This window comes from Daphnia magna, linkage group LG7, assembly GCF_020631705.1.
Source record: "Daphnia magna isolate NIES linkage group LG7, ASM2063170v1.1, whole genome shotgun sequence".
NCBI classification, from domain to species: domain Eukaryota; kingdom Metazoa; phylum Arthropoda; class Branchiopoda; order Diplostraca; family Daphniidae; genus Daphnia; species Daphnia magna.
The window spans coordinates 8,156,158-8,277,882 of record NC_059188.1 but is presented as its reverse complement, the minus strand read 5'-3'; the positions used below and the strand labels follow the sequence as shown (position 1 = coordinate 8,277,882).

The 121,725-nt window shown below is 40.8% G+C and overlaps 9 protein-coding genes, 1 long non-coding RNA gene, 4 other non-coding genes and 3 pseudogenes across 14 annotated transcripts; 5 read left to right on the top strand and 12 right to left on the bottom strand.

The window, feature by feature from the left end:
• Positions 1-3,523: 3,523 nt before the first annotated feature.
• Positions 3,524-5,023, top strand: LOC123474370 (annotated as a pseudogene).
• Positions 5,024-9,067: 4,044 nt separating this feature from the next.
• On the bottom strand, positions 9,068-10,141 carry LOC123474116 (annotated as a pseudogene).
• A 7,578-nt stretch (positions 10,142-17,719) lies between these two features.
• On the top strand, positions 17,720-20,618 carry LOC116932478. Its single transcript, XM_045176752.1, has 2 exons — positions 17,720-18,029; positions 18,989-20,618. Exons 1-2 carry the CDS (start codon positions 17,725-17,727, stop codon positions 20,616-20,618), a joined length of 1,935 nt encoding a protein of 644 aa, XP_045032687.1. The 5' UTR covers positions 17,720-17,724.
• A 4,374-nt stretch (positions 20,619-24,992) lies between these two features.
• Trnac-gca lies at positions 24,993-25,064 on the bottom strand. Its single transcript has one exon. It is a non-coding gene; the product is annotated as a tRNA-Cys (tRNA).
• Positions 25,065-25,292: 228 nt separating this feature from the next.
• On the bottom strand, positions 25,293-25,364 carry Trnac-gca. Its single transcript has one exon. It is a non-coding gene; the product is annotated as a tRNA-Cys (tRNA).
• Positions 25,365-25,832: 468 nt separating this feature from the next.
• On the bottom strand, positions 25,833-25,904 carry Trnay-gua. The gene has a single exon. It is a non-coding gene; the product is annotated as a tRNA-Cys (tRNA).
• A 227-nt stretch (positions 25,905-26,131) lies between these two features.
• Trnac-gca lies at positions 26,132-26,203 on the bottom strand. Its single transcript has one exon. It is a non-coding gene; the product is annotated as a tRNA-Cys (tRNA).
• A 3,442-nt stretch (positions 26,204-29,645) lies between these two features.
• On the bottom strand, positions 29,646-30,511 carry LOC116926870. The gene is made up of 2 exons (XM_032933796.2): positions 30,083-30,511; positions 29,646-30,007 (listed from the first exon to the last, which is right to left on the bottom strand). Exons 1-2 carry the CDS (start codon positions 30,477-30,479, stop codon positions 29,646-29,648), a joined length of 759 nt encoding a protein of 252 aa, XP_032789687.2. The 5' UTR covers positions 30,480-30,511.
• A 26,236-nt stretch (positions 30,512-56,747) lies between these two features.
• Positions 56,748-57,338, bottom strand: LOC116927557 (secreted RxLR effector protein 161-like). Its single transcript, XM_032934591.2, has one exon. It carries the CDS (start codon positions 57,336-57,338, stop codon positions 56,748-56,750), a length of 591 nt encoding a protein of 196 aa, XP_032790482.2.
• Positions 57,339-61,366: 4,028 nt separating this feature from the next.
• On the bottom strand, positions 61,367-63,375 carry LOC123474235. The gene is made up of 2 exons (XR_006648844.1): positions 63,075-63,375; positions 61,367-62,651 (listed from the first exon to the last, which is right to left on the bottom strand). It is a non-coding gene; the product is annotated as an uncharacterized LOC123474235 (long non-coding RNA).
• A 15,762-nt stretch (positions 63,376-79,137) lies between these two features.
• LOC123474256 lies at positions 79,138-79,956 on the bottom strand. The gene is made up of 3 exons (XM_045176185.1): positions 79,686-79,956; positions 79,416-79,629; positions 79,138-79,358 (listed from the first exon to the last, which is right to left on the bottom strand). Exons 1-3 carry the CDS (start codon positions 79,947-79,949, stop codon positions 79,207-79,209), a joined length of 630 nt encoding a protein of 209 aa, XP_045032120.1. The 5' UTR covers positions 79,950-79,956; the 3' UTR covers positions 79,138-79,206.
• A 1,357-nt stretch (positions 79,957-81,313) lies between these two features.
• Positions 81,314-85,821, bottom strand: LOC123474539. The gene is made up of 5 exons (XM_045176750.1): positions 85,763-85,821; positions 83,617-85,297; positions 82,139-83,584; positions 81,479-81,765; positions 81,314-81,425 (listed from the first exon to the last, which is right to left on the bottom strand). Exons 1-5 carry the CDS (start codon positions 85,819-85,821, stop codon positions 81,314-81,316), a joined length of 3,585 nt encoding a protein of 1,194 aa, XP_045032685.1.
• Positions 85,822-98,351: 12,530 nt separating this feature from the next.
• Positions 98,352-101,971, bottom strand: LOC123474537 (sporulation-specific protein 15-like). The gene is made up of 4 exons (XM_045176749.1): positions 101,873-101,971; positions 101,687-101,794; positions 98,872-100,506; positions 98,352-98,825 (listed from the first exon to the last, which is right to left on the bottom strand). The coding sequence occupies exons 1-4, from the start codon at positions 101,969-101,971 to the stop codon at positions 98,352-98,354; spliced, it is 2,316 nt and encodes a 771-aa protein (XP_045032684.1).
• Positions 101,972-107,577: 5,606 nt separating this feature from the next.
• LOC116926224 lies at positions 107,578-108,205 on the top strand. Its single transcript, XM_045176272.1, has 3 exons — positions 107,578-107,607; positions 107,664-107,892; positions 107,978-108,205. The coding sequence occupies exons 1-3, from the start codon at positions 107,578-107,580 to the stop codon at positions 108,202-108,204; spliced, it is 486 nt and encodes a 161-aa protein (XP_045032207.1). The 3' UTR covers position 108,205.
• A 2,013-nt stretch (positions 108,206-110,218) lies between these two features.
• LOC116926961 lies at positions 110,219-110,898 on the top strand (annotated as a pseudogene).
• Positions 110,899-114,595: 3,697 nt separating this feature from the next.
• On the bottom strand, positions 114,596-117,124 carry LOC116918275. The gene is made up of 9 exons (XM_045176271.1): positions 117,033-117,124; positions 116,831-116,964; positions 116,673-116,758; positions 116,423-116,613; positions 116,014-116,352; positions 115,780-115,950; positions 115,355-115,668; positions 115,107-115,287; positions 114,596-115,032 (listed from the first exon to the last, which is right to left on the bottom strand). Exons 2-9 carry the CDS (start codon positions 116,912-116,914, stop codon positions 114,785-114,787), a joined length of 1,614 nt encoding a protein of 537 aa, XP_045032206.1. The 5' UTR covers positions 116,915-116,964; positions 117,033-117,124; the 3' UTR covers positions 114,596-114,784.
• Positions 117,125-117,726: 602 nt separating this feature from the next.
• LOC116926691 lies at positions 117,727-121,266 on the top strand. The gene is made up of 6 exons (XM_045176456.1): positions 117,727-117,816; positions 117,880-118,229; positions 118,300-118,402; positions 118,482-118,794; positions 118,874-119,081; positions 119,241-121,266. Exons 2-6 carry the CDS (start codon positions 117,906-117,908, stop codon positions 121,032-121,034), a joined length of 2,742 nt encoding a protein of 913 aa, XP_045032391.1. The 5' UTR covers positions 117,727-117,816; positions 117,880-117,905; the 3' UTR covers positions 121,035-121,266.
• Positions 121,267-121,725: the final 459 nt, after the last annotated feature.

The following is a 121,725-nucleotide window of genomic DNA, read 5'->3' as shown; positions in this document are numbered from 1 at the left end:
TAAGTTACTTGTGGTATTCTCAATATTTAATCAACAGACATATTCAATATGTTACCTGTGATACTCAAATCACAGTCAATATGTCGCATAAGTTACCTGTTGCACTGAACAGTCAATGTCATTCATGACACAGCCAACAATAAGTTACCTAACCAAATCAAAAAATATCATAAGTTACGCATGAACAGTCAATGTCATTCATGACACAGCCAACAATAAGTTACCTGTTGTCCAACCAACAGTCAATTTCACATTTGTCGTACTCTATTGATCAGTTGATTACGTCTGAAGTTCTTTTTGACTCAATCACTTGTGTCTCACTCGTTGAAATATTTGACTAATGCTTTGTTACAAATATTAATCATTGTTCGATGACACATTCAGGCTATACAGAATTTCTACGAGTGTGACACATGTGTGTGAGACAACTTAGTCAATACAGGAACAATCTAAAGTTTCAAGTTGTCTCTTTATTGGAATGAATTTTGTTACCTCAACTGGTCTTGTTTCAGTCCCAAGCACTATTCCGTCAAGCTTTTTCTTCTTCAGCTTAAGCATGACAGCAAATTTCCATTGGGGAAAGTTGATTCCATTGAATTTGACATAGTCACGTCGTCTATCGGGACTTTCGGCCATGATGAATGAATATACTTAAGTAACACGTGAATATCCTGGGCCCATAACCTGTTAAGATTAAATAAACAAGTACACAGAAAGAGTTAGTCTCATTAATCCAATACTGTATTGTAACCTGAGAGGTTTTCACTGCTGGGACATATAGCAAGCAATACAGTGCAATAATTTACACAAGATAATTTCTTACAATTATTTTACAAGCAATAGACTTTACCTCTTTACCAGATGACAGTTAAACACAGAGAACCCGAACAGCAGACGAATGAAAGTCAACGAAGACTGTCATGAGATACTCAACAGCATCTCCGTCGGCGCGCATGTTTATTTGACATGAGATGCTAAACAGCATCTCCGTCGGCGCGAATGTTTATTTGGTTTGATTTATAGAAAATGAAACTCAACATAATGCGCCACGCACACACGTTGTATAGCAGTTCTGTTGGTCTTCAGCTAACTCTACCATTTTTTGTATAACCTGTATAGCAGTTCTGTTGGTCTTCAGCTAACTCTGCCATTTTTTGTATAACTTGTATAGCAGTTCTGTTGGTCTTCAGCCAACTCTGCCATTTTTTGTATAACTTATATAGCAGTTTTGTTGGTCTTCAGCCAACTCTGCCATTTTTTTTTCTCCATCCATTTTTTTCTCTCTCTGCAAAGCATCGCCGCCATTTTTTTTTCGGGATGCGCTTTACGACCAACGAAAACCCCTCGACAACGAATGGCCAATGCAAAGCCAGTAATTCTAAGGCGAAATCAGACAAGCCGGGAATAATTTTTTTTTCAACTCACCGAGAAGGTCTATTTTAATTGTTCTCCCAAAACAGCTGGCTCTGCCAATTGTTAGGTTGAATTTGATTTCCTCCTTACGTTAACTGTTTTTTTCCCATCCATTTTTTTTCTCTCTCTGCAAAGCATCGCCGCCATTTTCTTTTTTTTTAGTGATGTGCTTTACGACCACCGAAAACCCCTCGTCAACGAATGACCAATGCAAAGCCAGTAATTCTAAGGCGAAATCAGACAAGCCCAGAATTCTTTTTTTTTTCCAACTCACCGAGAAGGACTATTTTAATTTGTTCTCCCAAAACAGCTGGCTCTGCCAATTGTTAGGTCGAATTTGACTTCCTCCTTACGTTAACTGTTTTTTTTCCCATCCATTTTTTTCTCTCTCTGCAAAGCATCGCTGCCATTTTCTTTTTTTTCGGTGATGCGCTTTACGACCACCGAAAACCCCTCGTCAACGAATGACCAATGCAAAGCCAGTAATTCTAAGGCGAAATCAGACAAACCGGAAATTCTTTTTTTTCCAACTCACCGAGAAGGTCAATTTTAATTGTTCTCCCAACACAGATGGTTCTGCCAATTGTTTGGTCGAGTTTGATTCCGCCTTACGTTAACTGATTTTTTCCTCCATCGATATTTTTTTTTCTTCTTCTCTGCAAGCATCATCACCACCGTTCTATTTTTACAGGATGCGATTTACGACCTCAGAAAACCCCTCGGCAACAAATGCCAATGCAGCGTCAGTAACTTTAAACCGAAGTCAGACAAGCCGGTTTCTTTTTTGAAACCCACTTTGAAAGCTTAATTGAATTTTCTCTCCAAATCAGCTGGCCCAGCCAATTGTTAGTGCACAGTTTCATTACCTTCTTATCTTATCGTCACCCCCACAGTTTTACAGCCTTGTTCAGTATCACGGTAATTTTTTTTCCCCCTTTACGATATTTTTTGGGGTGATGCAATTTGCACCATCTGGATCGAATGCGTGCACCGTCCCGACCGCAGAAAACCACTCGCCAACGAATGGCCCACGCAACGCCAGTAGCCCCTAAAGCAAAATTAGGCATCCTAGCTTTTTCAACACACTCGGGAAGTCTATCTTGACCACTTTCTCTCCGAAATCAGCGGAACGACGCCAGCCCGCCGTTGACGACGACTGTTACTCAGTCGACGACTATAACGAAGACGAGAACGACTACCTTGTCGAGACTAAACCTCTGCCCGGAAATTCCTCGTTCGAAGAAGACCGTGCAGCATTTTTAAGTAAAGGAAAAGGTTTACATGGCTCGTCCAATCCAATTCGAAACTTGATCGAGGAAACGTCCAGCCAGCGTCAAGATGACTGAGCCCACGTCGTCAGCAAACTCCTACCTAGGACACCTGTCACCCATACTCGCCTTTATCCCGAATTAAACGCTGACGTGGAAGACGTCGAACTTCACACCGAAGAGGCACCTGAGCAGTCGGGTCCGGGTCTAATGGTGCGGAAAAATCGCAACATCCGAGTAAAGGGCCAGACGCCGACCCGAGTCAGTGAACGTAATCGAAACAAAGCTTTCCAGCCCCTTGTGCCAGAAACGATTAAACCTGTCGAGTCCACTCTGATTAACGACATCTATCTCAAACTCGAAAGCGATCCCGAGTCAGCAGATGAGAACGACGATTTCAGCAGCGTGAAGTCTCACAACGATTTAGAAGTCGAGCAAGACCTTGAACGCACCAGAGAACGTGTCGAGGAAGATTTAAGAGGGAAAGAGAAAGTAGAAACGCCGGCCGACGACCAGTCCCTTCCACCCCTCAAATATTCTTCGACGCCTATTAGCAGATATTAGAATTTTTATACAGACCAATCACAACAAACGACAGAGAAACTAGCTCCTACTAATCAAGTAGGAACACAGACGATCTCCCCTTCAACCCGATTGGTGGAAACGCAGACGCCTCACCCGTTCACTCGACAAGTAAAAACTCAAACGACCCTTCCCCCTTCGAAAAACCCCAACCGTCCTCGTCAAAACAAATAGAAACAAAGTTCACACCGTACAAAAGCGTAAATTTCAAATCAACCCCTTCTCAGCAAACGATCGACACGAACCCACCTAGACCAACGATGGCGCATCCAAACCCTTATGAGACTTTGTACAAATGTCTGCGGGAGACAGGGGCGTCAAGAGAAGATGCCGCAGCAGGAGCGAAAGCCGCCTTGGCATTAACAAAAACAGCTTGTGGCGCAAGCGAGTTCCGCGTGGTAGATATAGTCGAAAAAGAGGTCAACTGCTCCACTGCTACGAACCAGAGCTATTACAATAGTCAAAAGTTATTGCAGAACCAGCAACAACAAACGATAGCGTTATTAGCTCAGGTACCCGCTTTCAATGGAATGGGGTCAACCAAATTTGAGGACTGGATACAACATTTTGAAAGGGTAGTCGACACCGCTGATTTTGAAGAAGGGAGAAAAATAAAACTTTTAGGCTCAAAGCTTTTTGGGTCTGCAGGGGACTGTATTACAACCTTCCAGCTAAATTATCCAAGGGAAGCAAAATCATTCGTTGAGGTTAAACAGAATCTCCATGAACGCTTCCACGGAGGGGATAACAGAAAAATGTACTTCACAGAGTTTAAAAATTGCACCCGTAATTCTGGGGAATCTATCAGGGACTATGCTTGCCGGTTACAGAAGCTTTACTCGTTTGCCTACCCAACAGAAGTAGGAAAGACAATTGATGCAGATGTCCTCAAATTAAGAGAGACTATGTTATTGGATGGCTTTCTGGGAGGGTTAAAATCCAACCTACGCGAAAGAATGAGTTTTAAAGACAATAGGAACTTAAATAACCTGGTAAAAGCAACAGAGAAATGTGCAGCTATCTTAAATGAAGCCAAACTAGAGAAACGGAGCGTCGAATTTGTCAACGCCGTTTCGGCAAATGCTAATGCCCAGGAATTGAGGGAAACAAAAAACGAGATCTTAGAACTAAAATCAGTCATTGAGCAGCTTTCGCAGAAAATGAGAGCCACCCAACTTACAGATAAGAGTCACGAGTCAATCAATGCCGTCGCCACGGGCCATAACGCACAATTAGCGGAAAGCAAACAGGAAATAGAGGAATTGAAAAACCTTTTGAAAGCTAGAAATAAGAGTTATAGCGATATGATGAAACAGTCCAGAGACTCAGATAAAATGACGAGAAATCTGCAGCTCTAGGTCGCCGGTATGAGCCAAGCGATCCCCCAGGCTCAACCAATGAGACAGTATCAACAAAATCACAGTGGCCTGGTTACAGACAAAAGTACTCGAGTTCCGCATCAACCGCCAGTACATCGTAATCCACCACCATTTTACAAGGATAATCACAATAATCCGGTTAATGGACCCCCTCACAGAGGAGAGCGGTATTGTGCTTATTGCGCAAATAACGGCAGGAACCCAACAACTCACAACACTGACAAGTGTTGGTGGGGACCAAACGGGCCAACCTGCTTCAAATGCCATCAAGGTGGGCACATTGCGCGTGATTGCCCATCCGCACCACTTCGTTCCGACGCGCGATATGCGTCGCCAGCTCAGAATCCTGGTCAGCTCAACCCCTGGAATCAGGAAAACTAGAAGCCACCAATTGTAACGTGGGGCAAAACGGTAGGCCTTGTCCTAAACCCCGGCAGATTATTAATAAAGTAATAGAAACCAGAAAAAATAAAATACCGCGGCTTCCCATCCAAGTTGAAAATGAGAAATTCAAGGGCCTTTTAGATAGTGGGGCGGGTAGAAGTTTAATTAAGACAGAAGTTTTAACAGATTGAAGGAAGGTGTAATGAAGTTTACTGCTGACGTTCCGGTTGATTTATACGGTGTAGAGAACACCAGACTAGTTATAAGAGGGCTAGTGACCCTACAAGTTCAAGTTTTAGGCGATAATCTTCTGCAGGATTTTATCGTCGTTGATAGCATCAGCGAGGAGTGTATCTTAGGTTTAGATGCATTGTACGAGCACAAGTTCATCATTGATGGTAGCGAAAGGAGAATTTACCGAGTCAAGCAAACCTTGAAACCGGACTCCTCGCCCACCATCGTAGCAAGAGAGAAGATCACGATCAAGCCCTTTAGTGCCACTGTCGTTGAATCGAAAGGGAATGGGGCTAAGCTACCTCCCAATCTTGCTTTTTTTTTCCACAGAGGACCGGGACTGAACAGCGAATTACGAGTTGATCCTTTCATCAATAAGAGTAGTGAGGAGGTCGTTTTTACAATAGCGTTAGTTAATGAAACGAATAAACCAATCTCCCTGCCAAGGTATGAAATAATCGGAACGTTAGGATTTTGCCGGATAGAAAAAGATAATATCAATTCTTGTGCTGAGCGCGAGCTGTCGTCCAGTGCTGTAGATTTTGCCAACAATTTGCCACCTGATATGTCAGGAGTAGATAGCACCAGCATTACAAATTTTTTAATCGATAGAAAATCAATATTTGCATCCACTACAGGAGAATTAGGGAAAACGGGGATAGTAAAGCATCACATTAATACGGAAGGACAAGGACCCATTAGATTACGCCCCTATCGGATACACCAAAACGTAAAACCAGAGCTTGACAGTATTTTGCAGGAATTATTAGTTAACAAGATAATAAGGCCGTCCGTATCTCCATGGGCGGCCCCCGTAGTATTAGTAAAAAAGAAAAACGGAGAAATCCGACTCTGTATGGATTATAGAAAACTCAATGGTATAACAAAAAAAGATTCCTTTCCCTTGCCTAGAATAGACGATGTTCTAGACTTACTCCACGGGCAAAAGTATTTCACTACCGTAGATTTAGCTTCAGGCTATTGGCAGATAGAAATGGACGACAGCTCCAAAGAAAAGACAGCGTTCATAGTGGACAACAATCTGTACGAATGGAAAAGGTTGTCGTTCGGGTTGACTAATGCGCCTGGCACATTTCAACGGTTAATGAATTATGTTTTACGTTCAGTCATCGGGAAAATATGTTTAGTTTATCTCGATGACATTATAGTCTTCTCAAAATCGAAAGAAGAACATTTAGTAAATTTAGGACGCATCTTCAACCTTTTAGAAGAAGCCGATTTAAAACTCGGTCTCTCAAAATGCAAATTCATGTGTGAATCAATGCAACATCTAGGGCATGTGATTTCAGCCAGTGGAATCGCCCCGGACCCAGAGAAAATTACACTGTTGAAAAATTATAAAAGGCCGACAACCATTGTAGAAATTCAATCGTTCTTGGGGCTCGCATCCTACTATCGAAGTTTTATCAAAAATTTCGCGGATATCACGCATCCGTTAATAGAATTGACCAAAAAGAAAAAGGACAGGGATAATCACAACAAGAAAGTTAAGAAAATTGTAAGAGAACAAGAAGCTGGGGACGCCACCTTCACATGGGGAGAGGCCGAACAAAAGGCTTTCGAAACGTTGCGCGAATGTCTCATTACGCCACCTGTCGTCGCCTTCCCTGATTTCGATAAAGAGTTCCTTATTTTCACCTACGCTAGTAACTATGGAATCGGCGCGGTGCTCAGTCAAATTCAGAATGGGAAGGAAGTCGTGATTGCGTATTCGAGTAGACACTTGAATGCGGCGGAACGGAACTACTCAGCTATAGAGCGCGAAGCCTTAGCCATCGTTTATGGAATAAAAAGATACCGTCACTATTTACAGGACGACAAATTTGAAATCATTAGCGATCATAGACCACTCCAGTGGTTGGAAACCCACAAGGATAAGAAAAGCAGACTAGGTAGATGGGCGATTGAATTGTCGGCAGTCAAGTATAAAATTACTCACAAACCAGTAAAGGAGCACGCAAATGCAGACTTCCTCTCTCGTATTCGTGTTGTAACTGCCGAGGAACGAACGGATTTCACTGACAATATTATCGAGGTGCAACGAAAAGATGAAACTTGTTCAAAAATCATTCGTTATCTCAAAGAAGGTACATTGTCCGAACAAGACGAATTAGAAAACCCAGACTGGATAAAGGAGATTGAACTGTTCCACATTGAACAAGGGGTTTTGAGGAGGGATTTTCTCCCACCATCGAAAAAAGGAGGCAATTCATTCAAGAGCAAACGGTTGTGCCGTATTCATTGAGGAAAAGTATTATTAAAGAATATCACGCTTCGCTATTAGCAGGGCACCTCGCCTTTTTACGAACGTATCTCCGGATACGGGATAAATACTATTGGCCCCACATGTTGCGTGATATTAAGGATTATTGTAAGTCATGCGAAGCTTGTGCGTTGCAAAGACGGGTAGTAACGAGAGCGTTCTTACACCCGTTAGAGATCGCGACGGCTCCATTCGAATTTATTGGCATGGATTTTCTTGGGCCTATTAAACCCGAATCCTCTAAAGGAAATAAATATGTACTCGTCATGACTGATGCTTTCTCTAAATGGACCGAGGTCGTAGCCTTGTCCGATCAAACGGCAGAAACGACCTGCCGGGCGCTGATGGACAAAATCGTTTTATATCATGGGCCCCCAAAAATTATCATAACAGATAGGGGGACGAATTTCACATCTCAATTATTCAACAGTTGATGTCAAGAGCTCAGGACTAAACATAAGACAACGACGGCGTATCATCCTCAATCGAATGGGATGACAGAACGCTTTAATAAAACAGTGGTGGATATGGTGCGAAAATATATTGCTAACGGCTTCGAGCAATGGGAAGAAGTTCTCGGCCTAATGGCCTCGGCATATAGAAACTCAGTACACTCTTCCACGATGGAGAGTCCGTATTTTTTAATTACAGCTAGGGACCCAAACATGGTTGTCGACAGGTTTTTAAGACCGGAACCGGAGTTAATCACCCCTCGTGATTAGAAAAGCCAAACGATGCAACGTTTGCATCGTTTGCACGTTTGCATCGTTTGCACGTTGCGATGCAAGGTTTTGCGCTAGCCAGAGAAAACCTATTGGAAGCTAGAAGGCAGCAGAAGACCCAGTATGATAAGAGAGCCAAGGAAGAGAACTTTGAAGTAGGTGATCGCGTCCTCCTGGACGTAAGGGATACTCAATTAGGAACGAGCAAAAAATTAAACCCTCGATATCAAGGCCCCTTTCGAGTTTCAAAAGTCTTCCCTAACCATACGGTGGAAATCGGTGCGTACAATGGAAATGGTACCCAGCTTACGCACGTCAACCGCCTGAAGGCGTTGACAGAGTGCATGATTTGGAGAGATGAGGAATGCGTCGAATTCGACGATTTACGAGAGTCTAAGCTAAGAGCCACCAGGCTAAGAGAAGAGGACTCCGACAACGAAGAGGATCTTGCCGACGTAGAAGCAGGAGATGAAGTCAATACCCCGGATCACGAAGGTGACAGGGAACTGATCGATTTGGACGCTGTCGCGCCGAATGACGTCAGAGACGCCCACTTAATTGATTTCGACCCTCTCATCCACTTGAATCAGACGGCTACAAAAAAACCCAACGGACACCAGATCGAACCAAATCTGGGTCATGAGCCAAGTCGAGTTGACTGGTCAAACCTTCCCCCTCCGCTAACCCCCCTCAGAGTGTAAACTTTGTAATACTTTTTGCGGTGTGTCGTACCGTACTTACAGTTTAAGTTGAGAATTAAATTGACACTAAGAACTGTGTCTGGTCCTACCGTCTATTCGATTTACACTGATAGATTTACAGTCACTTAGTGGGGGTGTAACAATTAAAGGAGGGGAAACAATGGGGGTTTGGGGCCACCTATCGGGGGCCCCTGAGACAATAGTCGCGCAAATGCGCGGGTGCAGTCGTCCGGCGGCCGGATCGGGTTGTCGTCGTCTGTTGGGCGATTACATTCCCAACATACTCCCCACTAGAGCCCGTACCATCTGGCTCGACTTCTCCGACGACGTTGTCCGTCTCTCCGGCGGCCGGTACCACATTTCTGACCGCTGGCTCAATTTCCGGTGTTAGGACGAGTGGAGCTGGATCCTCATCCGGCTCCCGGGTCGGCTCCGGATTTTCAATCTCGATGTCCTCATCTCGATCTTCTCTTATTTCTGTGGGGTGAAGGGACTGAATTGCTCGATTAATGATGTTCCCGTTGGGAATTTTAAGCATCACGGAACGAATAAGTCCGTCACGGCTAGGTATTAATTCCTTAACTACTCCTATCGGCCACATTAAACGTTTGGAGTTTTCGTCGTGGATTACGACGATTTCTCCTAGGCGGATTTTTCTTCCGGACTTCCCCTTGGAGTGAAAGTTGTCCAGTTGACGTAAATAGTCGTCCACAAATCTGGAGCAGATATCGGCAACGTAATTTCTTCTGAGCTTATCCATTTCTAACAACTTGGTGCTAGTTGAGGTAGGAGCTATTAAATTAGTAGCTGGCTCCGGGTCCGCGCGAGTAGAACGTCGATTGTTGAGGAATTGGTTAGGAGTGATTGGAAGCGGATCATCGGCTCCTTCTCCGATATAGCTGAGCGGGCGTGCGTTAATCACGCTTTCTATCTCAATTAAGCTTGCTTCCAATTCCATGTAGTCCAGACAAGCTCGACCGTTGGAGCGTCGAAGCAGATCCTTGACGCTCCTCACCATTCGTTCCCAGAACCCGCCCCACCAGGGGGCTAGGCTGGCGGAATATATCCAGAGAGTCTTCCTGGCGGCAAGATAATCCTGGACAGTCGGATCGGAGTTGAGTAGTTTTAAATGTCGGTCGACACATCGGAAAGTTTGTGCGTTGTCGGAATACATCACCGATATGGGTCCTCGTCTAGCTGCAAATTTGTGGAGGGCAAATAGAAAGGAGCGTGCGGTCATGTCCGGCATCAGTTCCAGATGAATCGCACGAGTGACAGCATATGTGAAAAGACAAGCATAACTTTTGAGCTGATTAGTCTTCTTAGCTTTAGTCGTTGTCGGTGGAATATCTTGGATTTCGATATCCTCTTCTGTTGGCGTTTCTTCGCCTGCGAGCGGAGCTTCATTTGGAGCGTCTTCTTCCGCGAGAAGCTCCTCAGCTGGCTCTTTATTTGGATCGTCTGTTGAAGTCGGATCCTGGACTGATGTCAGGGCTTTCGCTTTCCTTCTGGATGGGGCTGGTTTGTAAAACAAATGTCCAGCGAAATCCACTCCTGTAATATGGAATGCTTGCGCCTGGCGGAGTCGATTTAACGGAAGTGGGGCTGCTAGTTCTTGGAACGGTGGTGACGTTAGTTTTTGGCATTCAATACAAGCGAACCAAGCGGTTTTAACTTGCTGCCGTCCCTTCACTATCCAGAACTTCTCCTTTAGTTCCGATAGTGTTCCTTTTACTCCTGCATGTAATAAAGACTCGTGTTTGTCTGTAATTAGAAAGGAGATTACTAAATGTTTTGCAGGAAGCAGAATTGGGGGTTCGATATTTCGATCCCTTAAAGCAAGTGACACTCTTCCTTGTACACGGATGAGTCTGTCTCTTTGGTCCCAGATTGGGAGAAGAGATGCGATTTTCTCCTTGGGTTGGATTGTGTTGTCCTGCTGCAGAGATTCAAATGCCTTGGGGTATCGCTCCCGTTGGAGCTGCCGATAAATAGTCAGCTCCGCTTCATCCAATTCTTCTCTAGATAATCGGTTAATTTGGATCACCTTTTCGAATACCTTTATTGATTCCATGAATTCTTGTCCAGGGGGTCTTAACATCCCTTGACTCCTTCTTAGGAATCGTGCGATCCATGCCGTTCTTCTTACTAGTCGATTCCAAGTAGATATTCTGTCCAAATTCCATTCAATGGTGGTTGTTGGAGCTGTGATGGCTGCTGTCGTGCTGACCGTCGTACTCCTTGCTTCTGATTCAATTTCAAATTGAATTGTTTGTGGAATTTGGGTGTTGGGGGAATCTGGCCATTCCGATTCATCTTCTTTGAGCCAGATCGGGCCGTTCCACCATAGAGTTGAAGTTACCAGCGTTGGCGCTGGCGCTCCCCGCGAGGCAAGATCGGCCGGATTTTGGAGACCTGGACAGTGTCTCCACCACTCGGGCTGAGAGAATTTTCTTATCGTTTCTACTTGGTTTCGAACGAATGGCTTCCATTTGTTTGGTTCGCCTCTGATCCATCCTAGTGAGACTAAAGAGTCCGACCAGTAAATTGTCCTCCAATGCTGGATTTGCATTGCTGTTTTGACGACTTCACCTAGGCGTACGGCTAAAAGCGAGCTTAGTAATTCTAACCGAGGTAAAGTTACTTTTTTCTTGAGTAGTGGTTCAACTCTGGTCTTGCTCGTTAGTAGGACGACGTACGGTTCTTCGTGTCTCCTTTGAAGTCGTGCGTATGCTACGGCTCCGTACGCTGCTTCTGATGCGTCTCCGAAAACGTGGAGTTCATGGGAGATGATCATTTCTGACAATCCGATCCAGCGTGGAATTTTCAATTGGGTGAAATCGATTAGGCTCGTCATCACCAGCTTCCATGATTTCTGGATTTCGGCTGGAGCAGTTTGGTCCCAACCTATCTCCTTTTCCCAAAGTTTCTGGTAAATAATTTTTAATAGAAGGACAGTAGGTGCTAAAAATCCGATTGGATCGAAAATCCTTGCCGAGATGCTAAGAATTTTCCTTTTTGTGATCTCGGTTCCTACTTCCTCTACTGCTTGAATTATAGCTGTTGGGTCGAATTGAAAGGAGTCGGATCCGGTGTCCCACCGGATTCCTAGCACCTTTTGTTGTCCGTCCAACGCTGGGGAGAGTAGGCCGACGACTTGGTTCGACAGCCCTTTCTCCTTCAAGTGTTGTCTTAGCTCGTCACTGTTCGTTGCCCAGCTTCTCATGTTGAGTTGGGCGTCGCTGAAAATCTCGTCGGTTTCATCGACTCTTTGTTTGGCGATTGTCACGTCGTTCGCTCCGCCAAGGTAGTCGTCTACGTATAGATTCTTTTCCAGCTGCTCTATTGTTTCTGGAAAACGAGATTTTAGTGATTTAAGATGTTTGTTTATGGTTACACGTAGCAGGAAGGGGCTAGGACTAAGGCCGAAGGGCACCCTTTTCCACTTATAAGCTTTGAGCGGGGATCCAGCTACTGCTGGATCCTTGGGCCATAAAAACCTGATTGTCTCCGCGTCTTCAGGCTGTAGGGCGATGTTGAGAAAGGCTTTTTCAATGTCCGCAATCCAGGCGATCTTACACTTTCGAAATCGCATTAATACCGATAGGAGATCGGGATTAAGGTCCGGTCCGGTCTCCAGCACGTCGTTTAGACTAGGACCAAATTTCGTCTTTGCCGCTCCATCGAAAACGGGTCTTATTTTCGTTGTTGTTTTGTCGACTCTGAAGACCGGATGATGTGGAAGATAAGTATGGGGCTGGTCGTAGTCCATATTTGCTTCTTCCACGAATTTGCTATCGATCAGTTTTTGGATCTCTTGGTGATAATTCACCAAGTCTCCTGGATTTTTTCTCAATCTGCTTATTGTGCTTTCTACTCTTCCAGTGGCCAACGGTAGGTTTTTCTGGAGTCTCCATTTGTCTGTTGACCAAGGTATTGGTGTACAGTATCTTCCGTCTGGCCATCTTGTTATTTTCTCGTCGAAGGAGTCGAAACGATCCTCTGACTCCACTGCTTCAGCGCCTTCTAGGTTCGCAAAATTTTCTATTTTCCAAAAGTGGGAAAGGTCGAAATTGGTTGCCGTTATTTCGTTGTGTTCAACCCGTTTGGTGTCTGTTTCTCCGCAGGATCCGGTTGGTGCATCTGAAAATGATGTTCCTGGTTGTGGATTTTTGAGGCTGGTTTTTCCAGTCTCCTTTCCCGTTGGAGTGCTGATTGACTGGGTTGGACTTTCTTTCCTTTCGATTCGGCTGCTTGTTGCGAACGATGACGTTATCTGCGGCACTGGATAATTAGATGTTAAAATTAGGTGCTGGATTATTTGATTGCCTGTCTTAGAATTAGTTTCTTGTGAGGGACCGGCTATCATTCTTCCCAGCTTCGTTTTGAATGCGCGTAGTCCGCACGGACTCTGAATTGCTGCTTCATTTGACATGATTTGGAACATTTGGTCCATTCCAACCAGAATCCCAATTGGGTCTTCTTCCCCATGTGCCATTTCAAATCTGTCGTCAGCCATTTTTTCGTTTTGGATCCAGAGGCTCCTTGCAAATTCGGATCCTATGTAAGGGCCAGTATCTGCAATGTGGTCTGATTCTAAAGCGATTAATGTAATTTTTGGGGCGCCTTTCCAGGTGCCCCTTACTTGCATTTCAACGGTTTTTGTCATTTCGGGTTGGCTAGCTTCCTTTTTCTTGAACACTCTCGTGCTGATATTTTCTACCGCTACTGTTTTCAATTTGAGTTGTGATGAGAGCGATTTTAGCACCCATGATCGATGACTTCCGTCGTCAGCAAATAAAATTGCTCTAGTTTCTTGGCCGTCTGGTCCACTGACAATCACTGTTGCCGTTTTTAACATTAACTGCCCGAACGTACTTGCGCAGGCTGTAGTGGCCGAGATGGAGTTGCTGGCCACGATGCTTGCCGATTTTGATGGTTTGGAGACTCTGATGTCTCCTTTGTCGCAGAGGGCGGAATGGTGTCTCCCTCCACATTTGTTGCAGTTCCGGGGGGATGTGCAATCCTTGACTTCGTGCTTTCCTCCGAAACAATTCACGCATCTTTTTAAATTGTTAATGATTGATTTTCTCTCCGCTAAGTCTTTTGGACATCTTGTCGGCCAATGAATTTGCCCGCAAAAATACAAGGCCTTTCACATTCTATCCAATTAGGTCTAAATTTAACACTTTTAGATGTTAAAGTGGGTTTGAACTGTAGAGCTGGATTTGATTTAGCGCCAACGGCCAGTTGGGACGCTGTTGCTAGAGGTGGGCTGAAAGGCTTTGGTTGTTTAGAAGCTGGAGATGGTTTTTCCTTTTCTACTCCTCTAATCCTGTTGAATCTTTCGGCTGCATCGATTTGGTCGCCGATGAACTTTATTACTCCTTCAATGTCCGTTGATTTGTTGGACTCTGATTTTGCCCATTCTAGCTGTAAACTTGAAGGAATTAATTTGATTAGTTGAGTACCGAGGAGTCCCCCGAAAGAAGACGTTGGGACTCCTAATGTCTCCAAGGCACTGATGTGCGATTGGAGATTCAGCTGAAAACTCCTGAGGGCTGGCACATCATTTCCGTCTTTCACTGGCTGCAAGGTATGCAGTTTGTTGAAGTGAGCGTCGATCATAACCTGTTTTTTGCCATATCTTCTTGTTAACTCGTCGATGGCTACCTGGTAGTTAGCATCTGTTAATTCAAGATTATTAACAATTAAGTTAGCTTCGCCTTTCAGATACTCTTTGAGATAGTCAAACTTTTGAACGTTGGTAAGGGTTGAGGAATGAATCGCCGCATTAAACGATTCCCAGAATTGGGTCCATTCTAAAATATCCCCTTTGAAATGTTTAATTTGCCTTTGTGGCAGCCTCATCGAATGTGTCGATTGTGGCGGAGCTGCTGCGGTTACGTTAACCACTGGCGCTTGAGGCGTAGGTATGGCTGCAATCACTTGTGTGATTATGTCGCGGGTTATGGTTGCCTGATTCATCACTTGTTGTTGGATGAGGGCTAGAATTCGTTTGTCTCTTTCTTCTTCTTTTTCTTCTTGTTTTCTTTTTTCTTCCTCTTTTTCTTTTTTCTTTAACATATTTAGCCATTCCTGACGTTTTAACTTGATGACTGCGTTGGCATTTGATACCTCATCTTGTGTTTGGTACGTGATGTCAGTTTCGGCGTCGTATTCCGCCTGGGCTGCATCCGCTTCATTGAGTTCGTCTTGGATTGCTGTTGAGTACCCTTTGTAGGTTTCGTAGCATCCTTTAAGCTTAGTTTCCAGGACTTCTAGGTTGCTGAACTCTTCTTGTGTCATCACAGTTTTCAACCCATTGATTAGGTTGATTGTTTTTGTTATGTGGCCCTTAACGGCCGTTCTCGAGCCTTTTGTTGTCGGAGCCATTTTCCTAAGAGAGGTGGCTCCTAAGGAGCTTTTGAGATTGAGAGTTTAGAAGGAAGGAGAGAATTTAAATAGTTTTAACCAAGAAACCTTATCTTTTTTTTTTGCTAGTAGCGCCACATGCGGTGGTCACTACACAAGAGAGAGAGAAGACCTCTTTTTTTTTTTTACTAGTAGCGCCACATGCGGTGGTCACTACAACAAGAGAGAGAGAGAAGACTTTTTTTTTTTACTAGTAGCGCCACATGCGGTGGTCACTACACAAGAGAGAGAGAGAAGACTTTTTTTTTTTACTAGTAGCGCCACATGCGGGTGGTCACTACACAAGAGAGAGAGAGAAGACTTTTTTTTTTTACTAGTAGCGCCACATGCGGTGGTCACTACACAAGAGAGAGAGAGAAGACTTTATTTTTTTTTTTATTTGAAGTCACCGATTACCCGGGCTCCTTACACTAGAAAAAATTCTTTTTTTTTTTTTTTTTTAAAGAAGAATGGACGGCGTTTGCAATTTTTTATTTTACCAGATGTATTTAGCAGTCTTCATTTGCTGCCCTCTCCAATGAATACAATGCTGGTATTACCGTTGTTCCCTTCCTCTGGTGTTTCTTCTAGTCCAGCCCGGACCCTGTCGACCGGTGAAGTTGCCACGCAATTGTCTTGTCTGGTCTGCTCTGAGATAAGCTGTTCTTCCCACTGACTGGTTGTATCCGCTCTGGTTCTCTTCCGTGGAGGTATCGTCTTCTTCCGACGAGTCACACGAACTTATCCAGCAAAGTTGTAGTTCGTCTTCCTCCTCAACTGGCCTACAAACTAGCGGCATGGTTGGACCAGCAGCTATAGCTGCTGGATCCTGGGGCGCGGGTCCTGGTTCTGATGCTGGTGCGGGTACTGGCACGGGCACGAGTTGCGGTGCAGGTACTGGCACTGGCACGGGTTGCGGTGCAGGTACTGGCACTGGCACGGGTTGCGGTGCAGGTACTGGTACTGGCACGGGTTGCGGTGCAGGTACTGGTACTGGCGCGGGTTGCGGTGCAGGTACTGGCACGGGCACGAGTGCAGGGTAACCCACCGGAATTCCTGGAGGCGCGTAGCGGATATCGCCGTAGTATCGTGGGCGGGTCGCTTCTACTAGTTCTTCGACGGTGATGTGTCTACGGGCAATTTCCAAAAATGGTTGTAGACTAGGAGCGAGGGCTCCTGCTGGCAACTGCTCGTCCGGAATACGCTCTCGTGCCGGGGGAGGACGGGGCGGTTCCACCCATGCGGGCAAAAGCCCGTCTCGGCGCAACTGCGCCCTTTTGATTCGCTGACTCTTCTTGCCTATTTTGATTTTTGTTTGGAGACCTTACGGTACTCCTCTATAATTCAGGTGAGAAACAGATAGAGCTTGTTACTACAATCCCAAATAACAATAGGGCGAGATAGCCAATAATCAGAAGGGGAAAGTTAGAGAGACGTAATAGTGTTTTTTTTTTTTTTTTTTTTTTTTTTGTGTGAGAGGCGATTACTATCCAAGAAAATAAAGAAAGAGAGAAAGAACGGTAGCTATTAACTGTGTGCGGTAGTGGAAGCCTTAGGCTTACACGTGACTTAAGCGTGGTTAATGGCCGCCCCTCTTTACCTAATTGTTCAAAGAGTTTTTTTTTTTTTTCAAGGATTGTTACTTTCCTCGTTTGAGGGGTCTTTCTAGCAATGGCCCCAAACAGCTTAACAATTTAAATTTCTGAATGTGATGGATGGGAAGGACACAGTACTTCACTGGCTTAAATTAACTTTTTAGGATTCGAAGGACCATGTAAACTTTGTAATACTTTTTGCGGTGTGTCGTACCGTACTTACAGTTTAAGTTGAGAATTAAATTGACACTAAGAACTGTGTCTGGTCCTACCGTCTATTCGATTTACACTGATAGATTTACAGTCACTTAGTGGGGGTGTAACAATTAAAGGAGGGGAAACAATGGGGGTTTGGGGCCACCTATCGGGGGCCCCTGAGACAATAGTCGCGCAAATGCGCGGGTGCAGTCGTCCGGCGGCCGGATCGGGTTGTCGTCGTCTGTTGGGCGATTACATTCCCAACACAGAGTACCTCCAGCACCCATGGAAGGAAGTAAAACAGTTGTACGCCCAAAAAGAGCTACTCGTCCTCCGGACAGGTTCCGAGACTTCCTATTAGATTAGCGATAAGCACCCAGCCCCACTCCCATCTTCCTCTACCATTGTATAATCGTCTTGTTCCGTAAATTTTTTTTGTTGTTGTTTGCCCATTCAACATGTTAGTTCGGTATATCAGACTCAATTTGTCTTCTTCTCTAGTTATTTCGTGTTAGTTCTCCTCGCCAGCCGACACACGACAGGGGCCATCATGACCACTGTATGTGACTGTAGTAACGAGCGAAAGGATGGGTTCATCGCCTTCGACGATGAAGACTGCCTCCTTGGATCGGAAGATCCTGCCCCCCCAAAAAATGTTACGTACACCCTGTACTCCCATTTACCAGAAGTTAAACGATTCCCAGGACACGTTTGTCGCATGTGGGCGGTCACTCGATCTATCTTTACCGACTTCTTCGGTTGGCATTACACTACTGAAAGTAAATGGGCCGTTCCAGTATCCACTTCCGACTGTGAAGAAATGCGGGATCTAAGGAAATGCAAAAACGAGACAATGTACAGTATCCTGCACAAAAATCCGAACACCGATTTAATTTTTTTAAGCCACCTATTGGCGGGGTAAAGGGTTTTTGTTTGTTTTTCTTTAAGAGGGAGGGTAGACGGGGTAATGGACACATAGGGCAGGGTTGGGTAAGTCTAGAATTCTTTTTTATGCCTTAAGGCGCTTTAAGGCAAGTAACAGGTCGGGACATTTTTGCAACCCCGAGGGTGATGTAATTTTTTAAAACGACAGTTGGAAATGTTGGATTTAGGTTGTGTAATATTCCTTACCGAAAATAAATTACACAGCTGCCTGTGCACAATTTTGTCGATATCGATGGGATATCTGTAGAGCCTCTGATTGCGACGCCGGAGATCAGTGTTCGATTCCCGATAAGGAATTGCAATATATTTGGTATCTTTATAATATTCTTCATTCGCATATGCTGGGAATATTATTTGTTTTAGAACGAAGTAAATTATTATTTTTTAAGTTATTTAATAAACAAAAAACAGCACATTTTGCTCGATGAAAATTTGTTTTATATATGAACGAGAATTACTCGTAAGGTAACCACAATAATTCATCACCGCATCTGGAATCGAACACCGATCTCCAGCATCACATTCGTAAAGGCTACATCTACGCCATTGACAACGACGTAAACATTTACAGGTAGCTGGAACATAAGCTAAATTGTTTCGGTAAGCAACATTACCAAGCCCAAGCCCTAAATTTCCAACTGTCGTTTAAAAAAACACACCACCTGGGGGTTGCAAAAATGTCCTGACCTGTAACTTGCCTTAAAGCGTAATATCTTAAGGCATTTTTTTTTAATGTCTAAACTTACCCAACCCTGCCCTGTCGTGTCCATCACCCCGTCTACCCTCCCCCTTAAAAAAAACAAAAAAACCCGCTACTCCGCCAATAGGTGGCTTTAAAAAATGAAATCGGTGTTCGGATTTTTGTGCAGGATACTGTACGCGAAAGGCAGTCACAAGTACACCTATGACGTGATGCCCTCGTTACAGCCGGTTTGGATAACAAAACGTTGGGCCGTCACATTCCATTGTAAAATCACGGAGGTCGTGCTGGAAAGTAAGGGCGACAATTGCACTATCAACTCCCCCGTCGGTACAATCGAATTCCCCTATAACGGTTCCGTAACCAGAAACCTTCAAACGCTTATTTGGGAAGACGCGTACAAAGAAATAAAACCCTGTAATCTGAAACTAGCAGGCGAATCGGTAAACGACGGCCTGTTGTACAAGACTCACGATCCAAAAATGCAGCGCTTACAGGACCGGATCAGCCAAACAGACTACCTCGTTAATGTTACGAAGGAATTAGAACGGTGTGGCAAATCCGCCTTCTTCAGCATTAATGGAATGGAAAAAATCCTGATTGTCATTAACATACCAACGCCGGAACTGTATACCTCATATGCCTCGGGTTTTACGAACGCTACAGAACCACTAGCCACTCCGTTGTTAGTCGAAGTACACACAAACGGGTCTTACGACAGCATCGATTCCCAGAATACCACAGAGCGTAAGATTCCTGCGTCATTAGCAGCAGAGATCAAGCAGGCGGCTCATCATCAATACACCAGGGATCTGGCACTAGACCAAGTAAATCGGCTGGCGAATGAAATTAGACGCCTCCAATGCGAGAACCGAAATGCAATACGCAATAGTATCCTCTTGAGTGCTAAGAACGACGGGTGGTACGCGGCTACCCAACTTCAACTGCCTAGTTGTTCAAGATTAACGGTGTATGGAGCGCAGGTTGAGGTAGCACGTTGCGCACCTTTTAATGTATCCTTTGGGGCCGAGCGGACGAAATGTGGAAATCAGCCCCGTTTTATGAACTTCACAATAGCCCATAACGGATGGCAACTTGTTCCATACCACCCATGTTATTGGCCTGAACCTAACTACGTCAACTTTAATGGGAAAACCCACATCTACGCGGATGGTGGGTGGGTTCCGGTAATCACAACAGTTCCAACAAACGGCAGATGCCTGGTCGGATTGGCGACGTATGAAGCTGATAATTCTCTACAAAATTTTTTGCAAATGAATCCCGCGATGCAAAACGGGCCGTTGAGTCACGCGTTGGTGATGGCCGACATCTTGGCTTCTATTCATGAGCATTACGCAGAAGATAACTCACGTCAATTATTGAAATCAAACGTACTCATTCATCACGGCGACGCACCGAACATTGATTTCGTCGCTAAGATCAGTGGATGGGTAAAGAATTTCGGAGCAGTCTCAGGATTTGGTGCGTTGTCAGTATTGGCCGTGAGATTTTGCGGAATCGGTTCACTACTACTCAAGGCTTTCCCCCTCCTTTCCAAAATCCTCCAAATGACTTGTTTCAAAAAGCCTCCATTGGCCATCACCGCTGCAGATCTACCCATGTCCATCGACGTACAACCAACAGCAGTGACCAACCCATCCCAATCCACCGCATCCGCATCGGCAGCAGTTCCGCAGCGACGTACGCGACCGCGCCAACCACGACCACCACACACGACTCAGGAAGGCGAGGCCTGTTTACCACGTAGACCACGATCACAGCCACGAAGAGTCGAATAAATTTGCCATAGTGCCGTTTTTCATCACTAGTACATTTCCTTTTCCCTTATAATTTTGCCACAGTGTTCCCTTTTTCTCAGTTCTTAACGTCGTCCCCTTATACTATCATTTCCTTTAGTAGTCGCCATAGTGTCGTTACATTTTTTTTTCCCATTGCTGATTCATTTCTCTCCACTTATTCTACGTGTAATTTGGTCACAGTGTGCCTCTCTTCCAGCAGTAATCATCGCTCTGTTGTTTTCCGTTTTTCCTTTTATCGTGTTGCCATTGTTTGCGCTATTCATTTTGCACATTATTTTGCCACAGTGTCTCTTCTATGTTCGCGTTCGCTCTCTCTACTTCCGTATCCATAAAATTGCCATAGTGTCGTTTTCATCGCTAGCACATTTCCTTTTACGTTATAATTTTGCCACAGTATTCCCCCTTTTTTTTTTTGCAGTTCTTAACGTCGTCCTCTTATACTATCATTTCCTTTAGTAGTCGCCATAGTGTCGTTTCCTTTTTTTTCCCCATTGCTGTTTCATTTCCCTCCACTTATTCTACGTATAATTTTGTCACAGTGTGCCTTATTAATTCTTATCGTAATGCTTTTCCCTCTCATCCTTCCAGCAGTAATCATCGCTCTGTTCTTTTCCGTTTTTTCTTTCCTTTTTTATCGCGTTACCATTGGTTGCGCTATTCATTTTTTCACATAATTCTTTTCTATGTGCGCGTTCGCTCTCTTTACTTCCGTATCCATTAAATCGCCGCAGTTACTTCGCTGTTACTTTCCATTTTTCATTCTTATAGTGCCTCCTCCTGTTCTATCTTGCTCTTCCGTCGCATTCCCTTGCTATTGGCATTCAGAAGCTGAGAGTGATTGTTGCGGGGCGCAACAATTTAGGAGGGGGGATGATGTAAAGAATCGAGATCTCTGACAACAGAGAAACGATGTCTTTAAACTTTCTAAAAACCCCTCTGGCGCCCTAAGCAATACGGGGAGTTGGCCGTTGCGGAAAAAGCCCCCTTGTTCTCGAACAAAGAAGAAGGTCAAGTTGACCGTTGGAAAGGACGCTACCACGACCCCCACGCCAACCAAGGAAAAAATGCTTCCTCAAGACCTAATAAATAGAACTAGATTTAGCTTGCCCCTTCAGTCTTCTGTTAACTTCCTCGCTAGTTGTTCCGATCTGTCCCGACCTGTTCCAGCCTTACAAATACAATGCGGTAAAGTCAAAGATTCTTTATTACTTTAAATTCTTGTGATAGTTTGCACGCTCCACGCGCGTGTAAACCATTACAACAGCAACAACACGCAATAACAATGGTTTCCAGTATGAACCATCTGATCTTCTCACTTTCTCTATATGCTGATAAATTTTTCCAAAAAGACGCCTCCTTAAGTCCAAAGCAGTTGCGTTTGTTTGATGACTTTTGCTATCTTCGTGCTGTCGAAGTGAAGAATCACCATGCTTCTAGTCTTTAAATCCCACACAAGGATCTCCAAATGTTGTTGACGATGGCAATGAAAAAAGGATGCAAGGAAAACAAAATACTTTTCCCGTTGCCGGGGAGTAAAGAATCCAATCCCGCAAAACTTTAAACTGATTGATGTTTTTCTGATCTGTTTGAAGTACTCGGAAAAGAAGGCCTTTGGAAAATTTACACGGATGCTTCAAGATATGGAATAGGAGCAGTCTTGGCTCAAATACAACCTCCACCTCAATCAGCGGATTTAGTGGAGTCCGACGAAAGATCATATCATTACGGAAGATGCAATAATGGAAATTATTGATGACACTGAACAAACAGATCAGCAAGAAATACCCGAGGCAGCAACTTTAACACTAGAACAGATACCGGAGATACCAATAAAAGGAGAAACAGAAAGCGGTCTAACCGAAAATATAGATGAATTCAATGACAAGATCAAATTAGAAATTAAAAAAATGCATGAGCAATATAAAATAAGTATAGAAACGACGAAAACAAACGTGCAAAAGAAATCCGCGATGTATATTGTCAACTTTCGACGATAAAGAGAACTCAAGCCGTGATTCTGACTCAAAGAAACTGCATTCTTTCTGCTTCAGCGCTTTGGTTACCCATTTGTACGAGACTGCCAGGCTTCGGACAAGTAAGACACTTCAACAATGTGAAACAAAACGAATTTTTATTTCCGCAAAAGAATCCAAATGTGGATTTCAACCATTTTTTACCTACGAAGATAAAAACTGCACAATTTGAGTAGATGGATTGTCTATAAATCCATATTCTGAATGTTTTTGGAAAACTCATTTGGTAAATTTAAATGGATTTCATCACACCTGGGAACATAATTCAACAGACGGAGAATGGGTAAAACAAAAAGCAAACATCCACATGCCGAATTTTGACCTTATCACGGAGTTCGAAGGGTTACACTTGAATGACTTCGATTACAGTTTAAAGAGCCATCCAGCGCTCAAAACAATGGAAATGGAGCAATTGAATATCCTAAACGATTTAGTAGGCCTAATGCAAGAATCGGATTATAAATCAGTTTCTGACATAGTGATGTCAGAAAAACAGGATAATCAGATAGGTACCATGTTTTTATGGTTCGACACATTGAAAATTCTTATTATATCTATTATCGGATTCATTGTATTCATCGAATGCCTACGCATATTCATCATTTGCGACCCCTTCACAAGAATCATAGAAAATATTCGCCAAACTAGAAGATTAAGAAGATACGGAATGAACATGGAAGAAGCACACGAATTAACTTCAATGATCGCAAATTCAAACATTCAACTACCAGAAGAAATAATAGAACAACCATTGACTAGGATGACGGCTCCCACACATCTTACCATGAAAAGACCCTCACAATCCCGCCCAGCTCAACCAAGCGCACCGAAACAACGCAGTATTTACCCTATTATAGAAGAAAACTGGGAATGAGATCAAGCTCGCAAATGCACAGTAAAACACACGATTTGCACTTATGTCGTAAGTTATGGGATGGTCTGGGAAGACCTTTGCAAGTGCTCGACAGATGCAGAAACTAAATTCAATTGACAAAAGAAAAATTTCATTGAAAAACTGACTCAAGGGAACACCAAGAAAAAACTAAAGGAAGGAAATAGAGGAAAAGCAGACAAAAAATTGAAATCTGTCGTAGCATTCCTATGAAAAAGAAACGTAGACAATTATTTATTAACTAAGACTCTTATTAGCCTAAAGGCAATGAATAACGGTAAAAGGAACATATCTTGTATTTCGTGTCTCCAGCTATATACAGCCCAACAAACAAAGAAAAAGTTTTCGTTTAACTATTGTCATGCCACATGCCGGAAAGAAGTAAGGAGAAGAAGAAAATTGGAGAACAGAGAGGAAAAATTGGAGGACCAATTTCTTCTTGTCGAAGGGGGGAAGGAATGTAATACACCACAGCAACCCCTCCCAGCAACAGCAAACCCACCCAGCAAGAAGGTCGTCACGAATGCAACCTTCCCTGAGGCTAACTGTTTATGATAAAAGTAAAAGTTATTGTAAACCCCTCCCTTCTTAACCTACAATATTCGGTATATAAGTGAATGGTTGTAATATCTTATTGAGAGTTTTCTATTGGCAAATACACAGCCTAGAAACCTTTACAAGGGGTTGCAATGGTGCTTTACATTCACCTACCACTTTTCTTTTATTGAATTTCAAACAGCTTCTTCAATATTTTATGACGGAGGTACGGATGTACGACTATGTGTATTGCCTCTGAATTCTAGCTAGCCTTTTTCCTATCCTTATATGTCTTGCTAATATATTATCATGATTTTCTTTCCCTAATTTTATTAAGCATACAGTTAATAAATCAATTAAACAGACTTTAAACAACAGCTAATTTGGTTTCTTGGTAGAAAGAAAATTAGATCTAAATAAGAAAATATTGTGTGATTCAATAACCGTACGTACAATTTCAGAAATAACTCAATTTTTTAAATATTTCTTGGGTACATATAGTCTAGGAAATCCCATAATCCGTAACCTTATTCACTCAGTATCTTTTATTATATCAATTATAATCACAAGGGGCACCCAGGTTTAAACTGGGGACATATCGATCTGCAGTCGAATGCTCTACCACTGAGCCATACCTCCTTGATCAGTTAAAAAGAGGACAAAATGACAAATTTTGTGCTGAATCGATCAAATATTTCTTAATTTGATTAGAATTGGACATGAAGCCCTGCGTTGATAAGCTAAGCTGATCTGTTTTGGGATCTTATATTTCAATTTTTCAATCTCAAAATTCAATTTTTTTAGTATTTCTTAAGTCCATATGGTCTAGGAAATTACATAATCCGTAAGCTTATTCACTCAGTATCTTTTATTATATCAATTATAATCACAAGGGGGCACCCAGGTTTGAACTGGGGACATCTCGATCTGCAGTCGAATGCTCTACCACTGAGCTATACCCTCTTAATCAGTTAATAAGAGGAAAATATGACAAATTTTGTGCTGAATCGATCAAATATATTGAAAAGAAATTAGATCTAAATGAGAAACATGATGTGCTTCAATAACCGTACGTACAATTTCAGAAATAACTCAATATTTTTAGTATTTCTTGAGTACATATAGTTTAGGAAATCCCATAATCCGTAAGCTTATTCACTCAGTTTTTTTATTATATCAATTATAATCACAAGGGGGCACCCAGGTTTGCACTGGGGACATTTCGATCTGCAGTCGAATGCTCTACCACTGAGCTATACCCCATTAATCGGTAAAAAAGAGGACAAAATAAAAAATTTTGTGCTGAGTCTATCAAATATTTCCTAATTTGACTAGAATTGGACATGGTGCCCTGCGTTGATAAGCTAAGCTGATCTGTTTTGGGATCTTGTATTTCAAAATTGCTTTCACTATTCGCTCATCTTTCCCTAATTTTATTAAGCATACAGAATAATAGCAGAAAGTTTGTGTTCAAAAACGGCAAGGAATCCGATTTCGATGCTTGATCACGTTAAATAAAATAAACAGATTTTAAACAACAGCTAATTTGGTTTCTTGGTAGAAAGAAAATTAGATCTAAATAAGAAAACATGGAGTGCTTCAATAACCGTACGAACAATTTCAGAAATAACTCAATGCTTTAAGTATTCCTTGAGTACATATAGTCAAGGAAATTTCATAATCCGTAAGCTTATTCACTCAGTATCTTTTATTATATTAATTATAATCACAAGGGGGCACCCAGGTTTGAACTGGGGACATTTCGATCTGCAGTCGAATGCTCTACCACTGAGCTATACCCCCTTAATCAGTTATAAAGAGGACAATATGACAAATTTTGTGCTGAATCGATCAAATATATTGAAAAGAAATTAGATCTAAATGACAAACATGGTGTGCTTCAATAACCGTACGTGCAGTTTCAGAAATAACTCAATGTTTTAATACTTCTTGAGTACATATAGTTTAGGAAATTCCATAATCCGTAAGCTTATTCATTCAGTTTTTTTATTATATCAATTATAATCGCAAGGGGGCACCCAGGTTTGAACTGGGGACATTTCGATCTGCAGTCGAATGCTCTACCACTGAGCTATACCCCCTTAATTGATTAAAAAGGGGACAAAAGAAAAATTTTTGTGCTGAATCTATCAAATATTTCCTAATTTGACTAGAATTGGACATGAAGCCCTGCGTTGATAAGCTAAGCTGATCTGTTTTGGTATCTTGTATTTCAAAATTGCTTTCACTATTCGCTCATATTTCCCTAATTTTATTAAGCATACAGAATAATAGCAGAAAGTTTGTGTTAAAAAACGGCAAGGAATCCGATTTCGATGCTTGATCACGTTAAATAAAATAAACAGATTTTAAACAACAGCTAACTTGGTTTCTTGGTAGAAAGAAAATTATATCTAAATAAGAAAACATGGAGTGCTTCAATAACCGTACGAACAATTTCAGAAATAACTCAATGCATTAAGTATTTCTTGAGTACAGTATCCTGCACAAAAATCCGAACACCGATTTAATTTTTTAAAGCCACCTATTGGCGGGGTAGTGGGTTTTTTGTTTGTTTTTCTTTAAGGGGGAGGGTAGACGGGGTGATGGACACGACAGGGTAGGGTTGGGTAAGTCTAGACATTTTAAAAAGGTTCCTTAAGGTATTACGCTTTAAGGCAAGTTACAGATCGGGACATTTTTGCAACCCCCAGGGTGGTGTGTTTTTTTAAACGAAAGTTGGAAATTTAGGGCTTGGGCTTGGTAATGTTGCTTACCGAAACAATTTAGCTTATGTTTCAGCTGCCTGTGAACGTTTATGTCGTTGTCAATGGCGTAGGTGTAGCCTTTCTGAATAAGATGCTGGAGTTCGGTGTTCGATTCTAGATGAAGTGATGAATTATTGTGGTAACCTTACGAGTAATTCTCGTTCATGTATAAAAATAGTTTTTACCGAGCAATATTTGCTTTCTTTGTTTATTAAATAACTTAAAAAATAATAGTTCACTTCATTCTAAAAAAATTAATATTCCCAGCATATTCGAATGAAGAATATTATAAAGATACGAAATATTTCGCAATTCCTTGTAGGGAATCGAACACTGATCTATGGCGTCGCAATCAGAGGCTCTACACATATGCAATTGGTATTGTTGGCAAGAAGGTCGTCACGTATGCAATCTTTCCTTAGGCTATCTGTTAATCACAGAAGTAAAAGTTATTGTAAACCCCTCCCTTCTTAACCTTCAATCTTTCATATAGAAGTGCATGATTGTAACATAATAATCGGAGTTTTCTAGGAGTCGTCTCAGAGTTCTGAGAAGACTCAACCTGGTATTTATACATGGTCTGTGAAAATTTACATTTAGAGGTCCCAACGAGACTAACATTCGTTATTGGAAGAAAAGTTTCTGACCCGTGCTTTATTTGCTAGCCGCAAGTGCTCTACGCCTCCACGAACGATTCTTCAAGCAACTAACATAGGAATACAATCGAGGTAAGCGAATGCCGTTTGATTCTCTCGTACAAAAGACTGCTCTCAAAGAGAACACTCTACTACCTTTATACCCCGCAAAACAAGGTTCTGATTTAACCGATTAAGACCCAAACCTAAGTAATCACCGAATACAATTTTTATACCATTGAAAGACCTTAATAGACTTAGAATTTCATACCAATTCAATCTCAACAACTGAAAATATCCAACAGTTACAAACACAGAAACAAGAAGCAAGTTAAGCGACGCAAAATTCGCTGAATTTTTACACTTACTACCTTCTAGAACAAACTTTAAAAGTAACAGATGGTGTAACAGCAGAAACCATTGCAAATGCTACTAAAACACTCAAAGACGACATAATCGCACAAAGCGGAAACACCAAAACACTCGATAGTTTACTCCCACAACTACACGCATTGCATGGAAAAGAAAAAGATTTTTTTTTCGGTACCATCAGTGTATTGCAGAAAGAACCGCATGGAAAAGCACATATCTACCCTAAAATGTGAACTTTCAAACGTGCAAAAACAATTGGAGAGTAACAAAAAGTAGGCAAAAAGTTCCAAATACACTTTAAGCAGTTCATTAGAGCAACTTAAAGAACACAACGAGGCTCTGAAAAACTCCCTCGAGAAAGCAAATTCCCGAATTACCGAACAAGAACCAAGACTTGATATTACCTTAGCAACTGAGCAACAATTACAGAACCTTCTCAAAAGGAAAGAGGAAAACAACGCAGCTGTCGAGACCGAAGGGCAAAAAATAATTAACAAACTTGAAGGTGAAGTGTGGTCTACCAAAACTGATCCAGAAACTCAAAACTGCAGAAAACCAGATAAAACAAGTCTCAGAAATGGCAGAACAGCTCCGGAAAGAGATAGAAGTTTTGGCAGACATACTCGACAAAACTACAACAGAAAAAATTAAATTTAAAGAAAAGCTTGCTAGATTTTACTTAAAAGAACTAGAACCTTGGAGAAAAAATTCAAGAACTCCAAACTCGGGTACGAGCACAAGAAAATCAAATAACATTACTAGAAATCCGAGTGAAAGAATACAAACAAATTCGAGTTAAATTCATCGAGACTAAAGATTCCAACGAGTCAAGGTTAGACGAGGACGAACTAGGAAAAATAACCAAACTAGTGGGTGATATAAACGAGCTGACCTTGCCGACAGACAGTGGAGACTAGTCACTCTACTAAGAGCTGGAAATAGTGTCACAGAGCCAAGGGCAGCGAAGGAAGAGATCGTCGTTACCCAGACTGGGTTGGATATCGGAGCGCCATCAACGGAAGGCGTGCATCGGATACAGTATGCTGACGAGGCGATATTGATGGCGATGCAGAGGAAGCGGAACTGATATATAGCGAAGCCTGATTGTACAACTGGCCTGTCTGTCTTTTAGTTTATTGTGGAGAACACGCAGTTCAATGCAAGTCTTCTATTATTTTCCGCCTTGTTCCATGGTGGAGATGCTATGATTCGGGTAAGTCCTAGCAACCAATTCCTTCAATCCTGTCATAGTTAAGGATAACTTGTGTGGGTTAAGAATATGTGGAATCGGGGCGTGACCGTTTGGAGATGTTAAAATGATCTTTGTTTGTTGTCACATTTCCAAGTTTGATGGTAGCAATTTTAGCTTCTGGAAGTTTCAACCTTAACTGGTTCTTGAGAATAATTGCCTAGTGGAACTTGTTGAGGGTACTGATCTCCTACTAGTGGTGGCAACTTAGTTTTTTTTGTTGCTAGGTATTACTAGGTATTACTAGGTTATTTATCTAGTTTTCGCAAAAACTAGGTACAGTAATTGAAAAAAAACTAGGTACTAAGTACTAGTAAAAGTACTTAAAAAAACTAGGTAAAATTTTTAACTAGGTAATTACCTAGTTATTTAGGTACCTAGTTTCAAAATTCAAACTAGGTACAACTTTAAACTAGGTTCTTCAAAAATGATTAGTTTCCCAAAAAATCAAATGTAAGCTGCAGTACCCATACCAAATAAAAAATTACTGATTTTGAATTACTGAAAAAAAGAACACAGATTAAGGGTTCATGTCAAATTTATTATTGAATCTGCAAAGCGTTTGAGATTCTAGTAAAACTGATGACACGTTTGTTTTTTTGCCTTTGCAAGAAAGCCCACTGAAAGAAAAAAGTCGCTCTGCGGATGCAGACGTTGCTGGCATGGCCAGATATTGCAATCCTATTCCAGACAGATTGGAAAACCTCCCTGACTTTTCTTTCCAGAAAAAAAATGGGTCAATTTCCGGATCGAACCCTCCCTTGTCCAATATATCCAAGTAATCCTTAATCTCCCTTTTTAACTCTACGAAACTTGTATTGCAACGCATGGCTGGGCATGGAGTGTCAACAAGTCTCCTTCGTTTGAAGAGCTGCGTATGCTCTGAATCAGAAATAGAAAAAAAAACACCAGGCAATTGAAGAATGTGTAAATCAACGGCAAAAATTAAAATATTACCTTTGGCTGATTGAGGTTGATTATTAGGATTAGGAGCTTGAGCTTCTTCCTCCTCTGAATTGGAAATAGTCAACAAACAAAGTCCTTCGATTACTTCTTGTTTTAGAAAATCGTACATTCTTCGTTTTCCTTCCTCAAATAATTCGCCATTTACTTCTAAAGTTTTACTCGGGTGTAGTATACAGCACATCAAGTACGTCTGATCAAATTGAGGATGAGTTACATCCATAAAATGTTCAAATTTCTTTTTCATTTCAAAAAGACCAAGATCACATAAGCTTTTCAACATCAGTTCCTTTTCTTTAGTTGTTGTGAAGTGTTCTTGTAGTGACAAAATTGAGGGGATGACACAGGCGGCTGATGGATATTTGTCGCCCTCGAGGTAGGTGGTGGCCATGGCTAATGGCTTCAAGAACAGCACAATTTTTTTTACTTCCGCACAATCAAAATCTATTCCCCAAACACGATCTCTGCAAACTTTAATAATTGCTGATTTCAGGAGAAGGACACGTTGCAGGACAAAAAAAAGCTGTTCCACCGTGTTTCGGCAATTTTTAGAAGCTTTTTTCCAGTTAGCCTCTTTAGCTCCTGATTTGCGACTCCAGAAGAACTGATTTTCTTAAGCAGTTTCAAAACTTTTTTTCTTAGTTTGCTTAAAAAAGATTTTCGGTCGTCCAGAACTTTATGAAATATCAAGTTCAATGCATGGGCGATGCATGGTTATCGTTTGGCGAAAGCTTGTCGAAAATTTTCTTGGTCATCTAAGAAGGAATCTTCCTCAGTAACATCATCTGCTTGAAGGTCTCCAGATTCTGGCGTGTGTTCATCGTCTGATTCATTTTCAGATTCCAATTGGTCATCATCACTATCTTCGTCCTCTATTTCGATGTCCAATTCTATTTCAATGTATTCATCGTTATGCTCATCGGAATAGGGACTAATGATCGGTCGAGTGACGGTTTTTTTTTCACGCACTGAACCACTCTGTATGGTTGTAACGCACTTACGATATTAGCTCCTTTATCGGTTACCAATCGTATCACTTTCTTCATATCCAAATCCTATTCCCGACAAATTTCTTCAAACAGATTCCGAATCCGAATTCCTGTATGAGGATGGGGGAAATCGCGACATGTCAATGCAGCTACTTCGATGGCGGACGACTTTGGATTAAAGTAAACAGCAACAACCCCAAGATAAAACTTATCCAGACCTGGTTGGCTCCATATGTCCATAGTCACAAAGTAGTTCTTTACTAGTTTTAAAGTTGACACGACATTTCTCTTTACTTTCATGGAATATTCAACGACCCACTTCTTCAGTGTGTTCCGGCTGGGAAGGCTGTCAGCTATTCGGCTGTTCAAGTTGAATAGCATAGTCTGGAACTGAATACTTTCCATCATGTTTAATGGGAATGACGTGCAGCCAGCTAGTCGTGTAAGATCACTTTTGAAGGTCTTATAAATTAGAGACTTTTCAGGGTATGGATTCCTTATGTGGTGCTGTTGAGACTTGACAATAGTTGTCTGATTAGGTTTGAAAAAGTCAGCAATTGCAGATCCTGATCCGGAATTTGGATTTTGTTTCTTCTTATTCTCAGCTATATTCTTTTCCTCAGACAGGAACTCCTTCATTTCTTCTTTATGATATTTTCCATGATATAGTTTCATATTGGTCGTATTCCTCCCTTTTTTAGAGTACGGGCAATCTTTTCCATCTGACTTTTTAAGAAGACAAATTACTATGAGATTTTTTCCCTGGCCTTTCCAGCTAAAATAATTCCAAATCGGACTCCGTTTCTTAGGCCCTCTGCTTTTTGATTGGGATGATGATCTTCCGGACACTTCTGACTCATCGTTAGAATTTTCGGCTTCGTCAATTCCTTCAACTTCATCATCAAGTAAACTTGAGGATCTTGATCTGTTACTTGTACTACTGCCAGAAATAGGAGTAGAGATTCGAACACCTGCAACATATTCAACTTCCTCATTCCCAGGAGAAAGGGGCGGCAAAAATTCTCCCATTGTTAGACAGCTAGCCATTACATAGACAGTAAATTCTCGGGCTCAAACTTATGGAAAGCTGAGTCAAAGGCCAACCAAACAGCAAGATCTGTGAACTGCGACTGGCCAAATAAACAAAAGAAAATAAGTCCAAAATTTGTTCAAAGAAACATAAATGACATAGTACTCACAGATGATACAGAGAGAGACAGCAGATGCAGATGCAGGATATCACCTGCACACTAGAATACACCAGACAGCAAGATCTCGCAAAGTAATAGTTAGTTAGTCTAAAATTTGTAGTGAAAAAACGTGGTGAGGGACTGTAGGCGCGAAAAAACGTTGAGTAGCGAGTAGCCTGCACAAGGAAATATCAAGTGTGTCACATAAAAATGAATAAAAAACATCGTTGCCATTATTTTGACAACGCTGCATAAAAATCAAAATTACCTAGGTAATTATCTAGGTAATCATTTAAAAAAAACTAGGTATTACTATTACTAGGTAATTTCTAGGTAGAAAAATGGACCAAAAACTAGGTAAAAGTAGAGGGAAAAAACTAGGTAATACTAGGTAACTAGGTAAAACTAGGTAATACTACCTAGTATTGCCACCACTATCTCCTACTACCTTCAACAATTGCATTGCTTGCTGATAATTCTAACAATGCAGCGGTGACGACGAGAGATACCAGCATCAAGAACTGGAAACAACTTGATATCACTGCTCGCAATTTTATTGTATTAGATGAAAAATGTCAGAGAAATGTTAGAGAACTTTGATGACTTGCACTACAGCTCACGGTATGTGGATTCGATTCAAAACTCAATATGAGCTCAAATCTCAAGAAAACAAACATTTGTTGATGGCCAAATTCATGAGCTATGAATATGAACAAGGAAACAATATCATTAGCCACATCACGGCTATTCAAGAACTTGCTACCCAGCTCAGTGATTTCGGCACACCAGTCTCAGACGGGCAAATAATCACAAAGATCACGATGACTCTGCCGCCAAGTTATAGATCTTTTCTTTCGGCTTGGAATTATATTGAACAAAGTAAGAAGACCATTGCCCTACTGACCACACGCCTGCAGTGTGAAGAAAACATGTCGAAGATGGCTGGAATGGCAATCGGCAATCAGTCCGACTCAGCGTTTTTTGCCAAAAAACAGAAATCAACAAAATGGCACCCATCGTAAACAAATTTCAATGATTTTCGAAACAGAATGAAGAACGTGAATGCAAAACGACCCCAATGCGTTTTTTGTAGAAAAAGAGGATTCAAATCAGCTCATTGAGAAGACGTATGCTGGAGGAAAGAATCATATCTAGAGGGCAAGCAAGATGCCGCAGCAGAATTAGCCTTAACCGTTAAATCTTCGAGTAAGCAACAGCAAAAGCATGACAACTGTGAAGATGATTATGCTTTTCTTTCAAGCGTCTCAATACCTTCATCAAAAATTGGCATGCAGACTCAGGTTGTACAAAACACATGGCCGATGATAGGTCTATGTTCACAACGTTTTCAAGCATTACCCCAGGCACTAGAACCGTAAAAAACATCGGCAAAAACAACTCGCTTCTATCTGTTTAAGTATTGGAAATGTTTAAATCCAGTCTCAAGTAAATGGCGACTGGTACGACGGCATGATCCAAGGCGTTCTTTTGGTACCAGACATTGGAATGACACTTTTCTCCATTGGGGAGGCTACTGATCGTGGAATGAAGGCAACTTTTGACAACGCTGGTGTCATCATCACCAAGGGAGAGAAGATCGTCGCCACAGAAATTAGGATCAACAAAAATCTCTACCGTATGAATATTCTATCTCTTCAAGATGAAGAACTTCACGCAAGTGGATTTTCTGAAAAACGCTTCTCGTTACAACTGTGGCATGAGCGCCTAGGACACGTAAGCAATTCCACCATCCAGAAAATGTGTAACTTAAACGTAGTTGATGTCCTCAAGGTCACTCCAAGTTCTACCGTGCAGTTTTGTGAAGGTTGCGTGCTTGGTACACACCATCGCCTCCATTTTCCTACCGGCGGACGAAATCGTGCAACAAAAATCGGCGAGTTGTTACACACAGATGTATGTGGCCCAATGAGAAATCCTTCCCTGAACGGTGCACTATATTTCGTCGCGCTTCGAGATGATTACACCGGATACGGCGTTGTCAACTTTAGGAAACGGAAGTCCGAGGGGTTAGAGCACCTTAAAAATTACTCTGCCAGATTAGAAAATGAAATCGGTCATCCCATCATCACACTTCGAAGTGACAATGGTGGTGAATATACGAGCCACGAACTCGAAGTTTGGCTAAAAGAAAAAGGAATACTCCGCGAAACAAGTGTTGATAAGAACCCCGAGCAGAATGGAGTATTAGAGCGGACAAATCGCACCATTCTTGAATCTGCCAGGAGCATGCTACATTCATCTTCACTCGGAGTCGAGCTATGGGCTGAAGCGATTGCATGCGCCGTTTATTTATTGAACCGAGTCCTGACCACAGCAACGACAGAGTCAACTCCATATTATGGATGGTATGGTCGAAAATCAAACGTTTCGCATCTCCGAATCTTTGGTTGTACCGCTTACGCACACATTCCAGTGGACAAGTGGTCCAAACTTGATCCAAAAGGACAAAAGTGCATCTTCGTAGGCTACGCCGAAACTCCGAAACTCTGAAATTCTGAAACTCCGAAAGAATTTCGTCCATATGATCCCGTATCAAGAAAAGTAAAAATTTCAAGAGATGTTATTTTTCATGAACGTGAGCAAGACCTTAGCAGTAGTACGGCCCGGTCTACCAATTTCAGTGATTTTGATTGCACTGACGACGATTCAGTACCTTCACTTGGTGATGCAGTGATTGGGAATGAGTCACCTTACCTTTAAAGTCCTACTGGCTCTATATCACCCAATGCATGCTCTGATAAATCGCCAATTACACTACTTTTGCTCGTCCAAATTCCCAAACTCATGTGAATCCTGATCACCAGCCATTCGCCAACAATCCACCTCCTGGCGAGACTATGGAAGATAGTCATCATCACGACAAAATTGATCCTGACAGTGACCCTTTCTACGGCTTCTCTCCAGTCCGCCACTCTCAACGAATTTCAAAGAAAAGACTACGTCTTATTGAGAATTCCAACTTCGTTAGTTACGACGACTCTGGTCCGGTCCTGGAAATCGAAGAACCGCAGTCATATGCTGAAGCTCTGGAGAGTCTCTAATCAAATGAATGGAAATAGGCCATGGACGAGGAAATCGAGTCACTCACAAAACACGGGATATGGGTGCTATAAAGTCTACCTTCAGGAAGGCGGACAGAGAAAAGCAAGTGGGTATTCAAATTGAAACACGACGCTAACGGACAGCCTTGCCGCTTCAAAGCTCGTCTAGTGGCGAAAGGTTATTCACAAAAGGAAGGAATTGATTATAACGAAACCTACGCACCGGTAGTCCGCTATGAATGAATCAGGGCGGTATTAGAAACGGAAGCGGCGCACAATATGGAAATCATGCAGTTCGACGTAAAAACGGCATTTTTACATGGAGATTTAAGTGAAGAAATTTTCATGGAGCAGCCGGAGAGATTTGCCGACATTCACCATCCAAACAGTGTGTGCCGACTGCTGAAAAGTTTGTACGGGCTTAAACAAGCATCAGGAGCTTGGAACGTGAAATTTGACAATTTTCTCCTGCAATCTGGTTTCATCCGCAGCAACACCGATCCCTGTGTTTTTTTTCAAACCAATCAAAAGGAAGGTATGCTAATCCGGGCTGTATGGGTCGACAACGACCTTTTGTGTGGAACAAACCAAGAAACATTGGCATCGGTTATCAGTTCCCTTCGTGAACATTTTGACATGACTGTGGAAACTATTACCCATTTTATTGGCATCAAAATATCACGGAACAGAATCAATCGCACCATCAAGCTTTCGCAAGAATCTTTCGTTCATCGTATCCTCAAGTGCTTTGGTATGGCAAATTGCAACCCTTAAGTTGTGCCTGCAGAACCGTACACAAACCTCTCAGAAGTCTCACTTGGAAAGGACGGCGACGACTTTGATCAATCCGTGTATCGTGAAGCGTTGGGAAGACTCATGTAGATGATGGTTTGTACACGCCCAGATATCGCTTTCGCTGTAAGTCAGGTAGCGCAATTCAGTCACCAACCGCCTGCCCACTGGACAGCAGTGTGACGAATTTTTTCTTATTTGAAAGGAACCGCTGATTTTGGAATCACCGAGTTAGGATACATAACGCCGAGTTGGATGCACCTCATATTCTTCTTGCATATTCTGATTCTGATTATGCGCGTGACACTAGTTCTAGGCGCTCGACTTCTGGCTACCTTCTTCTATTGAATGGGGGACCTATCAGCTGGGCCAGTCGACGACAGCAATGCGTGTCGTTATCGACAACTGAAGCAGAGTACGTGGCCATGTGCGAAACATCGAAAGAAGTTACTTGGATGCGGCGACTCCTAGAAAGTATTGGATCACAACAAGTTCAACCAACAACCCTCCTTTGTGACAATCAAGGTGATATGAAACTTGTTGTAAATCAGGAGTTTCATCGGCGTACCAAGCACATTGATGTAAGGTACAGTATCCTGCACAAAAAGGTGAACACCGATTTATTTTGAAAAAGCCATCTGTGGGTAGAAAATATGAATAGTTTACCTTTTTAAGGAAAGGTAGGGCGGTTTTGGCGCAAAATCATCATAAAGGGGGTTGGGTAATGTCAGTCCAGACATTTATTTTTTTGCCCTAGGTATAAAATGTCTGGAAAAAAGTGTAGACTGTATCATCGGTAGACTCCCCTACCCCCCGGCTAAGAAGAACTATTTTTCAATTCAAAATAGAGTCTTTCCATTACTCGTTATTGTCGTTATCGGGTCGGGTAATCGGGTAGCATATGGAAATACAAAATTATATGTATAAGTATGCTAGCTATTTGTTACTAAATTGTTAGTGGCTTATTGGATACGTTTCCGTCGGCGACGCGGGAGTTCCGCGTTCAAAGCTTGTTTGCGTTAATAGTACTCAGAACAAATCTAACTAATGAATATAATTAAATAAAATTTTGATGAGATATATAATATATAAAATTTTGAAAAAAATATTTATAAACGATTAATGATTATTTCATTCGTAAACAATTACACTTTTTTCATGAACGCAATAAATTTGTCAACAGATTTCTCATCCAAGTCTAGAACGCGGATCTCCCGCGTCGCCGACGGAAACGTATCCACCCACTAACAATTTGATAACTAACAGCTAGCATACTGATAAAATAATTTTGTGTTTCCATATGCTACCCGATTACCCGACCCGATAATGACAATAACGAGTAATGGAAAGACTCTATTTTGTATTTCAAAAATAGTTCTACTTAGCCGGGGGAGGGGGGGGTTAGGGGAGTCTACCGATGATACAGTCTACACTTTTCCAGACATTTAATACCTAGGGCAAAAAAAAAGGTGTCTGGACTGAGCCCCCCTTATAATGATTTTGCGCCAAAACCGCCCTACCTCTCCTTAAAAAGGTAAACTATTCATATTTTCTACCCACAGATGGCTTTTTCAAAATAAATCGGTGTTCACCTTTTTGTGCAGGATACTGTACCTTACATCAATGTGCTTGGTACGCCGATGAAACTCCTGATTTACAACAAGTTTCATATCACCTTGATTGTCACAAAGGAGGGTTGTTGGTTGAACTTGTTGTGATCCAATACTTTCTAGGAGTCGCCGCATCCAAGTAACTTCTTTCGATGTTTCGCACATGGCCACGTACTCTGCTTCAGTTGTCGATAACGACACGCATTGCTGTCGTCGACTGGCCCAGCTGATAGGTCCCCCATTCAATAGAAGAAGGTAGCCAGAAGTCGAGCGCCTAGAACTAGTGTCACGCGCATAATCAGAATCAGAATATGCAAGAAGAATATGAGGTGCATCCAACTCGGCGTTATGTATCCTAACTCGGTGATTCCAAAATCAGCGGTTCCTTTCAAATAAGAAAAAATTCGTCACACTGCTGTCCAGTGGGCAGGCGGTTGGTGACTGAATTGCGCTACCTGACTTACAGCGAAAGCGATATCTGGGCGTGTACAAACCATCATCTACATGAGTCTTCCCAACGCTTCACGATACACGGATTGATCAAAGTCGTCGCCGTCCTTTCCAAGTGAGACTTCTGAGAGGTTTGTGTACGGTTCTGCAGGCACAACTTAAGGGTTGCAATTTGCCATACCAAAGCACTTGAGGATACGATGAACGAAAGATTCTTGCGAAAGCTTGATGGTGCGATTGATTCTGTTCCGTGATATTTTGATGCCGATACTTGCGGGAGCCATACTACTGTAGCGACCAGAGGGAGCGGAACGTTCGTTGGCTTACGCCAGTAGGCTGATGACGACAGCCGAGAGAGACTACTCGATCACGGAGAAAGAGTGCCTAGCATTGGTATGGGTGGTCAAGAATTTCAGAAGTTTCGTATGGGGTTACCCGATTAGGATCGTGATGAATCATCATGCCTTATGCTGGCTTACGTCGAAAAAGGAGTTGGCCGGGGGAGAATTATACAGTGAAGGACGGGTCACTGTTCCGAGTAAGTTACTGTTTTAGATTGTGCGTGCCGAAGTCTTTTAGGAAAAAAATTCTTCTAGCATGTCACGACGACATGATGGCCAGACATTTAGGTGAAGCGAGAACGTAGGAAACGGTAAAACAAAGATACTATTGGTTAGGTCTCTACAACGACGTATCGCGTTATGTTAAGTCATGTCTGGCATGTCAGGCAAGGAAAAAGGGAGTGTATAGGTGTGCTCCGAGGTTTATGTGAAATTTCTCAGGTAGAGAGCCCATTCGACAGGGTAGGACTGGATATTTTGGGGCCTTTTCCAAGAACAACCTTAGGAAATCACTACATAATCGTGGCGGTGGATTATGTCACTAAACGGGCAGATGTAGGAGCCTTGGGTACTGCTGGGGAGAAAGAAATGGCTCAGACAATAAAAAAATACGTTTCTTCTCTGGTCGGCTGAAAGGCGTAGCCTTTGAATGGCATGAATACTACGCTGAGGAGGAAAGCGAATGGACTTCCGTTTCAGGACGTGCAATGAATGATTCTAAAGGAAGTAATAAAACCGGATATAGGATGTCCCGGTGACCTTCATTGGACATCGGATGGGATTTCCCGCTTGTTCCAAAAGGACATAGCTGGGATATCCCTATGACGGCAGAATGCTAGGGTGTTTCCAACGAAAGGGATGGTGAAAATTTTCCTTTACAAAGTGCTGCAAGTTTTTCGTCAAAAACAGTGGAAAATGCTTTAGTAGAAAGGGCAGATGCAGAAGAGCCCAAAACAAAAAAGTGCACGTGTTTTCAATATTTGTCTTACGTTTCTAATGTATACTAAATATTATTGATTGTGTTTTAGCCTGAGATAACTGACTCTGAAATCCAATCTTATTGCCAATCGTTTCAAGTTAAAACAATCGCACAAGTCTCAAGAGGCAATCATTAAGGCATGCTTAATGGGGCTTGATTGTTTCAATGTCATCACAACGGGGGGGAGGCAAATCACTGTGTTATCAACTAATAGCTTTACTTTCACCGGATGTTACCGTCGTGATATCCCCATTGAAGTCTCTAATTATTGATCAAGTGAGTCGACTTAAGGACTTAGAGGTTTTAGAATTTTTTCAATATTTTTTTTTGTTATTGTATAGTTTTATATTTTTCTAATTTAAAACCCATATTTCAGCTGCGTACATTTTTACTTCTCAAAACCAAAGAGAACAATTAAACATCTTACAAAAAATGAGAGAAAGTGGGTCATTCCGCTGAAATCGAATTAATTTCGGCGCTCGACATCACCGAATTTTCAAATTTTTTTTACAGTGTATTTAATGTGCTTGTATAAAATGCTCTGTAACGGGAAAAGTTTTTCCCGTTTACCGCATTAGAAATAAAAAATTTTAAGATTCGGTTTTCTAAATTTTTAAAATGTTTTTTTTTTTAATTTCAATTATTTCCGTTTCCTTTTGTGCTGCAAGGTTAAAAAATAGTGAAAAGATAGAGAATTTTTTTCTCTTTTTAGTGATTTATTTGGATTTGAAATTTAAAAAAATAAAGTTAGATAATTGGGATTTAAACATTTTTTATTTAAATGAACCTAGTGAAAATAAGTTAGCTTCGATTAAAATCTTTTTTCACTCATCGATAGATCTTGAGTGTGTGTATTTCGTGTACAAATTTTAAGTTTTACCCGTTTCCCGTTTACTATTTATAAATTTTCAAAGTTTTTATTATTCGCCCTATCTCTTACACGGAAAACCTGTTCATGTTCATAGGGTCGTCTCTGAGCCCTGAGCGGTTGCCGATTGAAAGTCTCTAGAGACGAGGGGAAGTATTCGATATTAAGTATTGGCCAAAAAAGCAAAGCCATTAATTTAACAGAAACTAGACGGAAATAATCTTGCGTTGGTTTGAAAATGTTTGTGTTATTATTTATGGTCATTCACATAAAGAGTGTGAGGACATTGCACTTGCCTTAAAGAGCCAACAAATGAATGTGGCTTTGTAGTGTTTTGGGCTGCCACGAGGTGGCAGTCGAGGACCGATGTGGTAGACCATAGATGTGGGTAAGTCCCGGCAGTGTTGTACCATGCCTGGGTGACTGGTGTTGTGTCGTTCCACTCACAGCTGAAGAATACAGAGTGGTTCATCCAGTAACATCGTAGTGTGTTCGCTTAATCTATCACTGAGACTATTACAGTGGCAACGAGGAAGAGTCTAAGGAACCTTTCGTGTAAACAAGAAAATGCAAGCTGCTGCATTTCCCTCTTACGAACCATTATCTATAAGCCTGGATAAAACCACGCTAAGCGCACGCTGGGCTGAGTGAATTTAAGGTTTCACTGACCTACTGAATATCCTGAGTTACACTGACGATGGAAAGACAGTATCAGTTCTCAATTACTATGGTGGAGGTGAACTAAAAAAACTTATCAAGACTCTCAAGCTAAACCGTCAACACGCGGTTGCTGCTGACCCTAGTCAGAACCAAACTGCAGTTCCTGCAGAGTCATTGTTTGATGCAACTGTTCGGACGATCTCGGTTCATTTCTGTCCGAATGATTATCAGATCTACAACACGTATGTGTTTCGTCAAGTGAAACAGGCAACTGACGAGTCATTAGACGGATTCCACATGCGATTGATCATGCTCGCAGTTGGCTGCGGCTTCACAGACGTCGACCGGGAGATCCTGATTCAAATCATAACGGTCTGCTCAGACCGTAAGATACGAAAAATTTGACTTTCTAAATCAGGTCTGTCTCTATCTGACCACCTTCATCTTGGCCGTACGTTAGAGCTAACCAAGGTTCAAGCCACTAACATAGAGGACCGCCAACAGAATTGGTCATCAAAGGGTCCAGTGAATCAAAAGTCTGCATAGGCAGTCAACGTGGCACTGGGTCATCGAAGCGTGGTGAGCAATTCGGGCCGAAAGACGTGAATCTACGAAGCGCCTGTCAGAACTGTGCCAAAGCTGACCATTGGAAACTGTCTGATTGTCCTGCTAGAGGCGAAAAATGCTCGTATTGTGTGAAATTCAATCATTTTGCTGCCGCATGCTACACCAAACAAAAGGAGAAGAACGAGCAACCTCGCAGAAACAGAAGTACTGGCCTTAAAATGGCTCTGAAAAGAAGAAACGTTCGTCAAGTGATTTTCAGTGCCCCATTAACGGACTCTGGTTCGGACAGCCCCGTCAATCAGTTAGTTTTCAAAACAGCTTACGACAGTGATTTATATCCGTCCATCCCTCTAGTAGTCTATGGGCGCAAGGTAAATTTCGTCGTCTACAAGGCTGCAGGACTCACTCTCGTCACCTACCGAGTGTACAGTATCCTGCACAAAAATCCGAACACCGATTTAATTTTTTAAAGCCACCTTTTGGCGGGGTAAAGGGTTTTTGTTTGTTTTTCTTTAAAAAGGAGGGTAGACGGGGTGATGGACACATAGGGCAGGGTTGGTTAAGTCTAGACTTTTTTTTATGCCTTAAGGTATTACGCTTTAAGGCAAGTAACAGGTCGGGACATTTTTGCAACCCCCAGGGTGGTGTGTTTTTTTAAAACGATAGTTGGAAATGTTGGACTTAGGCTGTGTAATATTCCATTCCCAAATAAATTATATAGCTGCCTGTGCACAAAAATGTCAATACCGATGGCATATGTGTAGAGGCTCTGATTGCGACGCCGTAGATCAATGTTCGATTCCCGATACAGAATTGCGAAATTATTTGGTATCGTTGTAATATTCTTCATTCGAATTAGCTGGGAATATTAATTACTTAAAACAAAGAGGATTATTAATTTTTAAATTATTAAATTAAAAAAAAAGCACATATTTCTCGATAAAAATTTGTTTTATATGTAATCGAGAATTTCTCGTAAGGTAACCACAATAATTCATCACCTCACCTGGAATCGAACACTGATCTACGGCATCACATTCAGAAACGCTACACCTATGCCACTGACAACGACGTAAGTGTTCACAAGCAGCTGAAACATAAGCTAAATTGTCTCGGTAAGAAACATTACCAAGCCCAAGCCCTCAATTTCCAACTGTCGTTTTAAAAAACACACCACCCTGGGGGTTGCAAAAATGTCCCGACCTGTAACTTGCCTTAAAGCGTAATACCTTAAGGCACTTTTTTTTATGTCTAGACTTACCCAACCCTGCCCTGACGTGTCCATCACCCCGTCTACCCTCCCCCTTAAAGAAAAACAAACGAAAAACCCACTACCCCGCCAAAAGGTGGCTTTAAAAAATTAAATCGGTGTTCGGATTTTTGTGCAGGATACTGTACCAACAACTTGGGTGCCCTGCCCTTACCACTGTTAAAAGTCGTGTGTTTGGGTATGACTCTGTTTGTCCCATCACGTTGCTAGGGAAACTTAAGTGTAAAGTTCGTGTTGCCAAAATCTCCCGGTCGTGCTCAATCGTGATACATGTTGTCCACTCGACAACGAAATAATGCATCCTGGGGTATGAAGCTGCAACGAAGCTTGGCTGCTTCAAAATTACTGCCTTTGCGAAGAACTCAACCCTTTTCAAAGTAGGAAGCCCAAAGCTACGCATTGGGAAGTACAAAGACGTTCTGGTGAAGCTTCACATTGACCCTTTAGTAAGACCCATATCACAGCCCCAAAGAAGAGTACCTTATCACCTACATCGTGCAGTGGAGGCGGAAGTCACACGCTTATTAGAAAATGATTTCATTGAGAAAGCGGTGGACCCAACTCCGTGGATTTCACCCATCCATATGACTCCGAAGAAAGACGAATGGAGGATGGTGGTCGATATACGTTTAACCAACAAATCTATTCAGAGAGAATGTCATGTCATGCCGACTATGGGTGACATAATCTCTGATGTCGCTAGCACCCGCTTCTTCTCGAACATCGACTTGGTGTCGGCATACCACCAAGTTGAGCTAGCTCTCGTGTCTCGGTACATCACCTCATTTTCAACACACGTTGGGCTGTTTAGATACAAACGGCCTTTGTTTAGTGTCTCAGCCGTAGCGGAAGTTTTCCACAACCTTATTCGAGATACACTCAAAGACATTCCAGGTGTTGTCAACCTCAGCGACGACGTTCTAATTGTTGGCCGAACAAGGGAAGAACAAGACCACAAATACGCTATGGTACGCAGTGAATTACAAGATAAAGGTCTCATGACCAATGAAAAAAAGGGCAAGATCCGCCAAACACAAGTCAAGTTTGCCGGCATCATCATCGGTGCTCATGGAGTGGAAATCAATCCGCCTCAAGCAGTGCTGGATGCAGGCCGTCCCAAGTCCATGTCTGATGTAAGGAGTTTACTCGGTCTAACCAAGTACTGCTCCAGGTTTTTCTTGCGGCGTGCAGATCTTTCTGCATCTCTTCGCCAACTCATGTCTAGCAAGGAGTTTGTCTGGTCTGAAGAATGCGAGAGAGCTTTTCAGAACCTGAAATCTGCAACTTCAAATCCAAGAAAACTGTCAGACTTCAGACCCAACTGAAGTCATTGTGGGTACCAGCCCACAATTACCGGTCTAGGTGCCATTCAATCTCAACTTGACTCTAAGGGTAGCCGACATGTGATTGCGTTTGCCAGCAAAGCCCTAACCCCAACCGAGTCACGGTACTCTCAACTCGAACGGCAAGCCCTAGGCATCGTATGGGGCTGCGAGCAGTTTAGAATGTACCTCCAAGAAGCGCATTTCACAGTCCTTACCGATCACCAACCGCTGGTATCACTGTTCACAAACCCATCCGCCAGGCTGTCTGCGAGGCTCGAACGGTAGATGATGCAATGGCAGCAGTTCAACATGCAAGTGACTCATATTGCTGGGAAAGACAATGCAGCTGACTACCTCTCGAGACACCTACCCCAGTCACCACCTAGAAACTCAAGAGCCATCAGAGCGGCAGAAACGTATTTCCGAAGGATCAGCAGCACAAGCTCACTAACAATGATCCCAGAAGCTGTATTTGCTGAGGAAACTCGTCGGGACAAAGAGCTTCAGCTTGTCGTGGGCGCTTTAATCAAGGGCTCGTGGCACACTCTGCCAAAACATGTCCTGGCTTCCTACAACCTTGTTAAGCAGGAACTCACAACCACGTCCGACGGCATACTTATTCGAGGTCTGCGGATCGTGGTGTCATTAGTCATTACAAGAGCGCGTCGTCCAACCTGCACACCAGGGGCATCAAGACATCGACCGCAGCAAAAGGCTACGTAGGTCAAAAGCGTGGTTCCCCGGTATGGATGCTGCAGTAGAAAACTTAGTAAACGTGTGCTTCCCATGCCAAGCTGTGACGGCGAAAGCATCAAGAGAACCGCTGCGAATGTCAACACTACCAGATAACCCTTTACAAGCAACATCTGTAGACTTCTATACCACATCCAGTGCCCCCCACTGGAGGGAGATCCTGTTCTCATCGATGATTTCTCCAGGTTCCCAATAGCCAGCCATATACGAAGTACAGGTGCGACTCAAGTACTCCCCACGCTTCAAGCAACGTTCGTCATGTTTGGAAATACTTAGACGATCCTCTCAGACAATGGCCCTCCTTTCAGCAGTCAGAAATTCGCTGAGTTCTGCAAAGATCGGGGGATTCACCGTCGGAAAACCAACCCTCTTTGACCGGAAGCCAATGGCATAGTTGAGCGGTTTATAAAAATGCTCAGCAAGATAATTCGGACTGCAGCAATAGAAAAGAAAGACTTGAAAGAAGAAGTTGAGACTTTCTTAACAAACTGTCGCTTGACTCCACACACAGCAACCGGCGTCTCACCCGCTGACTTCATGTTTCGTCACTCTTCTCTGCACCTGCTTCCGGAACTAAAGCGTAGGGACATGCTCTTTATGTTCAAACTGAAGGCATATGCCGACAAACGAAGAGGTGTATGCGTCTCTGGCCTGTAAAAGGAAGATTCAGTCTGAAAAGGCACACCAAGCTACTCAACAAAGCAGAGAGTCGCCATGAGCCAAGGATGGAACCATACCGAGTAGTCCGCGTCAAGGGGTCGTGCATCATGGCAGCCAACTCAAATTCCACAGTATGCTGAAGCACAAGTTACTTCAAGAGGACGCCATCTAACGTCCCGTACCGTTGTGGCAGCCAGCCGCTCACTGCCAAATAGTTGCGGCAGCAGATCGAACAACCTAGGTCATGGTGTTGCCCACTTACCACCCCAAGGATAAACTTGCTCGCTCACAGACCAGTAACAACTGACCCATCTCTAACACCGAGTCATGCGGGACCCGTCTCCACCCAACAGTCACCTAGGCCCCCGAGACGCACCCAAGCCATACACCAACAGCCAGGGACGGCAGTTGAAATGGCTATATCTGATGACCCGAACAGAGTGGAGGGCTTGCGTGTACTTGAAGAGCCACGCAGCGCACCCGAGGTCGCTCACCAACCAGGAACTGTAGCTGAAACTGCTGCTCCTGAAAGCACAAGCAGTGAAGACGTGTTTCACGGATTCGAGAGACCAGAGCACTCACAAGCGGGGAAGAATGCTGTTGTGACGAGGTCAGGCCGTACGAGTAGGCGACCAGGTCATCTAAAGAAAAACTTTGTGTTAGAGGAGTATGAAGAAAGAGGAAAAAATTCTCAAATTTAGCAAGTAATGGTTATAAATGTAATTTCCCTGCTAACATGTCGGATGTCTCTCTCTTTTTCTCGCCATATGTATGTCTCGATCTCTATCGCTATCTCCCTGCTGCTGTTATACTCAGATTGTCATACACAGTATCCATAATCTGTCGTGTGCTAGTTGAGGAGGGATGTAATGTTCTGGGCTGCCACCAAGTCGCAGTCGAGAATCGATGTCGTAGACCTTTGATATGGGTAAGGCCCGGCAGTGTTGTACCATGCCTGTGTGACTGGCGTTGTGTCGTTCCCTCACGGCTGAAGAATACAGAGTGGTTCATCCAGTAACATCGTGGTGTGTTCGCTCAATCCCTTACTGAGACTATTCATACTATGACTTTTCATCATGGTTGCATGTCGGAAGCTGCAAGGAATCACACTCAAAGCGTTGTGATATCTCCAGTCTTTTCCATCAAGGTAAAAGAGCTGTAAATTTTGTCATTTTTCCAACAAAACAATATGATTTTTTAATTTTCACAGGTTGTATATGCCACCAGTGTTCTGTCGAAAAAAACTTTCGAATAAAATTTCGAATAGAATAACGCAAAAAGTTGAATATTTATTCGTTATAGAGTAGTAAAACATGCTGCGTTGCGCGTTCTCCACAAATGTTATTTTCTTTTTTGTGTCCAAGTTGTCTGCTGCCGCTGCAGCTTCTTATGGATAAAAAAACCTTCTTCGGGTAGCCGGTGAAATAGGACCGAAACGAAATATGACTGGAGAATTAGAACTGAATTATTTTTTAAATGTACTGTATTCAGTAAAAAATGATAGTTAATATTTTTCAATAAAAAATTAAATAGGATAAGGAATTTTTGACATGCAAGTGAAATAAGCGTTCACATTTTATCAACGGTCATTTTCAAGGGCGTAGGCATATAAAGCCAACCCTCATGTACTGAAAATTATTTTATTATTATTATTAATTAGTTATTATTTTCACTTATTTTCATAAATGAAAGCCCCTTCCCCATCTTGCCTACCGGTTTGTTGGCTCATTGCTCATTATCCTTATAAATGTAAGATGAAGGCAAGCGAAATAGCCTTAATTCCAAGCAGAAAAAGGACTGTTCAAAGGAGAATTAGAACTGTTCTAAATGTGTTTTATAAGCAGTCCTATTTCTACCAGTCCTATTCCTACAGAACAATTATTGTTTGTCATTTTTATTGTGCGTCCATTCTCGGGGTGTTCCTTAACGGCGGAAGCGGAATGGCGGATTGGCGGAACCTAAACGGCGGAATCAAGGTGGAATGGACATTTTTTTTGCCCGTTTCACAAACTAGCCTGCTCCTTGTATACCTATGCTAGGTCTAAACGGCGGAACGGATTGGCGGAATAAGTTCGCAGAACACTACAGTGGCGAATGCTTATGTATTTTAAATACGTATGTAAATAATGTATAACTAAATAAATAATGGTAAAATTCATAAAATAAATAGAGTAAAATTGTTTATTATTATAACTTCAGCTTCAAAGAAATGGAATGCCATGTACTGAGCTAGCACTTCAGCACAGCTAAACTAATTTAGTCTCCAAGGTCAGTTGCTGAACCCCAAACCCCATTAAACCGTTGAAAATTTGTCATCGGCCATATTTAACCCTCGCAGTGTGCTTTCCTATATGGCTTAGTTTAAAAATGGCTAACCCATTTTCGAATGTGATGGATTTATTTGAAGACAAATCAGTTCCAGTGCTAAGTGAAGTGCCATTGCGTTCAATACCCGGTTTCTGTTATATTTATCAGTGGCAAGAAAGTTCAAAAAAAGAAAAATGGAGACGTGATGACAATCGTTGGAAGCAAGACGGTACGTGTAATTTTGTGCATGATGGTGTAGAGGGAGGGAAAAAGTTATATTTCAAGTTACAAATTAGATTTAAAGAATGGTCTAAACAGTTTAAGAAATCTGCCTACACGCATCCGACCTACGAGAAATAGGTTCTCGTACTTTATGAGGGTGACGTTTCCGTGGTGAACGATTTTTGTCACGGAAATGCGACGAGTAGGGAGAAAACCGAAAAAGCTTTCCATTCCACCAGGCCGTCGCTATTAAAGAAGCTGAAGATAACAGAAGGACTTGGTCATCCCGTGAAAGTTTATTCTGATTTTGTAGACGAAGCGCCAAGTTTGTTAGATCGACAGATAATTGATGTGCCTAGGGATCTAAAACAAGTGAGAAACGCCCAACAGGTTGTTCGAGATAACAAAAGAATTTCCCGTGATCCCATTTGTGACTTAACAGAACTCTACTACGAAACCGACTTCATCAGTGACCTGCTCCTTTTTCCTACATTGATTTGCCTTTGTTATCACAAACGTAAGCTTAAATTTTTAACTCGCTTTACTTTGAAGGAACTAAAATGTATTTTTAGCGGTTATGGAGATTTTTCAAAATCTGATTGACCGCAGCGATCTCCCTGCCATGTGGTTAAGTTATGACACTACATTCAAGATGAGAGATTTTTATCTTTCTATATTGGCCTACCGTGATACACAATTTGAACAGAGGCTGGTTACGCCGCTTATGTATATGCTGCACGAACGGAAATGGGAGTCTAGTCATGACTTTTTTTTTAAACGATTCACCGAAATTGTTTCTCAAATGACTGCAGTAAAAAAAATGGCAATCGAAACTGACGAGGAAACTGCTATCGTTAATTCAGTAAAGCGGTACTTACCCACCGTGCATTGGGTACGCTGTTGGATTCATTGTTGGAGAAATATAATTATATATATTTAGGTCCCCAACGGCTCCAATAGGTACTATGATCCTAGTGGAAGCACCAAGCAGCGTGCAATAAACATTATAGAAGAAGAACGTATATCACTTGACCCAAAAATGCAAAGCTGGACGGTGAAAGGGTCAACGTGCAAAAAATATTGTGTAGAACCATTCAACAACGGTGCGCAATGTCCGACTTGTAGCTGTGCTGCTACCAGTACGTGCTGCCACATAATGGCGGCAATGACTTTCATAAACTACGTTTGGCAGTTGAAAAAGCAGCCCAACACCACAACTATGATAAAAAATCAACTAAAGGCAGCTGATAAGAGGTCTGGTAGAAAGAAACCTCGCGTTGATGATACAAATAACAATCTAACAAGAAAACGCCGATTATCTGATGTAACTATTTTAAACGCTTCTATTATTAATAGAATTTTGAAAAAAAAATTTTAGGTTAATGACGATCTCGGAATTATGGAAGAGCTGCTTACAGGAGGAACCATTTAACGATACATTTGTCCTTCCACAAAAAGCAAGTAAGTATTGCCAAGGGGCCGTTCACATACTACGTAGTGGGATTTTGGCGGATTTTTACCCCCCTCCCTCCCCCTTGTAGTAGATTGAAGTGTTCGGGCTGACTCCCCCCCTTGAAATTACGTAGTAGTTCACTCGACCCCCCCTAAAAAATATAGGCCTATATATATTTCGAAACTCAATTATTTCTGTATTAACCGGATATAATTGTAACCGGATTTTGTTTAGACATTCTTAAGTTTCAATCCACTCACAAACGAATTTCAAAATACCATAACAGTCGACTGCTCATGAGGAGCTTTCGCCAAAAATAAACAACGACAGCGTTGCCAGCTTAGGAAAAACAAATTTTTTTTTTTTATTGGAAAATTTTTGAAAATTTGTTTCTACTACGTATCAAATCCCCGGGCTCCCTCTCTCCCCCCGTAGTATTTTGAAGTAATTTGTCTGACCCCCTCCCCCTCCTAAGCCCACTACGTAGTATGTGAACGGCCCCCAACGACAAAAATGCCGTCAATCGCGAAGCGAAAGGATTTTCGTTCTTTTTTGGCCAATATAGACAGGGACAGAAACCTTGCCATGACATCTAAGAATATTGACACACCAGTGTTTTTAGAAAACCAGACAAATGTCAAATATCCCTTGTGGCCGGAATCAGAAAAAAACTTGGACAAAGCAACGGAAAGGATGTTATCTCCACATTATGGCCCTCATTCCTGCCAGGGCAATGTCGAAGATGAAAAATTAAGTAAAAAGGCAACAACAACAACAAACCTTAAGAATTCTCATCTGGTGAGCATTGACGTTGACAGCGAAACAGCAAGGGATCGGTTTCCCATTTCTCCTCCTGTGAAAATCTATAAAAAAGTAATGCGGTAATAAACTTACCTGTTAGATGTATATATAATGTAATATATTGTTGTTGAATACATAAATATATTTTCAGAGAGAGAGAGAAAGAGAGAGCTAGTGTCCTCTGGCATAAGTAACAATAATCCTACTTGTAGGGGAGACTGAAGTATGCCGGGACACCGGGTCAAGAGGGACAGTAGGGGGAAAAATAGTAGATTTTAATAAAATAATATATTTTTTTTAATGTTATTTAGATACATACAATCTACTTTGGCATGGAATTTGGTTGAGTTTTGTCAATAACTGTATCAGTTATTAACAAAACTAAAAAACAGTTTTTTTTAGTTAATTTTGTCTAAGCCATTTAATGTTTCTAGAAAAAAATAATCGCAAATGGCATGTAAATTTAATATGGAAATGAAGCCTTATCATTTCTTTATTGTTAAAAACTAAAATTATAATTTTCGATCAATTACTGTAGACAATATTAACGTTTTAAAAAAATAGTCTTTATCGGGAAATCGGGACAGCTGTTTTTTACTAAAATGGGACATTAGTGGGCGGGTTTGGCCTTCAAGCCCATCAACCATCACCGAGCTCATGACGCCATTACTGTTCCTTACAATGATCACAAGCAATCGATTATTCAGCATATTAATCGATTACAATAAGCCCAACCCCCACCTATCTTGTAATAGGGGTTTTTTATCATATAAGAAAAAATTTTTATTAACACAATAATCAAATTGAAACATTTATTAACTTATAGAGTCTATGCAGTGGGACGCTATTTCAATTTATACAAATTTTTTTAATGAATTTTAAGGTGAAAACGGAGGACGTCCCTCACCACCCACCCTAGTGTCCTCACTTACCCCTCAAAATAGGCTCCTCCCACAAATCTAAGAAAACTTTAAAGGTCTTATATGGGAAAATGGTTTATTATTAAATTATATAAAAAATATGGGGGGTACATTATCGTATGGAATACATAAAAATAAAATAATAAATTAATTTAATGATTAGTTTGGGAGATATAGGGGGGAAACGAAAACCGTCCCGGCTTACTCCAGTCTCCCCTAATTGTCTACATCTACTACTAAACCTAATTGATAACACACTAAAATTACTTTGCCTTAAAGTTGCTCCTACGTAATAAAATAACAATAACTATATCTGTAATTATCAAAAATTTATAGGCCGAATAAACCGTTGTTCAGAGACATATTACGGACGTGTACGACGATCTTCAAATCACAAAAGAGTTGTCATCATTGGAGAAAAAACCAATTTGGATCCTAGAGCGAACCACACATTGGATTCAAAAGAAATAGCCAGAATCGAAAAAGAAGAATGGCTAGGGACGGAACATATTAACGCAGCCTTAGCCCTTCTGAGGACTCAGTTTCCTAACATTGGCGGACTTTTCAATGTCCAATTGGGACAAACTATACAATTTTTGGAAGTGGAGTCAACCTGCTGGATAGAGATTTTACATACCGGAACCAATCATTGGATCACCGCAGCCAATGGGTTTGGCAACAATAGCAAAATTCTTCTTGTGTATGGTAGTTCGAGCAATATAAAGCCGAATTTTCATACTGTATAATGCGTTGCAAATATGCCCAATACAAAGAAGGATTTTTTTTAATTTCAATGATGCCCTGTCAAAATCAACAGGATAGATATACCTGCGGCCCATTTGCTATTGCGTTCGTAACCAACCCTTGCATTTCATCACAATCCATCAGAGATTAGATTTAACAAGGATGAAATGCAAAACCACCTAATGAGGTGTATTTCGTCGGGAAAAATGGACCCTTTCCTATCCCTTGAAGTTTACTTCCTATACACTTCGAGATAAAAAATCTAAACTTCGCCTTTAGTCACTAGGGGTACTAGTGTGCTGTAAAATGAAAAAAACCGCGCAGAAATCAATGACGGGTTTTTAATAGAGAAATGCCAATCAATCAACAAGAAATCAATATATTTTATATTCATTAATGGCGTTTTTCTATTAGAATCCCGAACTTGATTTCTGCACGTTTTCTTTTGTCATCTTACAGCAGACTAGGGGGAAGGCCCGGGGACTGGGACCCTAGGGACTGAAGGCGAAGATAAGATTTTCGCTTTCGAGGTGTATAGGGAGTAAACTTCAAGGAATAGGGAAGAGTTCCCAATAAATTCGTTTTTAAAGAAATAAATAAATAATGCTATTAAATAAAGAACACCGCATTTTTTGGTGCAAAAAAAAATAGTTTCGCTCAGTTCAAAATATTTTTTTTTCATTGGTGAAAAACGCGGTTTTAACGCAGCGCTTATGGGGGAAAAAGCTCCTGTTCTTAATCGATGAACGAGTGTGTAGGGGCGTGGGGATTGCTCCTACAAAAAAGTCAACTGTGATTGATTTGAAGATCTATTCTTCTTCTGATCAGTCAAAAAGAAAAAACAAATCTATGTTTAGCCGTTAAATAGTAATTTGAGTTCTAGTGACACACGTAGCGCCTTAAGAATACATGGAAATAGAGGGGGGTGTTCTTAATCATTTGGTGGATACTGTAATGTAATGTTGACCTGCGCCATCTATTACCTGTTACAGTTGGAAGGCATATTTTGGTCCAAATAAAAATATTGCCAAAGAAAACTAGTTTTTCGGCGTAAATCTTATTTTAAGGCAAAATTCTTCTATTTTACCTATTTCCGTTAGGATCGTAACTGCACCCGTATGAGAATTTCAATATATTAAGTAAAACTATTGCGGATTTTGAATTTTTTTTATATATTTTTATATTTTTTCATATTTCTCGTATTTTTTTGTGTTTTTGGTATTTTTTGTTTAAAAATATTGGGGTGTACGAATATTTTTTTCGAGTTGACAATCCCCCGGTTAACCTGTACAAACATGAGATACATCCATTCATATGTCTTTTCTATTCACTCAAGAGGCTTGTTTTTCTTTAGGAAACAAATGTATTAAAATTATGTTTTCCTTTTTGCATTGTTGTATTCTGCGGAGTGATGGTTACCACTGAATTCATAATGCCAGCCGTATTTCTTGTTTGCCTAAAATGATGCTTACAAATAATGTGACATGTGAGTATCTTATATATAATATTCTTGTAGGCAATTGATCATCAGTAAATATTATTGTTTTGAATATTAAGTATTCAGTTACCAGATATCAAAGCAGAGCCAAAGACGTTGAGTAGAGTGCACGTTTGCCCCATGAATCTGAAGAGCAGCGTTTGGACCAACAACACCTAAGACCTGCTAGCTTTGCAGCATTCTTCATGAATCACCCAGCTCAAAATAAACCCTGGCTAACCAGGGGGTTGAAATTATGACAGTTATTTTGGTCCACTGTTATCTGCAACGTAACATGACCAACCACCTTCGCGAGAAATAATACTGATGAGATCGCAGGACCAACCGGAAAAAGCAGATAATCCCAATGCTTGGAAACCAAAAGGGTCGTCTGCAAAATCTGAGGATGGTAACCTGACGTCTAGCCGACGAGATTTTGTAAACTGTAGTCTGCATGGAATTTTAAATAAGCTCACACCATCAAACTATAAAAGGTTGTTAGCGAAGATCAAAGAAACAAACATCGTCAGGAAAGATTGTTTGAAAAGGATTATAAATTTTTTTTTGCAAAAGTGGTGGACGAATCAGTTTTCGCCTCCATATACACAAAAATGTGTTTAGCACGGTCAACAAAAGACGTGCCATCTTCATCAAATCCTGCGGAAACTGTTAATTTCTGCAAACTGGTGCTATCCCTTTGCCAAAAGGAATTTGAAATGGATAGTGCTGGATCAGTCAAGGCAGAAAAGAAACGAATTGAACTTAAGCCACCGAAACAGAATACGTAAAGCAAAAAGTACAAGAGGAATTGAACGATCTCATTGATTACACAGTTAAAAGAGTTTGCCAACTTTTTATACACCTTATAAGTGTATAGCGTTTAAGTGTGAGTTAAGTGGTCCAACGCAACACTTGCCATAAATATGTATACACACTAATTCTGGTACCCAGTGATAAGTGTATGCCACATCTCTGAGACAATGGCCATACAGCCAGTTCCAAGTCTCTCTCCCCAACCCTTTTTAATCTACGCACGTCTTTGTCCTAGGGTGAAATGGTCTTCAAGGTCAGGTGATCGAATTACTGAAATGGTTTTTTGAAATAGATTGTAAAATAATTGAAAGGGATTCTTCTTTGCAACAGAGAAAATATCAACTATTTGAATATTTTTAATTCACAGGCGTAAGTTTTGAAATTATAACTTCATATTTTTTGGCAATTTGTCTTCTCTGTTTTTACAGTTGTTGGCTAAAACAAAAGAGAGACGCAAGCCACAACAATGCGGGTGTGTAGGAAGTTGCAGTGCTGATCGCCATTACAAGTTAGTCGTCGTTCAAGGTCCATGGTCCATATAGGTCATTACCTAGTGTAATGTAAGTTTTTTTTCCGTATTTACCCTCGTCAAGTGAAACGATCACAAAATCTATAAGTGCTCCTTATTGTACTGTTGACTGTGTATGTGTAACCAGCGTGGCGTTTCTATTTTTGTCCAGGTGTTTGTTATGTTTTTGGCAATAACGTATAGTGTACATTTTCCCATTATGTTTACACTGTTTTGTATGGTTATAAAGAATCGGTCATTAATAAATGTTAGCATCAGATCCGCTTAAAGAAGGCGACCTGATTGCTTTTTTTGGTTAAATGTTAATTCTTTTTAATTGAATTTTGTGTTTGCTAAATCTAAACCCACTTAATTCCCCTCTTATTAGTGTACTATAAGGACGTACACCTAATATACACCAATGCCCACTTTCGACCTAGGTGAGTAGCTAGACATTCGACCTAGATGGGCAGCTACACTTTCAAAAAAGTTTATGCGTCAGTGTGTACGCTAAATAATGTAGTAACACAGTAACACAGTAGTAACACCAACCCCAATAAGTGGGTACTTTCATTTTCCCCATTTTTAAGTGGGCTTAAGTGGGGTTATCCTTTTTTACTGTGTAGAATGGTGAGTGCTTTTGCAAATTACTGACCAACATCGGCAAGCAGTTAGAGAGTCCTACACTCCCAGAGGATGGAGTAACCCTCATATTTACCAACGCAGAAATTATGACGTCATACATTCAAAACTTACTGATCGTAGCTGGTGAGCGGAAAGTATCTACTCGTATCCACTTCATGATTCAAGACGTGGCAGATCTACGCCAAACTGGATAGAAACCTCATCGAGCGGAAAACGGCTCAAAAACCATGCGGGCAATACTTAAAGAAGCTTCTTAAGAGCTCGAGGGACAGCATATACGAAAAGAATTCCGTACTATGAAACAATTAAAGAACACGGTTGACAACACATCGTTTAAAGCGCCCACTTCCCAAACCTGGGAACAAGGTAGTGTTTCTATTATACCAAATGTCAGCTTGAATTCGTTTCAACTACTGGCAGATAATTCTGAGTAACCAGAAGACAAACAGCTTTCGTGCTTAGATTTTTTTTTTCATCTTCTAATCTAAGATATCCGCTCTTTGTTCGCTTATTCTCAACAGGTCGGAATTCTACCAAGAAGTGAGGCTATTGGCAGCTTTGGACAATCCGCACTTGTCGCGTTTTTTGGCCGTTTGCACGACGGAGGTTTGTTGGAATGAAGGAAAATATACACCAATGGAGATTTAAGTCTTTACCTCTGCTTTATTGAGAAGAGAATACTGAAACTTATTTCAACTGAGAAACTGACATTGACAACTGAAAGAGACAACTGAGAATACGGGGTACTGAGAATGAGAAGCCTCTTCTCATACGAGTGGAGTGATTGTACATCGCACTCTCCGACCAACACACCCACTCAATCACAAAACACGAGAAAGTGGTGAACACTGAACACCCACTTAAACATTTCACACAATTTATACAAATGTGCACATTCCAATGCTGTGTTTGAACTTTGAAAGTTTCTGATGGTCCAGTTTTTTTGTCAGTGCGTCCGCCAATTGATTCTCCGTCGGGATGTATTGTATGCTGATTTCTTGTTGTACCAGCATGTCTTTTATATGATGAAATTTAGCATCAATATGTTTTTTCCTTTGGTGAAACTCGGGGTTGTAAACAAGACGTATGGCTGATTGATTATCGCAGAAGAGAGGGGTCGAATTGTTCTGCTGACAGCCTATTTCCATCAAAAGGCGTCTCAACCAGACCACTTCTTTTGTTGCCATGCTTGCAGCGATATACTCCGATTCGGCTGTCGACAAAGCGACACATTTCTGTTTTTGGCTTCTCCATTACACAGGGCTGCCATTGAGAATAAAAATATTTCCAGTCGTGGATCTTCTGTCATCCGCATCTCCAGCAAAATCAGAATCAGAAAAAGCTAGCAAAACACCGTCTTTAACTCCTCTTAAGTAAGAGATTCCAAGGGAGATCGTCCCCTTTAAATATGCAAAAATTCGCTTTACACCTTCCCAATGAACATGGCTTGGTTTACTGGAGTATTTGGCCACCTGGCAGACGGCGTATGAAATGTCCAGTCGAGTACAGATGGCTGCGAACATCAAGGGACCAATTGCCTCCCTGTAAGGATAATCTTGAGTTTCGGAAGTGGAAAATTGTTTTTCCAAATGAGAACATGGGTCAGCTGGAATGCTTCGAGGTTTGCAATCTCCCATCCTGAATCGGGCGAGAATTTTCTTTACATAGGCCTGTTGGAAGATATGAATGAGGCCTTTACGTCTATCTCTAGAAATCTCCAAACCGACAAAGTGGTCCACAGGTCCAGAGGTAATCTCGAAATTGTCTGAGAGATAATTGACAATGTCTTCCAGTTTTGACTGATGATTGCTGCAAAGAAGTCCATCGTCGACCCATATTGCCATTATGGTGATGTTGTTTTCGTCCCGTTGAAAATAAACACAAGAGTCTGCATTCCTTCTATAAAAGCAATATTGAATTAAAAAATGATTAAACTTTTCGTTCCAGGCTCTTGAGGCTTGTTTTCATCCATATAGGCTCTTTTTAAGGAGACAAACCATTTGACTAGCTTCCTTCCGGTAGGCTGATCCTATACAACTCTTCGTCAATGTCACCATTTAGGAATGCCGTCTTGACATCGAGCTTGAGTAGCTCAAGGTCATGTGCAGCAGCGAGTGAAAGAATTGTTCGAAGAGAATCGTGTTTAACAACAGGAGAATAAGTTTCTCCATAGTCGATGCCAGGTCTCTGAGAGAAACCTTTTGCAACTAGTCGAGCCTTGAATTTTACGTTGTTTTGTCCACTTCTCTTGATTTTAAACACCCACCGATTCTTTATAGGAGCACGTCCAAGTGGAGGTTCGACTAAAGACCAGGTTTCGTTCTTAATCAGTGAATTCATTTCTTCTTCCATGGCTAATTTTCACTCGACTGACTGTGGTGAAATGATAGCCTCCTCATAAGTTTTAGGTTCTACCAGCTCATCCGAGTCCATAGCAATTCCTGCGTAGATACCGGTTGTTGATTCATATGCCCACCTTACTGGAGGTCTTGTTTTCCTTGGACCAAGATCATCTGTTGAAGGACTCGGGGAATCAATGGCGTCGGTTTCTTTAGAAACTGGATGGCTATCTGTTGACTGTTCAGTAGTTTCGACTCCAGTGACATCTGAAGCTGTTTCTTCTTCTTCAGGAGGAGCTGTAGCTTGAAGAGGCAAAACTGCAGGAGTGCAAGGCCCCTCCTTTGCTGAATAATCTGAACTGAAATGACGGGGTAATTCTGTAACTGCTTCGTTAAATATTACGTCTCTGCTCACAAAAATTCTTCTGCGCACCGAGTCCCATAGTCGAAATCCTTTTTGGGTCTCACAGTACCCTACAAACACACATTTCCGGGCTTTGGGAGAGAATTTAGACCGCTCATCTGCTGGAATATACATGTAGGCCGAGCATCCAAACATTCTTAAGTGAGAAAGATTAGATTTTCTTCCAAACCAGACCTCATATGGCGTCATTTCTGGTAAAGACTTTCCAATAACTGTGTTTCTCACATATACAGCACAATTTGATGCTTCTGCCCCCAACTCACGTGACTGATTAGTAGCTGTGATCATGCTTCTAGCTGATTCGATGATGGTTCGGTTTTGTCGTTCCGAAACGCCGTTTTGTTGAGGTGTCTTGGGAATACTGGTTTCATGCCGAATTCCTTTGAATTTGATCCATTTTTGAAAATCACCTCCGGTATATTCTCCATCATTGTCGGTTCTTAGGACGTACACGAAGCTGTTAGTTTCTTTCTCTAGACGGAGGACGAAAAATTTAAAAAGTTCACCAGTTTCTGATTTTCGCTTGAGGAAGAATATTGAACAGTATCCAGAAAAATCGTCTTTGAAGATCACCATGTACCGTGAGCCACTGGGAGAAGGTATAGACATCTGGCCCACCAAATCAGAATGAATTAAAATCCCCAATGCGGGTACCTCTGGTGCGGCCTTCCGTTGGAAAGGGTTGATGGTGATGCTTTCCATACACGCATCCTTCGCAGGTGGAGGGTTGTGTTGATTATGATATCAGCAGACCGTCAGCAACTTTAAGAGATTCCATCTTCTTGATTGTAGCTGTATTTAGGTGTCCTAACCGATGATGCCAGGTGTTAATTGATGCAGCATTGGTTTTTGAAAGGAGAGAGATGGGGTCAACTATTGATGTGTCTTTATTGATGTGGTTGACTGGGTCGAAATCAAGTAGATAAAGATTGGTTCCATTACTTGTCCCTGTTGCCACAACGGATGAATTGTAAGTAATGGAGACACCGTCGTTGTAAAACACCACTTTGATTCCTCTTTTTGTTGCTGCTCGAACAGAGAATAAATTTGTTCCAAGTTTTGGGACGAATAAAACATCATAAATGATATTGTTTTTCCATTCTCCATTCACTTTAGATTTAATGCAAATGTCTCCTTTTCCTGTTGCTTGAAGTGGGCAGTTGTCCGATCCGATTCCCTTCACAGGATAGCTGTGAAGGGAATTCTTTACTGCATGGAAGGTTGAGAACATCCACCGCTGGTCAGACATGTGCTGTGAGGCACCTGAGTCGGCAAACCATTGCTTCAGGTTCCTGGAAGTAGATGAAAGAAAGGAAGTTATATAGGAAGAGAAGCCGTAATCCACTGGCCATTCCGTATGGTGATGACTCAAAGCAGCATCAGCAGGTTGCAATAAATTTTGTGATGAGCGACCAGGTCTTTCGTGCTTCACCCAGCAACGTTCTTCGGTGTGACCAATCCTTCCACTTGGGTCACAGTAATAACAGATTATCTTGTCAATTTTCTTACTTGGTTGAGCATCTTTGGATCTGACTTGATTTGATCTTCTTGAAAAGAATCCCTAGTGGAGTTTTTTGGTGTGGATCTGGTGTGGTGTAAAACACTTATTTCAAACCCTTCATTTATGGTTCAAATTGGGTGTGCTTCACGCAACCGCGGAATTTCAAATGAAAAGCCTCGTTTAACCTATTTCTCAATTTGTGATGTGAAAGCTGCATTTGATACTCTTCGGATCCTCGTGTTACGAAACTATTTTGCCTCATTTTTACTTAGAGTAAAGGTAATTTTTGTAAACCAGATTCAAGAGCATTCCTAACGGGTGCAGGACACTCCTTAATGATATTTTCCCCTCTAGTTGATGGCATTTTTCGGAGGGTGTCTGACACCAATATGAACTTTAGGTAGAACTAGATTTAAGCACCATAAAAATTCATCTAGTTGGTGTTGGGGATTTATTCGGGGAATATTGGTTTCATAATAGTGTCACACACTTACATTTTTTTGTGGTTTCTGCGCCTTTTTAAGTGTGTGTGACACCAGTTTGAAACCCTGGATAGGCTAGTTAACGAAACAGCATATTGGTTTACTTTTTCTGCGATAAGGACTTAGAAATATTATGGTTGACATATAGCTTTTAAAATTACATCTATATGCATTTCATATTGGTTTGCCACACTCATATTTTTTATTTCAATTTGTTACCACAGTTTGTAAGGAACATATTGGTTTGACACTGCAATGAAACGCGTCTACATCTTGTTTCATAAATATAGTTTTCCATCCAATGTTTACTGCGTTTTAAACGCTCACCTTACAATATTGTAAAACACAAGTGGCAATGCAGGCGACGACATATTGTGGTAGCCATGGATACCAGCAGTAAGAATGCTTTTGCTGTCGCTTATCAATCGTCTTTTGTTATTTGACTTTCCATACCTTTAGAATTCTCCAAGCTGCAAAAGAGCAGACGAACTTGGAAAAAAGACATATCGCGTGGTGATCGCATTTAGTGGTGAACAACGCCGATGGTAAAACTAAGCTTATTAATTTAATATATTTCCCATGTTTAATTATTCCTCGTGCATGTCAGTTGGGAATTCCTGTTGGCGAGTTTGTGTGAATTTGTTACTTCAAGCATTAGTTAACTGTTTTAGTCTTTAATTTGTTTTGTCGTTGGTATACTAAGAAGATTCCAATGTTAGGTTTTTACATTGTGACAATTTTTATTTAACATTTCATGGTTATTAGACCTTCTGGACTGCATCAGTCAATCAATTAATTGTTTTGTGCCCTAATGTCATGCTTTTTCATTCAGCAGTTCAATAGAAATAAAATACGTGGTAGTAAAAAGCACTTGTCTGTTTACTGAAAATGTCTAGCTGGTTTGCACTCGTGAAAGAGACGGACCAAGATTGTAACTGTGAAAACTGGTATGTTTGAAGGGTTCAAAACCAGTGCGATGCACCAAAAAAAATGCAATAGGGTAACACTAGTGTGATCTACCAGCAAACTGCATGGGATTAAAACTGGAGAAAATCACCAGTACATGTAAAGGGTTTGATACGGGTTTATGCACCCATTATACAAAAATTTCAGCTGGAGAAGTGCACCAGTTACATATTAGTGTATTACACCGGTTAATATAGTAGGGATAATCAGAGAAGTCCACTGGGACAAATTTGAGCTTTATACGGGTATATTTAACTAGAACAATACCGGTGCAAAATAACTATAAAATTTGCGGGTAAAGCTTTATAACTTACACCGGTGTAAACCCGCCCTATCACGCGAACAAGAGGTGTAACACCAGTGTGTTTCACCAGTGTCACACTTCACACGGGTGAAGCACACTGGTTCAATACGGGATCCGACCCGACAAAATTCCGCTAGGGATGCTTTGTCTTCTGCTGATTCTCCATTGTCGTGCATCTTATTCAGACTTTCTTCTTTTAGAAGCCTTGTAGTTAGTAGTGAGAGTTTTTTCTTTGAATCCTCGACGTTCTCCCATGCTGAGACGACTGACCTGAAGCTTGGTGGAAGAGTACATAGCACCTTTGTGATGATCTGATTTTCTGTTTGAACTTCACCTAAATCACTCAACTGATTGGCCAAGGTTTCAATTTCTGTTATATGTGTCATCACATCATGGCCTTGTTTAAAGGAATAATTATAAAAGCGTTGCTGTAACAAATATTATTTTCTGAAGCAGCTTGTTCGTATTGGGCTGCTAGGCGATCCCACATCTCCTTTGATGACTTGCAATTGATGAGTGATCGTTGAAATGTTTCTTCAATTGTGGCCACAATGCAGCAACTCGCAGAATTGTCCTTTTTGTTCCATGAGTTTATTGCAGTGGTGTTCGCATCAGTGGCTGGTACTGCTTGTTGGGGTTGTACTTGTTTCCCCAATACTACATCCATTAAATCATGTTGTTTTAATACTAATGATACCTGAAACTTCCAAAACGGGAAGTTGGAGCCATTAAATTTGCTGATATGGCTTGCATCTCTTGTGGAAAAAGCAATGGCTGACATGTTCTCTCAAAAACTAGGTGATATATACAAAACAACTTCAATTTACTAAAGCCAACTGGGCCCATAACCTGTTGGAATGAAGGAAAATATACACCAATGGAGATTTAAGTGTTTACCTCTGCTTTATTGAGAAGAGAATACTGAAACACATTTAAACTGAAAAACTGACATTGACAACTGAAAGAGACAACTGATAATACGGGGTACTGAGAATGAGAAGCCTCTTCTCATACGAGTGGAGTGATTGTACATCGCACTCTCCAACCAACAAGGTTCCCTTTTGCGTCGTTCTAGAATAGGGTCAATCTAGCTCAACTCAACGAATCATTGACGCGATCATCTCTCCAAAAATGAAATTCTCTAAAAAAACTAAATTGTTACAGTGAATTCACATAACGAAGAAACACTGTTTGCTAAAATTTCAACATCTTGACTTTAAAAATCCTGTTGGTGATTTGTTAATGAAAAAAACTAAAGTGTTTTACAACTATTCGATCTGATTGTTCGAAAATGTTGGTTAAGATTTATGTGTATTGGCACAGTGGAATAAGATTCAAATGTGGTGCAGGAGACCCCAGTTTGTATCCACACACATCCTAAAGTTTTTCCATGATTAGAGATCAATCCACTAGAACTTGTTGTATTGTTCTCATTTTGATTTGTTTAGTGGACTATTCGATATTCAAAGATGGAAAATGAATAGTAAAAGAGTAAATCGAAGAACGTGCAAAGTGTCAAACTGCAGGACTAGAAAAATTATAAATTAATAATTGTTCAGTTTACCAAAGGAGGGTAGAAGCTGTATGATTGCAAAACGTGCCCCCTGTGTCATTTGGCACCCCATAGGGAGAAGCGGTGTTCGGATATTTGATGACTTACATGATAGTCAACAAATCTTGTAAATTAAGTAAGTTCAGTAAAGTTTCTTCTCGTTGCTTTTCACTATTTGTTTCACTTTCACTTTCGATCACTACTATCTCTTTGTTGTTTTGTTTCACTGCAATAACCAGTTATTTTCCTTTATACACTACGTTGAAACCTTCCATTTCTCACTTAACACTTTATCGTTTCGTATTTGTTTGAGCACTGCTACCTTGACAGAGTTACTTCTAGTTTTTAGTGTCGAGTTTCAAAAATTTGGGTTTTTAGTACACATACTACTTTCTTCTATTTCCCTTTCACCTGGTTGTATAAAAAGAACATTTATATGGATTTTTTTAAAGAAACCAGTTAGCTGACTTTTGTTTCCGCGGCAGTATACTAGTATCTCTAACTTTTAGATAGAAACTTATAATTAGCATAGAAAGATTTGTCTTAATTATACGAATTTAATCATACCTAGTTTATGGGGGTGCAAAGGATGTCTTGAGGTAGTAAATCCACTTTGAAAATATTCATTTACCGTAGCTTTTACAGAGAAAATTATTATTTGTGCTTGCACCACAAGGGGCGCTGGGATGAAAATCTCAAGTACTCTCGTACTTTTGTTGGAGTTGTGGAATTTAATGAAGTTTTAATGGGTTTTTGGCGGGAAAAAATATGAAAAGTAATAAAACGACAAAGAAAATCTTGTCCTTTATTTAAAGAAATGTTTTTCCTGCCCCTCTCGACTGAAACAAAGACTGTATTGTTTCTCGTTTTACTCGGGATTTTAATTGAACTATTGAAAACATCTCGAAATTTTCATTTATTATCAGTTACAGCTTGATTGACCAGTTATCAGAAAGCAAATTTTGTTTAGTAAAAATGAGAAGAGCTAGTGATCTTACCGCGTTGGAAAAGAGCAAAATTAAAGCCCTGAGACAGGAAGGTGCATCTCTTCGTAAAATTTCTCTTTCAGTTGGTTGTAGTGTCAACGCCGTTAAATTGGCTGTTGATAAATTTAAGCATTGCAAACGAAAAGTTACAAAATTAAAAGAAAGAAAAATTTCAGATGGAACTGCCAGATATTTGCACTTGTTGTCAAAAAGAGACCATAGGAAAACTCTACCAATTCTTACTCAGGAAATCAGCCTTGCCATAAGTGACCCAATTTCTCTATCTTCTGTTCGTCGTGTTTTACAAAATTATGATATGAATGGACGAGTAGCATGTAAAAAACCCCTTCTTAGAAAAGCGAATATTTGCAAACGTTTAGCGTTCGCTAAAAAACATTTGAATTGGACTGACGAGCAGTGGAGTCAAGTTTTATTTACCGATGAGACCAAAGTGGAAGTTTTTGGAACTCACCGGTGCAAGGGAACAAGCCGGGCGACGTTTATCAGAAGAAAAGTCGGGGAACGATTTAGTAATGATTGCGTTGTCCCGACTGTCAAATTTGGGGGTGGTTCGGTAATGTGTTGGGGGGCAATTTGTTCAAAAGGAGTTTTACCCCTACATCGAATAGAAGAAATAATAACGAAAGAAATGTATCATCAAATTTTAATTCGAAAGGTTGTCCAAAAATTGGTAACCGTATTTTTTTTATTAACATTTAAAAAATGTATTTATCATTCTAGGCAGTTCCGGCGGGACTTAAACTTCTTGGCAAAGGTTTTACTTTCCAAGAAGACAATGATCCAAAGCATGCCTCCACTCTATGTCGCGGCTATTTAGACAAAAAAGAAAAATTAGGTATGGTGATGTGTCACGTAGTCACTGATTTTTTTATTTTATTTTATTTTTTTTTTGTCTGAGACGATGTTTTGAAACGCATGATTTGGCCCCCTCAAAGCCCTGATCTTAACCCTATTGAGCAGGTGTGGGACTTTGTGAAAACGAGATTAGAAGAATCCGATAGAATCATGAAACGTACAATTTGGAATGAGTTGCAGAGGGCATGGCAATTAGTTACTCCTTAAATAGTGCAGCGCTTCATAGCCACAATGAAAGACAGATGCCGAGCAGTTATCTTAGCCAAAGGCGGCAATACGTGATATTAATAGTTAAACACTGTTCTATTTCTTTAAACGTTTTGAAAATTGAACCAGATTTAAATAAATCTATTAAATAATGTTGCAATATGCCTACAAGTTTACTAATACTTTGAAAAAATTTAAAAGAATGTCTGTGAATTTGTTATTTACGGAAACAATAATGACAGATTAAATTCATTCCTCTTATGATTAAAATAAACAATTATTTTTTATTTTATTTTTCAAAACGAAAAATCTAGCTGTGTTTAAAAAACCTAAGCACTTGAAATTGATCCCAGCGCCCGTTGTGGCGCAAGCACAAATCATAATTTTCTCTTTAAATATTTGAGTGTACCAACTTTGGGGTATAGGGAAGCATTTTTTTAGTTAAAATAATTCAAAAACATGCACTATATTATAATAGAGTAAAGAAAAACACGTCGTTCGGCATAAAAAAATTAATTGAAGGATGAATTAAAGTATTTTATTTATATTTTTGGAAACGCCGGTATTAACATGGCGTTTATGGGGAGAAAGGTGGTGTACCTAATCATCTGAACGATACATTAGCGCCCTGAGTGTAACTCCTACAATTTTGTGATGTATCGATCACTTTTAAAGCACTTTCTCTTCTGATAGAGGAAAAAAGAAAAAAAAATTAGTCCTTACCAGTAAAGAGATATTAAAGTTTTCCTAAGACACGTAGCGCCAAAAGAATGCACTAAAAAACGGGAGTGTACCTAATCGTTTGGTGGGTACTGTATATCGTAGAAAGTTGGCAATACACATCCAGGACTTCTTTAACGAGTTTATTCTCGTGTTCTGTTTCAGTACAGATTTTGTATTGTTCGTGCATTTTAATAATTTCGAATTTGATCTTATCGTTGAATTCATTTATGTTTATGGGTGGGCCACTCTCTGATGTTTCATCTTCTATGGGTACTTCTAGCGTATGTTCCAGCGTTAAAGACGTTGCCTCAGGTATTTTTTGCTGAGTTGTTTGTTCAGGGTAATCAATGATTTCAATTACTGCTCCTTCTGTGGTGATGTGGTTTGGTTGATCTTCCATGGTCAGGGATTCTTTTGTTGTTTCTTCGATTGTTGCTCCCATTACCGTCAGACTTGTAAGATTAGCTTGATTTTTCTCTTTTTTCGTATGCCGTATTGTCGTTGATTGACTTGTTGTTGATCCAGTTTTTGTTATCGCCTTAGTTGTTGTTGATGATATTGTAGTGGACGTTGTTTTGTTCTTTTTCCAATATCCATCTAGTTGATACTTCCGAACAGGTTTCGGCGAATATGCGACCCCCTTCTGTCTCCGTGAGGCAGATGTTGCTCTTTTCTGTACGTATAGTCTGGTCGACGATGTACTCAAACTCTGACCTTGATGGCAGGGGATCATCTTTTCAAAGTTGGTTGTGAGCTATTATTGAGTTGCTGTTTCCAGGTTCGTAAGTATTAAAGATGGTTATATTCTTTTGTACTTTTTTCCTCCTTCTTCGATAACTGTCAATTTTCAGTGTGCAAATCTAATAGCTCCCCAGGCGTAGGAGATGCTGTATAGTCGGTTCCCAAGTTGTTCATCTTCTAATGGGCTATTCAATAGAAATTAGACATCCTGAAGAATCCAACGGGTTTTCCTAGACTGATACAACTTCCTGTAATCGTTGCATACTGAAGTATCCAGGTTGGTGTTTTTAAGGCATGTGGCTGGCGTGGTTTTGAACATCCCATATAATATTTTTGTTGTTTCTGTAGCAAACGTCAAGTACGTCAGAGGAATTCCAACCACTTTGTGTCCTATTGGTACGATGTCCTTATCTGGTTTTTTAAGGAATGATAGTTTGATTTGCCGGCTAGTGTTGTAGAGACAGCTGGTGTAGAGACAGCTGGTGTTCTCCGGTGTTCAGGGAATTTCCAGGTATCCTCTTCCTTTTAATAGTGCCTAGGTGTATGAGTTGTTAGTTTTTCTTTCGCCCCACACGATCGTATTTTGATTTTGGATGAACTGTCCTTTATGTTGCGTGGTGTTTAGAAGTTCAAAAGGGCTATCAATCGAGCGATCTGGATTTTCCAATCGTAGCGTGATCTGTTCCGCTACACAGTTGTGGGTTCGGTATTCCTTAATGGCGTACCATTTACCTTCTCCTGTAGAAGTGGCCGTGAAACTGAGCTTATTCGGTCCAACCTGAATGTTTTTTCGTTGACCATCCTCCAGCATTCCAGAGGGGTTATTAATATTGTTTCTTGTGAGTACACTGGGTCGAAAGATCCGATCCAGAATGATGCATGGTTGTTGTGTAGTCCACTGTATACATGTCCATCCTTTCCAAGTAGCTGCTGGTTTCTGTTTAGTCACCAATGCGTAGGCAGTCGGTATCCTTGGTATATGTTGTGTTTTGGATTTTTTGTTGTTGCAGTAGTAAGGCGATTCCTCGAATTTTAACGTTATTACAGTTGCAGACGGATGCTTAGATAGGGTAAGTAGGGTTAAGTGAATGAAGGAAGCAAAAGAGAAAGAGTAGTGTCTGCATGTGTGAAGAAAAATGTAAGGGTTTAGTAATTTGGTTCTTGATAACGCCTTCGTAAGTTATATCGGTGGTTCATTATAGGATCGTTTAGGATTTTGTCACGGTAAAGGTTGGGTATTGAGTAGTTTTTTTCTTCTTTTGTTGCCATTCCGTTTCTGCGTGGTTTGATGTTCATCTTCCCTGGATGATGCCTGCTGTTTCCTCGGTCTGCTTGGTCGGCGTTGGTGAATTGTTGGTCGTCTTTGGTCTTCGACATTCTCCGGTAAGTTTTTTATTATTTCTTCTTCCTTAGTTGTTTCATGTTTCCTTGGGATATAAAGTTTGAAACGGTTGGTGTGTACCAAAGATTTTAGTTTTTTTACAGTGTGCTGGATCTCATAGTTGATATCCGAGAAGGTTCTAGAAATTTGAAATGGCCCGTTCCATCGATTTAGGAATTTTCATGCTGTTTGTGGCGCCTTCAGTAAAACGTCACCTACGTTGTATTTAGTTATTTTCGTAGTTACGTCATTGTATTTTTTCTGTCTTGTTTGGGATTTGAATATATGTTCTCTTGTCCATTTTTGTGCTTTCGCCCCCTGCTGTGAATACATCACACTGGTATCCTCGTAGGTCTCGTATCTTCTGTTAATCTTGATATCATTGGGCATTATTGGCTCGCGTCCGAAAAATTAAAAGAATGGTGTCTCTTGAGTTGAGGCTTGTTTTGCTGTGTTTTAGGCAAAAGTAACGAATGGAAGGTATTTCTCCCAGTTCAGAGGTTGGTCTGAGATACAATAAGCCAGCATGTCACAGAGAGTTCGATTGAACCTCTCAACTAATTCATCATTTTGTGGATGATAGGCCGTAGCTCTTATTTGTTTGATTTTGAACAGTTAACACCTCTTGTATCAGACTAGATAGAAAGCTAGTACCTACGAAGACCTGTCAGGACTACTTCCGGTGATCCATGTTTATTAACCCTACTTCCGAAGATCCATCTTATTAACCAAAACCGTTTGATTTCTCATTGAAACTGAAAAAACAAACCAACTGGCATAATCTGAAAGGACTAATATATACCTGTATCCCTTAGCGCTTTCTTGGATTGAACTCACTATATCCTCTTTCTATCCTTTCCCACACTCTTTCGACTGAAGGCATAGGTTGCAATGGTGCTTTACTTCCCCCTACCGCTTTTCGTTTATTGCAAATCAAACAACTTTTAACGTATTCTACTACGGGAGCACGCGTATGTGGCCATGTATACTGCCTTTGAAGTCTAGCTAGCGTTTTTCCTACTCCTAAATGTCCTGCCAATATATGATCATGATTTTCCTTTAAAATTTGTGGCATCAGTCTAACTGACGTTACAGTTCGTCCTCTGGCATCTGCTAATAATCCTTTTGCATTTATTTTAAATTTATTTGTAACGTCCTTACTTGGATTGGCCTTTGCCATTTCTTGTAATATTGTTCGGCAATACTCGTCTGTGTGTTGGAGTTCGATCCTTTTTTCCATCTTTCTTCATTCAATTGTCCTTGAAATTATTATTTTTCTTCTTCGAAAATTACTTGTTTTGCTCTAGTTTTTTTAGTTACTACTTTATCACGTTCGCTTTTTACTTCTGATTTCGCTTTTGTACCTGTTGACCTTGTTTTTACTTTTGCTAACGGCACTATTGGTGTGCGGCTAAGAGTGTCAGCATTTTGGTGTTACTCTGCTGGCTGGTACCCAATAATGATTTTCAGAGCCCATCGAGCTAACCTTCCTGCTGGTTCTGTCTTACTCATTAGCCATTCTAAAGGTCTATGACCAGTAAATACAGTGAACTTACGCCGTAAAGGTACATCCTAAACACGTCAATGACCTGGATTATTGCGTATGCCTCTTTCTCTATGGTTGACCACTTGACCTCGTTGTCGTTCAGATGTTTAGAGGTATAGGCTATGACGACTTCTACGCCGTACGATTCACGAAGTTCCTGTCCGTCGGAATCCTTTGAATCCGCTTATTGAGGTGGAGACTGTTTTTTGCCAAGACTGCTCCTATTCCATATCCTGAAGCATCTGTGTAGATGATAAATTCTCGAGAAAAGTACGGATAGCCTAGGACAGGTCTAGTGATGAGACAGTTCTTAAAACAGTCAAAGACGTCCCTTTGTTCCTCCCCTTCTTTCCATTCCGCTGACTTTCTAGTGAGCGCAGTTAGTGGATGGGCTTTATCAGCAAAAGCATGTATGAATTTCCTGTAGTAGCTAGTTAGACCTAAAAATGAGCTCAATTCTTTAATGTTTTTGGGAGCGGGATATTTGATCCGAACGGCATCCCATTACATTCGTATTCGCAAAATTCACAGATGAAAGCTGTTTTGTGTTTGTCACTTTCCTCGATTTCGATCTGCCAGTAGCCGCTTAGTAAGTCCAATGTAGAAAAATAAACCGATCCGCACAACGCGTCAATTGTGTCATCTATCCTAGGTAGAGGGCACTTATCCTTAACCGTAATTTTGTTCAAGGCTCTGTAGTCGATGCACATTCGCATCTCTCCATCTTTTTTAGGTACCATTACTATGGCTGCAGCAAAAGGACTGTGGCTTTCTCTTATTATTTTGTTACTTAGCATTACCTCTATTTTAGTCTTAACAACAAGTTTTAGGGATTCGGGTGTTCTTCGTAGTCTTTGATAAATGGGAGCGTTATGGCCTATGTTGATGTGATGTTTCACTTGTGTAGCTAGACCCAAGTCAGATTCTTGGTCTGCGAAAAGATCTTCGTGTTTCTTTAGTAAAATTTCAATTTTAGTTTGTATGTCGTCTGATACATTGAGTGCTTGTTCTTTTTTTTCAACAATCTTAGCTATCTGCTTAGTTTTATTACTAAAGTCTAATTGAGTGAAGGATTCTAAATTACGATAATCTTGTTGTGTAAGATCTTCGTCTTCTCTATCAATCGGGATTAGTGGTATATGGATGCCTGCTTTGCTAAATGTTACGCTATAAATGGGCATGGTATTACTTCCAAAATTATGTTCTACTCCAAAGTGATCATAACATATTTGACGATTTCTAGTGTTAATCTTCACATTATTGTTAGATAAGAAATCTAATCCTAAGATGCATTGTTCATTTAAGTTTTTCATAACATAAAAGTGATGGTTAATAATATGATTATCATTGATAATAACTGAAAATTCAAATTTCCCTATCGATTTAAGTTCTTGTCCCGACACCGTTCTAAAAATAGGATGATTCGTATTTTCTACTTGTTTTAAGTTCTCATTACATTCTAGAGTATCAAATATTTTACTGGATACTAAACTAGCGGCTGCGCCTGTGTCCACTAAAGCTATGATTTCCTTATTAAAAATTCTAACGGGAATACGTATCAGTTTTGGAATTTCTACTTCTACATCTGATCCTAAATTGCATGTTAGTTGGGAGTTACTGATTGGTTTTATGGTGTTTATCGGGGACCTTTGTTGTTGGTACGTGCCATATCTGTCCAACATTCTCTTGCAATATGTCCTCTTCGGTTACACTTGTAGCAGGTTATTTCTCGCTTTTCAGTGGTTCGAGGGTTGTTGCTAGTGTGTTGTTGCTGCTGTAGATGTTGGTTGCTGTTATAACGTGCTTGATGTCTGTAGTTGTTTGGTCCGTTGTAGTTTCCTTGCCGGTTGGGGTAGTCGTTCCGATATGGGGTACGTTGGTGAGATGGAAATCTGGTTTGCCTGTATCCTGAAGGATTATAATTTCTTCGTCCTGACAAATTGTAATCTCTGTGGTAGGGGCTGTTGTCTCTGTTTCTACTTAGACTTCTTTCTCGACTTGATTCTCGGCTGTTATGACTGTCAGCAAATCGCACTCGCGAATCACGTGATCTTGAGTAACGCTCACTTGGACGTGGTCTTCTGTTTTCGTATTGGTCAGTTGCAGCTATGTTAACGTCGTTTTCCTGTGAGGATCCACGTTTCGTATTAGTACATTTTAATTCTGACAGAGCTTCTGATAATTTTTGCTCAAGTAGTTGGATTTTATCGTTTTGTTGTTTTTCGTGATGCGTTATCCCTGCTATAACAGCTGACATCTCCTTGTCGTCTGTAGCTTCTTTTGTGTGTAGAATTTTTTCAGAAATGAAAAATTGTTTACATAATGAGTCAAAGTCTTCTGTGTTTTCTGGCATTCGTAGATAAAGTTCTGCTTTATACTTTGGTAGTAATCCTTGTAGTAGAATTTTGCTTTTTCTGTGATCCCTCATCTTTTTCACTTTGTTTAGTAATTGTCCTTCAATAATAGTTTGGTTATGGTCAGCCCTTTCTTCTTTACCAGCGATGGTATCGTAAAGATTATTTAACCTTGACACAAAAGCTCTGCAGTTTTCTTCCGGTTTTTGAGTTAATTTGAAAGTTTTTTCTCCATCGTAGCTAAGTCGTAGGTGTCTTGAAATCTCGTTATTAGTGCTTCTTTCCAATCGTGGTAATTTAGATCATCGCCTTCTTCCTCAGCGTAGTTTTCATGCCATTCGAAGGCTTCGCCTTTCAATCGATCAGAAAAGAAACGTATCTTTTGATTGTCGTCCCATTCATTGTTTCGTGCTACGTGTTCGGCGCCGCGTAACCACTCTGATATTAATTTATCAGTGCTTTTTCCTTTATAGATTGGAATTGCCATTTTGTCTTCTCTGGAGAATAGCTCTCCTAAGGCCTTCACTATTGGCTGAGTGAAGTACCTGTTCATTTTCTTTGCGTCTTCGTCGTCCTGCTCAGTTGCTGGAATATCGTCATCCTTGGGATTTTTCTTGCGGGTATTCGCAAACGATTTTTCCGAAGTGTCCTCGTCGTCGTGTGTTACGCCCATGTCGACCTTCTTTTTAAGCTGTTGATTTTCTTGCTCCAAATAGATGATTGTTTTGTTTAAGTGTTCTATTTGTGTTTTGAGGTTTTCTATTGTTTGTTCAAAATCGTTCGTTTGTTCTATTTCCAGCTCGTAGTGGAGTGATTTGTCTCCACTGTCTGTCGGCAAGGTCAGTTCGTTTATATCTCCCACTAGTTTGGTTATTTCTCCTGGTTCGTCCTCGTCTAGCCTTGAGTCGTTGGAGTCTTCAGTCTCGATGAATTTAACTTGAAGTTTTTTGTATTCTTTCACCCGGTTTTCTAGAATTATTATTTGATTTTCTTGTCCTCGTACTCGATCTTGTAGTTCTTGAAGGACTTTTTCAAGGTTCTTGTTCTTCGAAGTAAAATCTAGCAAGTTTTTCTTTAAATTGATTTTCTCTGTTGAAGCCTTGTCGAGTATGTCTGCCAAAACTTTTATCTCTTTCTGGAGCTGCTCTGCTGTTTCTGATACTTGCTTTATCTGGTTTTCCGCACTGCTGAGTTTCTGGATCAGTCTGGTCTTCTCACCTTCAAGTTTGTTAATTATTTCTTGCCTTTCGGTCTCGACAGCTGCGTTGTTTTCCTCTTTTCTTTTGAGAAGATTCTGCAATTGGCTCTCGGTTGCTAAGGTGGCTTCAAGGTTTTGTTCTAGGTCGGCGATTCGGGAATTGGCTTTTTCAAGGGGGTTTTTTAGAGCCTCGTTGTTTTCTTGAAGTTGCTCTAACGAACTGCTTAAAGTGTATTTGGAACTCTTTGCCTTCTTTTTGTTACTCTCCAATTGTTTTTGCGCGTTTGAAAGTTCAAATTTTAGCGTAGATATCTGCTTTTTATCTTCAATTAGTGCAATTACTGACTCTTTCTGCAATACACTGATGGTACCGAACAAAAATTCATTTTCTTTTCCGTGCAATGTGTGTAGCTGTTGGAGTAAACTATCGAGTGTTCTGGTGTTCCCACCTTGTGCGACTATATCGTCTTTGAGTGTTTTAGTAGCCTTAGCAATGGTTTCTGCTGTTACACCATCTGTTACTTTTAAAGTTTGTTCTAGAAGGTAATAAGTGTAAAAATGCAGCGAATTTTGCGTCGCCTGACTTGCTTCTTGTTTCTGTGTTTGTAACTGTTGGATATTTTCAGTTGTTGAGGTTGTCTGGTATGCTTTACTTCTTTCTAAGTCTTGCTTAAATTCTAAGTCTATTAAGGTCTTCCAATGGTCCAAAAATTGTTCTCGATGGTGACTTAGGTTTGGGTCTTGGTCGGTTAAATCAGATTCTTGTAGTACGGGGTATAAAGGTAGTAGTGTGTTCTCGTTGAGAGCAGTCTTTTGTACAGGTGAATCAAACGGCATTCGCTTACCTCGATGATGTTCCGATGTTGGTTGCTTGAAGACTTGGTGATAGAAGCGTTGAATACTTGCAGCTGGCGAATGAAGCACAGATCAGAAAATTTTTCTTCCAGAGTCTCGTTGTTATTCTTGGAGTCTCGTTGGGTCCTCCAAATGTAATAGTTTCTAGACTGTGTATTTGCCAGGAAACTAACTCTACTTAAGACGATACAACCATGCACTTATATACCACAAGATTGAAGGTTAAGAAGGGAGGGGTTTACAATAACTTTTACTTTTATCATAAACTATTATCCGCAGGGAAGGTTGCATTCGTTACGACCTTCTTGCTGGGTAGGCTGCTGTTGCTAGGAGGAGTTGCTGCGGTCTATTACACAGTACAAACGAAAAAGGGTGGAATTCTAAAGATGGAGAAAGGTTTGACACGACAAATTCAAATACATTTGAGGAAGCAAAAGGGTAATCAAAAAAATTTTCTACGTTGAGATATCTTCTCCCTATGACATAAACTTGACGATTAAGCTGCACAATATTTTTTATGAGAAAATATACGTCTCCCGATAAAATAACGCAGTTGTTCGGAACACTATTAGATAAAATCACCTTTCCTTTAAATAACTTTTTGAATTGTTTTGCAGATTTGAATTCCTGTAAAATGGGACAAAAAATGTGCACTTGACGTAGCAGTACAGGATCATTTACATCAAAGTCCCTTGAGCTCACTATCAACACCTTCGTTTTTGATTCCTCGTCTATGCGACGTACAATTTGTTCCAGCGCTCTTCCGCATTTCCTTACTTTATTTTTTAATATCTGCAGTTCGTTTTCGAACAGAAAAGCGCTGGTCTCTTCGAGACTACCATGATTGCGGACTGTTTCTGCCAAGTGGATTAGTCCATGGATATTAAAAGACACGAATTGTAAACCGTAAGAGCTAGAAGACACACTGACAAATAGTCTTAATACGTTATAGGCGTAGTCTGCATCATTCCGGATGTTATCGTTATCTAACAATAGTCTGATGGCAACATAAAGAAACATTAAATGGTCGTAGCTTTATTTCATTAAAAATCCGTTGTGAACTATGGGGCACAAATACAAAAGACCCAATCTTAGTTCAGTCGCCTTCCAACGACTAACATCTTTAACAGCCCTTGGCTTCCTAGAGAACTCGCTAGGTATGTGCTTTTGAATATGTATACGGAATGCAGAAATATCCCACAATTGTTTCTTAGTTAATCTAATGTTTTCAAATGGGTGGGAGAAAAACACCTCCAAGAGTTTCTTATATGATCCAATACATACCAAGTGCATATAGTCCAAGTGCACATCTTTTATTAGATCAACGACGATTTCTTCTATGATTGAGGTTCGGCCATCTTTATGGTGATGAAGACGATTCACTCAATCACGAAACGACCAGTCGGTTCGAAGTTGAGCATTAAGTTCAGGATAAACAACTCTTCCTCCAGATTTTGAATTTGTTCTAGTGGAGATGTTAGCAGACCAAGTTCCTCTTTTTGTGCATTTGCGGCAGCCATTAAATGCATTGTGATTTTTTATATTAAATAAAAAAGCAGTTGCCGGGCCATCACAAGATATTTCAATGATTGAAATGTATACAGTTTTGCCTTTATACTGAATGCCGCGCCTGATAAAACAGGAACTTCTTCTTTGAAGGCATAGAGGAACTGGTTCACGTCGCCTGGTTTACCTGGTCCATGATAAATGCCGGCCACAAATATGTTATCCCACCCTAGAGAAAAATAATTAATGTGGGTTAATTTTGTTAGAATTTACATTAAGCAAATGTAAATTAAAATATGAATGTTATGTATGTATTTAAATCATGAAGCAAAAGTTTTACCTATTATTCTAAAAAGAATCGGCCAGAATTCTGATGTGCTACTCTTGCTAATTGGAATTCCATCCATATTGAGTAGAAGCTTCAACTCAAGAGGGATTTGTATTCCTTTCGACTCTAATTCAACCAAAACGTTGTAGAGGGCTGCCTCTACACCATCATGGTAGTATTTTTCTGGTGGAACATCAATAAACAGGAGTTTTCCTCGCTTTGAATGTAGTAGGGTACTCGCACAGAGTGAAGGATAAATTAAATCAGCTTTGCTATTCAGCAATTACAGTAAACTTGAGACGTGTGCTAGAGGAATTCTGTAGTCGATGGCCCAATTACGTAAACTTGCTAAAACAATTTCCTGTGAATCTGTCTTTGCTGTTGATGCATGATCTTGCTGTTGATCAGCATCTATTACAGTGTCGTTGTTCTCCCAGTATCCAGCAGCATCTTCATTCTCGCTCCATGAGTCATTTGACTCAACTTCAAGATATTCAATATCATCGAAAGATCTATCACTGTCCGGCTCTAAGTCACCTGCACCATTCAGAAACAAACGAGAATAATTGGTAAAAGTGAATATTTAGACAACGATGAATGAAAGAAAAAAACTTACTTTCAATGTGGTTTAAAACATGTGAAACAGTACTCATATTGAACAATGACTTGTCCGCATCTTCCTCTTTACCTTATGAATCTGAAAAGCTTTCCATTGATTCATCATGTGTAATTGCTGTTGACTGGTGAACTTCCGTAAGACTAATGGAAATAAAAATTGAAATGGGTTAGAAATAGGTAATACAAAATTGTACGACAAAATATGACAAGTTAAAAAAGCTTGTGGGATATAGCTTGTAAGATACATCAGAGCTATCAACGAACTAATACAAAATATTGTCGCGGGTGAAAAGGGAGATTGGTTATCTCTTCACAGAGATGAGTCACCCGCTCCTTGGACAACGCTGCGATCGTGGTGAAGAAATTATCGGGAGAAGTCCGCTCTAAGAAAGATACGCAGATATGCAGTCCGGAAGGGGAGTAATTCGCGCGACGGTATAAAACGCTTCCCCGAATCTGCGTTAGATGAGTCTCCATCGGGTGAGCTCCCGGAGCTGGGCTCCGTAAGAGGAGTTCCCTGGTTTCCCAAGAGGTCTTCAGACGCTTCTCCAACTTTTGGTAATGGTTATCCCTTTTGTTTGAGTTAAACCATTGTTTAGAATTTAAGTCATCACTTGTTGTATTCGTTTGTTCTTGTTCCAATACAACTCGTGTGACAATGGGTGGAGACGCAGCTCGTTACCAGTAAGTGACGAATTAGTGCTGCAGAGTTTTAATTTTTGAGACGCAGCTCGTTACCAGTAAGTAACGAATTTTTTGCTGCGGTGTGGCAATTATTGAAGACGCAGCTCGTTCCCTGAGAGTAAACGAAGTCGTGCTGCAGTCATTGTTAGCCGATGCCGAAGAGGACAAACCCACGGCTACCTAGTTGCCCAAGAGACCCCAGCCGACGATTACATCCGCTTCGAGAACTGTCAAGCGTTCCGGTAGAAACTTCACCTACCCCAGCCTCATCGTTGGAGAGTGGAACTTCCTTTGTTGGTGAAGCCCTAAATTTTAAAGGTCCTATTCCAAAGGACCATTTGACCGAAGAAGCTGACAGTTAGGGTGAATCAGTCGAGACTGGAAGAGATTCAGACTCGGATTCAGAAACCGAGGTCGTTTTGAGAACTGCAAGTCCAGTTGTTCCAGTCAGTGGACAACAATTTATAGTGCCATCAGGGCATATTGTGCAGCCACAAAGACAAGCTATGGCAGCTGTCAGAAAATTTATTAGCCCGCCTATCTTTCGAGGTAGTCCGGATGAAGATGCGCGTCGATGGATGGAGCATTACGAGACAATTTACTCCCATAATGGATGGGGTGACGCCGAAAAACGTAATAATTTCAATATGTACTTGGACGATACTGCAAGAAACTGGTTCAATTGTGCAAAGCTCCCGAATGAGTAAATGGTAAATCTTAAACGACCGGAAGATATGCGATTGAAGCGCCTCTTCCGTGGCCGAAGGCAGGCGGTTAAAATAATAAAAAAAAAAAAGGAAAATCCTTTAAGACTATCCGGGAAATACAAGAAACATTTAAACAAGTAAGTGCAACCGGAAAGAAGAAAAACGAAGGAGTAAAAGTCCCTATTTTGCCAAGAGGACGCAAGCTGATTTTTAGTCTCATCAACCTTCGTGGATCGCAGAAGATTAGTACAGTCGGGTCGCCTGTCTTGAAGAAGGGGGACCTGTCGCGGGTGAAAAGGGAGATTGGTTATCTCTTCACAGAGATGAGTCACCCGCTCCTTGGACAACGCTGCGATCGTGGTGAAGAAATTATCGGGAGAAGTCCGCTCTAAGAAAGATACGCAGATATGCAGTCCGGAAGGGGAGTAATTCGCGCGACGGTATAAAACGCTTCCCCGAATCTGCGTTAGATGAGTCTCCATCGGGTGAGCTCCCGGAGCTGGGCTCCGTAAGAGGAGTTCCCTGGTTTCCCAAGAGGTCTTCAGACGCTTCTCCAACTTTTGGAAATGGTTATCCCTTTTGTTTGAGTTGAACCATTGTTTAGAATTTAAGTCATCACTTGTTGTATTCGTTTGTTCTTGTTCCAATACAACTCGTGTGACAATATTGATAGACTGGTAGTGATTATACATACTTGGCAAAAACATTTAGACGTAAGTTATTTAAATATTCTTCCATCTGAGCCTTAAGCCTATTTCGTTGCTTTTTCGACATTTTTAAAGCACAGAATAAAACTTGTTTGATATTTAAAGAGAAATTGCTGTTAAAACTTAAAGCTGGAGCCTCGAGGATAAAGTCGTGAGAATTTAAGACTGTTTGTTAAGTTTAGAAGAATATTTTTGTGTTCTTTTATTCTGGAATCTGGAACACACTATTGTCCACAATTTTATTTTAAAAAATAATTTTTTTATAATTCCTGGTTCTTTCAAACAATTTGCCATAATAAGTTATTTAATTATTCCTTATTTTCATTTTGTTATTGTAAAAGTGAAAAATTCAAAAAGAAGAAAATTCTGGCAACCATCCACGCGTCTATTGGCATAAAGAAGGAAAACTTTAACCTTATTACCGACACGAATCGTTTTAAGAAGATTCACCCAGGTCAAAATTATCTTGATAAATTGTTTAATAAATTTCAAATTTATTTTTTAATTTATTAGTTTAAAAAATTAAATTTCAGCCAATAAAATTAATTTGAATCAACAAAGAAATTTTATATATAAATTAATTTCAAGATATTAATTGCTATAGAACATCCAATTAATTTCCCAATAAATACACCAGAATTGGTCGGTTCAGAATTTGTATTTTTTCTCTAGGTTTAGCAGATTCAATTCTACATTGACGAAACGAACGAAAACGAAACAATTGAAATCAACAATGATTTTGGGAAAGCCTGGCAATTGCAGGAAGCAGCTGCTTCTTTAACTTGGCTGTAATATTGTTGAACTTCACCCCAACTGTTTTACGAATGAGTTTTTCCTGTGCATCTACGTCGCTTGGCGGGAATCGCTTGTTTGTTACGTCTAGAAATAAAAGTTTGTTAATCATTTAAGGAAAAACATTGAAATAAAAACCATTACCTATTATTTCACGTAATTCTTTCTCGTCTAGCTGGCCTTTCTCAGATGGGCTGGCTGACTTGTTTCGTTTGCTCGTAACTGTAGTCTTAGCCATGAATTCTTCCGTATAGAGATAGTCCAGTAGCCTCGTGATAAATAAATTTATCTTGGCATCCTTGCTCAGCTTTTCCACAACTTTTAATGAAATGGGAAACTTTTTCTCGGATTTTCCAACCTATAGTAATACTCACATTAGTAAAAAAAATATCAAAACCGAGATTTAAAAAATACTTCAGATGTGTGCGATGTTGATTCATCACATGGGCGGGAGGTAGCAGGATACGCAAGAGAGTCAGAGACAACATCATCACTTTTGTTGGCTTCATCATTTGATGAACTGCTGGGCGAGGTAGAAGTAGACGAATTTTGTGATGACACAGATGATTGCCCGACAAAGCAAATTTTTACGACTCTTTTCTTTATCTCACAAATGTCAAATATTTGAGTACGGAGATCAAGAAAACCTGCATAAGCACAGCTTTTATTAAACTTCATACAATACGTAAAGGAATGTTGACCTATTACTTTTGTAAGATCTGCTTTTAATATTGTATTTTGTCCTCGGTGCACAGTACAACGTTTTACTGAGAGTACAAAACAGCTCTGGAAATACAAGAGACTGCAACGAGTTTATATACTCCTAGAAGGCAGCTTTCACCGGATGAAACATCCGCCGGTAGGGGCATCCGCCGGGAGTAACATCCACAGGTAGTAACATCCGCCTGTAGTGACATCCGCCGGTGGTGCATCCTCCGGATGCAACATCCACTGGTGCTCACGTCGACCGTGACGCACGCCAGTCGTGACATACATCAACCGTGACGTACTTTGACCGTAACAAGGTGAAGTGGGAGGGGCTTAGCTGAGTGACATATGCTATGTGCCACTCAAACTCCCGTGCAAGGATAATGGGAATGTAGTATAGTAAAAGCGGCTCGTTACACTCCTCCCCCCATATTGGAAATAGAAATTGTTCCACCAATTCACTGTTTGGGGAATACAATATTGGAGTTTTGAGGAATATTGGGACTGTGGAACAATAAAACTATTCTACAGGTTATTATAAAATTGTTAATCATATTATTGTGCAGTGGTCGTCGGCATGCAACATGGTAGTTGGGTCCTAGTCTTCTTCTGATTCCGTGGTTGATAACTCAAATTTTGTGCGCTTCCTTTTTCTCTGGTTTTCTTCGTTATGTATTGCAGGTACGTTTTTCTTTCTCGTTTTCACTGGCATTTTCCAAATTCTAATTATTCGTCGTATTTGTTTGTTTTTTATGTAATCCTGTGCAAAATTTCCATCTTTGTCTGGATTGTTGTCTGTGGCACCATTTTTCAGAAGCACATTGACGATGTCGGGGTTTCCATAACGAACTGCAACCATTAGAGCGGACTCAAATCTCGGCAGGGATCTCTGATTTACGTCGACTCCTCGTCTCGAGTCACAGGCTCCTAATGGGACATTCCTATTATTAAACTGAGCTGCATAGTGTAGCACAGTTTCCGCTCCTCGTCCTGATTTGCTGATGATTGAAGTTTCCCAAAGAAAGCTTATGCTTTCTCGTTGATTAAGTGCAATTGCAACCATAAGCGGTGTTTCTCCTAGGGAGTTCCAGGCGCGTAATTTGCAATGGTGATAACTTAAAACACGTAGTAGGTGTGTATTGTTTGTTGCTGCAGCCCGATGTGCTATCGTTTGTCCATCCTCCATGATATCCGGGTCTGCTCCAAATTCTAGCAGTAGATCCGTTATATCGAAACGTTCTTCCGTTACCGTCCCATGCAACAAAGTTTGCCCGTTTACAGAGAAGGTATTTAGTGTTTCTTTCAGTTTTTCTCCTCCCCTCTTTTCTTCTTTTTTATTCAGAGAAAGGAATTCTCGAATGGATTCCCGAGGTGCGTAAATCATTTCGTAGTTCCAATTTCCATTTTTTAGTTGGGCTTGTGCTAAGTTCTCCATTCTTATTTTTCCTGCTCTTCCATACGATAAAATTGGTTCCGTCTTCATTTTGCAGTTGTTACACGATCTGGTAGGTTCTGAGTGCACAGGATCTTGTAGGTTTTCTTCCGATACATCCTCAGGGTTGATGTCCACCTCCTCTTGCTGATCCTCCTCGGATATTGGGCTGTACTGGAACATATATTCGTCATTACTTACGCATTCTTCTTCAGATGCAGAATAACCTAATTCGTTCTCAGTGCCGCTATTATATTCGCTTCCGTGTCCTTCTTCTACTCCTAAAGGAATAGTTACAGTACTACTGCTGCCGCCGTTGCTGTCCGACTCTTTTTCCACTTCGATGTAATTGATCTGAAAGTTTTGTCTATCGTTGTTGGATTCCATTTCGTTTTTTAAATCGGCTTGTACTCGATCCAAAAAGATGTATAAATTGCCTGTTCTCACTCTCTCCTTTTTTTTTTTTTTTTATTACTCCTTGTCTTTTCCTGTTGGAAATACAGCCACAACTTAGTATAAACCAAATTCATTGCATTTTCACTGTTCCGTTATGTTAGTTTTTAATTCAACGTGTTCCCTTTTCCCAATTTTTTTTTTTTTTTTTTTTGATTCTGGTGCTGTGGTAATATGTTGATTATAAGCCTGCGCTATGCTGCAATTTATTTTTCTTGTTTTTTTATATATTTGGGTGTGGGTTAGTAGTGCAGCGGCATAGGTCTTCCCATACCATTCCATAACCAACGACGTAGGTGCATGTCGTATGACTGCCAGTGCAGTTTTTGTTCTCATTTTCCCATTTTAATTCCGCCATTGGGTATAAATTTTCCGTTCTGGGTGCACTTGGTTTCCTTATTTTAATTGCTGTTTCTCTATCTTGTGAGGAAGAAGCCATTAGTGGTAGTGGCGCAAATTCTCGTGTGAAGGGCTGTTCCTCTACGCCTTCTGGTAGCATTGAATCCATTTCCTGTCGGTCTTTACTTTCATCTGCTTCTCGTATTTTTCTTCTCTTCTCTACTTGATGCATGATTCGTGGGAAAAGGTTGCAAACTATGAAGATTCGTAGGCATATCAGGAAGAGTATAAATCCTATTACAGATAATCCCATAATTTTAAGTGTGTCGAACCAAGAAAACATATTCCCAATTTGATTATCTTGTTCTTCGGTCACGATGATATTTGATAGAGATTTTGTTTCTCCTTCTTGTAACCTTCCTACTAAGTCGTTCAGTATATTTAGTTGTTCCATCTCCATTGTAACATGGGCCGGATGGCTCTTTAGGGCGAAATCAAAGTCGTTTAAGTGAAGTTCTTCAAATTCGGCTATCAGGTCCAAATTCGGTGTGTGTATGGTGGCTTCCTGTCTAACCCAATCACCGTTTGTTTCGTTGTGCTCCCAAGCATGAGGGTATCCATTGATGTTTACAAGTTGTGATTTCCAAAAACACTCAGAGTACGGGTGGATTGACCATCCATCGGTTCCAATTGTGCAGTCGCTTGTTCCATAATTAAAAAAAGGTTGGAATCCACATTTTGTTTCGTTGGCAGTTATTAATATTCTTTTTGGTTCGCATTGCTGTAGGGTCATGGCTTGTCCAAAACCATACAGTCGACTGCATACTGGTAATCCTAAGGCGGCGGCTGCTAATATTCCGTTTCTTTGCGCCAGGATTATTGCCTGTGTTCTCTTAATTTTTGAAAGCTGGCAATAAACATCTCTGATTTCCTTAGCTAATTTGTTCTCGTGTTCAGTTTCCATGCTAATTTTGAATTGCTCGTGCATTTTGCTGATTTCAAATTTAAGGTGTCTATTAAGTTCGTTGATAGATTTTGGTAATCCGTAGTTAGGGTCTTCGTTGATTGGTGACTGGTATGTGCTTGCCTCCGGTTTCCTATTTTCATCCAGTGTTGTTAATTTTAATGCTTCACTTGCCTGATTTTCTATTTTTAGGGAAGTTTGTTTTCTAATTTGTACCTCCACCTCATTTTGGGTAGCTTTTTCAGGTGGTATTTGCCACTTCTCTGTAGCATCTGCCATGATGATCTCTTTTTCTATTGTTTTGTTTCTTTCTGTTGTTGACGGTGTAGAGATAATTTTGTATGGTATTAGCCTTGAAGTTTCTGTAGTTGTGGTTGTTGAGATTATACTTGTTGAATTTATTGTGGCTATGGTTGTTTTTGAAGTTGTAGCACTCGTTGATGTTGTGCTCGGGGGGGTGTTGTTGTTGTTGTTGGTAGGGACTTTGTTGTTGCTGTTGGTTTGGGTGTTGTTGGTTTTGTAGTGGTGGTGGGTTTTGTAGGGGTGGTGGTTTTTGTGGTTGTGGTTGGTTTTGTGGTTGTGGTTGGTTTTGTGGTTGTGGTTGTTATTGGTTTTGATGTGGTGGTTATTGTAATTTTGGATGTGGTTGCTGCAGTTTTGACCGTAGTAGTTTTTGGCTTTGTTGTGATTGTAGTAGTAGGGGTAACTGCTGTTGTGGACATTTTTAGATTTTTTTCTTGACTAGGTGGTACACTCATTTTGTTTTGTAACGACGCATCGTTGATATCTCTTCTAGTTATTGGTGGAATTACCGGTAGGGTTTTACCATTTAGTGAGTGTTGTGTGTGTAGTGCTATAATTGCTGCGGCCGATAATGTTTTTATTTGATGTGGGTTTTTGTATTCGAAACTAAAGTGCTGTTTCTTGCTTCCTCCGTGACAATGACCTAGTGCTAATTTTCCTGTTTTTAGGGTGAGACATTTTCTGTCTGATGCTGGAGAGTGTAGTCCAGTCCGGTCGGTGGCCATTAATTGGCCTGTGTGATCGAAGGTTCCCCAGATGGAGCTGGTATTTGAACATTCCTGTAGTATTACCATTGATGTATTTGCCTTTATACAATGGTTGGTGTTAAAAGGTCTGATTGTAAAATCAGCAGAGTATTCAAAGGCTTGGCCTTTGTCACTGCTCTGGCTACAGTTAGCTACAGATGTTTGGGTTTGTACAAGAGGGTCATTGCTGGTGATGAGTTTTTTTAGGCTTTCCTGACATTGTGTCCAATTTGGGTCACAGGTTTCCAATGTTAATACGTTTGCTAAGCCATTGTATGTGACACATTTTTCGTTTGGTGGCTTTCCGCTTTTTAGTAATCCCCAGTTGATCAGGTCCCAAATTATATTTCCTTTGCCGTGGTTAAATTTTATCAATCCTCCAAATATTGGTGAATTAATGGTAGTGGTCATTGTCCTTCGTTGTTCTAGTTGAATTTCTTCCAGTTCGTCGATCGATGTTTCCGGAAAATTTTCTAAGATTTCTGGATTTGTGTTGATGGTCCCGAAAACCCACTGTTGATTTCCGTCGATGTTTTCTGGTCTGCTGCATCTGACAAGCTCCAGTGTATTTGTTGGTGTGTTTATTTTGGTCTCGTTTTGCGTTTTAACTGTGAGGCATAGATGTTTTTCTTGGGATATGAGTTGATAATTTAACATATCCAATATCCATCGCGTTGTTTTTTCTGAACACTTTTCAGCGATGATTTGGTTTGCTTCAGTTGTTGTGATACAGGAGTCAGTTTTTTGGATTCTTATGGTTTGGTCGACAATATATTCTAGGTCAGTGCCGCGAGGGAGTTGGTCATCAATATCAAATTGGTGGTGTATTGTTAACTGGTTAGTGGGTTTGGACGAATTATAGAAAATGTAGACAATAGTGTCTTTTTCAACCAATTTTCCTGATTCGATTGTTTTTATGATTTTAGGATGGCCAAGTCTTAATGGTCCCCACGCATAAGAGATACTATAGAGTCTTTTTCCAGATTCTGTATCTGTGATTGGGCTGTTTAGTAAAAATTCTACTTCTTTTGTAACTGATTTTCTTATGCGATTTTGAAAGGGTTGGGATTTCTTATCAGTACTATATTCATTGCATGCCCAAGTATCTATGTTAGTTTGGTTTAGGCAGGAGGGTAAAGTTAACTTGTATAGGTGGTATAGCTTTGTGCTTGCTTCTTGTGGAAAAATGAGAAATGTAAGTGGTATCCCTACTACCCTATATCCAGGTTAACTTAATTCCTTGTTTTCTCTATCGGGTTTGTTAAAGAATGTTATTTCTATTTGTCGGGTACTATCTAGTAGGCGGCTTGTGTTAGTGTTTGTTAATTCTAAAAATCCTTCACCTTTTAAAATAATTTGTGAACTGGAAACATTTGTTGATCGGTCTCCCCAAACTATAGTGTTATGGTTTTGAACTATTTGTTTATCCTGCTGAGTTGCATTTAAAAATCCAGAAGGGCTTTCGATTAAACTGTTAGAGGATTCTTGTCTTAAAGTTATTTCTTCCGCTAGGCAATTTAATACGTGGTACTCTCTAGTCGCGTACCAAGCACCTTCTCCTGTTGGAGTTGCTGTAAAGCTAATTGTGGTAGGACTAGATTGCATGTTATTTCCTCCACATTTTTTATCGTTCACCATATCCCAGCATTCTAACGGGGTGATTAATTTGGTTTCTTGGGAAAATACTGTGTCGAATGATCCTATCCAAAATGATCCAGTGATCTTCTTGGTTTTAACCCATTGTTTACAGGTCCAACCCTTCCATGTTTTTATAGGTTTTTCTTTTGTCATTAATGTATAATTGGTGGGGAATCTACGCTGATGATTAATTTCTAAGTTATCTTTGTCGCAATAATACGGTGAGTTTATATCAAGTATTCCCCTTGTTTTTGCGTTTTTACAGTCGCAAACAGAAGAATAAATGGTGTTTGCAGTTTGAAATGTAGTTAAAATGCAAAGGAATAGAGGTATTTTTTCCATCTGTTATAAAATAGAAATAACGTCATTTAGAATTTTTTCGTACTATTCCTTTGTCGTAAATTATAATGCGTGTTTGTCTGATGACTTGTGGGGTTTAGTTTTCGGGGTTTAGCATAGGACATTCGTGGGTCGAGGAATGAGGGGATTGGACTTGCATTGTGGGTAGGGTTAATTACCAAATGATGCCTATTATTTCTTAAGGTAGATTTAGGCTCAGAAATTTGTTCCGTTTTCCTGGGTACATTTTTGAAATGTTTTGTATCTTTTACTGTGTTTTTTCCTTCGTTTTCTATAGGTGCTATAGGTTTCCTCGGGTTATAGGGTTTTAGACGATTTGCATGTACAACGGATTTTTGGTTTTCAATAGCAATATTTTGAATTTATAAGTTATATCAGAAAAAGTTTTTGTTATTCGAAATGGCCCATTCCACCTATTTATAAATTTTCCTGGGGATATTGGGGCTTTTAGTAATACTAAATCTCCGATGTTATATTTAATGCTTCTTGTTCCCGCATCATAATATCTTTTCTGTTTGGACTGAGCTTCTGCGAGATGTTCTTTTGCTAGTTCTTGTGCTTTTCTCCATTGATAGTTATACATTTCACCTTCATTTTCATGTGTTTCAAAATGCCTATTAATTTTTATGTCATTCGGTAGTACTGGTTCTCTTCCGTAGAAAAGGTAAAACGGGTTATCTTTAAGCGTTGCCTGCTTGGACGTGTTGTATGCGAAGGTGACAAATGGTAAAAATTTGTCCCACTCTTCTGGTTCATCTACCACGTAACATGCAAGCATGTCGCATAGAGTCCTGTTAAACCTTTCTACTAATCCATCAGTTTGTGGATGATAAGCTGTTGTTCTAATTTGTCTAATTTTAAATAATTTACATATTTCACTAACCATTTTTTAGAGAAAATTTGTTCCTTGGTCGGTTAGCACAGTTTCGGGTGCTCCATATTTTGTTATCACTTTATTTACTAAGATTCTTGCGATTGTTTTGGCGGTCTGATTTTTCATTGGAAATGTAAGGACGAATCGACTGGCATAATCTGACAAAACTAAAATATATTTGTATCCCTTTACACTTTCTTGAATCGGTCCAACGACATCCATGGCAATCCTTTTCCAAACCCTGTCGACGGGTGGCAAAGGCTGCAATGGGGCTTTACTTGTACCAACTGCTTTTCGTCGTGCACACAGCAAACAACTATTAACGTGTGCTGTGACATCCGATCGCATATTTGGCAAAACAAATTGTCTTTGGATTCTGGCTAAAGATTTTGTTATTCCTAAATGTCCTGCTAACATGTGATCATGATTATCTTCCATTATTTCTCTAATTTTAACCTGTGGTACCACTAATCTGTCATATTTATCAACTAATTCTCTTTTATCGTTTAACTCGTAATTATTTATCTCTCTTTTCATTATGCCTTCTTGGCTTTTCATTTTCATTAGGTTTTTTAAAATGTTTTTGCAATATTTATCTTCATGCTGCAATCGAACCCATTCCTTGTCTACAGTTTCGATTTCACCATTTGTCCTTGCTCTAGTTGCTACAGTGGCTATAGGCACTATTGGGATTCGACTAAGTGAATCTGCATTTTGGTGAGATTTACCTGGTCGATACCCAATTATGATGTCATACTCTTGTATTTTAAGTGCCCATCTAGCAAGTCTACCTGCTGGTTCCGTCTTACTCATTAACCATTCTAAAGGCCTGTGATCTGTAAAAACGGTGAATCTGCGTCCGTATAGGTATGTTCGAAATACTTCGATAGCATGAACTATCGCGTACGCTTCCTTTTCTGTTGTCGACCACTTGGCTTCGCGGTCATTTAGATGCTTGGAAGTGTAGGCAATGACGACTTCAACGCCGCCTGATTCACTGAGATCAGATTCGTTAGTCTCAGCTGAATCCGCTGATTGAGGTGGAGATTGTATTTGTGCCAGAACTGCTCCTATTCCATATCCTGATGCATCCGTATAGATGATAAATTCGCGCTTGAAATCGGGATAGCTTAGGATAGGTCTAGTGATGAGACAATTTTTTATACAATTAAAGGCGTCCCTTTCTGCCTCCCCCCATTTCCATTCCGCTGTCTTTCTCGTGAGAGCTGTCAATGGGTGAGCTTTATCAGCAAAAGCTCGGATAAATTTCCTATAGTAGCTAGCCAGGCCCAAAAATGAACTCAATTCTTTTGTGTTATTGGGAGCCGGGTATTTCATGATTGCTTCTAATTTCTTTAAATTGGGTGTGATGCCTTTTCTCGACACTATGTATCCTAAATAATGTCACGTGGAGATCACGTGACATACGCGTGAGACACACCCCACACTCACCTCCTTCTTGGAAACAAGCAAGGGCGAATGTACGAGTACATTCGACCTTGTTTTGTCTGAATGTTGCGGTAGCATCACAGGACGCTTGCACCTTCTCTAACGCTTCGGGGAAACAAGCAAGGGCGAATGCACTCGAACGTTCGGCCTTGCTTTGTAGTAAATGGTTAAGGGTATCTTCTTCTTTTGTAGAAACAAGCAAGGGCGGATGTACTCGTACAACCGACCTTGCTCAGTAATAAGTCATACGGGTTATTTCGATTGTTCGTAGAGACAGCAAGGGCGAAAGCACTCGATGATTCAACCTTGCTGTTCACCTACCATAAATAGGCGGTGTAGTGTCTCTTGAATGCAATGTTCTTACTTGACGTCTTACCGTGTGGACGTCCTAATACACTCGTGTTACACATAACCCCCAAGTGTAACAAATGGTGGAGATGCAGCATTACTAAGGAGACAAGGCAAGGAAGTTTATCTTATAGTATTATTCATTGTCAGAGGCGAAAATCGTTTAGGGGCTCTACCACAAGCGGTTTAACCAACGGGTTGTGCCAAATCTTAAATTGTTGGATACGGAGCCACGTTTTCGGCTGACAGTGGGGAAGACTATTTGGTTTCTATTAGCTTTCTCTCAAGGAAATCGTTTATTGCTGTGACAAGATTTTGAGGTATTGTAATGCAGAAAGACATTAATCATTTTTTTTGCCGGAGGTAAATGAGAAAGTCATCGAATCGACGTTGGCCTAGTTGTCCAAGGGATCCGAGCAGACGTTTACACCCTTTGCCTCCATCTACGCGCCCGGTACCGGAACAGCATCTGGAAGGAAAAACTGTTGAGCCGGACAGCACAGAGGACGTAGTGGGAAGTGGGCAGCGGATAATCCAGGCTGAAAAAGGTTGGAGAGTACTGCGAAAGATCTTGAAGAATCTTACGTAGACAAGAGTATTGAGGCAGTTAAAGAAGGTAGCGAAAAAAGTGAAGACGACGAGTTGGAGAGTACTGCGAAAGATCTTGAAGAATCTAACGTAGACAAGAGTATTGACGACGCACACGAAAGTAGCGAAGAAAGCGAAGAAGAGGAAAACGGGGATAGCACTGACGAGGAGCAGTTATTTGCAGATACCGATAGTGATTCAGGTACTGGCATTATGCCTCCTCAGATAAAGTTTTTGAGTCCCAAGGTCTTTAAGGCAACGCCGGAAGATGACGCCTTCGACTGGCTTGAGCGTTACGAGTCAACGGGAGCGTACAATCAATGGGGCGATACGGAGCTAAGGGCGAATTTCAGCATGTATCTGGATGGAGCGGCAAGAAAATGGTACCTGTGCTCCACTCTTCCGACGGAGTGGCGTGATTTACCCATACGACCGGGGGTTGGCCTCAACGCAGCTGATCTTCCGGCAGTAACTGGAGTCAGAACACTGTTTTTGAAAGAATTTCAGCAACAAAACTACAAACTGTTCCAGGAAACACGCTTGCGGAACCGGGTTCAAGGTATCGAAGAAGCGACAACTAACTACTATTACGATGTTATTGATCTTTGTAGGGTGGTGGATCCAACAATGGCGGAAGCCACCAAAGTCGACTATCTTTTTGGGGGATTACGGCCCTCGTTGGTCGAAAAATTGTACCCGTTACAACCCAAAACAGGCGAAGAATTTTTAGAGGCGGCGAAACGGTTTACTGATGCCAAGCTCTTGGCCAATAGACGAAACTGGCCGGACGCGGTGCTCGGGGTGGCAGCAACCAGAGTGGCGGATGTTCCAATTGATTTCATTCGGACCCTTCCAAAACCAGCTCCAACTGTGGCTGATACGGAATTATGGAAAGTAATTAAAGAACTGCAAGGTGCGGTAGAAAGTTTGAAGATTCAAGCAACTCCACCTCCGAAGAGACCAGGAAACGAGAAGACAGTTACGTGGGGAGAGTCGGAGAGAATCTACAGAAACAATAACGGAGTACTCAAATGTTACTGTTGTAACGGAACGGGGCACATGGCCCGGAATTGTTGGGAAAATCCGCAATCTGCTCGTTTCCGACAACGATCCTACTCAGGTCCTCCTGGCCCACAGAGAGGGCCGTTGGGTCCTCCCGCGCCAATCAACATCGTGTCCCAGCTAGCCGAGACGACTGCAGATTCATCAACACAGGAGGAGATAAAGGAGCAACCTATCCTTAGACTAGATTTCAGCAAGCTGATCAGAGAAGAAGTCACTTGTGGAACACGGCAAGTAATGGCAGTCGTCGACACAGGGGCAGCACTGACAGTTATATCACCGGAGCTGCTACGTGCATCCCAGTTCGTGCTGCGTCCATGGGACGGACCGCGGGTGGTGATGGCTAATGGAGAACAAGCAACGTTGATGGGAGCAGCCACCATTTCGGTCAACCACAAAATGGGAACAGCAACTGGCGAAGCGGTGGTATTTGGGATGGACGGAATTGATTTGATTTTGGGCAATGATTTCCTGAAACAGTATGGCAAAGTACAAATTGATTATCGAGAGCCGAAGGCCTCAATTACTTTTGGAGATCAGCCTCTTGCAGCCATTACATCGCAGCGGACAGATCACCAAACACGGTCGGTTAAATTGATTACCAACGCTGATGTAACAATCCCTTCTTTCTCAGTGGCCAATGTGATGACAGTAGCGCCAGCTTTACAGGCGGAGAACTTTTGTTTCGAACCATCAGGAAAACTTCTACAAACCAAGGGAGTGTCGGTGGGACACGCGTTACTGGCAACCAAAGTGGATTTCACCCCGTTGGCCAATTTAACGTCGACTAGCGTGTGGATTCCAAAGGGGACGACATTGGGAGTCATCAGTGGTTACGACGGAGAAGTGCTGAGCTGTGGCCTAACGACAAAAGAAGAGAACTCCCCAATGACCAGACCACCAACAAAGGAAGAAGTGAATCAGCGGAGGAGACTCATAGACGACCTCAAAAAACAAGTAAATCATGGCATTCCGAAAGACAAACGTGAAAAAATGTTCCAATTGCTAGAAGAAAATTTGGAATGTTTTGCGGCAAACGCTTCGGAAGTAGGCCGCTGCAACATATCCGAACATAACATTGAAACGGGAGATTCCCCGCCAATCCATCAGGCCCCGTATGCCAGCGCGTGGAAGGCTAGAACCATCGTGAACGAACAAGTAAAAAGTTTGGAAGAGGCGGGAATTATCGAAATTTCGGACAGCTCGTGGTCCGCACCGGTGGTGCTAATCAGAAAGAAGGATGGAACATGGAGATTCTGTGTCGATTACAGAAAGCTGAATTCAGTCACGGTACGGGATGTTTATCCTCTACCAAGAATTGCGGATGTGCTGAGTCGATTGGAAGGAGCAGAATTTTTTTCCATCCTCGACTTACAAGCCGGATATCATCAGATTCCGGTGAGAGACGAGGACCATCACAAGACTGCCTTCATTACGGCTGATGGGTTGTACCAGTTCAAGGTACTCCCATTTGGCCTATCGAACGGTCCCAGCTCATTCCAGCGGTCCATGGATATTATACTGGCCGGACTTCGATGGACAGCGTGCCTCGTCTACTTGGATGATGTTATAGTGTACTCGTCAACAATCGACCTCCATGTCGAACGACTAAGGTTGGTATTGGAGAGTTTAAAGAAAGCAGGCCTTAAGTTGAAGGTGTCCAAATGTCATTTTGCGGAAACCAGTTTGAAAGTATTAGGTCATGTAGTGGATGCGGATGGTATTCGTCCAGACCCGGACAAATTAGCAGCGGTAAAGGAGTTCCCACCGTGCAACGAAGGAAAGACGGTGGCTCTTAAAGTGAAGAAAGTACAGAGCTATCTTGGCCTGTGCTCTTATTATCGTCCACACATCAAAGATTTTTCTATAATTGCACGCCCGTTAATTTTGTTAACCAAAAAGGATGCAGTGTTTGATTGGGGTCCTGACCAGGAGTCCAGCTTCAACACACTGAAGCAAGCGCTGCTTGCAGCCCCAGTCCTGGCTCATCCGAATTATGACCTACCAATGGAAATCATTCCCGATGCCTGTGGCTACGGCATTGGTGCGGTATTGGCACAACGAGTGGAAGGGCAAGAACATCCGTTGGCCTATGCCAGCCGCCTGTTAAGCAGCTCCGAAATAAACTACAGCATCACCGAGAAAGAATGCCTGGCCTTGGTTTGGGCCTTAAAAAATTTAAAGGTTATGTATGGGGATGCAAGATCGTGGTAGTTACAGACCACCAGGCGCTGTGTTGGTTGTTAACCAAACGAGATCTCGCTGGACGGCTAGCCCGTTGGAGCTTGTCGATACAGGAGTATGACATCGAAATCCGGTATAGAAGCGGAAAACTCCATGACAACGCAGATTGCCTCTCGCGATGCCCTTTACCCGTGACCGAAGACCAAGAAGAAGATCGCTGTGTGGCCATTGGACTTGTGGGGAGTGGCAGATCGGTGGATTTTGGACCGGAGGAAGAATTCGTTGCGGAGCAGCGTCGGGTTCCGCGGTGGCGTCGTCTGATGGACCAGTTGGAAGCAGGTCGTGCAACGTTAAAAAACTTCTGTCTATTCAATGGGCGACTATGCTTACAGACCATTAAAAACGGTAAACAGTATCGTCGCCTGTGCGTCCCACGTTCCTTTCGGGAACGCGTCGTAAAGGCATACCATGACGACTTGATATCAGGGCATATGGGAGTTCGACGCACCCTAACGAAAATTGCTAATTGATTCTTTTGGGAGCGTTTGGCGATTGATGTTACGAATTATGTGCAATCATGTCCTAATTGCCAGGGTCGAAAAGGAGTGAACAAACGGCCAGCCGGTTTCCTGCAGTGTATTCAGGTGGCACGTCCATTTCAAAAGGTGGGAATCGACCTCTTAGGTCCGTTTCCTATGTCCAACACCGGAAATAAGATGATCATCGTTGCTGTTGACTACTTAACGAAGTGGGTGGAACTACGGGCCATGCCCAACGGAAAGGCGGATATGGTGGCAACATTTTTCGTTGAACAAATTGTGCTGCGTCATGGAGCACCGGAATCCATCATTTCGGATCAAGGGAAATGTTTTATAGCTGAGCTTACCCAAGAAGTCATGAAGAATCTTGGAACCAACCACAAGACAACGTCAAGTTACCATCCACAGGCAAACGGATTGGTTGAGCGAATGAATCACACCTTGGCGGCTATGCTCTCAATGTATGTCAGCGCGGACCATAGAGACTGGGACGAGGCATTACCTTACGTCTGTTTTGCTTACAACACGGCGCGGCAGGAATCTACGGGATATTCACCATTTTTTTGCTTTACGGGCGTGAACCAATGTTACCTATTGATTTGGAATTAGGTGCGGATGCCAACCCTCGGCTGGTTACGTCGGGAACGGCTCCGGATTATGCAACCCAGGTTGTGACCGAATTGGCGAAGGCTCGAGCATTGGTGCACACGCGATTGGGAGTCGCCCAGGACAACCAGCGACGAGAGTATGACAGTCGCCACAGAGAGCTTCAATTTCAAGTAGGAGACCAAGTCCTGGTGTACAAACCCTTTCGAAAAGTAAAACGAGCAGAAAAATTGCTTCATCGCTGGCAAGGACCGTTCAAAGTGATCCGACAGACAACTCCCGTGAACTACGAAGTGAAGTTAAGTTCCGGATCAAGAAAATCGGAGATTGTGCACGTCGTAAAAATGAAACTTTTTCACGACTTGGTCGAACGAGGTCCAAATTTGAATACGGAATCCACAGAGGCGACACGTGAGACACCTCTACCAAACGCCCCTCAACCACCTGTGAGGATTCATCGGGAGACGGGTACGGATAATGGAAACCACGGTGAGAGGGCTGCAGTTTTATCCGACAACAGCGTCCATCCAGTACCGTCATCTGGGGGAGTTCGTCAGCCAGAGACAGCAAGCAGGCCGACCCGCCTACCCACAAGGATGCAGCCGGCTCGTCGAGCTGGTCGACCGAATCGTTACCTCGCTTTGTTGCTGCCTTACACAATTTGTGTATTGGCCTTTCTCGGGTCAGTCAATGTAGATGCGTTGCTTGTCCGAGACACCGTGATTTTCAATGAAAAGCCAGGTGTCGCGTTCGGAGAATCATTCTGGACAGTCATAACAGACCTCGATATACGACCGGCAGAGGCAGTGGTTCAGACATTGAAAGTGAGGCTGAAGGAGTACGCGGACATGGCCGTTAAATGCCGTAAAACAGGAAATCAACAAGGTGCATCGGCGGCCAAAAAACTTGATGTCAAGTGTCATTGGTTTGAACGTGAATTAAATCAATCCGAACATCGACTAGCAACTTTTCGGGACGCCATTGGTTCTCCTTCCAAACAACGTCGAGCGGTGATCGATGGCGGCGGATCAGCGTTAAAGTGGCTATTCGGAGTAGCCACCCAGGCTGATCTCGCTGGATTGAATAAGAAGATCACCGGCCTTACACACCGGGAAAATGAAATAGTCCATTTGATGGACCAGCAGGCAACTGTAGTGAACGAATCACTTTGGGAGATCCGGACAAATACCAAGCTGATCCAGGAGTTGGAAGGGCAAACGGCGGAACTAACAAAGAATTACAAAAATTTACTTGGACGAATGGCAGAGCGTCAAGCTTACATGATCGAGTATTTCGATTTTTTCATCAATCTAGACACAGCATTCGAGTCGATGGAAGCGAGCCTGCAGTGGCTTCGAGACTTGGCAGACGCTCTTGACGAAGGGTTGGCCCTCTTGGCAAACGGCCGATTAGCGCCTCAGATATTTCCACCTGCTCAAATGGCTTCGGTGTTGAAAGCAGTTAATCGACAACTACCCTTGGGTTGGGCAGTATCGAGTGAAGAATTATGGGTGACCTATCGTGAAGCTATGGTGACGGTGGCAGCGGTGGAGGGACGTTTTCGTCTCTTTATCAAAATTCCGATCTACGATCACGCACAGCAGTATACCCTGTTTGAAATTTTCAGTTTACCACGAGCAACAGACAATGGCACCCATGGAGTGGCGATCGGGGACCTTTCATACAGGTTTAGGAAAACGGGGAGCACGGAAATCCTGTGCGATTTCGTTATTCACCAATGACGCCAACCGTAAGCTAACGCAATGCAGACAACAATTTAAAGAATGGAAAGGATCCGAAGTAGCTTATCTTGGAGAGAATCGCTGGGTGTTCTCAGCCGTTACAGCTCATGAGGTGGTGTTCTCATGTCCGATCGGTAGCAGCCAAGGGCCCCCGCAATCACTGTTGCTGCCTCCGTTTGGGATTTTTGATGTCCCTCCTGGATGTACGGCTCGAACGGAAGACTGGGTCTTCCCCGCCAGTTTAGACGGACGATTGGAGGCCTCGTTAGATCCTCTGGTGGCACCCACGCTGGCCGCAGTGGGGTTTAATGTAACAACGTTCAAATCGGTCGCCATCATTGAGCTCCCGAAGGCGAATGCCACATCAATTAATTTCATCAGCGACCTACTGCGCCGAAACGACGGCGCTCGTGCGTCGTCTGAAATGACAGGATTCCAGATTCAAGAGTTAATGAAGAAGACGACCGAAGAATTTCAGCGGTCGGAGCCAAGATATCCGTTTGAACTTCTGATCATGTTACTATTACTAGTGGTGGCAACAACTTATCTCAGTTACCAAACTGTTTGGCTGAGAGGCCGTATGAGGGCCCACGAACAATTAGATGTTCAAGACGATCACTTCCTACCGCACCTCGAACAGGTGGCGGAGGTTTGACACGACATTTCCTTTTTTTTTGAATGCTTCTTTTGGGGTGTTCGTTTGGAATTTTTTGTTTTCGGGATTTTTTGTTTGTTCTTTATTTTGGTGTGTTGGGTTTGCTGATTTAGGGTTTTAATACTTTTTGGGGGTTACCGTTCTGGGGGTTTTATTTTTATCAAGCAGTCGGGGGCGACCGCCTTCACGAGGGGGGATCTGTCACGTGGAGATCACGTGACATACGCGTGAGACCCACCCCACACTCACCTCCTTCTTGGAAACAAGCAAGGGCGAATGTACGAGTACATTCGACCTTGTTTTGTCTGAATGTTGCGGTAGCATCACAGGACGCTTGCACCTTCTCTAACGCTTCGGGGAAACAAGCAAGGGCGAATGCACTCGAACGTTCGGCCTTGCTTTGTAGTAAATGGTTAAGGGTATCTTCTTCTTTTGTAGAAACAAGCAAGGGCGGATGTACTCGTACAACCGACCTTGCTCAGTAATAAGTCATACGGGTTATTTCGATTGTTCGTAGAGACAGCAAGGGCGAAAGCACTCGATGATTCAACCTTGCTGTTCACCTACCATAAATAGGCGGTGTAGTGTCTCTTGAATGCAATGTTCTTACTTGACGTCTTACCGTGTGGACGTCCTAATACACTCGTGTTACACATCACCCCCAAGTGTAACAATAATCTAATTCCTCTTTGAAGAACTCACATTTCGTTTTTTGCAGTTTTAACCCTGCTGTTTTTAAAATGCAGAATACTTGTTCTAAGTGTGTTATATGCTCATTTATCGAGCTACTAAAAACGATAATGTCATCTAAGTATACTAATGCAAATTTGTACAGTACAGTTTTAAGAATGGTATTCATTGCACGTTGAAATGTACTTGGTGCATTTGTTAAACCAAATGGCATACGGTTGAACTCGTACTGTCCAAATTCACATATAAAAGCCGTTTTATATTTATCTTTTTCTTCAATTTCTATTTGCCAGTAACCGCTCAAAAGGTCCAATGTTGAAAAATACATAGACCCGCACAATGCATCTACAGTGTCATCTATTCGTGGTAAAGGGTACCTGTCCTTTATTGTAATTTTATTAAGTGGTCTATAATCTATGCAAAGTCGAAGCTCTCCATCCTTTTTTGGTACCATTACAATAGCTGCAGAAAATGGGCTATGACTGTCTCTAATAATTTTGTTTTTTAACATTATCTCTATTTTTGATTTTACGGTTTCTTTTAACGCTTCTGGGGTTCTCCGAAGTCTTTGATTTGTGGGTGCACTGTCTCCGGTATTTATGAAATGCTTTACGTGTGTAACTAAACCGAGGTCGGATTCTTTGTCTGCAAATATTAACTCGTGTTTTTCAAGTAATAGTTTGATTTTGGATTTTATCTCTTCGGGAAAAAGTGAAATTTCATTTTCTGGCTTACCCTGTTGCCTTTGATCCGCTAGTGCTGAGCTATGAATGTCCAATTGTGCGAACATTTTTAAGTTCTTGTAATCTTTTTGTGTTAATTCTTCGCAATCGTTGGTATTAGGAATTGGTATTAATGGGATATTAATTCCTGCCTTAGAAAATGTAATGTTGTAGAGTGGAAGGAAGCTATTTTGCCAAATGTGCTCTACACCTAAGTGATCGTAATATATATTCTTATCTCTAGTACTTATTTTTACGTTATTATTAGAAAGAAAATCTAATCCCAAGATACAATCCTCATTTAAATTTTTCATTACATAAAAGTAATGGTTAATTGTGTGATTGTTATTTATGGTGATAGGAAATTCGTAGTGCCCTACTGATTGGAGTAGTTGTCCAGATACTGTTCGGAATATTGGGGTATTGTTATTTTTTGTTTGTTTCAGTTTTTTGTTGTTTAAGCTATATAATATGTCAACTGATATTAGGCTAGCAGCTGCTCCTGTGTCTACTAAAGCTTTCGTTACTACATGGGCTATTTTAATGGGAATACGTATAAGTTTGGGTATTGCTATTGTGGGGCTAGTAGTGTGGTTTTGGGAAGTGGAAAGTGAATTGGTTAGATAGGTCGACGGAATGGACGATTGATATGTGCCATATTGGTCCAGCATTCTCTTGCTATATGCCCTTTTTTGTTGCACTTGTGGCAAATGATTTCCCTATTTCCTGGTGTCCTTTGATTGTTGGATGATTGCTGGGGTCTCGGTTGAAAGTTGTTTGCTTGATTTTGCCGGAATGGTTGTGGTTGATTTTGATATCTGGGAATTGCGTTGGGTTGGTGGTAAGGCCTGTACGCCTGATGGTTGGTCGAGCCCTGGTATTGTTGTCGTACACTATACTGTCTTGATCTGTCTGGGTAGGTAGTGAAACCTTCTCTTGACGTTGGGCCTTCTCGTAGGTTTGGTGTGTGGTTGTAATTTCCTCCGTGTGGGCTGCCGTCTCTGCTCCTTGAGAAACTAGCTTCTCGGCTACGCGAATAAGTTGATTCTCTGCTGTTGTCTCGGCATTGTTGGAATCGGACCCTTGAGTATGGTGATCTGGCTTGCCGTTCGTTGCTATGTGGCCCTCGGGTTTGGTATCGGTCCGTTGCTGCTATTGTCGCAGAATTTTCCTGGGATAGTTCACGACTTTTATTAGCGCATTCCAATTCCAAAATTTTTTGTCTTAATTTTTCTATTTCAGTCTTTTGTTGAGATAGTTCTTTGTCTTGTTGTTGTTCGTGGTGCGTGATTCCTGCTATGACTGCAGTGATTTCTTTTTCTTCGTTGTTTTCCTTATTTTGTAAAATTTGTTCAGATATGAACAATTTTTTACAAAGAGCATCAAAGTCGTTAGGATCTTCAGGCATTCTTAAATACAGTTCAGCTTTTATCTTTGGTAGAATCCCTTGCAGAAGAATTTTGATTTTTGTTTCGTCTCTCATCTTCTTTACTTTACTAAGTAGTTGGTCTTCCACGATGGTTGTTTTATCTTGATCTAATTTGTCTTCTTTCCCTTCGATGCTGTCGTATAGGCTATTTAATATGGACACGAATGCTCGGCAATTCTCTTCTGGTTTTTGTTTAAGTTTCAATAATTTTTTCTTGAGGGTAGCTAAGTCGAAAGCGTCCTGGAATCTTTCGATGATGTCTTCTCTCCAATCTCCATAGTTAAGTTCTTCTCCTTGCTCTTCACTATATTCTCCGTGCCACTCAAGGGCTTCTCCTTTTAGCCGATCTGAGAAAAACCGTAATTTTTGGTTGTCATCCCAGTCGTTGTTCCTGGCAACGTGTTCCGCTCCTTTCAGCCATTCCGTGATGAGTTTATCTGTGCTCTTTCCTTTGAAAGGTGGGATGGATTTTTTGTCTTCTCTGGAAAAAAGTTCTCCCAAAACTTTAACAATTGGTTGAGTTAGGCTAGACACCATAGCTTGTTCGTCAGTTGTTGCTTTGCTGCTTGTCGAAGCTTCTTTCCTACCGTTGGCGTCATCGGTCTTACTGCTGGCGTCGTGAGTTATTCCCATCTTAAGATTTTGATTCAGGCGGCTGTTTTCCTTTTGCAGATGATATATGTCGTTGTTTTGCAACTCTATTTGGTTTTTTAGAGTATCTATCACTTGTTGTAGTTCAGAAACTTGTTCAGCTTCTAGTTCGAAATGTAAGGATTTCTCTTCAATTCCCGTTAGAGATGTTAAGTCGTTAATCTGGTTTACTAGTTCCGTTACTTCTCCAACCGTTTCTTCCCGTGTTGAGTCGTCTGTTCCTTCAGCCTCCAGAAAATGAAATTCTCGTTGTTTATATTCTGCTATGCGACTCTCCAGATACGATATTTTATCTTGCTGCTTTGTGGTGTATGCTTGGGCTTCTAGTAGTTCTTTTTCGATGTCTCTGGTCTTCACGGTTATGTCTGTCAGGTTTTTTCGCAAAGATTTTTTTTCTGTCTGGGTCTCGTTAAAGGCTTTTTTCGTTTCTCTGATTTCGGTTTCTAACTGCTGGATTCTTTCTGAAGTGTTTTTAACCTCTTTCTTGGTAGCGTCTAGTTTTTCTATCAGTAATTTTTTTTCTTTCTCAAGCTGGTTAATTGTCTCCTGGCTCTCTTTTTCAATGTCTGCGATAACGTCTTCTTGTTTCTTCAGTAAACTTTTAAGGTAAGTTTGTGCGGTAGTACTTTCTTGATTATTCTCTAATTCTTTAATTCGGGTGTGGGCTTTCTCAAGCGATTTTGTGAGGGTGTTATAGTTTTCTTGTAATTGTTCAAGGGAGCTACTTAATGTGTATTTGGAACTTTTAGCTTTCTTTTTGATATTGTCAAACTGTTTATTCAAATTAGAATTTTCCAATTTTAATTCTGATAATAATTTTTTTTCACTAATTTGTTGGATTAGTACTTCTTTTTGTAGTACAGTAATTGTACCAGATAGAAATTCTTTTTCTTTACCATGAATAAATTTTACTTGTTGTAAAAGATCATCTACTTTACTTTGTTCTCCACCATGCCGTGCTATTTCAGTTTTAAGGGTATTAGCGGTCTGAGTTACTATGTTAGGTGTGATATTGTCTGGGGTCTCCAAAGTTTTCTTTAATATAGAGTGCGTATAAAGTTGAAGTGTGCTGTTAGTTTTTCTGTGGATCTCTTGCTGTTTTTCCTCTATTTTCTTTAAGTTAAGTGTTGTTGAGATGGTTTGGTGGGGTTTAGTTTTTTCGTAAAAATGTTCGTACTCAAGCTCTACGAGCTCTTTCCAATGTGCGATAAATTGTTCTCTAATTTGTTGTGTTTCGGACTCGGGGTCTTGGGTGTCAAGGGTATCTAGGGTAGGATATAGGGAGGGTAGGTGCTGGTGAGTTAAATCGGGGTAAAGTGGATTAGTGTTGAGAGCAGTCTCTGGTGAGTTTTTAGAAATGCTATTCATTCGCTTACCTCTGATGTTGTAGGTTCTGACGCACCTTGTAGCCTCACTAGCACATGCACTTTTCCAAACTTAATACAATATCTAACAGATCTTTTTTTTTTTTACTCACTTTTCAGTCTTAAGCCTTTTCAGTCTCGTTGGGACCTCCAAATGTAAGATCTGCTTTTAATATTGTATTTTGTCCTCGGTGCACAGTACAACGTTTCACTGAGAGTACAAAACAGCTCTGGAAATACAAGAGACTGCAACGAGTTTATATACTCCTAGAAGGCAGCTTTCACCGGATGAAACATCCGCCGGTAGGGGCATCCGCCGGGAGTAACATCCACAGGTAGTAACATCCGCCTGTAGTGACATCCGCCGGTGGTGCATCCTCCGGATGCAACATCCACTGGTGCTCACGTCGACCGTGACACACGCCAGTCGTGACATACATCAACCGTGACGTACTTTGACCGTAACAAGGTGAAGTGGGAGGGGCTTAGCTGAGTGACATATACTATGTGCCACTCAAACTCCCGTGCAAGGATAATGGGAATGTAGTATAGTAAAAGCGGCTCGTTACACTTTCATAAAACCGCAGCTTGTCCTTCATTGCCTCGTATTCCATTTGTTTCCTAGTTTCTTTTCGGTGTTGAGACTCCTTATCGGAATCGAGAAAGAAATCATAATCCTGAATATGAAACCATAAGATTTAGCAATAGGTTTAAAAAATTAAAAAAAAAAATAACCAAACCTAATCATCATGTACGTTTCTCTTCTTATAAGAGCTGTTGCTGCTTAATGACTGCTGGATGCTGTCGTCACTTTCGGTGACATCTCCATTAGCAGCACTGTTGTCACTCAGCATTTTGAACGTCTGTGAATTGAATTGGGACTTCGTTGTTCTTTTTTTCGCGGCTGCCGATTTAGCTGGCTTTGATGGAGGAGCTGCCATAACTTCGACACATTCCTTCTTCTTAAAAGGAAGTTTTTTTCTCTTTTACTCCTCCTGGCAGCACCGTCAGACTCCTCAGAGCAAGGGTTCTCGGCAGGAACTTGATAATTCTTTTCAACATCTTCAATAGTAATCGCCCCACTGGCTATGTCCTTGGTACGAAGGATCAGCTTACTTTCTGTGAATTAAAGAAATATACGTGTATCACTGCTGGTACACAACTTCTGCACTAATAAAAAAGTAACGTACCATTGAAACAAAGAACCTTGGCTGGATAGCTTTTAGTGGCTGACTTAAGTTTTCTTCCTTTGGTGGTTTCCGGTCTCTCTGGCCAGAACACAACATGATCAAGAGAAAAATCCAATTCATCTTCTTCGGAACCATTCCAGTCTATGAGTGAAGTACTCCCAACTTCATATGAATCTTCGAACAAGTAAAGGGCAAAGGCAGGGAAGCCATCTAAGATGCCCATTCTATAAAGCAAAAAAAAAAATACAAATCAGATTCATAATAAAGAAAAAACAGTCAGGATCGTGATCAAATATTACGGACAAATATACTCAGACATACACCAACAAAACAAAACTGATAGTGCCCGGCCATCAGCATGACAAACAAAAAGAGGGAACTTCGTAAAACAACTGACTCACCTTAATCAGGATTACAGGAGACGAAAATGAAATATTGATAACTCAGGCTTATAATTATACAAATTCCACATTAAGACCCCAAAGAAGAGTGATTCAAGCTTCATTTCAATTAACAGAAGAAAAATACGGACAAGGAATGGCGTTGCCGGGGACGCACTGACACTATTGTTTGTTCAACGTTGTCATATTTTCTAAATGAAGAAATTACATATTTATTTCTGATTCATTCTAAATTGCAGATATTATCAAAGGATAATCATAAAAAATTTATAAAGAACAGGGCACTGAAAATATGTAATATAAAAATGCAAATATTAGACTATGCCATGTTTTGAGTTTTTTACATCAGTAAGAATTGCAGCAATAGCAGTCCGGACGGCAACGCCTCACAGCGTCGTCTTATCTGCTTAATACTACAGACTGTCAAATTGTCAAGGCTCAAGGAGTGTGTGTTTTAAAATAGAATTGGAAATTTTTCGCCAACATTCGTTTTGAAATAAATTTTTCTGGCTCCTTTTCATTCATCAAATAGGTAGATTTGTTGTTTTGAGTCAGGATACCACAAATGAATTAACAAGCTTTGTGTGTCATCGCATCAGTAGCAGCTTAAGCTGCTTATAGCAGCATGAAGATTATGGTGCAGTGATAATTCATCGTATACTTAAACCATTTTAAAGGTAACTGTTTTTGTTTATCAGTTATACGATTCTCTTTCTTACTTCCATTTAATGAAAATTCAGCTTTCAAGAACAATTTAATTTGTGTTTGTTTGTCTTAGATCATGGCACCAATTAAACGGCCAAAGCGTTACGGAAGATACGGTGCAGAGCCAGGTGGCGAAGCCTGCAACATCCCTCGAAGCACATTTAATGGGTGGCTGAGGACAACTGGAGAACAGTCACAAATCGTCGAAACGCCCTCTTCAGCACGAGCAGCAGAAATAAATGCAGACAACAACAGAAATATAGATGAAGACAACCGTGATCATCTACCACTAGATAATCCATACATCATGTATTACCTTTTTCAGGAATTATGTGGCATAACGTTTGAAATTCTCTTTTTAGTAGTAGTAACACATCTTTTAATTTTTATTTAGGAATTCAGATGACGAGTTGGATACAACAAGACAGCGTGTGGTGGTTGCAGGTGACGAAGAAGCGCACAGCCATCAGCAATCGACGCCTTCTCCAACAGTAACTGATGATGAACCTATCCACCTTTCACTTGTTTTGGGTAAAGGAGAATTACTATCTTTCTACATGCGCTATTGTCAAAGTCTTGCCTTGATAGCTTGTTGCACTTGTTAGATTTAATGTTGCCAGGATATTTTCCAAAGAATAGTTATTTTCTTTGATAGAATCATTGTCAACTTCACGTCGCACAGCATTGTTCTTTATTTCAAGTGTCCCGCCTGTGAGAGCTATCTCAGGAGGGAAGAAGTTACCCATCTCTATTGTACGCTTTGCGATTTAAACAATGAAAGGAATGAGCTTGAAAAGAAACACAGTTATTTCCTTTTAAGTTCATTAGAATCACAATTACGCGATATGTTGGAAAATACTAATCTATGGGATCACATTCCAAAAGTTAAGCAAGACATTCTACGTGGAAATTTCAACGGTAAAATAGGAGTTTATACTGGTGGTTCGTACCAGAGGCCTAAAGTTAAATCGTTCCTGTCTGCTGGGGACAATTTCACGGCGACATTCAGCACGGACGGTGTCCGTTATTCAAAATCATCAAATAAGGAATTTTGGCCAGTAACTGTAACGATTAACGAGTTAAATGTATTTTTGAAACCTTCTTTTATGGCATTGACAGCACTGTGGTCTGCATCGAAGCCCAAACCAGAAACATTTATTCTCCCTTTTGTCCAATAGGCTCAAAAACTAGATCACGAAGGTTTCCCCTGGATACGGAACGGTATTAGTCATGTCTCTCGCGTTAGATTCATTATTGGTGTATTAGACGCTCTGGCACGTGCAATGGTTGCAAATGTTAATCAATTTAACGGGGAACATGGTTGTGGGTATTGTCTTGACCCCAGAACTAGAGTTAAGAAAGGAGATGGTCATGTTCAGGTCTATCCTAAAAAAAAACTCTGCTCGAACTAAGAACTCATACCATGACTTTACAACATGCCACCATTTGTGCTGAACGAAACTTGACGCATTTTCATGGGGTGAAGGGGCCATCTATTCTATTTCTTCTTCCGTCTTTCAATGTTGTATCTGGGCTCGCCCCAGACTATATGCATTGCTCGTTGTTGGGTGCCACATTTCAATTTCTAAAGTTGTTGCTAACATCAACTGGTGCTCCTTATTATATAAAACGTGCCGAATGGATTGACCAAATTTTATTATCAATCAAACCGCCAAACGAAATAAGACGAACCCCAAGATTGATCGCAAAATCCCTCTATGTGTCGAAAGCTAGTGAGCACCGAAATTGGCTCTTATTTTACTCTCCAATTGCTCTCAAAGGGATCCTTAGTAGTACTTATTACAATCATTGGCTATTATTGGTAAATGCATTTTGCTTATTGTTGGGGAAAAATTTTACAATTTCAGATTTAGCCACGGCAAGGATGCTTATCCAATGATTCATTGAATTAGTACCTAGTTTATATGGGCAGGAGAATTCTAGCTACAACATACATATTCTTTAACATGTAATCGAACATGTTGAACGCTGGAGAGCTCCATGGTCCAGTTCATCCTTTATATTTGAAGATGGCGGAGGCATGTTAAAAAATGAATTTCACGGTACAACCTTCGTCCACCATAAAATATTTGGCCGTTTTTTAGCAAGAAGAAATTATAGAAATATTAGTAGAAAATTCATTTCTTTTGCAGCTGATGAAGTGCGTGATTTTTACGAGTTCCTAGATTCACCTTTGTTATTTCACGTAGACGAATCATCTAATTTTATTTGCCAGCCACTTGGGGGAAAGGAAATTGTTTTTTTGTCAACATCTAAATGGTTAGCTGTGAAAACCGTTTTACCAAACTTAAACTGCATATTTGCCTTTTCTTACCAGAAAATGGAAATCAAAGGGCAACAATTTTCAACAAAGTTTTACAGTGAAAATTATAAAAGAGATAACTCGGTTGTTTCGCACGGTGAAAATGTGCGGAAAGTTTATAAGATTCTTAAGATTATTCTATTAAATACAAAATGTAATTGCTGGAATGATAAAAATTGTCTGATTAAAAAAAAGATCGGACAGGGCAGCAATCTGATTATTCAAATGTGATAGTATTAGCCAAAGAGTTAGCTTTAAGTCAAGTGCCCTCCATTTATCCTCCCTTAATCTAACTTTCTTCATACAAGAAGTGAAGAGAAATGTTTTATCCCCAATTGTAGTAATTGATGCTGCATTAAATCAATTTAAATGTTTGTTGATGAAAGATATGAACGAACGAGAATAGAGTGGTTCGAGGTTGCCATCTTGGATAGGTATTTCTCCCAGTTTGGTGCAACCTCAAACAAAAAAGCATTAGAAATTTTAGTATTTTTGGTGGGAAACGAATGAAATTGAACAATTTTTGTAATGGGTGCTACAAAAATTGTTACAAAAAACTTGTTGACGAGTTTTCTTACCATAACAGCTATTAGCACTGTTTCAATGAGACTTGATGACCTCATGACGATTCAACTAGTTGTAACATGGGCTAGGGGAATATTCTGACGTTACTGACTGGAATGGGGGACAAAGGTTCAATGGGTCGATTCAACTTTTTGGGCCTCTTACTTATCTGGAAAAAGCTCGTCTCACTATTGTGGTACGGCTGATTTGAAATTCAAAGATAACCTGAGCAACAGGTTTTACAGTTGGATTCACATGGAGGCAACTGAAAAAAAAGAAGGTAGTTCCAGGTAGACAGACGATTCCCAACATCATCGGTTTCCCTTTTCTTTTAGCCCCACACAGGGTCAATAACCTTTCGTGAAATGCCAACGAAGCAGTTACTGACCTATACAGCCTTCAGAGGGTGAGGGAATCAAACTTTTCCCACAAAGTTCCACGTTTAGTTATTAACCTTGGGCTACATTTGAACCTGATTTAAACATTTTGTCAGTACCGTTCCTCTGCTACTCTTCTCGACAGACTCTGGGACTAGTGGAAAGAACTTCGTAAATTGGTTGGCCTACCCATTTTTTTAAACAAAGAAGAGAATGAGAAATAATCTGTAAACTGTTAGTTGGCTGGCACTATTTATCTAAATTGCCAATGCTTTTTTGTTTGGGGTTGCACCAAACTAGGAGAAATACCTATCCAAGATGGCAACCTCGAACCACTCTATATTGCTTAGAAAACAACTTTGTATTTGAGAAAGATTAGCTGTAATGAATAATAAACCGATTAATTCCTAAAGGTTGTTGGATTTTTCATTTATTAGATATTGATAAACAATTATTTTGGTTCTCTTTCAATTAATTGCCAATTAATTTATTGGCAATCAATTAATTTGCTAAATATTACGATTGTTTGAGAATAATTTGCAACAGACCATTAATTGCGAATAAAATGTTATTAATTTCAATTAATTATCTTATAATATAATAATATTTCAATTAACTGCAAATGAATTTATTGACAATCAACTAATTTGCTAAATATTACGATTTTTTTAGAATAATTTGAAACAGACCATTAATTACGAATAAAATGTTATATTAATCGCTTAGTTATAAATTAATCAATAATTTTCCGAATTAATTAAATGATTTCGCAATTAATTGAAATATTTCACAATTACTTGGCTGAATTTTCAATTAATTGACAAAAATTCTGACCTGGGGCGTCCACCATTTTTTTAGCAAAGTGTTTTGGTCTATCAATTTTAAAAGTTATTTCGCAAGATGTCCGAGACTACGATTGCCTACAAAGACGTAATGTAACACAAGTGACGTAAAAATACAATTTACTAATTTCTTATTCAATGAAGCTAGTAAAATTTGCAATAGTTGACATGGTTGTCCACGATGTCAACGAGGAAAGATTAAAAACAGCCCTGATTTTAGACTTTTGGTTGTCTACATTTGGTTACAAGCTGTATTGCTCCTATCCAACGCTAAAAGACATTAAACCGTGTAACTGGAAAAAACCAGTAAAGGATAGACAGTATCCTGGCCCAAATTGGACATCCTGGCCTGTAGTTCACCGCAGAGATTTTGGTATTTTATTATTTTTTTTTACAATGCCATACTATTTCCTTCATTTTCTGTATCTTTAAATGACAAATTATCTATTGTCTTACAGATGATTATACTTCTGGAAGGGAATACGAGAAAACTGCATCAAAGAAGACTGACATTGAGTCAGCGCATGAATCTAAAAGAGGAAAAGGGAAAAGAAGCAGGAGACCTCCAGCACGATATTTACCAGACTATGTGAACTCTTCAGAAGATGACAGTAATGAAGAATTCACTTCTAAAATTCAATTGCTATCTGCTTTACCAAAGCCACCTCCCACAGTTGGTAATTGAATATTTGAACTGTTAACAGAAAAAATTATCGTAGCACATCAATTATGTATTGTCTTTTATTTAGAAGGGCAACTAGTGAAATATAGTTGTTCAGTCTCAAACATATTCAACGAAGCAACCTCACACTATTGGTAAGTAGTTATCTAAAAAAGTTCTTTCCATTTTTATTGCCAAAATGTGCTGCATGTTAGCACATCAGTCACTTTAATTTGTCGTGTTATTTATTGTACAGGGAGCCAGGGATCCCTGATCTCAGCTTTTCAACATCCCCACCGAACGTCGACGTCGCATCTCAGAACTTAATTATTGGTGAAGCAGCAACAACATCGACCGATTCACGATTTGTAAGGTGCAATCTAGGTATAATTAAATTGTTCTACACTACAATAGTGAAGTCTGTGATCAATATTGGTTCGAAACGTATTTCTTCTAGGTGATGAGGATTCGCAATTCCCCATGGACGATGATAGTGAAACTTCTGCTTCTGAAACAACACAAACTGTGGACGGGGAAATCAGTAATCCACAATTTGGAGTGACTGCTGTTTACCCAACTCAATCTGGAGCAAATGTTGTTTACCCAACTCAATCTGGAGTGAATGCTGTTAACCCAACTCAATCTTGAGCAAGTGCTGTTTACCCAACTCAATCTGGAGTCAGTGGTGTTTATCCAACGCAATCTGGAAGCAGAGCTGCTTATCCACCAGCTAAAAAATCTGCACATAGTGCTGTTAGCCAGACGATTGGCGGTGAAATAGGACTGGGAGAATTAGGACAACTTTTTAAACACATTTTAAACAGTCCTATTTCTCCTTTGACCAGTCCTATTTCTCCTTGGGTATAAGGCTATTTCGCTTGCCTTTATCTTACATATTTAAGGACAATGAGCCTCCAATCCGGTAGGCGAAATTGGGGGAAAATTGCAGTGGAAGAGCGTTGGCTTTATATGCCTACGCCCTTGAAAATTACCATTGACAAAATGGCAACGCTTACTTCACTTGCATGCTAAGAATTCCTTATCCTATTTAACTTTTTATTGCAGAATATGAACCGTCATTTTTGACTGAATACAGTTCATTTAACAAATAATTAAATTTAATAAATCTAAATGTTGTTTAACTTTTTCTATTGTAAATTTTTCGTACATCTTGCAACACAGGGGGGTGTTGGGGATGATTCGTACCTTGGAATCTCAGCCCCTTTGGTGAATAATCCCCCTCCCTAGAAGGGTGAGGACCACACCCATCGTAGCCTCTCTATGATGCAAGTCGTAAGAAGAATAAATAATAACCAAAGTAAAACTCACATTTATGAAATGATTAATTTTTTGATAAATGAACTATATATTGTAAAAAATTTCGGTTAAAGTACTGAAAAAAATTTTTTTATCATAACGAGTTCTTAAGCTGCAAGTGAATTAAGCGCTGAAATTTTGTCAACGGTAATTTTCAAGGACGGAAGGATATAAGCCAACCCGCTTGTCTCGGATAATTCCCCTCCCATCTTGCCTACCGGTTTGGAGGCTCATTGTTCTGAAATATGAAAGAGTAGGAATAAAAAACATGCCTAACCTTAAGGAGAAATAGGACCGGTCAAAGGAGAAATAGGACTGTTTAAAATGTATTTAAAAATCAGTCCTATTACTCCCAGTCCTATTTCTACAGGAAAAATAGGACTGGAAATTTTCAGTCCTATTTCTCCAGTCCTATTTCGTTTCGGTCCTATTTCACCGGCTACCAGCCAGACTCAGCCCGGTAGCAGTATTGCTTGGTCTCCACTCTGGTGTCAGTGGTGTTTACCCCAAAAAATCAAGAGTTGACAGAATTAACACACAAACTGGAGTCTTATCATTGAAAACAGGGGATGGAGTTTGAAAAAGGCATGCACAACCTGCGTTAAATGCTACGATGCCACTGAGAAAAATTACTGACCACACTCGTCCTACGCAGAATCACAATTTGAAATCGCTTGAGTCTGTCCCTCTTCCCAATAAGGTTGAAGATGGTGTTATGAAAATGTTCTTCAAACGTATGGAAGAATTTAAGGCTATTAAGCGTTAAAGGAACATTTGCGTGTCATCGAAGAAAAAATCGAATGAAGTCAACTACAAGAGGTAGAACAAGTTGAACTTGAGGAGAATCCACTTACTAGTGTGGACGACTATATTTCTTTCAATGCCGAAGTTTCATCGAATGCTGGGAAATGTAATGCCCTTGTAAGTCTCTTCATTATTTTTACCCATTGCAAGATTTCATTCTGGATAAAACTAATACATTTTAATTTTATTAGGTGAAGTTTGTCAAATCAATTGGTGGTGCCAATGGACGAGATGCATTCAAGAGAGCTTGGTCCGCGTTAACAACAATCGACTGCAGAGCATACTGCAACTGGCTCGGAATAAAAAAGGGTGCAAATCAAAAATATGGCTTAAAAGGAACAGCTATAGTAAAAGCTGTTCTTGGTAAGTTATTACAAACTTGCTTCATATTATTATGCTGGTTCTAACTTCTATATATTTTTTTATTTTGCACAGGTGGAATCAAACTGAAGGCTTCGACCAAGGATATTACACTGCAAGAGTTTGAGATTTCTACAATGTCCTTTTTTGTTAGTGCTCCTGATTTAATAAAAAAGAAAAGAAAAGGCTGCTTTAAATGGTCGTGATAGCAATGCTGGGAAAGATGACGACCCATAATCATCCAGAAGAGTTCCTCGTTTATCAATTGATCGTTCAATTTTCTATGTTCATTGAGTTATCCTCTGTTCTGATTGTAATGTTCTGTTTTGCAAAGGATGGTCAATGACAATAAAAATATTTTTGATTCACGAAAATTGTGCTTTATCCAATTACATACGTTTTATATACAGAAATGAATGGTGAGCATACAAATAACAACATTAGAGAGACATAATAATGTATGTTTTTTGTATGTTCATAATGTTCTCCTCTTCCTTTTCACGGGACTCCTTCAATTTGTTTTTGATGGATGCGGCGGATTCGGCTGGATTTTGGGCCATAGTGAACGTTGACGGCGAGAGATGATTAACGTGTAGCACACACCAAGTCAAAGGGTAAACTGTCGCCTGGTGTTCGTAAGGGACTAAACAATTTCCCTAAGTGGTCAAGGGATAAACAGTAGGCGACCTAATTTTGCCTTTGCCCTTTGAACTAAGTATAGGTGGCGTTGCCATCGGAAATTTTACAATGCGGTTTTGGGGTTCACACTTTTTACATTGTTACATATGACTATATAAACCAGTTTTACATTTTACATTTTGACATTAGACATTTTACAATTTTACAATTTTACCATTTTACAATTTATACCCCCCTTTTTTACTTTTATACAAGGATTGACTATTTACATTACATTTTTACCTAACGATCTCGATTTTAACTCAGATGACCCAATTTTTTCACTTTCTACGTAAACGTCCTGCTCTTTGGCCGTAGCCATAACACAGAGCTTATTCACTGGACGAATACAGGGGTTTTTGTGGTTGCTGATTTGCACTTTTACCACTCGCACAACGTTATCAGATTCACTGAGGAGAACCCCTATCACTTTTCCCAACGGCCACTGTCCACGTAGAGTATTAGGCTCAATGACGAGTACTAGGTCTCCGACGGTAGCGTTTGGCCAATTTTCCATCCATTTCCTCCTTTCCGTGAGGTGCGGAACATACTCCCGAAGCCATCTGTTCCAAAAATGTTGTATGATGGCCTGGCTTTGGAGGAATTGTTTTGCTGTGACGTCCAGGTTATCTGCATCTCCCAACTTTAACGGAACGTAGGGACGGGCTCTTCCGTGGAGAAAATGATTTGGTGTTAACGGGTCGGGATCTGCTGGATCCATGCTGAGGTGCGTTAGTGGCCGAGCGTTCAAAAGGGCTGCTACTTCTGCGATCACCGTTCTTAGGACCCGGTCGGTGACTAAGCGATTCCCGACGCTGACTTTCATGGCTCGCTTGCACGATTGCACGAGCCTCTCCCAAACTCCACCGAAATGGGGTCCGTGAGGAGGAGAAAAATGCCACTCTATTTGTGGGCATGCCATCGACTACAACTCCTTGTGTTGTTTGACTAACTCCGTTAGAGCTTGGCGGAGTTCTTGTTCCCCAGCGACGAGATTAGTTCCGTTGTCACTGTAAACAACGTTCGGCTTTCCACGTAAACTCACGAACCGAGTGAAACATAGCATGAATTCTTCGAGACTGAGGCCGTCGGAGACTTCTAGGTGAACGGTTCTAGTTGTTAGACACGTAAACAGGCATACCCAACGTTTCTCTTGTCTACATCCTCTTCCACCGACTCGTACCGTTAGAGGGCCGAAGTAATCGATTCCCGTATATGCGAAAGGTGGAAGATAGGGAGTAAGCCTGTGAACTGGTAACGATGCCATGAGTGGTAGAATGGGTTTCGATGATCTCCGCTTGCAAGGCCAGCAGGTGTTGACAACCGATTTGATGACGTTACGTCCAGAGATTATCCAGTGACGTGCACGTAAATCCGCCAGCAATCTTTCAGATTTAATGTGGAGATTCCACTTGTGATGATCCCATACAATCCGCTGCGTCAGGAGTTGATCGGCTGGAAGCAGGATGGGATGTTTTGTGGAATAATCAACTGGAGCCTGAAGTATACGTCCGCCTACACGTAGCTGTCCTGTTTCATCCAGGAAAGGGCTGAACGTGCGTAGTTTTGACTTCAGAGGCAACTCCAAGCTCTTTTTCAAGGCGTAGATTTCTTCCGCAAATGCCAGTCCTTGGGTACGTTTGACACAAAGCGTGAGGGCCGTCACCATTTCTTCGGCCGTCAACTCACCCACGGTTGGCTTGTAAATTCCCATCTTAGCTCTGGCGTTGGTCGCGAACCTTCTGCACCAAGCGATAACTCTTTGGATCTTGAGTAAGCTGGAATACCTCTTTACACAGTCATCAATCGGGTGATTTTCGTCTTCCGTTTAGACTGTGAAGACTCGAATTACGTTAACGTCCCTTTCTTCCGGCTCTGCGATCTCTTCCCAAATATCCCACTCCGACGGATCGAGTTTCAGGAACGATGGACCCTCGTGGAATTTCACCAACTCGTCGACGTTCTTCGGGTTAATGCCACGACTACACAGGTCCGCTGGATTGTTAATTCCGGAAACGTGACGCCATTGAATTCGATTCGTGTTCCGGAGGATTCTGCCAATCCGATTGTTCACGAAGGTTTCAAATCGGCAAGTGCGAGAATGGATCCAACGTAAGACGGTTTGAGAGTCGGTGTGGAAGGTAACTTCACGTAAATCGATTTCGAGCTCCCGACAGATTACTAGGGTGATATTTAAGCCTTCTACAGCAGCCTGCAACTCTAATCTTGGGATCGTGAGTCCTTTTACTGGTGTTACGTGGGTTTTAGCCATGACGAAGGATACATTGATCGACTGGTCTTCGAAGATGAAACGGAAGTACGCCACAGCTCCAAATCCTTTTGTGCTTGCATTCGTAAATACATGGAGGTGCTGCTGCGTCCAACGTCCACGTTGATGCCGGAAACATCTTGGTACTATTAACAACTCCAGGTTATCCAGATGCTCGTACCAGTAGTGAAAGCGTTGGCCTAATTCTTCGGAGATAGGGTCATCCCAGCCGATCCTTTTCTTGTACGTCCATATATCTTGCAGAAGTGACTTCATTAAGAAAACAACAGGAGCGACGAGTCCCAACGGGTCGTAGACACTGGAGATTTTACTGAGGAAATTCCTTTTGGTGAGAACGTCATGGCTAGGCTGCTTCCGTATCTTGAACGTCAGCATATCCGTTTCTCCGTTCCACATCACTCCAAGTGTTCGCTCGATGGGCAACTTCTCCAAATCAAGGTCCAGTGTTGGTGAAGCCAAACCGAACTCACGTAGAGCCGATATAACCTTCCCTAGTGGAGTTTTGTCGTGCGGAATTCCGCGTTGAACCAGTGTGCCTCACCCGTGTGAAGTGTGGCACTGGTGAAACACACTGGTGTAACACCTCTTGTTCGCGTGATAGGGCGGGTTTCACACCAGTGTTAAGTATAAAATTGTCACCACAGATTTTATGAAATCTGGGTTTTCTTACCAGTATCGTTCTGTTAAATATACCAGTATTAACCTAATATTTGTTCCGGTGTTTTCCTTGTATTGACCTTAACCTTCATCTTAATATTACTCTCGTGTAACACACTAGTTTTAATGTGGAACACTACTCCAGTATATAAAAAAAAATTTACACCAGTTTCAAACTCATCCTGTGTACTGGTTAACTACTCCAGTTTTAAACTCTTCCTCAAAACTGGTACAACACACTAGTTTGTAACCCTTCTAACATACCACTTCATACCACAAATTTTCATTTTAGAAAAAACAAACAAGTAGTTGAATGTCTGCCAATACATTTTATTGGAATTCCACGGTAAAATGAAAACAGATCATTAAATTGGAATGGAAAAAAAAACGCAACCACAATAATGGACTGATGCAGTCCAGTGGTTCACAAACCCAAAATAATGTAAACTAAACATCGGTTTAACATGTAAAAAATAGCAGTAGCAACGCAAAATGAAATTAACGGCTAAAACCGTTTACTAGTGCTTGTAGTCGGTCGATGTACTCTTTTAGTGTAACGCCATCGTTGTCTTGAATTTGCGTTGCTCCTGCTGCTGTGGCAGGTGCATCATCTGCTGCTTGTTCATTGCCACGGGATGTTGCCCGAAATTCTCGGGCGTGTGTTTTCCTTGCATCACGTACGAGCTGCTGTATTCTTCCTTCATTTAACTGTTCTCCTTTTTTTTTTGCAAAAGTCCTTGCGGCCACTGTAATGAAATGCAAACGATAAAAGTTTAATGTATAAAATCATTAACAATTCCATGCATTAAAATAAAACTACCTCCGAAGACGGCTAATAGATTGAAAAGGCCAGCCATTCCGGGCCTGCTGTCTTTGCCCCTAGGCATCATTTTCCACTGCATTTTGTTGCTAACTTCCTTGGATACCAGAAAGTCCAGCATCAGATAAAACAGTTTGTTGACAGTTTTAACTGTTTTAATTTTCTCGACATAAAAGAAAACCTATATTAGTGGTTCAAAAGAACAAAAAATAAATTGACGTCATTACTTATAACAAGCAAATCATTACCAGACTTATGGCTAAAGTGTTGTCCTGCAAAGAAAAATCAATTGCCTCCACTGCATTCGTGGATTTTACGGGCAATTCTTTAAAATGAGTGTCAATCACCGACTTATGATAGTCAAAATCCACTTCTGCCATTTTGTAGACTTTGACCTTACGAATTGCTTCAATTTTTTGGTCCAATGCCCCAAGCTTTTCAAGAATTAATGCAAGTGTGGCGGACACATTAGCTTCAATGGTACCAATGGCATTTTCTAGCGAGGTCACCCGTTCGATGGCATTAAGAAGACGGAACATCATAGATTGGTCGAAAGTCATACCTAAACAAACCAAAAAGCAAAACATAATTTCCGACTTCTATGTTTTGTATCCTATATATAGTCTAAAAATGATATAGTCTAAACAATGATTATTCAAAATTTCACACTAGCCTGTTGTCCCATTGGTTGACGTATTGCCTGTCGGCCCATTTAATGAAGGCGATAAAGATGGGCATAGTTGATGCGTGTCTAAATTCATCATTGTTCCATGAAACTCTGGAGTTGCGCTCTGTTCGCCCTGCTCCACCCAAGATGTTGGTTCAAGTGGAAAGATCGTTTCTTCTACGTTATTTGGAGAAAACTAATTGTCATTGTTAAAAAAGAACAAATACATTACAAATCTACCATCATTGCTATCTTTGTCAACATTCCAGTTATCTGAGAGCAAAGGAAACACTGCCCGGGCGACAACAGCACTGATTTCACCACCAGCGTCAGGTAAGATTGACTGCCCTTCATCACCGTGGCCGATAACAGCAGCCGGAGCGTCTTTCACTTCTTTTACTTCACTTGCTTTTTTCCTTTTTTTTTCCGGCTCATCCACTCCTGTATCATACACTTTTTTCTTTTTTACTCGATTTCCCCTTCCAAATGTTACGTCGTTGTCAGACTTTAGCAGATCTTCAAAAGTTTTACTGCCTTTCATGGCTGCAGACGCAGACTTATAGACCCTATCATGACTCCCTGAGAAGAGGAAAAAATTAATAAATGAGAAAGTAATGTAGCAATGCTTCATATAGCTTTTTTGCTTTACCTGGCTTTGATGCGTTGAAAACTTGAACAACGTCGTACTCGAACCAAGAATTGGTTGGGTACCGAAATCTTTTAAATACATTACTTCTCCATTGACTTGGTTCTTGATTTTTCCCATTTGCAGAATGTGACCCAACTGGTGGGTACAGCATAAACTTCATGCACTGGGAAAGCCAAGTAGTTGGCACGCAGCTGTAGTAAATTTTTTTTTGAAATTTTCATCTGTTTCCACAGTTTTTACTAGGTAATACTTCATCGAAGTAAGATCATTTACACTGTGTCCACTTGTATCCTCCAGCCTATGTGTGCCCATCCAGTGAACGTGTAGTCTTCCTACCTAATATGAAGTACCATTTAAGGAATGAAATATATTTTCTCGTAAAGTCTTTTAGTTACAAAGTTATCATACCTGAAAAGGACCAGAGCTACCCACTTTACTATTTGATAGAGATTCCTCGTCGTTAGTTGGATCCAACACTGACTTACTTCCCATTTCTCTTATCTTTTCCCTCCTATTTACACAAACTCAGCAACAGGAATATCCTATGGACATGCGTGAGAAATTATTATATAACAGACAGGAACATTTGATTTATTAAGCTTATTCTTACCATTAACAGCGTTATACACAGCAAGATGCGATTTTCACGAGGTTGTACAACTTTTATTTCCAAGTTATATATGACGTTCGTCTGCTCTTTCCGTAGCGTTTACGAAAAATGAAAAAAAAACCAAACAAAAGACGGTTGACGGGCGTACTAGGGCTCGGCCCCGGTTCTTGAAAACCCGTTTTACCCGCAGTTCGTCGCCAAAAAAAGTCGCCCATGAGCGATCCGGGTAGTCTATTTGCCAAAGTGGGTAGGCTGGGCGGATTTGATGGGCAAACCGGGTATACCCACCGCCATCTTGGAAAATGGCGACTTGCAAAGCCCCAAGTTAAATTAAAAGGGAGGGTAGCAAAAAAAAATATTTTGTGGCGGGAAATTCAAAGGGCGTCACTTGATTTCAGGGAAAAACTCGGGTAATCGGGTAAGAAATCGGGGATTACCGGGTTTTGAACCCGGGTAATGGAAACGGTTTTCGAAATTGTGTTACCCACATGTTACCCGGGTAGGAAGTGGGCACAAAGTCTTAGGAACCGTTACCCACCGGATCCAATTTTTTTGCCGAGAAGACCTACCCATTCGCCCAAATACCTACCCATTGGACACGGGGCCGAGCCCTAGGGCGTACATTAAAACATCATTTTTACTGGTGCTGGGCTGGCAACCTGGCATAGTGGTCATGGTTACAACTTCATGTCGTCGTCTGCATCAGCCCATTATTTGCTACACCGTGTTTTTGGGAGTGCGTATGCATGTCAACTTTTATCAGTTTCGTAAAAAAAAAGTTGTTGTAAGTATTGAATCTGTACTGTCTGTAACCAAAATTTAAGAAACTGTTGAATAATTATTACAGTCTTGGTGTGGAAACAATTGGAAAGGATGGAAAATATTCCAGAACAGCTAGGTGACAAGGAAGTTGATGAAATTCTCGTTGTGTGTGGGAAGCAACAGCGTAAACGAAAAAGGAAATTGAATCATCTGACACCCGAATACAAACAACGACTAAAAACAACGGCAGTGACGAAGCTTTTACAATGGATGTCAACAGGAATTCCAGAAAGTCATATGAAACACTTAGTATCACTATCGTCAAGATTGCCTCAGATGTTTGGACTGAAAACTAAAGTATCTCTATCGGAAGCCTGTGTTGGAGATATGACATCACAACAATCTACTTGTCATTTACCTACAATATTACATATGGTATTTAAAGTTTAACATTTGTCTTGTGTTTTATATTTTTGTACTGTGACTCAGTTATATATTTTTCTAGGAAAAGGAGTGTGCCGAAGAAATAGAGGTCCATATTGATCTCCACCAGAATACTGCTGGTGCGGAATCTAGCAACAGCCAAACCATGTTGAATCACCTTCAAGGTAGTAATGGCTATTTGGAAGAATATATTTTGAAAAATTTTTTTTTTTAATTATATATTTTTTTTCAAACACCATGTAGATACTTGCACGACAGACAAACAGCATGCAAACGAAGATGTAGATTTTGATGCTTTTGAAGGCATACCTGTTATTAATCTTGCTGGTACTTCCTCGGTCCCAAACAACACACCCTTGTCGTTTAAAAGAATTTTATGCCATTGGGCTGCTTTTACTATGCAAAAGAAAAGTCATTTGACGTACTTGCTGGAGTTGCTGAAGGAACATAGGCCGCAAATCGATTTTGATACCTTGCCATCATCCGGAAAACAGTTGATGTTAATCGACGGCCGTGATATGCCGCAGCCATATACTACGACATTACAGTTAGCTAGGTAATGTTTATTGAGAATGTATTGCAGTGTTTTCATCGCATGTACATTCATTGTATTATTTTATTTGTATTTAATACAGTACAAACAGTGTGAATCGAAAGAAACACCCACTGCCACCCGTCATTAATTTAGACAATGAAGGAAATGGAAGGTACACCCACTTCGGTCTTGAAACTGCGCTGGCTGGAGACTCACCAGGAGTATATTTCCGCAATGCTGATTTATTGCAATATGCTGCTATTTTCAAAACAAATCCAAACGCCCTTCCACTATCTATCCAAAAAAAGGTACTTAATTTGGTTTTAGACTCATGTCACTGTTTCCTATTTCAGAGCTATCTCGTAGCAAAAAAAGGGATGCGTCTGTGCCTGTTATAAACAAATTTTTGTTCCGTTACCGACATTGCAAATGTGACACTATTAATATGATTTTTTCTTCAATATTAGATTGAGAAACTTCATAACGGACCGGAAATTGAAGCTGAAAGGCGGCTTCTAAGAGGTGAAACCGCACGCTCGTTAATCAATAACGCAATTATCGTTCCACACTTCGAAGTTGATATGAGCTGTGATGGCGTCCAATTTTTCGACAATTCTGAGCAAGCCGAATGCATTCCCCTCTGTGTTATTGTACATTCAGTGAGTGAGTGTAGTGATCGCTCTCGAAGCAAACCAATCATCTTACAGAAACGATCCCCAATAATCGTTGGAGTGGCTCACTGTAAAGAAAAACCAGATGTGAATCTTTTTTTATCTGCTGTTATTGCAGAATTTAAAAGACTTGATCCAAATAACGACGACATTACTACTATCGGTCGCCAATTCACTGCCTCCCTTCGCTGTGTTATCGCAGATTGGCCAATGCGGTCATATTTAAAGAGAGTGAAAGGTCACACCGGATACTGGAGCTGTGAGCGTTGTATACAACCTGGTGTTGCGTGTGAAATTAATTCCAATAACAAAAATAAGACAAAGAAGAAGAAAAAAACAATTCAGTTTCTCGAATTGGATGCCGCTCCTAGAAGTGATGAAGAATTCCTGTCTTATTGCAAGTCCGATGATTGTCCCGATGAACACCTTAATGGTCATCACGATCTCAGTCCGTTTTTGGATTTGAATTTTCCGATGGTAACCGGTTTCGTTGTAGAACCAATGCATACCTTTTACGCTGGATGCGTAGGGGGCAGATTAAAAGGCCTTGCATACAACCCAAACGAGGGTAAACTGAGTTCCTCACAACTAAAGCAAGTGGACCAAAGATTAAAACTTTTTGAAAAATGCAAGCCTTTAGAATTTGAAAGACATGTAAGAAGCCTTAGCAAGAGCGTCAAGAAGTATAAGCATCACGAGATAAGAAACATGCTCATGTATATTTTTATTCCAGTATTTAGTGGAATTTTGCAAGAAGAGCACTTGGAAAATATTTTGTTACTTCAGTACGCCATGTTGCTGATCGGTGGTTTTGTTAACGAGCCCGTCTCCCAAGACAATTTAAGAGAATCATCTCGAGTGTTGAAGATGTATGTTCAACAACTAAAACAGTTTAACTACCCTATCCGACCGACTACTCACTTTGCGTCACATTTACCTGAGGATGCTTTGAAATACGGCTGCGGAATAGAGGCATTGAGTGCGTTTGTTTTTGAAAATTTTTATAGATTTTTCCGAAATATTCTTGCTTCGGGAAACTTACCGTTAGAGCAAATACGAAATAGGCTTGTAGAAAGATCAAAGTACTTGTTGCCGACTTCAGCTGACGGAATGATCATAAACTCTTCAATGCAATATGAAATTGAAATTAAGAAATTTGAAGTAAAGACCAGTGGTCAAAAAATATTGGTTAATTTTTCCGAATGGAAAGGAATTAAGAAAATGGTTTTCTCTGATTTTGTGCTGACTAATCGATTTCCGAACAATGTCTGTTTATTCAAAAATGGAAATGTTGTTGTTTGTTCTGATTTCATCGAATTTCCAAAGATGAGCAATAATTTTCTAGTTGTTGGTTTTTTATTTCAAACCAAAGAACATGCTTGTGTGAAGCCCTACTTATCAACGAAGTACAATACATTCATTGTATCTAAGTTGGACGAGCGCATTGGTGAATGGAATATAAATAACTTACTTTGCAAAATGTATACTGTTCCTTATAAATTAACTGACTATGCCAAGTTGCCTGACATAACCCTGCCAAATGTTCCCAACAGGTGGTTTACTACACCTATTCGACACACCATGTTGTGATTGCTACTGACTTATTTTAATAAATATAACTCAATTGACTCTTAACTAATGAATACCTCACGAATCTTCTGATAATTCATCGTTGGTGTTGTTGTGTGTGGCAGGTTTGTAAACGAACACTATCTGCCTTAATTTATTTTGCCTGTTGTCCGGTTTATTAAGTTGGTCGATTTGAATCTGCGCGCCTTAAGGTGATTCAGAACGAATCAAGTTATATTGTCGGTGTATGTAACAGGTATGAAACGCAGTTTACCTGGGTTGAAAAAATAAACTTGTTTACCGGAATTTTCCACAATTAATAAGCGTTTCATTCCAGTGTAAAACATATACATTGAAAATCATAGAAAAAGAACTTTTAAAAATGTGTTGTTGGTGTGCTAAACCAATATTAAACGCAGGTAAAATATTTAGTCCCCATCGCAAAAAACGAAGGCCCATGCTGGTCTGTAAACTAGGGTTATCACAGTTTCAAACTGGTGCCATACACGCTGTAATATGTGCTTAAAGACGAAAGAAATATTCATGTGCGACACTAGTATGAAACGCATATTCACCGAGTAAAGCAAGAACACTGACAAGATGAATTTTTATGGTGCTCCAACCTCGTTATACCTGCACTTCATGCTGGTGTCATACACCCTAAAAAATCAAATCAACCAAAGAAAAACATGTCATTAAACAGTGTGTTGCA

Coding starts and splice junctions, on each gene's coding strand:
- LOC116932478 (XM_045176752.1), top strand. CDS start 17,725: ATGACCACTGTATGTGACTGTAGTAACGAGCGAAAGGATGGGTTCATC. Junction 18,030..18,988: donor AAATGCAAAAACGAGACAAT/GTACAGTATCCT, acceptor ATTTTTGTGCAG/GATACTGTACGCGAAAGGCA.
- LOC116926870 (XM_032933796.2), bottom strand. CDS start 30,479: ATGGCCACCACCTACCTCGAGGGCGACAAATATCCATCAGCCGCCTGT. Junction 30,008..30,082: donor TCAACCTCAATCAGCCAAAG/GTAATATTTTAA, acceptor TTTCTGATTCAG/AGCATACGCAGCTCTTCAAA.
- LOC116927557 (XM_032934591.2), bottom strand. CDS start 57,338: ATGGCAATATGGGTCGACGATGGACTTCTTTGCAGCAATCATCAGTCA.
- LOC123474256 (XM_045176185.1), bottom strand. CDS start 79,949: ATGAAGTTTAATAAAAGCTGTGCTTATGCAGGTTTTCTTGATCTCCGT. Junction 79,630..79,685: donor CAACATCGCACACATCTGAA/GTATTTTTTAAA, acceptor GTATTACTATAG/GTTGGAAAATCCGAGAAAAA. Junction 79,359..79,415: donor AGAATTACGTGAAATAATAG/GTAATGGTTTTT, acceptor TTTTATTTCTAG/ACGTAACAAACAAGCGATTC.
- LOC123474539 (XM_045176750.1), bottom strand. CDS start 85,821: ATGCAATCTAGTCCTACCACAATTAGCTTTACAGCAACTCCAACAGGA. Junction 85,298..85,762: donor CCAACAGGAGAAGGTGCTTG/GTACGCGACTAG, acceptor CAATGAATATAG/TACTGATAAGAAATCCCAAC. Junction 81,766..82,138: donor ACGTCGTTGGTTATGGAATG/GTATGGGAAGAC, acceptor CAAAACTTTCAG/ATCAATTACATCGAAGTGGA.
- LOC123474537 (XM_045176749.1), bottom strand. CDS start 101,971: ATGCTGAGTGACAACAGTGCTGCTAATGGAGATGTCACCGAAAGTGAC. Junction 100,507..101,686: donor AGCTGCGGTTTTATGAAAGT/GTAACGAGCCGC, acceptor AATATCAAAAAG/AAAGCTAAAAGTTCCAAATA. Junction 98,826..98,871: donor AAATTTTGGAATTGGAATGC/GCTAATAAAAGT, acceptor CTGCGACAATAG/CAGCAACGGACCGATACCAA.
- LOC116926224 (XM_045176272.1), top strand. CDS start 107,578: ATGTCCGAGACTACGATTGCCTACAAAGAC. Junction 107,608..107,663: donor CTACGATTGCCTACAAAGAC/GTAATGTAACAC, acceptor TATTCAATGAAG/CTAGTAAAATTTGCAATAGT. Junction 107,893..107,977: donor AGTTCACCGCAGAGATTTTG/GTATTTTATTAT, acceptor ATTGTCTTACAG/ATGATTATACTTCTGGAAGG.
- LOC116918275 (XM_045176271.1), bottom strand. CDS start 116,914: ATGGGAAGTAAGTCAGTGTTGGATCCAACTAACGACGAGGAATCTCTA. Junction 116,759..116,830: donor GTAGCTCTGGTCCTTTTCAG/GTATGATAACTT, acceptor ACTTCATATTAG/GTAGGAAGACTACACGTTCA. Junction 115,033..115,106: donor TCTATTAGCCGTCTTCGGAG/GTAGTTTTATTT, acceptor ATTTCATTACAG/TGGCCGCAAGGACTTTTGCA.
- LOC116926691 (XM_045176456.1), top strand. CDS start 117,906: ATGGAAAATATTCCAGAACAGCTAGGTGACAAGGAAGTTGATGAAATT. Junction 118,230..118,299: donor TACCTACAATATTACATATG/GTATTTAAAGTT, acceptor ATATTTTTCTAG/GAAAAGGAGTGTGCCGAAGA. Junction 118,795..118,873: donor ACGACATTACAGTTAGCTAG/GTAATGTTTATT, acceptor TATTTAATACAG/TACAAACAGTGTGAATCGAA.